The sequence below is a fragment of the Pinus tabuliformis genome, chromosome 2_1 (genome assembly GCF_031772625.1).
Source record: "Pinus tabuliformis cultivar Carrire ecotype Pingquan chromosome 2_1, CPIR1, whole genome shotgun sequence".
NCBI classification, from domain to species: Eukaryota; Viridiplantae; Streptophyta; class Pinopsida; order Pinales; family Pinaceae; genus Pinus; species Pinus tabuliformis.
Genome location: NC_142299.1, coordinates 235,556,874 through 235,701,052, shown reverse-complemented (window position 1 = coordinate 235,701,052; position 144,179 = coordinate 235,556,874). Strand labels below are relative to the sequence as shown.

Below are 144,179 nucleotides of genomic sequence, written 5' to 3'. Positions count from 1 at the left end.
GATATCCACATCTATAGCATCCATGTAATCATCATCTTCAAATGCCATTAAGAGTTTATAGTCATTACCTCGTTCATCTTCGTCACTATTTGATAGACCATCACTATCTTCATGAGTGTAGTAGCTTTTCTTATTTGCAATCTGTTTCTTGTTCCATCTAGCAGGTTCCTTTCCTTTATCCTTATGAGGACATTTTGCAGCATAATGACCTACTCTTACACAAGCAAAGCATTTAAAAGGTAACTTACCTCTGAACCTTCCAGTACCCCTTTGAAGATTTCTGACAAAATTTGATTCTTCTTCTTCTTCTTCTGGCACGTGACTTGCTTCATAATAGTCTCCTTTGCCTGAAGCCTTGAAAGCAGCTTCTCTTCTGTCTGATGGACCTCCCTTTCTCATTTCATAAGTAGTTAGAATTCCGTGTAGCTGAGACATAGTAAGAATTTGTAGATTTTCCTTTTCTTCTATTGCAGACACTTTAGATTCAAACTTGGGGGACAATGATCTTAGAACTTTTTCAACCACAATAGCCTCTTTTATTTCTTCACCCAATTTTTTCATGCAATTAACAATCTCATCTACCCGAAGGAAATAGTTAGCCACACTTTCATCATTATACATTCTGAGATTCTCATACTGAATCCTGAGGGTTTGAAGTTTAGCACGCTTTACCTGTTCATCTCCTTCGTAGCTCAAGACAATCTTGTCCCATATTTCTTTTGTGGACTTATATTGCATAACCTTCACGAATTTTGTTTGAGATAAGCATCCCAGCAGAGTATTGATTGCTTTAGCATTTGTTTCATATTTCTTCTTTTCGGCCGTATCTGTAGGAGTAGCTGAAGGAAACGTGTAGCCTGTATCGATGATATCCCAAACTTCTGTACCAAGAGATTGAAGATAGGCAGTAACTCTTACCTTCCAATAATTGAAGTTTGTCCCATCAAAAATTGGTGGCCTGATTGATGCTTCCCTCTCATAGTTGCTCATGATGAATGATCTTCCTTCAAGCGATCAAGCTTCTCTGAAGGACCTAATCTGATACCAATTTTTGGAAATAATACTGAGAGGGGGGGTGAATTAGTATTATCAAGTTCTTTTAATAAATCTTCCTTATTTATTCTTTGAATTATTTTTGCATGTCAGTACCATAAAATAATGAGCATGAACAAAGAAAACAGATAGTCACACCAAAGAACACAAGATGTAAGGTGGAAACCCAATGTGGGTGAAAACCACTTGCTGCAATATGTCTCTATCTTCTTTCAAATTAGAAACTCCTTTTACAATGGTTTTGTACTGGTGCAGTCCTTTACCAGTACGCAGGCTGCAACCTGGAGAGAGCTACAACTCTCTCTCGTTTTCCAGTCTCTCCTGGAAGGGAGCTACAACCCCCTACTTCTTTTCTTTCAAGGAAAACTGTGCCTTCTGTGGCGCCTCTGCACTGCGCCTTCTGTGGCGCCTTCGTACTGCGCCTTCTGTGGCGCCTCCGCACTGCGCCTTCTGTGGCGTCTCCGCACTGCGCCTTCTGTAGCGCCTCCGCATTGCGCCTTCTGTGGCGCCTCCGCACTGTGCCTTTTGTGGCGCCTCTGTGGCGTCTCTGCACTGCGCCTTCTGTGGCTCCTCTGTGGCGCCTCCGCACTGCGCCTTCTGTGGCGCCTCTGTGGCGTCTCCGCATTGCGCCTTCTGTGGCGCCTCCGCACTGCGCCTTCTGTGGCGTCTCTGCACTGCGCCTTCTGTGGCGCCTCTATGGCGTCTCCGCACTGCGCCTTCTGTGGCGCCTCTGTGGCATCTCTGCACTGCACCTTCTGTGGCGCCTCTGTGGCATCTCCGCACTGCGCCTTCTGTGGCGCCTCTGTGGCGTCTCCGCACTGCGCCTTCTGTGGCGCCTCCGCATTGCGCCTTCTGTGGCGCCTCTGTGGCGTCTCCGCACTGCGCCTTCTGTGGTGCCTCCGCACTGCGCCTTCTGTGGCGTCTCCGCACTGTGCTTTCTGTGGCGTCTCCGCACTGCGCCTTCTGTGGCGCCTCCGCACTGCGCCTTCTATGGTGCCTCCGCACTTCCGCAGCTGCAGCGCTCGAGAGATCACCCTTCACAGATTCGCTTTCAACTTCCCTTTCATAGATCAAACTTTTAAAACAATAACCCAATATTTCAGATCTTAAGATATTCGATTTGCAAGAATGAATTAGCCAAGTGATCTCCTTTGCTTTATATAGGCTTAGGCCTTTCACAATACCACGGGCCAAAACGATAGGATCAAAAAACTGTTGGACTAATTGTTACACAGTAATTTATCACTGCCTTCCTGTCAGTCGCCCTGCTGTGTCCAAGAAGTCACAATCACTAAGTGTTTGATCCCTGAACTGGCTTAAAACCCATTTTTCCAAAGTTTTGTGCATCAGCGCGTCTGTTCCTAAAATAACCGCGATGACCAGCGCCCCACAGTGTATTTCGTGCGCTGCCATCGCGGAAGAACATCACTTTTCCGCGATGACGCACAGCGCGGCTTTCGCGTGTCCTTCCGCGCTGACATGACTTGTTCAGTTATTGTTATGTGCTGACAGCGCGGCAGTCTCTATATAATCCGCGCTGATCCAGTTTGGGCGAATTCGTTCAAACAACCAGCCTTCCAGATCTCTCCAGGCTTGGTTGTTAGCTTTGTGAATATCGTCTCCCTTCTATGGCATGTCTGTTCGACCCTTTGCAACTACTCCCCTTGAAGATAAGCTCATCTTTCCACCTTTTTAGGAGACTCCTTCTCCTATATAAACTTCCACCATTACCATGAGCAGTTGGTTAAAAACTAGTGGGAACTAGCTAGACTTAGCTTGGATTGTACAGAGCTTGTAGTGCTCAGATTGCTGCTATAGGTTTGGTGTGTTAGGAGTGGAAGTGATTGATTGCTTGGGGAAGTTTGTTTGTGACATTTGTGTGAGAGAGAGAGAGTTGTTTGTCTTGGGAGAACCATCCTCAAAGGTGAATGCTTGAGATACATGCTGACGGATCCCTCCTGAGAAGTTTATCGACGTCAGAACATTTGGTTGTACTCTTCTCTATTCTGATTAATAATAGATGACTGCTATTATTGTTCCATTCTCGTTTGTTTATGCAATGGATAAATGTGAATTATGTCTTTTCTGACTGACATATAGTTACTTTTACTAGATTTCACGCTTGCGTTTGCTTTCTCTTCGTGTGTGCAGGTGTCCGTTCGCGGGGATCGCGGAGGACGGTGACCAGCTGAAGCGAAGGAGCGAAGGAGACATCTCTTCGACCAACGACAGCGCAGGAATCCAAGTAGGTGCTCTTTACTTCTTGTTTAATTGTAACTAGGAACATGCGTGGCAGCATTGTGTGATTGTTGCTAGACCCCCATTGGGCTAGTAGGGATCGCCTCTATCCGTAGAGGGGATTTACCTTCCCAACAATTTGGCGACTCCGCTGGGGACTTCTCCCTTTTTGTCTCTTGAGTCCACTTTTGTGTTTGGCTTTGATTGATCTCTTTTTGGGTTTTAGGGATTGTCTTTTGTTGCTTATGAACTTTCTGGGTGTTTCTGGAGAGCGTCTTTATTATTAAAAAGCTCCTGCCTTTGGTTTGGGAAGTTTTTATTTTGGCTTTCCTTGTTTTTTACTCCCAGCGCGTTTTATTTCGGAACAGTCGCGCTGACATCGCGACTCTGTTCTTTTGGTTTTCTCTTCATCGCGCCTGTACGTCTAACAGCCGCGCTGACCTCGTTCTCAAGGGTAGCGCGCTTTATTCGTGTTCTTCCGCGCTGACATCGCGCCCCCTCTTCTTTGCGATTTCGGTCATCGCGTCTGTGTGCCTTATATCCGCGCTGACCTCGTTTGTCCTAGGGCAGCGCGCTTTTTCCCTGACTTTCCGCGCTGACGTCGCAAAGTTGCTGAAGGCCTCCCCCTGTCAGCACCAAGTTGCTGAAGGCTACCCGCGCTGAGCCTGAAAAACTCATTTTTGTCCAAATTGACCTCCTGAACCTCTTGCTGTGACTTTCCCTTCTTCTCCCCACTTGTCTGATGACTTGTTTTTCACTCTCTGAACTTTGAACTGTTTGATTACGGAGCTCAACTCCATAGGGTTTCGTTTTGCTTGGTTTTAAGTTTGCAAACAACTTCCCTTCTAGCTGCTTGGTTCATGTTTTCGTCCTTACTTTTGCGATTACTGGATTGTGTTTGGGTCTCTAATTGACTGGTTGCAACTCTGGTCCGTCGGATGTTTGCTTTTCTCTATTTGATTTCACGCTCTGAACCCTAGGACATCTAGTGGGCCGTGTGTGTGTGTCAAGCCTCCCGTGAGGATCCCTGTTTGCTTGATTGACCAGCTCGTTCTAGACTCGCTTTTCGCATTTTTTCAGTGATTGTCAGAGTGTATTGGATTGTGCTTCCAAGTGGTCTTTTTCGCTTCCTCCTTGCTTGCGATCCTTGCTTGTTTTGCAGAGCTTAGATCACATAGCTCGTGCATTGCCTTGTTTCCCTTTGATTTCGAGACTTTGGTTGAGTGTTTTCGGGAACTTCGTGTGCTCTCATTAAGTAGTTTACTTGGTGTTCAAGTTCCTCCAAATTCCTTTAGGTGTTTTATGTCACTAAAAAGAAAACGAATTAGTAGCTTACTTTAAAATTCAAAAAGGAAAAGAACATTTCATTGATTTCCATTTTCAAAAGAAAAGTTTCCTTTCCTCGCTTTAGTTGCATTTAGCTGCTTGTTTGTTTGTATTCGTTTTGTTTAAAAAATTCTTTGCTCTTTCGTAGCTAGAATTCATCGAACGAAACGAAATTCTTTTGCATATAGATTGCATCTAAGTAATTGTGAGCGAACATACGATAGAGCTTGAAATCGAAACTTAATCTCAAGATCAACTATAAAATGAACCAAATGAATCTAAAAACGCATTGGAACTAAACGCAAATATTTAGAGGTCTAGGTTAGAGACGTGTTCCGGCGTCTTAAAACATAGTCACTGTTGTTTCACATTAGGTTGGGTGATTCCTCCTTCTGTGACGCGATAGTGGTCTAATACGGACTGCGCTCCCACGTACCGTCGAGTATATAGGGAGACCCCACTAGGCTTTTATCCTTTATCCATAGGAAGCCGAGTCGGCCGCCCTACAATTCGCAATGCAGTGAACACAGCATTCACGAAGATTGACCACCCGTACCCTAAAAAGTATTCTGTGGTTTTGCGAAGAGTTTGGCACACCCTCTACCTAGAGTTCCAGAGCAGTCGCTTTTGATCCTTTTCGGACTCCCTAAACGAAAAGGTGCCTGTGAGCGTCTTGTCACTTCGTGCTCATTAAACATTCGAAGGAGACTGGAGTCATCTTTGTCCTTTTCTCGACTCCTGAAATATGAAAAGGTCAAGTTTGGTTCCAGTGTCTTAACAATTTATTCGGCCACGATAACATTACCCAGTTAGGTCTTGTGTGCGTTAGCTTGAGTAGGTTTCGTTTTCGTTTGCTATGGCAACTTTTCCGGGATTCACCAACCCAGGGTCCCCCTCTGAAGGGAATCCAGGACAATTCCCTCCTCTTGGGAATGTTGGTGCTCCGTATATGGCGACGTTGTCCCTACCAGGGTTAACCGTCGGGTTGCCTGTGTGGTTGTTTTCAACCTCTTTGGTCTCTACCGTATCGGCTGTTAGTCCATCAGTCCCTCCACCTGAACAACATCATGTTGATGCAAAGATGGATCTCTCCCCTTCGACGCCTACCTCTACGTCTTCCTCTTGTACTTCGCCTGGTGAAAGTCTCGATTCGCATAACCAGGTGGCTAAGAAGAAGAAGAGGAAGACCAAGAAGAAGAAGTCCCCTAAGGGAGAGCCTACACACACAGTTCCCCCCTCAAGTCCAGCTATCCACTCCAGTGCACCTGAAGTCGGGTCACCTTCTGCTCCTCCGCGGAAGGTTAAGTTTCCTTGTCGATTATGCAAGGAGGACCATCTACTTCGTGATTGTCCTGGCATTCCCAGGGTACTAGAAGTATGGTCTCGCGATCCGGCCCGCCCCACATCGTCCGCTGAAGCTCATGGCGATGCTACCTCATCAGTTGGGAATGGTAAGGAGAAAGGGAAGTTTCGAATCACCTGTCGACTTTGTGAAGGAAAACATCCCCTTCACCTTTGTCCACTCATGGATAAAGCCTCTGCTATGTTGGAAAGTCTTGCTGCTCCTCCGAATCCACTTCCCGCTGGTTATCAGCGTCTTTCTACAGCTATAAATCGCACCCCTGTTGACAAAGAGATCACTTCAGATTCCTCTCTTGTCCAGCCCCCTCTTCCCGAAACCGGCTGTTCCCAGCCCATCCCAGACCCGTCATCGGTCGGACAGAGCATTGAATCGAGTTCGCCACTCGCTCACTCTGTTCCGGAAGAGCAAAATTCTCATGTTCTTCTCGTCTCCTCAGATTCTCCTGAGCTTGATAAAGGTTCTCCTGAAACCTCTCCGGAGAATTTAGATTCGGTTCTTTCCGAGCAGGGGGGCAACCATATGGTTCCCCCACCAAGTAGTTCCGTCATCTCCTTTGATTGGAGTCGTTTGACTGCCCCTCCCCTTCCATCCCATGTGCCTTTCTGGGTCACCGCCTATGCTTGCAATAAGGCGCTGCCTGGCACTGTCTTAGATGAAGGAGCATCGGTTAGTCTCATGCCCGTTACTACTTGGCGAGCTTTGGGTTCCCCATCGCTCGTACCTGTCGCACCGCATCTCACCGCGTTTGATGGAGGAACGAGTCAGCCATTAGGGATCCTCCCGAAGTTTCCTATTACTTTGGGGGGCAAGACTGTCTATATAGACATCTCAGTTACCCAAGGTTCTTTAGACTTCAGTCTTCTCCTTGGTCGTGATTATGTGTATGCCATGGGAGCCCTTGTTTCTTCACTTTTCCGTGTGGTTTGTTTTCCACACGATGGAAGAATCGTGACGTTCGATCAATTATCGTTCGTTCGTCCACAAGCCCCTCCGGTGCACTCGTCCTTCCCTCCTGGCTTTCATCCACAAGTTGCATCTGCCTCGCCGCAAATCAACTATGTGGCCACCTACCCCGTGCCTATATCCAGCAATTTCGCCGTCGTGCATAGTGTCCTGGGGGCATTGGGTCCTGACTTCCGAGATATTGACCTCCCACCGGGAGCGCCACTCTTGGAAGCCCCGACTTCCTGTTCATTATGATGAAGTTCGGATGGAGCATAGTTCTTTTCCGGTGTCAAGCTCCTTAAAAAATGAAACTGGGTCTGGTTGGAGCATAGTTCACTTTCCTATGTCAAGCTCCTTAAAAAATGCAACTAGGTGTTGGAGCACAGTTCTTTTCCAGTGTCAAGCTCCTTAAAAAATGAAACTAGGCTTGGCTGGAGCATAGTTCCCTTTCCTATGTCAAGCTCCCTAAAAAATGAAATTAGGTCTAGATCGAGCATAGTTCCTGATCTTGTGTCAAGCTCGTTAAAAAATAAAACACGGGTTATGAGGATAGTTCTTTTATTGTGTCAACCTCATTAAAAAATGAAACACCTCCCTTTCCAAATCGAGTCTTTTGATTAAGATCTCGTAAAGTACAAGTCGAGTCTTTCATCGATCTCGAAAGTGAACCTTCATTCCATCCACTTTGTTGAATGCAATGAAGCTTGGGGGGCATGTACCTCGATTTGCATTATTATGCTGGGGGCATGCGAACTTATAACAAGCATAGTTTTTCGTTTCAAGCTTGTGTAAAAATGAAACCGAATCCAAGCACAGTTCTCCATGGTTCAAGCTTGTGTAAAAATGAACCCATACCCGATTTACATCTCGTGATTGCCATTTTTATCCACCGAATTCTGCTAGATGAGCCTTGGTTGTTTTCATTCCATCGTCGCCATCTCTTTGGCCGATCATATGCTTTCACTTGGTTGTTTATCCTTTCCTGAGGAACCGCAGCGATGAGTGGTTTTATTAGCCAGCCTCTTGACCATTACATGTTTTGAGCAGTTCCACCATTGCCGGAACCAGTTGCTACCCTTTATACCACTCGTTCCTCTAGGATGAGTCACCTTTAAACTCTTTTCTGACTCATAAAATATGAAAAGATTGTCGAGTATTTTTCCCTTTTTGACTCGTTAAAGAGAATAAAAATGGAGGTCTTCTTTCAGCTCTTTTCTGACCGTTTAAAGATGAAAATATTGCCGAGTCCCCCTCTCGACTCGTTAACGGAACGAGAGGCGGTCGTTTTTAAGCTCTTTTTCCGACCGTTAAAACCAAAAAGATCGCCGGGTGTTTGTCGTTTCGCGCTCGATATTGGCTCTAAAACGACGTGTTTTTGACCGCTTTTTTACTTTTTCAGGTCGGAGACACTATTTATGAAAAGTACTCCTCAGTTGTAATGACCGGGCGGTTCTTTCGAGCACAGTTTTATACTTTTTCGGGCTCGAGAGACACAACTGTATGAAAAAGGACCCCCCTGGAGTCTCCTTTTCCGCATTCTTTTCAGACTCTCGAAACAAGAAAAGAAGCCGAGTTTTTCCTTTGTCAGGCTCGTTAAACACTCAATGACATCGGATATTGTCAACATGACACACATCAAGCATATGTTACCCCCGTCAAGCTTGTCGTCCAAAAATAATCGGGGTACCTGCCTGCAAAGGTGGGGAAAATGGAACTTTGATTACAGTCGTCTCGGCAGTACGTCACTCAACATGGCACTCCGCTGTTTCGTGTCTGGGTGGGGTCATCTCATCTCGTATTCACTAGCCTCCATGGGTTTGGGATATCCTATTTGACCTCTCATCTGTTCATTGCCGTCATCATCCTATCCGCTGCTCATTTGATGTCAAGTACTGCCAAATCCGTTACAGTGCCGTTATATGTTCAAGAGAAGTTGTCCTCTGCCACAATGCAACCTCGTTCGCTATCTCATCACAAATTATTATACCTCTGTCTCATGTCGATGATGTGGGAATCATCATGGCCCACCTTCGATCAAGGCCACTTCTCGTCGACTTCAACTCATTATCCGAGAAAGTGACTTAGAGACTCTTTCCAGGTGCCTTGGAGCCTGCATGCCTCAATGGCAGGTTCCTCGTGTTCGACGCAAGGTTTACATCATTGACCTACGATCAAATGATTCCGTGGGTGTTCGACACCAGCTCATTGATTCACACGCTACGGATTGTACCTATAGTACCTTGAGGGCCATTGTCATTATTGGTGGTACCTCTCGCGTCTGTTAACGGTTCTCATCATTGGCCGGTAATCAGACGATGTTCATGCATGTTCGACTCCAACCCCTGTATTCACATGTGTGGACTTGTACTCTGTTCGGGTCGAGATGGAGCGCAAGACCCTGGATCCTTGCTCACTGTGGTCCAGGTTGCGATTTTGTGGATAATCATTACATGACTCATTGATGGATGGCCGCGCCCATACCTGAGTCTTCATGGATGGCTGCGACCATACCTTGTCATTATTATGGTCTCTTTAGCTGGGTGGCTGCGTCCATACCATAGACCAGTCTCGCATGTCTTTTGGATGGCTGCGCCCATGCCTAGACTGCATGTATGTGATTGTCAGAGATTTTTCGGTACTTCCTGGTGGTGTTCCAGTTCGGCGTGTGTTGTAAAGCATTTCACCCCTCCCACTCTCTCGGTCTTCATGCTTTAGGGGGCATCTGTTACACAGTAATTTATCACTGCCTTCCTGTCAGTCGCCCTGCTGTGTCCAAGAAGTCACAATCACTAAGTGTTTGATCCCTGAACTGGCTTAAAACCCATTTTTCCAAAGTTTTGTGCATCAGCGCGTCTGTTCCTAAAATAACCGCGATGACCAGCGCCCCACAGTGTATTTCGTGCGCTGCCATCGCGGAAGAACATCACTTTTCCGCGATGACGCACAGCGCGGCTTTCGCGTGTCCTTCCGCGCTGACATGACTTGTTCAGTTATTGTTATGTGCTGACAGCGCGGCAGTCTCTATATAATCCGCGCTGATCCAGTTTGGGCGAATTCGTTCAAACAACCAACCTTCCAGATCTCTCCAGGCTTGGTTGTTAGCTTTGTGAATATCGACTCCCTTCTATGGCATGTCTGTTCGACCCTTTGCAACTACTCCCCTTGAAGATAAGCTCATCTTTCCACCTTTTTAGGAGACTCCTTCTCCTATATAAACTTCCACCATTACCATGAGCAGTTGGTTAAAAACTAGTGGGAACTAGCTAGACTTAGCTTGGATTGTACAGAGCTTGTAGTGCTCAGATTGCTGCTATAGGTTTGGTGTGTTAGGAGTGGAAGTGATTGATTGCTTGGGGAAGTTTGTTTGTGACATTTGTGTGAGAGAGAGAGAGTTGTTTGTCTTGGGAGAACCATCCTCAAAGGTGAATGCTTGAGATACATGCTGACGGATCCCTCCTGAGAAGTTTATCGACGTCAGAACATTTGGTTGTACTCTTCTCTATTCTGATTAATAATAGATGACTGCTATTATTGTTCCATTCTCGTTTGTTTATGCAATGGATAAATGTGAATTATGTCTTTTCTGACTGACATATAGTTACTTTTACTAGATTTCACGCTTGCGTTTGCTTTCCCTTCGTGTGTGCAGGTGTCCGTTCGCAGGGATCGCGGAGGACGGTGACCAGCTGAAGCGAAGGAGCGAAGGAGACATCTCTTCGACCAACGACAGCGCAGGAATCCAAGTAGGTGCTCTTTACTTCTTGTTTAATTGTAACTAGGAACATGCGTGGTAGCATTGTGTGATTTTTGCTAGACCCCCATTGGGCTAGTAGGGATCGCCTCTATCCGTAGAGGGGATTTACCTTCCCAACACTAATACCATGAACCAACCATGAAAGTACTTGAGATCAACACTTTTGACGAAGTACCATGGTCCAAAACCATAGGTTCAAATACCAAGGACTAACTACCATGGACCAAAGGTAAGTTCTCCAACATATACGCGCTTTTCCTCATAGGTTCAAATACCAAGGACTAACTACCATGGACTATAGGTAAGTTCTCCAACATATACGCGCTTTTCCTTGCATGAAAATGGGTGAACTTTTTCTCTACATGAAATAAACTTTTCTCTGCATAAAAGTGCGTGAACTTTTCTCTACATGAAATAAACTTTTCTCTGCATAAAATTGCATGAACTTTTCTCTACATGAAATAAACTTTTCTCTGCATATAATTTATTATCTGAGTGGGTTGCCGTCAAGTACAACATATGTATCATAATGCCAACAGGGGCAGCATGGTAAAACCAGCCACCATTTTCTACTTGGCCACCTCAAACATTTTCTATGCCACCATGGCCCAACCAGTCAAATCCAAACAATAATTGGTCAAATCCCTCTTACCCTCCACCATTTTGGCAGAACAATCCCTATCCATGCTAATGGTCCCCTTCCACCTCACAAAATCAGAACTGGCAATCAAACTAGCAAGGATCCATGAACCAACCTATGGGACAATTCCTCTGTCTCAACCTACTTTACCAGCACCTTATACATTGCAGTAAAATCCTCAATCTAATATACAACCACAACTCCCAGCCCAATCTAGTTAGTACAGATCATTGAAGGTCTGGACCCTGAAGCAAAGTTGAGAGAGTGTAATGAACTCAAGTTAAGATCTAGACGCATAATCACTCCAGAAGAGGATAAAAATTTGCAACCTGAAGAACCACACCTAAATAAGCCTTTGACTATAAATGATCGACAAGGGGAAGATATAGTCAGGCAGAAAACTCCCGAACAGATCATAACTACTTCCCCACTATTCCCAGAAAGATTGATGATACCACGCCCAATTGAACACCCCGACTTTGATCTTCTCAGTGAACTCAAGAATATCTGTATAAAAACACCCCTCCTCTAGGCTATTCAAGACATTCCAATATATGCCAAAACTATTAAAGAATTGTGTATAAAGAAGTCTGTGAGGCAAACAAAAATAAACCCAACTATCCATGTTGTTAGGACTTTATCTGATTTATTACTAGGCAAGGAGACACCTGTAAAATATGAAGACCCAAGAAACCCCATTGTCACAGTACAGATAAATGGTCGCTCTTTTCCCAATGCTTTAGTTGATTTAGGGGTAGCCATTAACATTCTCACAACAACAACTTGCGAAATACTTGGCATCACAGCCTTGGAACCAACTACCTTGCTGGAACTTGCTGACCGCTCAGTCATTAGGTCGGAAGGAACATTACTAGATGTGATTGCTTCTGTAGACACTTGGGAATATCCTACAAATTTTTTGTTTATTAACCCTAGAAACCAGCTAGATAGACATCCTTTAATTTTAGGAAGGCCTTGGTTAGCAACCGCTGATGGTTATATCAGCTGTCTGACAGGCAATATGACCATGACCAAAGGGAATGATGTGAAGAATCTAGCCTTATACCCTCCTGCTCAACCAAGCCTAATCATTGTAAAAACTAGGAAGCAACCTGTAACATATTTAACAGAAAATATTCGGTCACCATTGACTACGGCAAATGCCCTTGAATTTAAAAACCAAACAGAAGACAATGTCATTAATACTTTTATCAATCATCCTGCTATAGTGTCTAGTTTGAAATTTCACATGATTAAAGCAGTCCTTAACAATGAAATTGAAGAAGATTCCCTCAAAGATATCAATGACCAACCAATACCAACAACTATTGTCTATAATAGTAAACCTATTGAAATCGAGCTAGGGAAGATCTTGAACATTAACAGTAATCTGAGTGATGACCAACAACAAAAACTTATTCAAGTCCTTAGGAAATATAAAGGAGCTTTTGCTTGGGATTACCCATACATGAAAGGGATTGACCCTCATCTATGTATGCACCACATTTACACTGAAAAAGATGCAAGACCCATTCGAAAACCTCAATGTAGATTAAATCGTCACCTATAGGATATTGTTAAAGAAGAACTTCAAAAACTATTAGATGTGAATTTTTTCTATCCTATATCTGACAGTAAATGGGTTTCTCCATTAGTAGTGGTCCCCAAAAAGAATTGGAAGTGGCAGATATGCATTGACTACAGAGAACTCAACAAGAAATGCAAAAAGGCCATTTTCCCCTTCCACTCATCGATTAGGTTCTAGATATGCTGGCAGGGAAGAAATTCTTTTCTTTCCTGGATGGCTTCAGTGGCTACAACCAAATTCAGATTGCCACTGAAGTCCAGGATAAAAATACTTTTACCTGCCCATGGGGAACATGTTCTTACAGGGTATTACCTTTTGGATTGTGCAACTCACCTGCTACATTCCAAGAGCCATACTCAGTATTTTTGGAGACTTGATCAATGAAGGATTGGAGGTAAACTTGGACAATTTCACACCCTATGGAGATTACATTGAACTGGCATTACAAACATTGGAGAAAGTCTTGGAACGGTGTATCTCTACTAGGGTATGATTAAGCCATGAGAAGTGCCATATGATGATGATAGAGGGCCCTATCCTGTCTCATTTCATTTCAGCAACTGGAATTCAGGTAGATCCAATAAAAATATAGGTAATCCTCTTATTAGCTACTCCCTGCACTCAAACAAAGGTACATAGTTTTCTAGGATTTGCAGGATATTATTGTAGATTTATAAAGAACTTCACACAAATTGTTGCACCATTATATGCGCTAATAGTAAATGTTGATTTTATATGGACTAACAAATGTGACATTGCCTTTACAGAGTTGAAATGGCTACTATCAACAACACCAGTATTACGGGGGTTGAATTGGGATATACCATTCCAAATTTCATCAGACGCGTCAGATTCAGCCGTTGGAGCAGTTCTTGGCCAAGAAGATGACAAGAAACCCTATGCTATATATTACATTAGCAAAAACTTAACTCCTGCTGAGTTGAACTATACAGTAATAGAGAAAGAGTTTTTAGCTGTTATTTATGCTATTAACAAATTCATACACTATATAACTGGATACTCTGTAGTTCTGTATACTAATCACTCTGCTATCAAATATTTAGTTATTAAACCCATTACGAATGGAAGAGTGACATGTTGGTTACTACTTTTATAGGAATTTGACATAACTATAAAGGATCGACTAGTAAGGGAAAACCTTGTGGCAGATTTCTTCTCTTGAGTGCCAAGAACAGACGATGCAATGGCGGTAGAAGACCAATTTCCAGATGAAAACTTATTTGTTGTGACAGTAAAAACAACATGGTACGTAGATGTGGCGAATTATTTAGCAGTAGGAAAGCTTCCCAAACATCTGACACCCGAAGAAATCAAATTAATAGGGTAGCACAGCACTCGGTTCTCCTGGATAAGAGGATACCTATTTCACAAAGGGGCCGATATGAACATCCGTAGGTGTATCAGGGAAGATGAAATTTATGATATCTTAAAAGTCTACCACGATGGACCTTGTGGTGGAAATTTTATAGACTGCAGAACTGGACATAAAACTTTGCAAATGGGCTACTACTGACCCACGATTTTTAAGGATGCTAAGAAATTTGTCCAGGCATGCGATAGTTGCCAAAGGAGGGGCCGCCTTGGCTAATCTAATGAGATGACCCTACATCCTTAGTTGGTGATAGAACCCTTTGAGCGATGGGCATTAGATTTCATTGGGCCGATCAACCCACCATCTAATCAAAAATCATATATATTGGTTGCAACAGAATACATGGGTAAATGGGTGGAGGTAGTAGCATTACCAAGAGTGACAGAGGAAACAATGATTAATTTTGTTTTCAAATTTTTTGTGCAATATGGCTTACCCAGAGAAGTAATTATTGATGGGGGACCACAATTTGTAGGCCACAAGATTGCTGCTACACTGAAGAGTCATCACATTATTCACAGAATTACCTCTCCGTATCACCCGTAGGTGAACAGGCAGGCGGAGAGTACCAACAAAGTAATTGAAGCTATTTTAACAAAGACAGTCTCATCGCACAGGTGGGAATGGGTGATTCAACTGCCAGAAGCCTTGTGAGCATATCGCACGAATTGGAGGAACACAATTGGATACTCTCCATATCAGCTGGTAATTGGTAAGGAACCCATTTTCCCCATCTAATTTGAGATACAGACACTAAGGATAGCCCAGGAAGTGGGACTCGATTTAACTCAAGTCCAGATTAACAGACTACAACAAATAAATGAATTAGATGAAATTCGGCTATTGGCTCTACAACATACTGCACTCATTCAGTAATAAAGAGCCAAGTGGCATGATTCCCTGATTAATAAAAATACATTTCATGAGCGTGACTGTTCTCTTCTTTACGATTCCAGGTTTCAAGACTTCCCTGGTAAACAACAAACTAGATGGTTAGGCCCCTATGAAATAAAGGAAGTACATGACAATGGCACTCTTACATTGGCCACCATTGTAAAAACTATAAATATGATTGTTGATTTGATTTTCTGCATTTTTCGTTTTTTGTTGTTCCCTCTTTGGAACAACAATTTTGATTTTTGTTGTTCCCTCTTTGGAACAACACTTTTGAATTTTGTTGTTCCCTCTTCAGAACAAAACTTTTGGTTTTTGTTGTTCCCTCTTCGGAACAACAATTTTGATTTTTGTTGTTCCCTCTTTGGAACAACAGTTTTGATTTTTGTTGTTCCCTCTTTAGAATAGCACTTTGGATTTTTGTTGTTCCCTCTTCAGAACAACACTTTGGATTTTTGTTGTTCCCTCTTCGGAACAATACTTTTGATTTCTGTTGTTCCCTCTTCAGAACAAAACTTTTTATTTTTTTTGTTCCCACTTCGGAACAAGAGAGAACAACACTTTTGGTTTTTGTTGTTCCCTCTTCGAAACAACACTTTTGGTTTTTGTTGTTCCCACTTTGGAAAAACACTTTTTGTTTTTTTTGTTCCCACTTCGGAACAACACTTTTGGTTTTTGTTGTTCCCTCTTCGAAGTAACACTTTTGATTTTTTTTGTTCCCTCTTCGGAACAACACTTTAGATTTTTGTTGTTCCCTCTTCGGAACAACACTTTTGATTTTTGTTCTTCCCTCTTCCAAGCAACACTTTTGATTTTTGTTGTTCCCACTTCGGAACAGAACTTTTAATTTTTTTTGTTCCCTCTTTGGAACAACACTTTTGATTTTTGTTGTTCCCTCTTCTGAACAACACTTTCGATTTTTCCTATTCCCTCTTTGGAACAACACGTTTGATTTTTGTTGTTCCCTCTTCGAAACGACGCTTTTGTTTTGTTGTTCCCACTTCGGAACAACACATTTGGTTTTTGTTGTTCCCTCTTCAGAACAACACTTTTGATTTTTGTTGTTCCCTCTTAGGAAAAACACTTTTGATTTTTGTTGTTCCCACTTTGGAACAACACTTTTGGTTTTTGTTGTTCCCTCTTCAGAACAACACTTCTGATTTTTGTTGTTCCCTCTTCGGAATGACACTTTTGGTTTTGTTGTTCCCACTTCAGAACAACACTTTTGGTTTTTTTTGTTCCCTCTTTGGAACAACACTTTTGGTTTTTGTTGTTCCCACTTTGGAAAAACACTTTTTTTTTTGTTGTTCCCACTTCAGAACAACACTTTTTGTTTTTTTTGTTCCCACTTCGGAACAACACTTTTCATTTTTGTTGTTCCCACTGTGGAACAACACTTTTTGCATGTTTGTTGTTCCAACTTTGGAACAACACTTTTTATTGTTTGTTGTTCAAATACTACCTTTTTTTTAAAGAATTTGTTGTTGTTCCTTCTTTGGAACAACATTTTTGCTTCTTGAAGTCATGCATTTTTTAAACAAAACCCTTTTTCCTTGCATTATTGTGATGTTGAACAAAAATTCCAAGCTTATTCCTAGCTCATCTCAGCCCCATTTTTCAGATTTCCTTTCATTACATGAAGTATAATAATTTTATGAGGACAAGAATTATGGATTCTACTAAAGAAGGTGAATACTCTTAATGGTATGATCTTTAACAACACAACTTCTTCATGATAGATTTCTTAAAAAAAAAATGGGGAAGGACACAATTATTTATATATTACTTTAATGTATTGATTTATGTTGTATATAATACTGATTGATCATCTTTACCATGATGGTTCCACCCATCCTAGTTATAATCCTCTCTGTCTATTATAAGTGAGATTATGGGTATATTTTTTTTTCTATTGATATGTTCAACTTCTTCCACCATCCTTGCTCTTAACGAGTATTGAGCCTCCCTCTATTTATTATAAAAATGTGTAATAACAATAAATTTTGCCTACAGATAGAGGATATGGGGTCTCATTAAGAGCCAGCCTACCATGTTCATAAGGATGTAGGAATGTGAAATTCCCACTATGGCCACCACACCAGGGTTATGATCCATAGGATGGATAAAATATCCTTGGAACAAGAGGTCTCATCACGAGCTGACGTGATCACTTTTTCTACTTCCCAGTGAATGGCAGTGTGATCATCTGGTTATCATGCTAGCACATTGATCTCTTCTGGAGAAACAACAATGGAATTCTCCAACTATAAATTGAGGATCCTGGCTCATATGGGTTAAAAGGAAACTCTGTTGAGGCTATGGATGTCTGCTAGCAACAAAAGCTCTGCTTATGGTATTGAAGTTCCATTTTCAACATCGATAATTATTATAATACCCTCTTCTTAATTTTCTTTTTATCAAAAGAATTATATCCTTAATTTCTCCCTACCTTGAACCTTTATGCATGAATTAACGTTTTTAATCAATCATATCATTTACAGCTATAATATCATCAACAAAGCATCTTTTCTTGCACATTGTTGTCCTTCCTTACCGCATAACCTATCATCAACCAAAGTATCTTGTCTCTTATCAATAACCATCATTACACACCTCGCTTTCATTATATCCATATCTTTTACAGTCCTCTCATTAATATACGTACTCTGTCCCATATTAATGTTTTATCTTTCACCGTTGTACATTGCCGTCAGAACAACATTCCCTCGTCGATTCAGTCGTATGCGACCTCTCATCTTGAAGGAGGGAGGGGACCTTCACTACACTTGTGCATGCATTATAACTGTTTTATTGGATTTCATAGGTTGATATTGTACTCTATGATCACGCGGCATGTGGAAAAATAATAGTCCTCGAATTATTGAATTCTCATAGAAATATCATTTAACATTGGAAAACTTAGTTGTTACAATTTACTTGTTGTTCTATCTCTCTGTTGTTGTCTGTTGTTGTGTTTTCTCCACTTCACTAATCCTTTGCAATAGTCGGAAGAACTCAAGCATTATGGGTGGCAAGTCAGTGCGCCAAGAACCTCTAGTGTTGGAAGTCTCCAACAGAGTTGGGGAAATTCTGGTCTGTGCAGGGTGGATATCATACTTCACAATATTTCAACCCCCTAGTGAGGAGATCGCTATTCAATTTTTACAGCACTTGCAGAATGGACAATCCCTGGTGAGACGTAGAAGAATTATAGTATTAGACACTATAATAGTTGAAGTATCTGGGCTTCCGGTAGAAGCCACTACATGGCCAAAAAAACACATAATGTTACAAGACACAGTGGACATTTTCAAAGATGCAGGCGAGGAATTAACCAAGAAAGGCAAGGGTATACAACCATCTTCTCTGGCAAAACCATGGTGTGATTTGGAAAATGTTGTCTAGAGGTACATTACCTATGATGGATGATGAGACGTGGTAAGACCATGACAACTCAAACTTTTAGTTGTTTTGAAACTAAAGATCACTGTTAATATGCCATCTTTCTTGAATATATTGCTACATGATATAGCCGATAGAATAAGATGGGCTAGGCACTCGGAAACCATAGTTAGCCACCATGGATTGATTAGAGTAATTTTTACCCACAACCTCATTCAACAAAACTTAACTTGTGATGGTCTCATAGCACCCTTGGAGATTAGCCAAAACCTTGTAATCCAAAATCCTCAAATTTTGGCGATAAGCTAACACGGCCCTGTTCCAAAAAGGAAAAGGACTATCGGCTCAAACATTGAACCCCACAAGCATAGGTGATTTGCAAGGTTACATCTAGTCCAAAGAATGTCTATAGATAGTGCCGAAAAACCTATGGAACCATCCAGACCAATTAATATACAGGACACTGAGTCGGAACCAAAGGAAGAACTTGAACAAGCGGAAGGATGTCATCCAGAATTAGAACTCGGGGAAGAGGCCAATTCAGACAAGAACCTGAGGAAGAGGATAGACCAGACTCAGAACGAGAAAGGGTACAACACCTTGATGATGAACTGGAAAATGAAGAAGAACCTCCTCAAACATCAACCATGAGTCCCCAAAATGATATTCTGCAGCATTTTGAGACAGGGATGGCTCAGATCCTGGAAAATTTAAATGTATACATGCAGCCTAGAGGATCACTTGATCCTAACCTAATGGAAGCTCAATCCCCAGAATATTCTGGGCATACAAAAATTCTTCCCTATGACCAGGAAAGGGAAGCAGACACAGAAGTTATTCATGAGTCAGATAACCAGTCTGGTGACACAGTTCTATTGGGACACAGCCATGATAAACAACAGGAATCTTTAGATACATAAGCTATTAAAAAGCTTGTTAGTGTAAAAGATGCTCCTTAGAAGAGGCGAGTAGCTGGAGGAAAACTAAATAAGCTTAGACACAAATATCAAAAGCTTCAAAAGACTGTTAAAAGGCTACGCCAGAAGCTTAAATGAATTACAAATGAAAAAGCCCAAAACACTAGTCCTGAGGGAGTCTCTGTGGCTACGGAAACGGAAATATGTAAGGGTAGGTCAACAGAGACCTAAACCAAACTTATTCCTACTCAAACAATAGCCACCTAGGAAAATTTTCATGTAGACTTAGTGGATGCAGCCGTTCAGATGGAGGGTTGGTCCTCCCACAATAAGGAAGTACAAACCGAGGAAATATCCTCTCATAGCACAGGCACTCAGACAGAAGAACAAGCCAAGGATATCCTGTCAAGAAAAGACCCTATTCTCCTAAAGCTATAGGAAAAACTGATGCAAGCCTAGCTTACTCTAGAATGATGTGAACAAGAGACAATCCCTCTGCAAAAATATCAAGAGTTGTAGAAACAGTTTAGGGAATTAACCATAACTGAGAATGGGACTTTTGATAGATTTAGATAGGAAGAAGAAAATCTGAAGAAGGTGAAGACCAAGCTGGACAGGGCCAGGAATCAGATAGACACAATTTGCTTGCTATATTAAGATGTCTTGACATGTAGGTTTCCAGCCACAAATTATGCCCTATTCTTATTAGAACAATACTTATTGTTAAAGGTTAAAGCCGTAAGAGATGGAAAGCCAATCAAGTTAAAGACAACTGAAGATTTTATAATTTGTTGCAAGGAACATGGGGCAAAAGTTCAAAGGCTTCTTTGCGAATTTTATCTGCATAATTTCATATTAGAAGGAGAAGTTGATAAGAACCCTTACCCTTGTGTTAGAGATATTCAATTCCGGGCTTTTATCTCTTTTGTAGTTAATCAACTTAAGTGGTTTAAGGCATATAATTCATTCCAAAGATGGGAACATGGGTTGGATCTCTGGGTAAGAAGTGATCCTACTCACCCTTTGCAATTGTTTTCTAGATATAAAAGGCTGATGACACAAGAAGGTGTGATTCAAATTTTAGGGCCCATACATAAGGAAATTGTACAGAAAGGAACAACATATTTCCTCTCTATCCAGGAAAGATCCCTGACTGCATCCAAAATGAGATGGATGGTCTCAACTAACGGTGTCAAGGAAAGAGAACCATTTAATTATGGGAACTTCAAAGCTGCTACAAGCTGGTTTATCACATATAACAATCTTATTTTGAGGGAAGGGGCTTATTGGTTGGGATGTCGATTTAGATGTCCCATTATTTGGTATCCTCCTGAAGGGTATCGATTTGACTATGAGTTACTTGAAGGACACGAATAGATAGCCTTTGCAAATTTGGCACAAAATCATGATTTCAGGCCTAATAAAGAAACCCTTTTTCCAGCCTACTCCTTAACTACATTACATAGGAACTATTTATTTGTCATGAGGACATGAAAAAAGGTAAGCAGGGGGGTATATTGAGACTTGCAATAGGTATGTATTTACTCTTGATTATTATATTTTTCCTCCTTTCTTATCCATCTTGTGCCATGATATAATAACAAATTGATAGGATTTTGATAAGGAATGAATAAAACTGCTCTTGATATGATCTGACCGAGCAAAATAACTCTCATTACTTTTTATGTAGAAAAATAGCAGAAGGAACAACTTCCATTCCAAAGTCGAAACAACAAAATCTAATTGAGGAAAATGAGATGCGTCGAATGTAGTCGAACCAAGGAACGAGTCAAGAAGATCAACACAAGATAGAAGAATTGTCTGAAGATATCATTTAGTTGTGAATCCCTCAGGATCTCCTGATCCTGAGGGATCACATTTATCTTTTCCTTTTGACTATAAAAGAGAAGACTGAAGATGGATCTCTTGTCTTTTACTTGGATTGTAATTTTAATTTATAGAAGCGTGATTCTGAGGAACAAGATTGTGTTGTAATGATAAGTGACTTTGATGATTAATATACAACTTGTGTTGTTGTTCATTCAGATATTTTGAAATCATTAAGCAGTGGTTGTTGGTGGCTAGGCCTCGGTCTCTAGTGGAAATTACTATTGTTCCTTGTTTTATGCATTTTCCATTTCCTGCAAGTTATTTTGCTTTATAGCTTCTCAGTTGATGTATTTTCGTTGAATCGGATTGCTGGTATTCATTTCATTAATGCACAGTCATAGTTGGTTTTATTTAAATTCATGTCGTGGATTGAATTAGTTCTCAGTTAAAGAATCATTTCGGGTTAATTATAGAATAGATCGTGATTGATTAAATGCTTTCCTTTTATCCAATAGTTTAAGTCCAACTAAAAGAGCTCAATTAATACTATGGTGCTCTCGATTGATTGTAATTTGAATTTGGTTGATTAAGATTGAATTATAGAGTTGTTTGAGATAGAGTCATGATGCTTAGATGAATTATTTCCTTTAAAGTTACAAGCTTGAGATTTATGATTGCATCCATTTATTCTTGTATTGAATTTAATAACTTAGTTTAAAGCATTACTCTCTGGATTTATAGATTGCACATATTGTGTACACTCTTGGAATAAAAATACTTACCCATGTTGATAATTAATGTGAGGCAATTAGGAGTTTTCAAAGATACCTTTTAGCACCCAACATCCCTAACTTTACCCACAAATCCTTCACTATAGCTTCCCCTTATACATTCAATAATATTGAATCTAAGATACACAAATGTATTGTACTCTTAGCCTTCCGATCAAACTTTGCCCAGTCTTCCACTAACATTGTTGTTGGTTTATTACCCATATCTACTGTGATTCAATTATCTTTATCCACCAGCATATCCTACATCTTGAGCTTCCACAACCTAAAATTCTAACCATTAAATTTCTCGATCACTATCTTTCCATTGCTCGTCATCTTCTTTCACCACAAGAATCAATCCCGCAGATCTCCCACTCAACATGGTCTACCACATGCTCGAGAAAAACCCTCTTCGGCAAAGGTGTCCTCTTGAAGTTGAAACAACTATGATACCAAATGTAGGTGTTAACCCTGTACAAAAATTACTTGCAAACGAATTCTTAAAAACAAAAAATATACAATGGTGAGAAACAAAAAACAAATACATAGAGATTTTCTGCTAGATCCCAAAACTTGGACTACCAGATTCATTTCTAATTATTTTTCTTTAAATGTTACAACACATATATATACGTACTTAATAATTCATAAACCCCAATCCATTAACCCTATATTAGAACATAACCATAGTTCCCTTGACCGAATCTACAAAACACCATGGGAAGAAAACTATCATGGCCAAAACCATGTGCGAAACTCATGCACAAAATCATACATAGGTCCTCCCACCTAATATGGAGTCCAATGTTTTTTTCCTAGGGCACTGTGTCAGACCCTGTATAAGGGGACTACCATCCCCCTAAAACCAGTCGACAAGGGGGGCTGCTCCCCCCTACTACACCACATACGCATTCGACTAGTCATGGAAAGAATATAACACACATCCAATAATGGATCCATTTATGAAGTAGAGAAGAGGCACACCATCCTTACAAAGTAGTACATCCACCCCACCAGCAACATATTGGACATAGGGAAGTGACATTCACACAAAAAAAAAGCTACCAACCAAAATACCATCAAGTTATGAAGACCTTAACATAAACAAGCAAAAAAAATCAACACCCTGAAGATCACAACATTATGAGATCCAAATCCAGCATGCAAGCACCTCTAACAATTCAATCCATGGGTAGGATTAGGTATAAAAACCCTCAACTCTTCCCTATGCATATAATGTGATGGACGTGGCAAGTGAACTTACCCACCCTTGACTAGTAAACTCAAGTTAATTCTAGTTACACATGACGTGGAAAAGTCAACTCAAGAGACATGTTGATTACAAGGGGTCAGGTGATAATCATGAGGGGCGGGGTAATTGTTGGCTATGTGGGGCTTGACCCAGGTTCATAAGTGAGTTTAGCCAAGCAAATCCCACTACTACTGGCCCTTTCAGCAATAGTCCACAGAGCATGGACTGAGGTCTCACCCGAAGTAGTATGGGAGGGTGCTGGAACCAGGTTTTCGCACCCTAGGGATGTCTTGATGAGGGTTTTGGAGGTTCTCAATCGTAATCTACATGCTACGCTGCTCTGCGTAGCTTTCTATTCTTCGCAACCTATGCACACCTTTGTGAATACAATATTATTTCAATCTGATCCTTATTGTGCTTATTATATTAGGGCTTAACTTAGTTTTTGCGGGCTCAATATTTCTTATTACTTATTCAACTTTCAGATTAGTGCATGTACTCAAAAAAAATATAAATGCATAAAGATAACCAGAACGTAGAAATACAGATCTGAAAATAGACGAACAATATTCTGAATCAAACTTATCTTTATTAATACTCAAGTTCAGTTACAGGCCTACCTTCGCCCTGCACACTCAGCTACAGAGATTCTACCTACTACTACGACCCAATATACTTCATATTCACTTCTCTCTTCTAACCATGCCTTCACATCTATTTATTATTTCTCAAAACTCTGAAAAATTGTTGTTGGGTCATGGAAAAGGTATGCATTTACTATTAACTTATTATCCTTTTCCTTTATTCTCATCCTTTCTATATCTCAACGTGCTAATCTATTAAGAAATTACAGCCAGAAATACAGAAATTGTGTAGGTTTTAACCCCATATAGAAATTACCTGCATACGAATTCTGAAACATAGAAAATAAAAAATGTGAGAGCATAACACATAAAACACATATACACAGAGATTTTCCCCTGGATCCCAAAACTGAGACTACTAGCTTGATTTTTCGTTATGTTCCTTTCATTGTTATAATACATATTTATACATGTTGAAGCATCCAATACCATGGACCGAAAACCATTGTGTCCAAAAAAATTTCCTAGGGCGTTGCCTCAGACCCCATAGAGGGGGGCTACCTACCCCCCTCAAGTCTCTCGGATAGGGGGGACTGCCGCCCCACCTGTGACCCCCCTGCTTTGCAATCAGTGCAACGAAGGGGGGGCTCTGCCCCCCTCTAACCCCCTAGTTCACTACGTAGGTTAGTCCTGGAAAGAATATAACACACCCCAACATTCTCCCACTTGTTGTTCTCTTTCCACAGGGGGCCATAGGAGAGCTTAGTCATTTATCCAGCCATGAAATGCCCATTGTTTCTCTACACCAAGAGAACTTCTCAGAGCTCATAGATTTTGTCAATGCATCTGCAGTATTCTTCAAAGTGTCCACCTTTACGAATAACACCTTTTTGTCTTCTATCATATCCCCACAAAGAGATACTAAACATCAATGTGATTTGTCTTTGAATGATAACCAAGGTTCTTTGCCAAGAAAATTGCACTTTGGTTGTCACAGTCTATCGTTATAACTCCCTATGCTAACCCCATACTTGAACATAATCTCTGCAACCAAACAACTTCCTTGCTTGCATGAGTGGCTGCCATGTATTCTACCTCTGTAGTCGATAGTGCCACTACATATTGTTTCTTACTCATCCAACTGACTGCACCTCCAAACAGGTTAAACACATACCCACTTGTAGATCTTCTCTAATCCAGATATCTAGCCCAGTCTGCATAAAAAAAAACATGAATATCCAATATCCTATCCAATCTTAGTCTTCCTTGGTAGCACAAACCATAATTGGTAGTGCCATGCAAATACCTAAAAACCTACTTCACTGTTGTCTAGTGCTCCTTCCTTGGTTTTGACATAAACCTACTCAATACTCCCACTGCATGCACAATGTCTAGTCTAGTACAAACCATTGAATACATTAGGCTATTGACTGCATTTGCATATGGAACACAAGACATATCCTCTTCCTCTTCTTGTGTCTTGGGACACTGTTCAGTAGATAACTTTAAACCTACAAGAATAGGAACCTTCACCGGTTTACTATCCTGCATATTAAACCTCTACAGTATTATCTCGACATACTTCCTCTAGTTTAACTAGAGCTTCCTCTTTGCCCAATCTCTTTTAATTTCCATGCCCAAAATATAGTTTGCAGCACCAAGATCTTTCATGTCGATTTTGGAGGACAATTGGGTCTTCAAATCCTGGATAATTCCTTTGTCATTTCCAACCAGCAACATATCATCCACATACAAGACCAGATAAATAACACGGTCGCCAATTAATTTAAAATGCACATAGTGATCTTCTTTGCTTCTAGTGAAGCCAAGTCCCCGTATAAATGTATCAAATATCTGATACCACATCCTTGGTGACTATTTTAACCCATACAGAAACTTCTTTAACTTGCATACCAGTTCTTTCTTACCCTTCACCGCAAACCCTTTAGGTTGCTTCATGTATATTTACCCTTCTAGATCCCCGTGAAGACATGTTGTCTTCACATCCATCTGTTCTACCTCAAAATCAAAAGAAACAACAACAAATAAAAGTAATCTAATAGAAGTTACCTTGGAAAGAGGAGAAAAAATATCACCAAAATCAATTCCCGGCACCTGGGAATAACCTTTTGCTACCAACCGAGATTTGTATTTCTCCACCTTTCCTTTTGCATTTGTCTTCTTCTTGAACACCCATTTGCTACCAATGGGTTTCCTTCCAGCCGGAAACTCCACCAGATCCCAAGCCTCATTTTTGTGCAAAGATGCCATTTCATCAACCATGGCCTCTTTCCAGAGTTTGCCATCATCTGAATCTACTACTTCCTTCACAGTTTTAGGATCATCGTCAGTAATAGATAAAGTAAAATTTGAATAGAAAGCAGATGGACTATACCTTTCTGGTTGCCTTCTTTCTCGAACTAATCTTCTCACACCCAGAGTTTGTGGCTCTTCATCTTCTGATTCCTCCTCTACTGTAGAGTCTGATTCTTCCTCCTTAAGCTCAAACTATATCTTCTTAGGGTCCTTTGGTTGGACTTCATGTTTAATAACATCTTTTGCCTCTCTAAACACCACGTCTCAGTTGTACACAACCTTCCTTGTGACTAGGTTCCAAAGCATATAACCCTTTAAACCATCCTTATACCCAATAAAGATGCACTTTTCAAATTTACTATCCAACTTGGTTCATTTCTCTATTGGAACATGTACATATGCATCACATCCAAATACCCTCAGATGTGAAAGAGAGGGTTTCTTACTAGTCGATACCTCTTGTGGAGTCTTATCCTCCAACGCTGATGAAGGTGACTTGTTGACTAGGTAACAAGCAGTATCCATCACCTCTTCCCAGAATTCTTGTCCTAACCTAGAACCACTGAGCATGCTTCTTGCCCTTTCCATCAATGTCTTATTCATTCTTTCTGCAACTCCATCTTTCTAAGGTGTATATGGAGTAGTCTTCTATTGTGCTATACCACACTTCTTATAGAATTCTTCAAATTCCTTGCTGCAAAACTCTCCACCATTATCTTTCCTCAGCACTGTTATCTTCTTCTCTATCTGATTTTCCATGAGAGCCTTAAATTCTTTAAACCTGTCAAAGGCTTCAGATTTCTTCTTAAGGAAATATATCGATGTATTCCTTGAGAAGTCATCAATAAATGATACATAGTACACAAAATTACCTAGTGATGGAACCTTCATAGGTCCAAACACATAATTGTGCACAAGTTCTAATATCTGTTTCACCCTCTTACTACCAGAGGGGAAAATCACTCGATTCTGCTTCCCATATACACAATTTTCACAAAAATCAAAATCCAGAGAGCTATTACTTATACCTTCTACCATACCTTTTCCATGAAGTATTCGAAGGCCCTTCTCTCCAATGTCCAAGTCTTTGATGCCAAAACATGGTATTCTCTCTAGAGACCACTAGATTTTCTGCTCCACTTTCAGGAACCACATAACTGTTGCACCCATCAATAACTGTGCTACCTTGCATCTTGTACAGAGTTCCAATTTGAACTCCCCACATCAAAACCAGTGCTCCCAAAACCATTTTGCAGGTATCCTTCTCGAACACGATTTTTACACCTACATCATTAAGCTTAATCTTGCTTACAGAAATCAGATTTCTAGCCAATGCAAGAATATGCAGAACACCCAGAAGTGTTCTAACCCTTCCACCTTGCAACTTCAACTTTACTTTTCCACGACCAATGATTCTAGCCTTCCTATCATCCCCCAAGAAGACATCACCACCATCATATTTCTCATACTCACAGAACCACACTCTATGGGGAGTGAAGTGAAAGGATGCACCTGAGTCAATCAACCATGGCTCATGATCTACATGTGTACTTGAAGAAGCCAAGTACACATCCCCATCTTCATCTGAGGTGGTTTTCGCCTCTACAGAAGGAGCATCATTGGATCCATTTCCTTTATTAGGAGCTTTAGATTTACAGTCCCTTTTGAAGTGCCCTTCCTTTCCGCATTTTCAGCACACCACCTTTACAGGTTTTCCTGGAGATTTAGATCTCCCTCTAGATTTATATCTCCCACTCGATGACTTATTTTTGTTTCTGTTATGGGACCATCCTTGTACAGACAAGGCATCACCATTCTGGCTCTCCATATTTTTCCGTCTCATCTCCTCCGTCAGCAAGGATGAGACTATTTCATCAAAATGCAAGGCAATTGCATTACTACCTATTCCAATAACCAGACTATCCCACGAATCTGGTAGAGAACACAACAAACTGATGCACTTATCTTCATCTAAAATTTTAATATCAAAAAACGCTAACTGAATTACCACAATATTAAATGTGTTCATATGCTCTGTCATGGAGTCTCCATCTTTCATCCTCAAGTTATAAAGCTTTTTCTGCAGGAACAGTTTATTCACCAGAGACTTAGATTGGTACAAAGTTCTTAACTTGTCCCACAAAGCCTTCGTCGTAGCTTCCCCTAATATATTCAGTAATACTGAATTTAAGACACACAATCATATTGTGCTCTTTGCCTTCCGATCCAACTTCTTCCATTCTTCATCGGACACTCATGTTGGTTTAGTATCTAGATCTACCGCGATCCACTGATCTTTATCCACTAGCAGATCCTCCATCTTGAGTTTCCACAACTCAAAACTTTGACCATTAAATTTCTTGATCTCTACCTTTCCACTGCTCTCCATCTTCTTTCACCACTAGAATCGATCTCGCAAATCTCCCACTAAACAAGGTCTACCACAGGCCCGAGTGAAACCCCTCAGCAACAAAGTCATCCCCTTGAAGTCAGAACAACTCTGATACCAAATGTAGGTTTTAACTCCGCACAGAAATTACCTACATACGAATTCTAAAATATAGAAAATAAATAATGCGAGAGCATAACACATAAAACACATACACACAGAGATTTTCCCCTAGATCCCAAAACTGGGACCACCAGCTTGATTTTTCATTATGTTCCTTTCAATGTTATAATACATATTTATACATGTCGAAGCATCCAATACCATGGACCAAAAACCATCGTGTCCAAAAAAAATTTCTCGAGGCACTGCCTCAAACCCTGTAGAGGGGGGCTACCCAGCCCCCTGTGACCCCCCTACCATGCCATTATTTACAGTTATGTTTTGGATAATTATCATCCTTCTTTATGCATGAAAGTATGAAGAGGGACAACTACTATTCCCTAACTAAGGGACAGTGAAAAAGTAGCAAGCTAAGGAGGGAACACGGCAGTTGCAGATACGTCCAAAAGCAAATCAATAGGATCAGTGCAAGAAGGGAAAGATGTCTGAAGATAGAAAATTGCGAGAATTCCTCAGGATCGAGAGATCCTGAGGGATTGCCTTTATCATCTATCTTCTTACCCCTTTCTCATTATAAAAGGCAACAATTGTAAGCAGAAAGGGGACGACTATTGTTATTATTGTTGTAATTCTCAATTACAGACTTTCATTGTAGCGAAGAACGTAAATACGTCGTAATACTCTTTCATAATTAATTTATAAGTGGAGTTGTTGTTCCTTTTCATTTATATGAGGTAACCAACAGTGTACGCTGGTGGCTAAGGGCACGACTTCCAGTGGAATTCACTGCTTCACCTGTGTCTTATATTTATGATTCTTGCAACTGTGATAATTGATAGTATTATTACTTTCTGCTATTTTATCTCATTGTTATTCATTATTTATTTGCGTTGATAGAATAGCTCTGTTTTATATAATTTACAATATTATTGTTTAATTAGTTTCCTTTCGCTTTGGATTGAGTTTTCTTGATGAATATCCTACTCGATGTAATCAACTACAATGAGAATTAACTATGGTTGTTAGTCTCTCAGATTGATGTCATCGTTGTTTTACCGAGTAGTGTGTTTGATTTAGATTCAATCAGTCTCTAAGAGAAGAGTTATCACTATTGTACTCTTAATTGATACTATTGTTACTTGAATTGCATATTACTATTACCTGAATTGTTGTAGGATTTGATTTCATGAAAGGATTGAGCTTTCTTTTAATTACAATTAGAATTTACTTGCTGCATCCATTTACTCTTGTATTTAAAAAGTCTATACTGCAATTTAGAAGCATTACTCTCTAAGTTAAATAGCCGCCACATACTATGTACACCCTTGAAATAGAAAGACTTGCCCGGATTGATAATTAATGTGAAGATAATTAGGAGTTGAAAAGGCACCTTTTATTACTCAACAATTTGGCACCGTTGCCGGGGGAGAGTGTAGCCATTTGTAAGGAGTAATGTACATCTAATGATTGTTGTTGAAGAAGAATTTGGTTTTGAAAATGGAAGGTAAGAACCTATGTAACGAGCAAGTAAAGTGCTTGCTCCTCCACCCGCTTTTCAGCATAATTACAGAAATCTGAAATAGTTATTTGGTGCTTATCTGTTCAGAGAGAACTGGGAATTAAAAACAAAACATAAGAACCTGCGTACGAAGCATGTAAAATGCCTGCTCCCCCACCCGCTTTCCAATAGAATTGTTAAGAACTTATGGTAGAGATAAACATTTGAATTGTTTGCATGAATGACTAAGAAGAAAAAACCCGAAAACAATCCAATTCCACTACCCAAACCTAACAAATTTAAGGGACCGGTGACCCTTGGATGATTAAAGTTCATAGATGATATCTTAAATAAAGCTAAATCTCAGCCATCAGTAGGTCCTAGAAATGTTGTTTCCAGACAACCTACTGTCTCCCTTCGAGCCACAGGCTCACCATCTGTAGCCTACGTTGAGGTCCACAGCAAAACAGTGGGAACTAAGCAGAGTTTTCAAGAGACTGAAAATTCACGCCCAATTTCCTCACAAGGAGGGAATTCTTGTAATATTTGTGAAGGAGGAGGAGAAATAGGGGAAACAGAGAAACCAAGATCCCCTTAGGTAGTAGTTCAACAAGGAACATCTAGTACCCCAGATCGAGGGACTACTGTGAAGATCATTCCCACCCCTTCTAATCATCCTAGGAATAACTCTCTAGAGATCCTAGAAGGGTCTTGGCACATATTCGATGAAATGGCCAACAACGCACAAGAACCTCAGACCTCTACATAGGAATATCCCATCATTGACACAATAGTCAACGCACCCATGAAAGCTATCCCTCTCCAAAATATTCCCACCTTTCATGGATTAACATCAGAGGATCCACATGCATTTCTGTTTGAGTTTGATGTATTATTTCGGGGTTATGACTATACCACCGACCCCTAAAAACTCAAATTGTTTTCTTCCACATTGAAAGGAGCAGCCTTTCATTGGTTTATGGGATTAGGTGGTGGCACAATAAATGATTGGGAACAAAAGAAAACCGATTTCCTAAAAAATATCAGGACTATTGTAGATCTAGGGAATTGAAAGACAAAATATTCCAAATGGTATCATAACCCAATGAAACATTAGAAGAATATGTGGAACAATTTCAATATAACCTCCAACGGTCTCCCTATGCAACTCTGCCCTTACATGATAATGTGTTAAAAACTACACTGATTAAAGGGATGAAAAAACAATGGATAGAAACATTAAATATTATGGGCAAAGGTGACATATATTAAGAAGAATATGCTGGCATTATTAAATTGTGTATCAGGTCCTCAAGAGGCAGTACGAGATTGAAACCAGCAAAATCTGATATGACCACTAGGGACAACAAAATCTCTGGTGGAGGTATAACTCATGCAGAAATTGGCAACTTGCTAGAGGATTTTAAAACAAATATTTTGGGAACTCTGACAACACAATTAGACATTATGCAAGCCAAAAAAAATAAGCAGAAGCAGAAAAAACTTGGTGATATTCTGTCCTAGATGCAGGATGAAGCATAGTCACAAAGAATGCCTGCTGGATATGGTGCATACCTGTGCCATATGTACTAAAGATCACACAACAGAAAGTTTCCCATCACTCCTAGGGTTAAAAGTAGTCTATAAGGAGGCAGAGGAAGAAACAAAACTAGTCTACCTGCTAAATCAGCGTCGCCAATGGCAACCATGACAAACAGGTACGTCGACTGATCCATCTTCTTTCTTTCAAACTTCGCAATATAATTCGCAACAATACCCAGGAGCCATGTGGTAGAATCAACCACCTTTTTCCAATTGGTCACAACAACCATTCCCTATGCCATCTTGGCCCAACCAATCAAATCAAAATAACAATTGGCCAAATTCCTCTTACTTCCCACCATTTTGGCAGAATAATGCATATCAATCCCAATGGCCACCCTCAACTTCATAGAACCAGAACTGGCAGTCAAGCTAGCAAAGAACTACAAATCAACTAGGAGGAACAATCCCCCTACCTCAACCCACACTACTAGCACCCTACACATTACAACAGAACCCTCAGACCAACCTATGACCATAGCTCCCAGCCCAACCCAACCCAAACCCCAACAGTAGACTGGTTCAATTTGTGCAAATTATTTAAGGACCAGAGCCAAAAACTGAGTTAAGGGAGTGCAATGAGCTTCAATTAAGATCTGGGTGGATAATAGAATTAGAAGGGGGATAAAAATAAACAAATTGAAGATCAGTTACCTATAGAACAAACACCACAAGTGGAGGACATGGTTAAACAAAAAGTTCATGATCAAATGATCACCTCTTCTCCACCATTCCCAGAAATATTAATCATACCCCACCCAATAGAATACCCCAATTTTGATCTTCTAGGGGAATTGAAAATTTTGTGTATAAAAATACCGCTCCTCCAAGCTATTCAAGACATTTCAATTTTTGAAAAAACTATTAGGAAATTGTGTATGAAAAAGCCAAAGAGGAAAACAAAAACAACCCCAACTATCCATGTAGTCTGTACCTTATCTAATTTACTATCAGGCAGAGAAACATCTGTAAAATATGAGGACCCAGGAAATCATATAGTCATTGTGCAAATAAATGGATGCTCCTTCCCCAATGCATTAGTTGATTTAGGCGTAGAAATCAATATTCTTACAACCACAACTTGTCAAAAGCTTGGTATTACATCCTTGGACCCAACCACGACCTTGTTGGAACTGGCTGACTAATCAGTAGTCAAACCAAAAGGCACATTACAAGATGTAATGGTGTCAGTAGACTCTTAGGAATACCCTGCAGACTTTCTGATCATCAATCCTAGAAACTACCTTGATGAACATCCCCTAATTCTAGGTATACCTTGGCTAGCAACCACAGATGCTTACATAAGCTGTCGAACAGGAAACATGACTATAGTAAGAGGAAGCAATGTGAAGAATTTGGCCTTATATCCTCCAGTTTAGCCAAGTTTAACAATAATCAAAACTAGAGAAAAACATGTATCATATCTAAATAAAAACATTATATCACCACTAACCATAGAAGATGCTCTCCAATTTAAGGATCAAACATAAGATGACATCATTAACACTTACATTAACCAACCAGATGTCGTATCCCATCTAAAATGTCACATGATCGAAGCAGTCCTTGATAACAAAATAGAAGAAGATCCCTTAAAAGGTATTAACTATCAATCAATACCAACAACTTCTGTTTATAACAACAAAACTATAGAAATTGAGCCAGGGAAAACTTTGAATATTAACAAAAATTTGACTGCTGACCAAGAGAAGAAGCTTGTTCAACTCCTGAGAAAATATAAAGAGGCCTTTGCATGGGATTACCCAAACATGAAAGGGATTGATCCCCAATTATGAAAACACCACATTTATATAGAGAAAAATGCTAGGCCCATTCAATAACCTCAATGTAGGTTAAATCCTCATGTTAAAGATATTGTTAAAGCTAAACTACAAAAACTGTTAGATGTAAACTTCATCTACCCCATATCTAATAGTAAATGGGTCTCTCGATTAGTAGTTGTGACGAAAAAGAATGAAAAGTGGCATATATATGTTGACTATAGAGAGCTTAATAAAGCAACCCAAAAATACCAACTTCCCCTTCCGTTCATTGACCAGGTCTTGGACACATTGGTAGGAAAAAAAAATAAAAAATTCCTAGATGGCTTCAACAGATACAATCAAATTCAGATTGCCCCTGAATATCACGATAAGACTACCTTTACTGCCCTTGGGGAACATTTGCTTATAGGGTCTTACCTTTTGGGTTGTGTAATGCACCTGCCACATTTCAAAGGGCTATACTTAGCATTCTTTTAGATCTAATAAATGAAGGGCTCGAGGTGTACATGGATGACTTTACACCTTAGGGAGATGACTTCGACCCAGCGTTACAAACATTACAGAAAGTTCTACAAAGATGCATTGCCATCAGAATCTGTTTAAGCCATGAAAAATGCCACATGATGATGATCGAGGGCCTCATCTTAGGTCACTATATCTTAGCAGCTGGAATACAGGTAGATCCAACAAAAATTCAGATAATTCTTTTAATACCTACCCCTTCCACACAAACTGCAGTACATAGTTTCTTGGGATTTTATGGCTATTATATAATATTTATAAATAATTTTTCTCAAATTGCTACACCACTATATGCATTAACAGGAAATATTGACTTCATTTGGACTAATAAATGTGATAGTGTTTTTGAAGATTTAAAACGGCTTGTATCAACTGCCCCAGTATTAAGGGGCCCAAACTAGTATTTTCCATTCCAGATTTCATCCGACACTTTAGACACAGCCATTGGAGCAGTTCTCGGAAAGGTGGAAGGTAAAAAGACATATGCAATATACTATATCAACAAAAATATATCTCCTACTAAATTAAATTATACTGTTACTGAAAAAGAATTTTTGGTTGTAATCCACGCTATAAATAAATTTAAACATTCTATAACAAAATACCCTATGGTTTTATACATTGATCACTCTACTATTAAATATCTAGCTAATAAACCTGTTAAAAATGGAAGAGTGACAAGATGGTTGATTCTTTTGTAGGAATTCGATATCACTATCAAAGATCAACCAGGAAAAGAAAATCCAGTAGCAGACTTCCTTTCATGGATGCCGAAGACAGATGACTCAGTAGTAGTAGAAGACCAATTTCCTGATGAACATTTATTTTCTGTAACTATGAAAACACCATGGTACATGGATGTCACAAATTACTTGGTTGTAGGCAAGTTACCCAAGCACCTGATGCCTAATGAAAGAAAACAAATAGTACAGCACAACACGTGATTCTGTTGGATCGGGGGCTATTTATTTCATACAGGGGCCGATATGCACATTAGAATATACGTTAGGGAAGACGAGATCTTTGACATCCTGAAATCTTGCCACGATGGGCCTTGCAGCAGACATTTTGCAGATCGCCAGACTGGTCACAACGTACTACAGATGGGCTATTATTGGCCCACCATTTTTAAAGATGCCAAGAAGTTTGTCCAGGAATGCGACAGTTGCCAAAGAATGGGATGCCCTTGGCAGTCTGATGAGATGCCCTTGCACCCACAAATAGTCATTGAACCTCTTGAGCGATGGGCGTTAGATTTCATCGGCCCAATAAACCCATCATCTAGTCAAAAGACATATATATTAGTTGTAACTAAGTATGTGACTAAATGGGTGGAGGCAGAGGCACTACCAAGGACAATAGAGGAATCAGTAGTCCACTTTATTTTCAAACTATTCGTGTGATATGGCTTGCCTATGGAGGTAATTACCAATGGAGGACCACAATTCATAGGCCATAAGATCATTGCAACATTAAAGAACCAACATATTGTGCACAAAATTACAACTCCATACCACCCGCAGGCAAATGGCCAGGTAGAAAGCACCAATAAGGTAATCGAGGCAATACTCACAAAGACAGCTGCATCACATAGACGTGACTAGGCCCGATTGCCAAAATCCCTATGGGCATACCGCACGACATGGAGAAATACCACGGGATATTCCCCATATCAACTAGTGTTTGGAAAATAACCTATCTTCCCAATTGATTTTGAGATCCAGACATTAAGAATAGCTCGAGAGGTAGGCTTGGACTTAAGCGAGGCACAGATTAATAGGCTACATCAAATCAATGAATTGGATGAAATTCAGCTATCAGCTCTTCATCAAACTGCACTGATTCAGCAACAAAGAGAAAAATGGCATGATGTCCTTATCAAAAAAAAATCTTCCACGAAGGAGATTGGGCACTCCTGTACGATTCTAGGTTCCAATATTTCTCGGGAAAACTCCAGACCAGATGCTTAGGACCTTATGAGATACAAAAGCTGCATGATAATGGCACCCTCACATTACCCACCATTGATGGGTCTGGTTACTCTTTTAAAGCGAATGGACATCGAGTACGACTCTATTACAAACTTCTTACCAGGGAGTCCTTCTGCCAACAATTACGGGAAGATTCCACCATACAGATTCTGGCTGAAGAGGGAAAACCGTCCTCAGCATCGGCTCGGTGAATAATTCATTTTTTTTTGAAATTTGTACATAAAAATTTTCTTTTCATTTTGATTGAATTTTCTTCTATAAATTGTATATAAATTCTCTTTTATTGTTCCCTCTAAGGAACAACAATTTTGTATACATATTTTTGTGCTATTCCCTTTAAGGAATAGTTGTTGTTCCCTCTAAGGAGCAGTTGTCGTTCCCTCTAAGGAACAGTTGTTGTTCCCTTTAAGGAATAACAGTTCCCTATATATTTGGTTTTCGTATTGTTCCCTTTAAGGAATAGTTGTTGTTCCCTCTAAGGAGTAGCTATCATTCCTTCTAAGGAACAACACTTTCGTGTGTATTTGCTTTTGTTGTTCCCTTTAAGGAATAGTTGATGTTCCCTCTAAGGAACAACTATCGTTCTCTCTAAGGAACAACTGCCCCCTGTCTATTTTCTTTTTGTTGTTCCCTTTAAGGAACAGTGGTTGTTCCCTCTAAAGAACAACTGTTGTTCCCCCTAAGGAACAACTGTTGTTCCATCTAAGGTGTTACACAAAATATTGTCACCATGACTTTTTACAGTTAGTGTGAGTCTATCACCACTCATACTGTCCTCCTATGCAAGTATTAAACCTCAGCTCTTCATGTCAAAGCTTTAAAAATGAGAGAAAGTCCTTGAAAATCTCTAAAACTCTAGTTCCGCACTTTCTCTTAGCATTACGTGCGGTCCCACACCCCTTGGTCATGTTCCATGTGGACCTGCCCGCTCTATCTCTAAAGGAATGGGTGCGGACCCCTATAAAAGTCAAAAAGGTGCAAGTTTATTATTAAAAACTCACTTTGGATTAATTCTGGATGCTTCTCGAAGGAATCTTGAGGTGGCAAGTTCACTCCTAGGTGGTTCATGCATCCCATGACTAAAGGAGCTAACCCCTTGATGAGACGAGTTTATCCCTTTGAAGGAGGACTCTATCCCTTTGAAGGTGGACCTGGTAACTTCCTTCCTCTGCACTATAAATTGAGGCATTGGGCTAGTTGCTAGAGAGGTGGAAAGCTGAATATTTTTTAGGGTAAATTCTATTGGAATTTAGACTTCCTAATTGAGCTTGAGGGGAGAGATTACATACCTTTTTATCTCTTTGGGAAGAGAGTGAAACTTGTCAAAGTAGAAAAGATTCTTGCTGGACCCTGGGAGGACCTTGTATAGCATCAAGGCACCAAGGTTGTAAAGTTCTTATTTGTTTAAAGTTAATACAATCAGATTCATTTTTCTCAATAAATTGTCTTCTATGGTTTATTTCATGAATTCCTTGATCATCATGATAAATATGGTTTATTATATTGGCTATGCAGGTGTTATTTGATATGTTCCTGTTTGTGTTTGTAGGTTCTTTAAAAGGGAGAGCATTTGGACAAACGGAGCGTGGCTTCCACAAACTAGCACTGGACTTGAGGTAGGGTCTGAAACATCTCTTGGCTTTTATTTATAAATCACATATTTAGAGAAAGATAGAATTTGTTTGGTTTGCTTGTCGCTAGATATCCATAGATACTAGGGAGATTGGTCTTGTCCGCAAGAATGATTTATCCGCCCGACAAAATGGCGACTCCGCTGGGGACTTGAATTTTTGGTTTTTGCCTTTGCTTTTACTTTGACTTGAGAAACTTTTTCTTTGTTTCTAGTTTTTTCTTGATGTGTGTGGGATTGGGTAGGTTCTTTAGATTTTGAATTGTTTTTGTTTTTCACGCTTTTAAGAGAGGACTACACGTTTTGGTTGTAACACAGTGCGGACATCCCCGCACTGTTGCTTTACCACACAGAGTGGTACCGCACCTGGTCATACTGGGAGCCTGCGGACCCTGTCAAAATTTTGAAAAACTTAAAATCTTTTCATTTAGTTAAGCCTAGGATTTTTTTATGTGTTTTAGCCTCTGCCGAGATCTTCACGTGTCTTGTCAGAAGCTTTTTTTAGGTGAATTTCATTAGCATTTAGGTTTTAGGTGAATTTCTAGAAGTTTTGTGTGCCTGGCTTGATTTTCGTTTGGTCTTTGTAATAACTCAAAGCTTAGAAGCCTTAGAAACCTCAGATCACCCTAGTTTTTGTCGGTCTTCTTTATGAGTCTGACCGATTTGTAAAATCTGCCTTTGGTGAGGAATACATCTCATTTTTCTCTTTGCGAAGCTTCAAAAGAACTTGTTTTGAAAGTTTTGGATTTCATTTTTAAAAAAGAAAACAAAAGCTGGTTGTTTTTTGATTAATTTGTTATTCTGAACAAGTTAGTCCTTAGTTTACTGATAACTAAGTAAAACATCCTTGAAAAGAAATTTTGTAAGCTTTTACTTCAATTAGATTTTTAGAATTTATAGATCTCAATATTAGATTTTTTTTTTTAAATAGTTTTGAGTGTGTTCTAGAAAATAAAAAAAAAAATCTCTTTTGAAAAGTTTGTTTCTGTAGTATTTTAGTGTTGAAAAGGAAGGGATATTTTTCGTGAGCATAATTAGTAGTCTCGTTTTTTGGTTTATTGAAAAAGACAAAAAGGTTTTTCTTTTCATTTGTTTGTTCAGGAATATTTTTTTTTCAAGCAATTGCATTCTCAACACTTTCTCTAGCTAGAAATTCATTGAAGAAAAAGGATTGTTTATCATCTTAGGTGCATTTTTAGTGTTTTGGAGTCGAGTCTTCACACCATAAAGTTTCATCTCCACACCTTTTGACTTAAGAAACAACCATAAAAATAATGCTTAAAGTAAAATCTATCTATAAATCTTTTTATTTCTAGGGCTCTTTATCATCAACATAGCTTAGGCTAGTATCTTGGAATAGGGAGTAATTAACTCTCCAAGATAGTAAAAACAAAAAAGTAGCTATATCTTGCAGTAGGAGATAAATTTCAATTGTTACATTTATGCTTTGGGAAGCTCCTCTTAAAGGAGTCAAGCACGAGGTCATATCCGAACCAGTGGGGTAATCAATCCTTCCTCATTGGGAACGATAGTAGATATACACGTATTAAAAATGGTAAACCTCGGACTAACCATTGTCGAGGAGCCTGGGGTCACTTGTTGGTAAACCTTGGATTATGTCAAGGAGCCTTCAAGGCGATTGAGCTTTGCTACTCTACCCTTGCGTGTGTATCAGATCACAGACTGTTCCCCCAGGTATATTTGTTTCCGTTGGTAACCATAGTGACCATAATCTATAGGATTCTTTCCTAAGGTGACGGTGGAGGGAAGATCCCACTGTACCTAGAGCAGACGTTGACTAGACTCACTTGGACTCTCTGGGGGGTTCTCTTCACTTGAGACGGTTTAGTGGAGAAACTTGTGCTAGTCTGTTTCATTACGCAGGTTGTAGGGGTAACTATTCCAACCGCCATTTCTGTATTGAATTATGCGACGTTGGATTTCATCACCAACTAGTGTTTTCGGTATGGAAAGTTGTTGTTTGTGTGTGGTTTGACCTCCTAGATTCTTTAGGTGTGTGATTCAAAATTTTTTGGTTCTTTAGAGATTTTAGGTGATTTCCATTGAGATTTTTCTTTGTTTGCGTGTGAAGTAATTAAAATATTTAATTGTGGCTGAATTACCGAGATAGTCCCGTAGACTTCGAGGCCAACCTCCTAAGTTTTCACCAAGCCCGCTTGAAGGGCTACAAGCTCTTGTAACTCCTAGTGACAAAGAAGGAGAGTCTTCTTTAGTTGTGCATCCTAATTATCAAGTTCAAGCACCAGAGTATATTATTGAACCTATTTCATTTTCTAAAGTTACTGGTAGTTTTTCTTCTACTAGTGAGTTAGCCGAGGAACCTGAAATTTCTAAACCTAAAACTGAACCTACTGCTACTCCATCATCAGGATTTGCCTCTCCAACTTCCAGTGGTCCTGGTTCACCCAGGGTAGGAAGAGTCATTACCCAAAATCTTCCTTCTAGACTTATTTCTATTGAAGAACTTGTTACTCTGGAAGAAGGTATATCTATCCCTGAAAATCAGCCAGCTATAGAACTTAGGGAGCGTGAATCGATCTTTTACAGTCCACCTAGGAGGGATGCTTGGTATCTTTCATTGACCAATTTTTTGGAAAATCCGGGACTAATTTTTTCACCACCTCGTATTCATTTTCATCCAACACCTAGAGGTTATTATCCTCCTTTGAATATGTCGAGACAGTCATCCATGTTTTCTCAATCTCCAAAAACATTTTTATATGGTGGTCCTTCTGTTCCTTCTGGGTATCAGTCACTTACTGGTACTTTTTCGGGAGCATCTCCTCAACCTGTTGAACAAGGGTTATTAACTGGTAATAACGGAACTAAATTGTTGAGTGTAGAAGATATTCTTATGATGTCAGGTACCATTCCAAATCCGCAGCCTTAGGGTACCTAATTACTGCCTGGGGGGTAACCTCAAGGACAGTACATACCTTCGGGACAGTACATTCCTCAAGGTCAACCCCAGACTTAGTATGTACCTCAAGGTCAACCCCAGTATCAATATATGCCTCAAGGTCAACCCTAGTTTTAGTATGTGCCTCAAGGTTATCAACCTCAAGGTCAGTACCCAACCCAAGGTTTCCAACCACCTTCAGGTCAATCATTTGTCCAAGGAGCTGGAAATGTACCTTTGAATTATCAACCCTACCCTCAACCCGGTTATGGTCCTCAATATGCTCAACCTTCTATGGGTCCATACCCCAGAATGAACATAGTGTGGGATCCATCTCAATCTCAACAGATCTTGCAACCGAATGTGTAGTTGTCATCTCAATCTGGACAACCCTTGGTTTCTGGTTCAACCTAGCAACCTGTCCAGCCTACTATTCAAACTTCTGCACCTTCTATATTTTCTTAGCCTGGGCCTAGTTTGCCTCGAACTCCGCCTCAAATGATTGCTGCAACTGCTACAACATCTATTCCAACTGTTACAACTTCTGGAGTATCGACAGCTCGGTTTCTACTGTTCCTGCATCAATTCCTCAAGCATATTTACCTCAGTCTAGACCCACAATTCAGACTTCGGTTCAAATGCCTATAGGACAACTTGGTCCAATTATATTTGTCACAAGTCAACCTCAATTTACTTATCAACCATACTAGGGACAGTACCAATTCAGTCTTGCTGTGCAGAACCCAGTCTATCAGTATCAACCATACCATGGATATATTTATTAGCAACCTCAACAACCCCAGTACAGTCTGGTTAATCCTGGTTTTCCGGGAGGATATAATATCCCAAATTCCATTCCAATTCCTAGTTATCATGGATATCCTCCTCCTGGGGCTGGTCTCATGACCCAGGGTTTTCGAGACCCTAATCATCAGTTACCGTTAATTGCAACTTTGGACTTGCCTAATTTGTCGCACCTTACAAATGATCCGATTAATTATCTTCCGTTTTGGCCGCCAATGCCGAATAAGTTGCCTAGTGACATCCCAAAGTTTGAAGGTAAATCAGGAGAGGATCCATCAAACCATGTGATGACTTATCACCTCTGGTGTGCATCTAACTCCATTTCAGATGATTCAATTTGTTTACGTCTTTTTCAACACACTCTAATTGGTCTTGCAGCCAAGTGGTACATTGAGTTACCATGAGCCAATTTTTATAATTTTAGTCAGCTAGCTACTTCATTCTTAACTCATTTTCAGTTGCCTATTAGATATGACAATGGCACGAAATTATTAAGTTCATTAAAACAGTCAACGTCCACTTATATTTTAGATCACATTCATGAATGGAGACATTAATGGCATTTAGTGAAACTTTTTATTCCGGATCAGATCTTAGCAGAATGGTTTGTTAAATCATTATTACCTAAAATCACTGAGGATGTAGCTAAGGCAGGAGTTGTTACTAAAGAGCAAGTAATTTCTCAAGCTCAGCACCTTGACCTCGTTTATACACAGTTGGGTACTTTACACGAGAAAATCCTCAAACTTCCTAAACAAAATCAAATAACTGCAGCTCGTTCAGGGTCTCATGCCGCTGACGGTATGATTGGTACAGTTAACACCAAAAGTAAGAAGAAATCTTCCAAGAATTCTTCTCCTATCATAACTTTACCAGATTCCCCGACAAGAGACTCTGCCATGGAAATTTCTGCCGATGTAGAGTCATCTACGACCAAATCAAAATCCGGTGGTAAAAAGAAGGGGAAGAATAAAAATAAATAAGATAAAAATTTGAAAGAGAAACTAGATAAAATGGAATCTACTGATGAGAAACGTAAACCTCATTATCCTTGTCTCATTTGTGACGAAGAGCATTTTACAAGAGACCGCCCTCATCGTGCTGAGGTTGCGAAAATCATCAAAGGTTCTCAAACGCCTACTGTCTTGAAGGATCCTTTTCCTAGTCAAGACAGTAAGATGATAGGTTCTTCCTCAAATGCCTCAAAAGAACCCATAATGATGATGTCCCATGTTAGGATTCTGACACGATCGTAAGATTATGGAAGTAAAAGTCCTGTTGGTGGTAAGGAAGCATAATATTCTAATCCGAACACATCAACTTCAACTCCTAGTTCCGATCCACTACAGATCGAGAAACCTAACCCAGACTTAGTAATCAAACTGCCCGCCAAGGGTATACTTCAAAACTCAGCTTTCAATCCGCATGCGAGAGCTGCTCAGAACTATAACATTGTTGAAGATTTAGCCATTTCACCTTCAGCAATGTCGGCTTTAGAGGTGCTACAATCATGTCCAGCACAGTGTAAATTGCTATTGTCAGCTATAGGAGCTATTGATATTCAGGACTCAAACCTTATAATCTTCGATTTAGAAAATAGTACACCTCACTTACCTCATCAAATGGCTTTCCAGATTCCAGTGTTAGTCAAAAACAGACCTTGCTATAGGACTATAATTGATGAGGGAGCTTCAACGTGTATTATGTCGATCCAGTGTTGGAGATCGCTTGGTTCTCCTATACTTAATCAATCCTCGACGATTCTAAAGGCTTTTGATGGCCATGCCTTCCATCCTTTTGGCATTCTATAGGATTTACCTATAGGGGTTGAAGGAAAAACCATTAATCTAGATGTGGAAGTGGTTGATGCCCCTCTAGATTACAACCTTCTCTTGGGTCGTAGTTGGTCTTACGCTATGACTATTGTTGTTTCATCGGTCTTTTGGCTTATAAAGTTTCCTCATAATGGAGAGATCGTAACTATAGACCAGCTAACTTACTTTTCATCCTACCCAGCCTCTTCTGAAAGTATTTAGCACGTTGGCAAAACAACTATCCCTTATAAGGATGTTGGAGTAGGATTAGTTAAAGATTCTGGTTTACTAGGAACTTTTTCCTTTCCTCCTCATAACGTATCGCCTTCTGCTACGACCATTCATATGATTTCATCAGACACTATTGTTTATGATGATCCTTGGATCGTACCTTCCGAATCTGAGATGGATTCATTTGGTGATGCTATGCCTTTGAGTCCCTATGAAATTGCGTATCAGGCCGTACAGTCGTTTTCCGACCCTTCTTCAACCAAAATTGACTTAATGAATGTGGTCCATGAAGAATCACTTTCAACATCAAACTCAGATTCAACAACTTTTTCCAAACTTGTTCATACTGATGAGCAGATCCGTGAAATCGTGTCTATTGATGATTTACCATGGGAAGATCTTCATCACAGATCTTTGTTCTTACCTGAGATTGATCATTTTGAAAATGATTTTTCATCTATTTTTACGACTGATTATGTCAAGGAACCTCAGAATCCATTGCAAAATCCTAATTCTGAGTTAAATTTGGGAAATATTTCTCGAACAGTTCCTATTGACATTTCAGTTAAACCTGGAATTGTTGAAAACATTCATATAGGTGCCTCTTGTATGGAAAATGAAATTCAAACATATAAGGTCCTATTTCAAGACTTCCGAAACGTGTTTCCTAGTCATATGAAGAAATGCCAGGAATTGATTCAGCAATTGTTGTTCATGAAATCAAAACTCACCTGGATGCTAAACCCTTCTAGCAACATTTGCGTTAGATCCACCCGCGAAAAGTTGCTGCTATTAAAGTAGAAGTTGAAAAATTACTTAAAGCAGGTTTCATTTATCCAATTCCCTTAACGGATTGGGTATCGAATATTGTTCTTGTTAATAAAAAACAAGGGATGATAAGAATATGTATCGATTATAGGGATATTAATCGAGCTTGTCCAAAAGATAATTATCCAACTCCCTATGTCGATCAAATCATTGATGATTGTGCTGGCAGCAAAATATTCTCCTTTGTGGATGGTTTTTCCGGTTACAATCAAATCAGAATTCTACCTACTGATCAACCAAAAATGGATTTCATTTGTCCATGGGGAACGTTTTCTTATTGCAAATTACCTTTTGGGCTTAAGAATGCCGGTGCAACTTTTCAAAGAGCCATGTCTTATGCGTTTCATGACATCAAGCACATTGTGCAACCTTATCTTGATGATTTACCTGCTCATTCATTACGTAGAGCTGATCATCTCATTCATTTACCAGCAATCTTTATGAGATGTAGGCATTATCAAATTAGGTTGAATCCACACAAATGTGTTTTCTGTATAGAAACGGGTCGATTACTGTGTTTTGTTGTTTCGAAAGCCACATTCGTGTCGATCCCTCAAAGGTTTAAGCTATTGTCAAATTGCCTCCTCCTTCGACTCTTCGCGAACTCCAAAGTTTGCAAGGGAAAACAAACTTTTTACGTTGATTCATTCCTAACTACGTCAAGATAACAAAGGGTTTTACCAGGTTGTTGAAACAAAATACTCCATTCTTTTGGGATGAGATAGCTGACAAATCTTTTGATGCACTAAACCACGCATTGACCCATGCACTGTTATTGCATCCTCCCAACTACAACCAGGACTACTTCTTATATCTTGCCGCTTCTCATTCCACCATTGAAATGGTGTTAGTTCAGGAAGATGAATTTGGTAGTGAACATATGATTTATTACCTTAGTCGCACTTTGAATCCAACTGAGCTAAAATGTTCACATGTGGAGAAATTGGCCTTGGCAACTGTTCAAGCTGTCTAATGATTTCGTCATTACATTTTACTACGCAAAACTACTGTAATTTCTGACTGTAACCCTATGATCTATATTTTGACAAAAAAATTGCTAGGGGGCAAGTATTCCAAATGGATTGTTATCCTGTAGGAATTTGACTTGGAGTTTGAAAAATCTAAGTCAAAGAAATCTTTAGTTTTTGCGGAGTTGATGTGTGACTTCCCGCATGTTGATACTGAAACTGTGGCAGAAGAGCCCATTGCAGATGAATCCTTGTTTCTTATCAGCACTCTTGATCCATGCTATGGAGATATCATAGTTTATCTCCAAACCCAATCCTTTCGGCCTAAAATTTCAATATCTCAGCGTCGAAAAATATGATTCCAATCCCAACAAGACAAAATTATTAGAGATACACTTTATCGTTGTGGGGAAGACTCTATTTTCCGACGTTGTTTAACTCATGAGGAAGCTGAAAGGGTTCTAAATGATTGTCACTCTGGAGCGTGTGGTGGTCATATGTCTGGGTTTGCCACAACCCAAAAGATATTGCGCACTGGCTATTTTTGGCCGTCTTTGTTTAAACATTGTACTGACGCTGTCCGAAAATGCCACAACTGCCAAATTTTCGATCGAAAGATGCACACTCCACCTGCTCCTCTCCACCCTATAATTTCCATCGGTCCTTTTGCGAAATGGGATATCAATTTTATTGCATGTAACCCTCACTCGGTCGGGGGGAATGCATATATCATCCTTGCGGTAGATTATTTTACCAAGTGGGCCGAGGCGATGCCTACATTTTCGGCAGACGGAAAAACTACTGCGATTTTCATTTTCAATCATATAATTGCTAGGTTTGGTGTTCCATAAGCGATTATCACTGATCATGGGCGTCATTTTCGAAACATCATGATGACTAAACTAATAGATCAACTTGGCCTGCGTCACGATAGTTCTACTCCATATTACCCACAGGCTAATGGTCTAGTTGAAGCCATCAACAAAGTTCTAGTCATTATGATCTGACGAATCATTGGGATTCATAGGTTGAATTGGCATAACATGTTATTTTTAGTGCTTTGGGCGTATCAAACCTCAGTAAAAACATCAACTGGTTTCACTCCTTTCCAACTAGTTTACGGTTTGGAAGCTATCTTACCCATTGAATGTGAAATCTTGTCATTGCAATTGGCCATAGAATTACTTCCAGCCACTTCCGAAGAGGACAAACATTTGTTGTACTTATCTTAGCTAGATGAGAATCAACATGATGCTGCACTAGCAATCGAAACTCATGCCAAACATATTAAAGCTCAGTACGATCAAAATGTTACACCTCATAACTTTTCGGAAGGAGACCTAGTCTTACTGTACGATCAAGCAAATGATAAGTTAGGTGCTGGAAAATTCGTACCCATGTGGCATGGTCCTTATGTTGTTAAGCGAAAGCTGGAAAAAGGGGCCTATGAATTGGTAGACTTTGATGGTGTCTCTTTAGGTAAGCCCAGAAATGGTCTTTACCTGAAGAGATATTATGCTTAAACCTAGGTGTGGAGATTTTAGTTGGGTTAGTTTTCTTTCTAGCTAGTGTGTTTTAGATTAGAAAAGTGTGCTTAGTTTAGAGAGTGTTTTGTCATTTTTCCTGCTTATCTTGATTTTACTCTTGATATTGCAGATGTTGACGTCTCTTCAAACATACATTGGTTTCGCTGATGGTGCTTGTCGTAATACATGGAACATCTCTTCCATAGCCTGGGTTATTTATTCACCCTCTGATGAGTTGGTATCTATGCATGGGGTAAGCCTCGGTCAAACAACGAACAACATTGCAGAGTATAGTGCAGTGATTGAGTTATTATCTGAATCCATCTCATTTGGAATTCGGAGTTTGATTGTGAGGTTAGATTCTGAACTCATTGTGTTACAGCTTAATAGAGTTTATGCCATTAGAAATCCAGTGTTATTGAGATTATTTTTAAGAGTTCGTCTTTTGGAACATGAATTTGACTATATTGAATATCAACATATTCCAAGATATTTAAATACATTAGCAGATGCAATTGCTTCTCAAATGTTAAGTAGACATTTGCAATAATCAAACAGTAAATTTAAAAACATTTCATAACATGTTTTACAAGATAGCCAGTAATAATGATATAGCATAGCATAGAAGTGTGTCATATATACATCGTCTTCGATCATAGGTTGAAAAACACCTTATGATCGGCAAAAATGATAGAATGAAAAGCAAAAATGTCATATGAGTCTACAACAGGCGATCATCCTATCACTGGTGATGATCACGATAAGAAACCACTATATGGGCCACCCTACAAAGGAACCTCCTGAAAGGTCCTGGGACCCCAATCACATAGCACTATAGCCTAAGGGGAATGTCATCTATGCTAGTCTCTGGAATGTCTACTGTCAAACGCTCTAGATGGTTTTCCAATTCAGCCAGGGTCTCTGTAGATTCGTCACGTGGGGCTGGTGCTGCTACAACTTGCTGTTTCCTCTCATAGGGCCGGAGAGTGGCTGGTCGCCGTGGACCTACATCTGCATTTGAAACTTTTTACTATCAATTTTGGGACGATTTAAAAAACAAAAAAAAAATTAAATTAGAAAATGTTGAAAATGATTTTACCTGAGTTATCCCATTGCTCTCCTGGTGGAAGAGCCATGTCTGGGTGACCACGATAATCCATCCCAGCATAAGGAAAATCCTGAATCACAAAAACTTAGTTCTCCAACCAATGAAAATACTCAAGAGGAAATCTAACAACCTCTGAACCCTCCTCAGGATGATGGGCCACAACTGCAACCCAACGCATCGGCTTGGGCTCTCAAGGAAGTCCAGCTTCAACGGAAAGATGTTGTGGGACCAACATTGGAACCCTCTCTAGACCAAAGCTCACAACTAAGAAACCATATCCAAATTTTTTCAGTTGTTTGTTCTTTTCTCTAGTCAGTTGGCCTTTTACATTAGCCAACACAGCCTTGCACCAGTTGAAGAGAGTGCCTCGAAAATAGTCTACTGCCATCTGCATTTGGTATCCGGTGGCCATATGTAGTGCGGCACTTCCGCAGAGTCTAGTGACAGTAAATGCAATCACTTTGAGTTCAGGACGGGAGATGGTTTTGATATCAATCCCTTTGTCCTTAGTTTGGTCGTTACAAAACTCTAGCTGGAGACTATCGACAGACTGGCCACCTAGCCTAGTCCCGAATAGAGTCAATTATGTCTACTGCCATCTGCATTTGGTATCCGGTGGCCATATGTAGTGCGGCACTTCCGCAGAGTCTAGTGACAGTAAATGCAATCACTTTGAGTTCAGGACGGGAGATGGTTTTGATATCAATCCCTTTGTCCTTAGTTTGGTCGTTACAAAACTCTAGCTGGAGACTATCGACAGACTGGCCACCTAGCCTAGTCCCGAATAGAGTCAATTGTTCACCTCTCTTAGGCAAACCAGTCAAAAAGTAAATGTCCTTTGGCTCCATTTCTAGCTGGTGGCCACCAATAATGAAACACTGGTCCTGCACATTCCACTTATCCATCAGCCACTGCAAAAAGTCCACCTGGGCCCTCATGCCAGGTATGGCCCAGAATTTAAATAAACCGCATGCCTTTAATGCATCAATTGAAGGTTGATGATTTATTGTGGTTAGTTCCACATCCTCGTGCTCCCGTTCCCGCCAGCTAAGCATGGTGTATACCCTACATTGAAAGAAAAGGCGGATTAGAACATTTTAAATCGAGGTTTTTGGGCGAAAATTGAAGATTTTGGAATTTTAAAGCCTATGCCGCGGGGACCGCACTCTCTAGTTAGAGATAGTGTGTAGGCCCCCACTCTACTTAAATAGTGGGTGCGGATCCCTAGCTTTTTATTGCATACGAAAAAGTCGGGGTCCGCAAGTTTCGCGTGCCGTGCGTACAGACCCCTGCTAGTAGACTTTTAAACAAATTTCTTCTTAAAAATCAAAATATAAACCTAAAAACAAATTTCAAACGGATGAAATGCAAGAGTAAAGTGATGTGGATTACCTAGAGGTGATGGTGTTCGGTTCTAATGGACGGATTTTCCACAATCTTCACGGGAATTTTCTTACCCAAAAGCTCTCTTTCTCACTTTGAAGTCAAACGGTAAAAATGAATTTACAAAAGCCCTTTTTATAAGCTTTTTTGAATAAATGAATTTTAATTTGTTTATTTTTCACTTTAAAGAGGTAACTTTTTGATACATATTTATATTTATTTTAAACAGGTATGAGTAATGCTTGAGTTTTTGTGCAAAATATCGGATTTTTCAGGCAAAATTAATCATTTTAACCAAAAACATTAGAGTCATCTTTAAGCTCTTTTTTGACTTCTAAAATATGAAAAGATTGCCAAGTTTTTCTTTTCAAGCTCGTTAAAATGGAATTAAAAAGACGATCCACTTACAGCTCTTTTCTGACTGTAAAAACTTGAAAAGATTGCCAGATTTTTGTCGTTTCAAATTCGATATTGGTTATAAAATGACGTGTCGTTGATCACTTTTTTACTTTTTCAAATCAAAGACACTAATTATGAAAAGTAATCCTTGATCGTAATGGTCAAGCGATTCTCTCAAGTATTATTTTATACTTTTTCGGGTTTGGGAGACACAAATTTACGAAAGAGGACAACCATGGAGTTTTCTTAAGTTTTTCTTCTGACTCCCTAAAATTGAAAAACATCGAGTTTCTCCTATACTGGACTCGTTAAAATTTAACAGTAAAGGACCTGTTCAATTACAAACAGGAACAGGCCACTCCTTCTTAGGGTTCAAATTTAAACTAAGTTGGACTCATCCGAAGGATGAGCTTATAATCAAGCAAATGTTATCCTCCTCAAGCTTGTCAAAAATAAAGAGGTACTTGCCAGAAATGGTGGGGCAAAAGAGAGAAAAATGAACCTATTTGTCATACTTTGTGTCTCAGGAAAACATTTAACCACTCTTGAACACTACACTTTTTGTTCACCTGGGTTGGGAAATCCTTTGCCTAACAGTTAATCAAACCATATTGAAAGTCTTCATCCGGTTTTTGGGTATTATCTTTGGGTCAATTGTCACCAAACCATCTGTAGTTTCGTTATGTGTTCAAGAGGTCAGTGCAAATAAACCATTCATCTACAAAACATCTATCATTCATCTTGACCATACCTGAGTCAGTCCTTGCAACTATATTTCTTCAAACTTGATCTATGATTTCGTGTTGTGGGCTTGCCTACGACGGGTCGCTTTCTATCGACTTCAGCTCATTATCTAGAAATATGATCTAGAAATCGTCAGTACCTTGGGATCTGCATGCCTCAATGGCAGGTTTCTCACCTTCGACAATAGGTTGCATCATTGACCTTCGATCAAAGGATTCCATGACCTGTTCGACATCAACACATCTATTTACATTTCATGGATTGTACTGAGTACTTTGAGAGCCATTGACATTACTGGTGGTTTCTCTCACACTTGTTAACAGTTTACATCATTGACTGGTAATCAAGTGGTTTCTACCATGTTCGACTTCGACACATTCATTCACATGGATAGAATCGTACTATTTCGGGAAGTAGAAATCAAGACCCTGGATCTAGTTTCCACCATCTAGGTTGCGAGGAATTTTTTTATTCATTATACAATGGACTATTCATAAACAGATGGCTACACCCATACTATGTCTACATGTGTCTATACTTGTGATGTATTACAAGATCATTCCTATATCAGAACGATTTACTTAGTTTTCTAGTCAGGTTTGATCTGAGTATGGGAATGCCTACCTCAGCGATGATATGATCTCATATATATATTTTGTATTGAATGTTTTTACAAGTTCCAACAAGGCTCTCCATGAGATGATCCTCGAAATGATAAAGTACTTCACTCTTCTTAGATGACAAATACTATCTGTTACAGACTTCGCACTTTAGGGGGCAATCTGTTACACAAAATATTGTCACCATGACTTTTTGCAGTCAGTGTGAGTCTATCACCACTCATACTGTCCTCCTATGCAAGTCTTAAACCTTAGCTCTTCATGTCAAAGCCTTAAAAATGAGAGAAATTCCTTGAAAATCTCTAAAACTCTGGTTCTGCACTTTCTCTTAGCATTACCTGCGTCCCGCACCCCTTGGTCATGTTCCATGCTGATCCGCTCGCTTTGTCTCTAAAGGAATGGGTGCGGACCCCTGTAAAAGTCAAAAAGGTGCAAGTTTAATATTAAAAACTCACTTTGGATTAATTCTGGATGCTTCTAAAAGGAATCTTGAGGTGGCAAGTTCGCTCCTAGGTGGTTCATGCATCCCATGACTAAAGGAGCTAACCCCTTGATGAGAGGAGCTTATGCCTTTGAAGGAGGACTCTATCCCTTTGAAGGTGGACCTAGTAACTTCCTTCCTCTGCACTATAAATTGAGGCATTGGGCTGGTTGCTAGAGAGGTGGAAAGCTAAATATTTTTTAGGGTAAATGCTGTTGGAATTTAGACTTCCTAATTGAGTTTGAGAGGAGAGATTACATACCTTTTGATCTCTTTGGGAAGAGAGTGAAACTTGTCAAAGTAGAGGAGATTCTTGCTGGACCCTGGGAGGAGCTTGTACAACAACAAGGCACCAAGGTTGTAAAGTTCTTCTTTGTTTAAAGTTAATACAATCAGATTCATTTTTCTCAATAAATTGTCTTCTATGGTTTATTTCATGAATTCCTTGATCATCATGATAAATATGGTTTATTATATTGGCTATGCAGGTGTTATTTGATGTGTTCCTGTTTTTGTTTGCAGGTTATTTAAAAGGGAGCTCATTTGGACGAACGGAGCGTGGCTTCCACAAACTAGCACTGGACTTGAGGTAGGGTCTGAAACATCTCTTGGCTTTTATTTATAAATTGCATATTTAGAGAAAGATAGAATTTGTTTGGTTTGCTTGTCACTAGATATCCATAGATACTAGAGAGATCGGTCTTGTCCGCAAGAATGATTTATCCACCCGACATAAGGAGCAATAGTTTCATGTGTATTTGTTTTTCGTTGTTCCCTCTAAGGAACAACTGATGTTCCCTCTTAGGAACAACTTTTGTTCCCTCTAAGGAACAACAATTTTGTTTGGATTTGTTTTCTCGTTGTTCCCTCTAAGGAACATTTATTGTTCCCTCTTAGGAACAGCTGTTGTTTCCTCTAAGGAACAACAATTTCATGTGGATTTGTTTTCTCACTATTCCCTTTAAGGAATAGTTGTTGTTACCTTTAAGGAACAGTTGTTGTTCCCTATAAGGAACAACCACCGTTCCCTCTAAGGAACAACAGTTTCCTTTGCATATGTTTTTTTCGTTGTTCCATCTAAGGAACAACTGTCGTTCCCTTTAAGGAACAAATAGCGTTCCCTCTAAGGAACAACAATTTCACGTCCAATTACTTTTCTCTTTTCGTTGTTCCTTATAAGGAATAGCTGCTATTCCATCTAAGGAACAATTGTTGTTCCCTCTAAGGAACAACAGTTTTGGTGTGCAATTTTTATTCCTATTGTTCCTCCTAAGGAACAACTATCATTCCTTATAAGGAACAACACTGTCATGTATATATCCTTTTGCTATTCCTGACATAGAACAACACCATCCACGTGTATTTTTGATTCGTTGTTCCTTACAGGGAACATTTGTTGTTCCCTACAAGGAACAACACTCTTTGTGTGAGGCTTTCTTTAGGAAATAATCACTTTGTGAATATTAATTAGGCACAAGGGTACAAATATATATTAAAGGATACAAATATGAGGATTACTGGAACAAGCAAGTATTGAATATTATCATCTTTAAACAAGATTGCTTTGTATTTATTGAAAAAGAAAGGGCACAATCATCTATATCACTTCACTATCCTCATTTCCATTATAAATCAAAGAGTTTGATTACTTGTACCATGCCGGTTCTTCCCTAAATCCTATAACTCTCTCTATTCATTATAATCAAATAAGGTTAAGGACATACTTTCTTCTATTTGATATGTTTAGACTTCTTCCACCATCCCTACTCCTAAGGAGTGTTGAACCACCCTCTATGTATAAATAGGAAGTGTTGTTCGTTAATATATATATATATGTGTGTGTGTGTGTGTGTGTGTGTGTGTGTGTGTTTACCAACAATTGTATGATTTTTTTACAGATGGAGGATAGGGGGTCTCATCAAAAGCCAGCCTACCATGGTCATGAGAAAGCAGTAAAGTGGCATTCCCACCATGGCCACCACACGAGGGATATGATCCAATGGATGAATAAAAAGTCCTTGGAATAGGAAGTCTCATCACGAGTCGGCATGCCCACATTTTGCTCCTTCCTAGTTAATGGCAATGTGTTCATTTGGTCACCAAGCCAGCACATTGGTCTCCACTCTAATAGCATAATGCACATTCACTATTTTACATAAAGGACCATGGTTCCAAAGGGTTAGAAAGCAACTATGTCAAGGCTATACATGCCTGTAGGCAATAGCAGCTCTACTGATGGTATTGAAGTCATATTTCCAACATCAATAGCTATTATAAGTCCCTTTCCTTATTTGGTATCTTTACTACAAAGTGATTATGTTCCTAATATATGTTGAACCTTTATGCATGGATATCTTCTAAAAAAATCAATCATAATAATCTCTAAGTAGAATGATGATGGTAAAGTATCTTTTTTTGTGTCAGACGTTATTTTTCCCTTTTCGAAATCATCTCATAGCATCTCCTCACTAATTGATAATTATCATATATGCATTGATTTCAACATTCTGATATATCTTTCTATCCTTTCATAAATAGGCATACCTTACCACTCCCATCATCCCTGTACATCGCCACCAACATGATTTTCCTTCATTCACTCGGTCGAAGGCGACCTATCATTTCAAAGGGGGGTGAGGGTGACTCCCAAAGTACTTATGCATGTGTGTCAATCCTTTATTTGGTTATGCCGAACTATATGACATTCCATAATAGCAAGTCCTTAACGATATTTATGCTGAAAAATATCATCTGATATAACAATCATAACAACTTGTTGTTCCATCGCTGGCTCTGTCTGTTGCTGTGTTACCTATGCTAACTTACAGTGTGTAGAATTCAATCAACATGGGAGGAAGAATACTACGCATGGAGCTGCTGATACTGGTTGTTTATGATGCCGCCAAAGAAATTCTAGTCTGAGGTGGGTGGGCAACATATTTCACACAATTCCAGCAACCCAACGAAACAATCACCATAGAATTCTTGTAGAATTTACAAAACAACCAGTCTATGGTGAGGGGCAGACAAATCAAAATCTCAGATGTTGTGATTGTAGAGGTTTCTAGATTACCAGCTAAAGGACCCATGTGGATGAATAAATGACTGAAGCTACAGGATGTCATTGAAATCTTTAAATATGAAGGGCAAGAGCTGATCATCAAAGGAAAATGAGTTCGACCATCATTCCTTGGAGAACCATGGGGAGAACTAGCTAGATTTCTTCAAAATTTTGTTACATGTGATGGACGCAAAGATGTGGTAAGGCCACGACAACTTAAATTGTTAGCAGTTTTGAAGAAACAATGTTTAGTAAATCTACCTGCATATTTGAATTTTTTACTGCATGATTCTACTGAAAGAATAAGAAAATCCTGACACATAGAAACAGTTGTAAGTCATCATTGTTTAATTAGGATGATAGTTAGCTACAACCTTTCCCAACAACAAAAAAGCTGGGAAGAATTAATATTTGCCATAGAAGTGGGCTTAGCTTTACCTACTCCTAACCCTGTCCCAAAGAGGAAAAGGACTACCCGCACAACAAACATTCCAAAAAAACACAGACACTCTGCCAAAGTAAGGACAAGCTTGGGAACAACTGAAAATCCCCAAGGTAGCAGTAGCCAGCCCATAGAATTATCTAGTCAAGAAAATGAGCAATATTTACAGTTGGAAGGATGGGATGACTGGGAGTCAGAAATTGGGAGGAAACATAGCACTCTAGTGAAGAGGAAAGAAATGAAATAGAACTCCCCTCAACACCAAATACAAGTCCCCCATGAGACTTATTACATGATATCGAATTGGCCCAGATTTTGGCCAATATGAATGAATTTATACAGCCCGAAAGCCCGATCAACTTTAACATTGGAGCAACCCAGTCGGAAGAAAACTTTGGCTATAATAGAATCATACTAGAAAATGTAATCTGTGAAGTAGAAACAGGAGTAGAAGTCACTCAGGAAGAGACGGACCAACCTGGCAATATACCTCTAGAAGAACCCAACCAAGTGGACCTAAATACAGAAAATCTAGACCAAACAGAGGACATGGAGATAGACCAAGAAGATGAAAACCAATCTCGGGACACAGTTCTTTTAGAGCAGAGTCAAGACAAGCAACTAGGCTTGTTAGGAGTAGAAATGACCAGAAAAACACCCACTCCCCTTAAAAAGAATAGAGCCACAATTAAAAAGCTTAGGAAGGAACAATAGAGGCTACAGAAAACAATGAAGAGGCTCAAATGAAAAATAAGGGAGTTATCAGCAGGGAAATTCCCAGACAAAACACTAGAAACAATAAACACAGCCATCCAAATTGAATTACAGGAAACAGAAGCTACAGGGACTCAAACTGAGCCCATACTCACTAAACCTGTTAGGAAATGACATGCAATTTTTACAGAAATAGCTACCCAAACAGAGTCTATACTTTCTCATGACTTATCCATTCAGACAGAGATAGCACCCTCCTACAACACATCTATGCAGACAAAGGTTTGGGCCTCCGATAGAAAGGAAACACAGAAAATCAACATCTATTCTCATAGTAGGGGTACATAGACAAATACCCAAGCGAAAGATATCATGATGAGCAACGACACCTGCATAGTGAATCTTCAAGTAGATTTATCCTAGGCTCGACTTACCATAGAACACCTTGAACTAGAAACAGTCCCCCAGCAGAAATACTAGGAATTACAAAAGCAGCTTCAGGACATGAACATCTCAGAAAGTGAGGCATCTGATAAATACAAAAAGGTAGAAGAGAGGAATAAGAAAATAAAGCTCAGATTGGAAAAGGCCAGGAGTCAAATGGATACTATTTGCTCCTTATATACTAACATATTGGCATGCAGATCTCCTGCCAATAACTATGCCCTATTTTTGATGGAAAGATACTTACAGTTGAAGATCAATGCTGTCAAAGCTAGAAAACTGATAGAGTTGAAAATAATTGAGGATTTTATAAACTGTTGCAAACATCATGGGGTAAAAGTACAGAGGCTGCTGTGTGAATTTATTTACACAATTTTGCATTAGAATAAGAAACTGAAAATAACCCCAGTCCTTTTGTAGGGGATGTACAATTTCAAGCTTTTATTTGATTCGCTGTCAACCAAATGAAATGGTTCAAGGCTCATAACACATTCGAGAGGCAGGAAAATGGACTGGACCTTTGGGTTAGAGGTGAAACAAAACACCTGTTACAAATGCTAGCCAATCACAAAAGTTTGATGAAGAGGGAAGGAGTAATCAAAACTTTGGGGCCTATTCAAAAAGAAATTGTCCAGAAAGGAGTAGAGTATTTCCTTTCCATTCAGGGAAGATCCTTGTCCGTAGCCAAGTTCAGATGGACAGTTTCCAATAACAATGTACAGAATAGAGAGCCATTCAATTATAAAAAATTTAAACTGGCTGCAGAACACTTTGTCATTTATAACAATCTCATCTTAAGGGAAAGTCCTTATTGGCTAGGTTGTCGGTTCCACAACCCTATTATTTGGTATATTGATGACGGGTACAAGACTATATATGAACTTCCTAAAGGACATAAAGGGCACATCTTTGAAATCTTAGCCAAGAATCATGGTTTCAGACTGCTTTATGACATTCCTTCTCCAGCTTATTCCTTAACTGCTCTGTACACAAACTACATGGTTTTGATGATGACATGAAAAAGGTAAGCAGGGGAGTATGTTGGGTCATGGAAAAGGTATGCATTTACTATTAACTTATTATCCTTTTCTTGTATTCTCATCCTTTCTATATCTCGATGCGCTAATCTATTAAGAATTACGGTCAGAAATACATAAATTATTTGCAGTGATGCTTTGGCTAATTATCATCCTTCTTTATGCAGGAAACTACAAAAAGGGACAACTGTTGTTCCCTAACTAAGGGACAATGAAAAAGTAGCAAGTTAAGGAAGGAACATGGTGGTTACAAATACGTCCAAAAGCAAATCAACAAGATTAGTGCGAGAAGGGAAAGATGTCTGAAGTTAGAAAATTGCGCAAATCCCTCAGGATCGAGAGATCTTGAGTGATCGATTTTATCATCTATCGTTTTACCCCTTTCTCATTATAAAAGGGAACGATTGTAAGCAGAAAGGGGACAACTATTGTTATTATTATTGTAATTCTCAATTACAGACTTTCGATGTAGCGAAAAACTCAAATACGTTGTAATACTCTTTCATGATTAATTTATAAGAGGAGTTGTTGTTCCTTTTCATTTATCTGAAGTAACCAGCAGTGTACGGTGGCAGCTAAGGGCCTGGCTTCCGGTGGAATTCACTGCTTCACCTATGTCATATATTTCTGATTCTTGCAAGTGTGACAGTTGACAGTATTATTTCTTTCTACTATTTTATTTTGTTGTTGTTCCTTATTTCTTTGCGTTGACAGAATAGCTCTGTTTTATATAATTTACAGCATTATTGCTTAATTAGTTTCCTTTCGCTTTGGATTGAGTTTCCTAGATGAATATCCTGCTTGATGTAATCAATTGTAATGAGAATTAACTACTATTGTTAGTCTCACATTGATGTCATTGTTGTTTTATAGAGTAGTGCATTTGATTTAAATTCAATCAGTCTCTAGGAGAAGAGTTATCACTGTTGTACTCTTAACTGATACTGCTGTTACTTGAATTGCATATTGCTGTTACCTGAATTGTTGTGGGATTTGATTTCATTAAAGGAACTTGCTGCATCCATTTACTCTTGTATTTAAAAGGTCTATACTACAATTTAGAAGCATTACTCTCTAAGATAAATAGCTGCCACCTACTGTGTACACTCTTGAAATAGAAATACCTACCGGATTGATAATTAATGTAAAGATAATTATGAGTTGAAAAGGCACCTTTTATCACTGAACAACTATCTTTACACTTAGAGCCTCGCTCTATTTTTACAATCCCATGGTCTGTGGACCATGGGTAGGCCGACACACTTTACATTAAATTACACTATTTTAGGGCGGACAACCCTAGACTCTTGTGCTTCATGCCCACTTTTCGCGGGGTCTTTACATTACATGTGACCACAACTCAGGCTTCAAGCCCAAAAAACATGCTATGGGGGGGATCCGCTGCCCAATAGGCCCCCAACACAATCATCATGACTCGTCCCGAGTCACCACTGGTGCGTTGATCTTTGCACGAAGCCCCTCCAGCTGTGTCTATGCGGTGCGAAGGTCTGCAATGTACCATTTTGCTGTCAGCTCGATTTGTTCCATTTCTACTTCTAAATCCTCTACATCTGACTAGATTCTCTACTTTGATGTCAGCTTCTAGTGCCTGTGTTTATAGTCCCACACCCTTGACCGGCTTTTCGGGTTGCGAAGACTGTGCTTTGGTCGGTTAGTCAGGTGGTTGCACCACCAGTGTAAGGCTTCAATTTACCTGCCAGCCCAGTCCGCTGGAATCCATCAATTACCCTCACGTCCGTTAGTGTGTTGCGTTCTTCCTTGTATGGTGCACTCCCCTGTTTATTTTGTCTAGTAATATGCAGTGGTAGCCATGGTAGCAGGGTCACAAATTCTTCTAATGCAGTAGTATGGTTGGCTATACCTTGTCCCATCATGCTAAGCTTCTCAGCGCAACATGCTTGCACGACTTCAATTTCTAGTTTGTTGATTTATTCATCCAATATCATGCTTTTCTTTCTCAGCCGTACCAAATCTTCTCTGCATTTGCTAAGTTTCAAGTTCCCTCACCTAATTGGTTCCTATAACTAAATAATTCCTTTACCCGAGTACTTGCATATTGTCCCAACTGTGGGAGATTTTGTATGGGGATTCTTCTCTCCTCTCATGGTTTCCTCTCTTCTCGTCAGTGTTGTGGTCATTTCCGCACTGAAGTTTTTGCTTATGGCCTCATAAGCCCATGGAACCGTTGGTACGCACAAGTCCTAATCAGTTCGTCTCGCCTAAAGAACTTTGTTCATGATTCCACATAGCTTTTCAAATTCTCTGAAGTGGAATATTCGTGGGGTACATCGCTTTTCCTGCTACCGCATCTAGTTCTAATTTTCAATCCTAAGTCTGGGATGTGCTTGTGTGGACTGCATGGCACATGTCTGCACCCATCGACATAGGTGGGCGTGCAAGCTGCTTTGTCCTAGTTGCGCTGCTCTCGTTCGAAAGTGGGGGCTTCCAAAACTCAAGCTCATTTTCCTTCTACATTCGCACCAGTTTTCAATGGTCTCTTGATGTGTACTCCACCATCATGTAGGTGTTGCGTGTAGTGCCCATTCTAGCAGACCATACTACTATTGTTCTGGTACTGAGCTTTCAATTTTGTCCAAGAATTCATCCACTGTTGTCACTCCATCATATGTTGGAAGTTCCCTTGCCTTTTTCGTCACGTAACATAGTGATCTAATCATCATGTTGCAATTCAGCATTGTCACTTCGTGCAACCGGTTCTACCAGCGTTCTACTTCTTCATTGAATCCAAAGTATAGGAGCTATCGGACTCCCACAAGATTCTCCCATCTGCAGTTAGGTTCACCCGATCCTAGTCTTGCGCTGTTATCTAGTAAATACAATCCAGCTCATCGTTGCTTTCATCATCGTGCACTGGTTCAGTGTAATGCGCTCCTTTGGCTAGGTCTCATGGGACTACTACGCGTAGGGACTTTATCTCGAATGTCATCTTCCGCTTCTTCAGGTTGATGACTCCATTCATATCAGTGGCCTAATCTATTCCTGGAAACACGGGATAAGGATTACTGTCATCAACAATCTCTATTACCTCAAAATCCATTTGTGTTCTCACGCCTTCGATATCAATTGTTACCCCTTGCAACCTTCCCATGGGAAAAATCTTATGTTGGTTCACCATTCGTAATTGAATAAGGGACCACTACAACACAGGCCTGCCCATACATTCTCATATCTGCTTCGGAAATACATTTGCATCCAAACCTAGGTCTAGGATTACCCGATCCATTTCATACTCACCAATCTGCGTCGTCAATCTCATTTCCCTCTCGATGCACAATGCATGCTTTCCCAGTTTTCAGACTACGCATGGTTCCCCTGACCCTATGCACCTGGTGATCAACTCTTGTAGTCCCTTAACTGCCTTATTGTCGTGCAATAGTTTCATGCATGTATCCAAAAAGGTATTGAGCATGGAAGGATCCATTCCTATCTCTAGTTGATCCTTACTACCTGAAGTGGAGGTCTCTGCGAAGCTCTTCTTAGCTTCCATGAAGGTCTCCTTTGCACTTTCTAAGTCAAACTCAGGTTCCTTTGTAGGAGCCTTGCGAACCTAGGTATCTTCCTCGGGTTGCTTCCCCTTATCCTCCCCTATGGTCGCACCGCTTCTGAGCACCATGTTCACATTTGGGTCTTCTTCGTGCAGTTCAAACCTCATCATTTGGATATTTTGAGTTGGAGGAGGCTACAATACCCCTTTCTCGTGCATTTGTGTGATCAATGTAGGACAATCTATCATTTCACGATCAGACTAAGCACAGTATGAGCAGGATGGTCTTGTCGGGTTGTTACAATTGTGGGCATAGTGCCTTGGACCTCCACAATTATAGAAAAGTAACTTTTCGCGGCCCCTTCCTAGTCCCATTCCTTGTCGTCCTTGACCTTGGCCCCGAAATCCAGCATGCGCCATCAATACAGCTGGGTTTAGGGCTCACGTTTCTATCTGCATCCTATTGGCTAGGGTCTGATCCATCATTAACTCGTAGCTATGACAAGTGCACTCATCATGGCTTACCGATCTACAGAAATTACAAAACAACTACTGGGGAGTCTGTGTATACTTCTACAATAAATGACAATTATCTTTCGTGTGTTTTCCTCCTATCTGACAGATCACACACCATAGCACGGGTGTTGCATTCGACCCTGCCTATGCCTCTAGTCTCAACGACATTGGTCCCCCTCCTGCCAAGTAGTTCGCGAATATTGGAGAATGATCCTTGTCATAGCCCTAGCCTTTGCATTTTATGCACCACACTTCCTCACGTGGCTCTGGCTGCAGTACCCTATCCTGCTTCAAGCTCTACACTTCCAGGTAGAGATTCTGTAGTTGCGCGTGGATTTGTTGAACTCCCAACCCCGGATCTTGTATCGGTGTTTCATGCAACCTCATTGCCATTTCCAACGCTTCGGCCTCGGTTGAAAGCTTCTGTTGTGACAGCACCATCCTCAGGTGCGGTGTCAAAGATGCCACAAACCATGCATGGTGTTGTGCATTCGTCAGCATCAAATTAGCTTCGCGGATCATACTCTTCAGCTGTTGATCCAGATCCAGGGGGTCTCGCCTGGAATCATCGCGATCTCTTTAAACCCGATGATTGGTTGTGTCTCTAATTTCGACTGGCTAAATTCTTTGTTCAACACATTTTGGATCTCTATTATCCCTGCATTTGGGTGGTCATTAGAATTCTTGATATACCACGTCAGCACATGATCCTACAGCGTGCTCACCAATGTGGCCTTCTTAATGTTCACATCCGTAACCCCTTGCACTTCCCACACTGCTCTTACCACGAACCATAATCGGTCTGTATCCTCACTCCCTACTCCTCTGAATACGGGTAGCTTGATCGTACTCACCATGCTGAACTGCGGGGTTGGTGGAGGTGGAGTTGGTGGAGTCGGTAGAGATGGAGGTGAAGGAGGTGAAGCAGGTGGTTGTGTGGGTGGAGGTGGTAACTGCGGAATGCAATGCCTTATCAAACTGATTGCACTTCTTGGAGATACCCGAGCGAGCTCTTCCTCGCTCTCTCGCGAAGGTGAAATTAAGGGACTATTTCCTAATTCCCCGCTACCTTTGTGGATCTTTCCACTCCGCGTCGTTCCAAACATTAATGTATTCACATAACCCACTTTTCACATAACAACATCTTAATCCAGGTATTCAAAGATTTAATGTACTTACCCCGTGGCCCTGTTGAAAACGTCATTTTGTTTCGCTATAGCTCATGGTTGTGTTTATTGCAAACTTAGTGATAAATCCCCCTATTATTCGGTCGAGCCAATGGTCCATAGCTCGCGCGATCTTGTCTTTTGATGCCTCTAGTCTGCACACTAATTCTGGAGTCCACACTATTGGTTGGTTGAACTTACACCTTCCCTGGCTGTTGGCTAACCCTGCAATCCACTCATATAGTGCAGAAGGAAAGGATGCAAAGAAAATCTCTTGGATTTCCGTATACACGTAGCGATCTAGCCACCTCTTCTCGGATGCCTACAGAGTTTTGCTTTCCTATGTCGTGAACTCGTGAATCTTCTTGTTTGTCCACTCTTTAATTTCCTTCTTTGTTGGGTTCCAGTGGCATGACATCAGACATTCCTTATACAGATCCCGGTCCCAACAACGGAACAATCTGTTGGCTATGTGGGGCCTAACCTAGGTTCAACAGTGAGTTTATCCAAGCAAATCCCAGTACTACTAGCCCTTTTGGCAACAGTCCGCGGAGCGTGGATTGAGGTCTCACACGAAGTAGTATGGGAGGGTGCTGGAACTAGGTTTCCGCACCTAATGGATGTTTTGATGAGGGTTCTGGAGGTTTGCGATCCTAATCTGCACGTCGCGCTGCTCCGCACAAATTTCTATTCTTCGCAACCCATGTGCACCTTTATGAATATAGTATTATTTTGATCTGATAGTTACTGTGCTTATTATATTAGAGATTAACTCACTTTGTGTGGGCCTAATATTTCTTATTACTTATTCAACTTTCAGATTAGCATGCATACTTGAAAACAACATAAATGCATAAAGATAACCAGAACATAGAAATATAGATCTACAAACAGACCGCACAATATTCTGAATCAAACTTATCTTTATTAATACTGAAGTTTAGTTACAGGCCTACATCCACCCTATGCACTCAGCTGCAGACTCTACTAGGCCTCTGCACACTCAGTTGCAGAGCCTCTACCTACTACTATGACCCAGTATACTTCAGATTCTCTTCTCTCTTCCAGCCATGCCTTTGCATCTATTTATTATTTCTCAAAACTCTAAAAATTTATATTTACACTTAAAGTCTCGCTCTATTCATACAATCCCATGGTCCACGGACAATGGGTAGGCTGACACACTTTACATTAAATTACATTATTTTAGGGCAGACAACCCTAGATTCTTGCACTTCGCGCCCACGTTTCACGGGGTTTTTACGTTACATTTGACCAAAACTCGGGCTTCAAGCCACAAAAACAGGCTATGGGGGGGATCCGCTACCCAACAGTAATGATTTCAAAGAGTGGGGACAATGGTTCAAAAAAGGAAGTTTGTGTATGAACCATGTCACCTAAGCACTCTGAGCCTTTACCACAAAAGGGAATATTAAGTACTAGGCTTGACTCCATTTGCACAATCACTTATTTCTAGAAAAAAAAAAGTTAGAGGAAGGACAAGCTAGTGCTATTAGACTTCCTATGGTGCCACCAAGATGATTTTAACTATGGTTGCAGGTTCTACAGGAGAATATACAAGAGGAGCTACAAGAGGGTCTAAACTACTAAAGGATGGCCAAGAAGAAGCTACAGGAGAAAATTGAAGGGAAAAAGAGAGAAAACGTGACCCAAAGTTGTCCTCAAACCCTCATGCACGTGACAAAGCTATTTTGAAAAGGAGTAAGTGATCCTTTCCCTCTCTAATTTCCATACCTCTTCTTGGGAAATTATACTTGAACTAAGTGCCATGTAGTAAAGAATTATACAATATTTCGCTTTTGAAAATTAATGTGTGTGAAGGAAAGATAGGGATAGAAAAGTAATTTAATTCGATATAAATTTTAGCATCCTTCTCCCTCACTGATAAAAAGGAAGTTTAATATTGTTTCTACCACTGATATTGATTTGAGGAAACATTAAAATTCACACTTAAGTAACACCAAAAAGGAGAAGTAGAAGAAATCGGGGGATGATTCAATAGGAGAGAACCCACAGACAAAGAGAGTTCATCAACATCCTCATGTGGTAAATATTTTTTAGAGACATTAGTGGTTGGGTTTCTTTGAACTATTGAAGGGGTATAATGATGACATAACCCAAGAATTTTCCATGGCACTAAATCCTCAAGGAGAAGATAGTGCCACTATTGTTGTCAGAGGATTGACCATCTCATTAAGTCCTGAAACCATGGGTAGAGTGGCCACCTTACCCTTAAGGATTCTATGGAGCAAGTATGAGAAATAAATAAGTGTTACAACCAGGAAGTAATTTTTTATTTGGAGAGAGAACCCTATAGAATATAATAATGAAGTAAGAATAGAAATCGTACCTTACCTTTGGGATGAAGTGGCCTATCACATTCTCAAGTATATATCCCGTGAGGGGAGGCTGCGCATTATATATGCCTATCATTTTAGGTTACTCCATGAGTTAATATTCAAATAAGACATACCAATCCCACCAAGACTAAGTGTTACCCATTTACTCCTGTAATCAATCATTGAAACAATCCAGAAGGTGAGGGAAGGGAAGCATCAACACATTTCCCACCATGACCTCATTAAATTAATTGTGATGGGTGATTTAAGTCACTTAACGAACCCTGTGCTATGGACAAATTTTGTAGACATTGAAAGATAGGTATCCATTGAAACCTAAGCCATCACACCTAAAGAAACACCAACCTCTAGCACTAGAGGTATGGGAGGAAAAATAGAGGAAGAAGAGGTAGGAAAAATAGAGGAAGAAGAGGCAGGAAAAATAGAGGAAAAAGAGGCAAGAAAAATAGAAGAAGAGGAAGTAGATATTAAGGAATAAGAGGGAGAGAAACTAGTAGATGAAAAAGAGAGACTTGAGGAGACTTCTAAGCCCCAAGAGATGGAGAAATGAGGACATTAAACTAGTCTCTCTCCAGGACATACTAAGCAAGAAGTAGCTGCAACATTGACTACATTGGGCACACCTATCAAGCCCAAAATGAGGCAGCCAAGGAAAGGTCCCCTATATATCAAAACAAGAAAGAGCACTATGTTTAGGTAACGGAAACGACAACATCCTTCAAAAATCCCTATCACTGTTGATAAGCCACCAAGAAAAAAGGAAGAGGTGGGACCTAGTGAAGGGAGGATTGAGGAGGTTACCTCTCTTAAGGCCAAAACCAAGACACTTGTGATACCTATGGTAAGGCCCACCACTAGGGTAGTCACCATCAAGAGACTCAAGACACAAACTACCACTAGACATGAAGAAAAAGAGGAGCTACAGGAGGAAACATGATATCTACAGGAGAAACAAGGGATACTACAGGAGAAATAGGGGTTGCTACAGGAGATACAAGGGATGATACCAGATCATAAAGAGGAGCTATAGGAGGGATAAACCACCTCAATAAAGGATGAAAAAGGCCTCTAAGAGCTACAGGAGCCTAAGCAGCAACCCAGTCTAAAATCTAGCTACAAATTTGTTGAAGGGGTAGGATTGTACCCTAGAAGATTTCCATCCCATTCTTCTTTGAATTATAAAAGGAAAGAGGAAGGACACATAGATGGATGAAAATTTCCAAATCCAAAATTTTAGAAGATGTGGACCTAATGGAGGAAAATATCAATGAAATGGGCAAGGAATTAAGTGACCTAAGGTTGAGGGAGTCAACCATGAGGGAGGAGCTAGAAGCATAGAACACAATACTGAAATAACAACTGCAAGAAAAGGAAACACAACTTGACACTATGGAAAGTCTTTTTATGGAAGACATACAATGCATGGAACCATCCAATTCCTATGCAATTTTCATTAAGGAGTAGAGTCTGAAATTATAAATAAAGACATTATCATAGTATGGATATTTTCTTTTCCAAGATGACATGAAATTTATTGAGTATTGTAAAAAGGTAAGTATGGAGGAGAGGGAAAAAATATATGAGTTTTATATGCATAATCAGATCCTAACAGATATGAATTTTTAGGACCCCAATTGAAGAATGGGAGATATGTAACTCATGGAATTAGAATCTTGGTTAAGAAATGATGAGACAAGGGATAAATAGGTAAAGAAGGTGATGGAAAAGGAAGAGAAAGATCCCTTATATATCAGAGCAAAATTGATAATCCCTACAACTATCATCAAGAATCACAACCTCATATCCTTTGATTTTGATTTAGCACCCAAGTACATAGAAACCAAAGATAAATCCATTCTAGAATATTTGAGGAAACTTTTAGGATGTTAGGAATAAAGAGTCTAAAATCTCGTTAGAGAAGGTGGCATGCCTTACCCCATAGTCTACAAATCAAAGATTATCACTCTCCTAAAAGGCTAAGGGATGCCTTGGAAAAACCCCCATGGTACAAAAGAATCATGCAGAGTCTGAATATCAAATGGATAGGACATGAACTATGTCCACCCTTATTGTTCAACTTATAAGAAAGAAGGAAAGAAGGTATGGACATAGATAGAGACAAATGTTGGTTTTTATTCGCAGGAAGGAAAACCATTTGAGGTACCTTGCAATGTTAGAGAGGCCACCAAGGCCATGAACGAGTTTCATATCAATGAATAAGTTTCTTAGAGTATGAGAAACACCTTCAGAAGGTGGGTGATGATGGGTCCCACTAATAGGTATATTTTGAAGTTTATTATGCTATCCTCCAACCCTTAAAACTATCCTTTCTTCACATAAATTTTCATTTATATTCATAATATGCTTAGTAAGAAAAATAAAAGGTGTTTTTCATATTGTGAGTTATGACAAATAAATGATCATCTAGCCATAATTTTCGAGATGGATCGAAGTACACCATGTAGGGCCAATTTTACCATAGTAAAATTGCTTTCACTGTAAGAAATTACTTAATAAACCACATTTGTTAAGTCATTTTTGATAAAACCCATGAAGAATAATTAAATAAATCACTATTTGTTTAATTATCTTCTAGGAATAGTTAATTAAACCATTGTTTAACTAATATTCCTTGTCATATTTAATCCAATTATGAGAAATAAATACATAATTTTTTTTTTTTTTTATTTTTTTCTATAGGAATAATTAATTAATCACTAATTAGTTATTATTCCTTGTCGAGTTTGACTAAATTCCCTAGGAATACTTAAATAAATCATTATTTGTTTATTATTCCTTAACCATATTCCTTGAGATGATAAATAAATCATTTATTTATATATTATTTCTAAATAAAATTATGTAACCAATTTAAATATTGTTTAACAACCATTTTTATTGTTAGGGATGTTTGTCATCCACAATCAAAAGTGGTTTCTTTTCCTACACCTTCAAGAAGAAAACACTCCAATAGATGGTGACTCCACTAGGGATTTTCGGATTGTCTCTAATAGATGGTGACTCCATTGCATTTTTAATTCTGATTCAGAAACCTGGGTGACCTTCAGCTTTCAGCTTAGCATTTTTATTTTTTCAATCTCTTAATGTTGTTTACTAGCATTGTAACGATATATCAGTCAAATTTCTAACTTTCACAAGTTTTCTGGTTATTTCCGTAGGTTACATGAACCAACCGCAATAGAGACGATAATATTTTCTAAGACTTGCTGTTTGAGAACTAAGGAGCATAAATCCCACTTTTCTGCCCCAAAACTGCGATCTGGAATTTTATAACACACTTTCTGGCCCAAAATGTGCGACATCCTCTGAATCAGGTCAATACCTGTGATTTTAGGGTTTCTAGGATTTTTTATGATCTTTTTCTAGGTTTTGTTTAGAGTAGTATGTTGGGTTGTTTGACCATTGTCTTAGCCCAATTATGCCTTGATTTACTCTATTTCACTCATCGAAGTGGAATTTAGCCCCTTAGGGATTCTAGTACGCTTCCACCATTACAGGAGGAGTTTAGCTGAGTAAGAAGTCTGATTTTTTGTAGAGATTTGAGCCATATTTTGCATATTTGTTCCTTTCCTTTTTAGATCTTCACAAATAGGTTGTTTCCGTCCCATGTTCCCTCTAGAACCTTGTTTGGTCATTTTCCTTAGGGTGCCAATCTTTTCCATAGGTTTCATGCCCATCTCCGTATCTTTTCCAACAATTTTCTTCACTAGATTGTTGCTATTGTGACACCACTTTCTAGCAGCATAGTGTCATTTGATCCCAGTCACATCAATGCTTATATATCTTGGCCTTTTTTATGTGTTTTTGATGGGCCTCTAAATTAGACATAAATTAAGGCCCTTTCCTCTAAACTAAAACATAAATTAAGGCCTATGACCATCCTTCAGCACATTAAACCTCTCTTTTTTCATTAGATAATTTATTTTTACCTTTAATATATGCATTAGGAAGGTTTATGAATAATTGAATATTTGTGTCTAATATTATTTATTTTTTGTTGAATATTATGAGAATATTGGGCAAATTATAAAGAGTTGGAGGAGGAGATAACGTAGGGACTTGTTCCCTACTACTGGAGGATCAATAATAAATAATAATTCAACAAGATATTATGGAATTATGGCACAAATTGTGGAACTCCAATGATTGAGAAAATCTAGGAATGTGTTCCCCGCCATTTAATGCAAATTGCTAGTATTGGGGACTAGATCCACTAATCAAGGGATTTTGGTGGGGAAAGATTCCTCCATTCATGGGGAATGATTCTTAATCATTTTTTAGAAGTACCAAGTTGAATTTTCCTCTAGAGGGAAATTTTCATTAGTGTTATTGTGGAGAGAGCTTGTATTCTTGCAGCTCCATTGTATTTTCTTGCAGGGATGTAATTCTATTGATGGAAATAATGAATATTGGTGTCATGTTCAGCTTATAAATATTGTTCTCCTCCATATTTCTCTGAGTTTCCTTGGTATTTTCCATCCCAGGAACCTCAGAGCCCTTTTGTATCATTTTCTTTCTTTCTTTTCATTTCTTATTCACATGCATCTCTAGTTTTTATTTATTTCTATTTCTGCATTTATGATTAATAATTTCTTGTTGTAGGATTGAGTTAAATGGTTGATGAAAGTTATTTTGTAGGATCACAAGAATTATTTCATCCTTGCAAAATATTTGGAAGTTCATAGTAATCATTGAGCTGCCTGGATTAGTCTTCTTATTCCCAAATCTAGATTGTTGGACCTCCTTTTTAGAAAAGAACAATAAATTTATGGTATTTTTTTAGAGCATGCTAAAAAGCTTCAATCGAGTTGGTTCCACTTGCATTAGATCAAAAAAATATTCCAGGTCATAAAAAAATTACCCCATTGCATTTGCACTTGATTTGGTTAGGCATTTTTTTAGATTTACTAGCTCACTAGTTCTCAAATTTCTAGATTTTCTGACTAGTAATGTTTTTTTATTTTTTTGCATTGGTTAACATAGGTATTTTTGAGTGATTCCACTTGGAATAGGGACCTAAGACATCCTAGTAAATAAAAAAATTTGTCCCATCCAATTTGTATTTGTTTTTCTTGGTCATTAAACCATCACCAATTTCATCATTTCACAAGGAAACTTTTTTGAGCGAATTCATCCATCTCCCAACTTTGGTTTTGAGTTCTAAGTGATTATAGGAATTTTCCCACTCCATTCCACCCATCACACACCTTTCCTAGGCCTCCCATCACCTCCAACACCTCACATTTTTCTCTCGGTTTTATCTTGTAGGTTCATTGTAATTCCTACAGGATCATCCTGTAGGTTTCTAGTACATCCTATAGATTTTTCTAAAATGGCCTGTTTTGAGGCCGAATTGAAATAAAACCTCTAGGAAGTCACCAAAAGCCTCACAAGGGTCTCCCACATCATCCAACTATCTCCTAACCCTTCCATCCAACCTCCAACATGATTAATTCACCTACCACATCACCAAAGGAAATTAGTTTGCATACTTGATTTTGCATGAAAAGACAAAAAGACATAAACAGATTTATTTCAGTCTCTTTACTTGCACATTAGTGATGTTTGATGCTTCTTACTTCCATGCTTATATAGTAGCATTTGGTTCATGATAATTTAGCATTATTTAAAAGCATAGTTTCTTGGAAGTTAATTAGGAAATGGTGTGATTTAGCATTGAATTTTCATCTCTTTCCTTGTACTTTCTTTCTTGCAATAGGTTAAGGTTCAATTTCGAACATTCATTTTCTGCAATTAGTTTAGGATTTGACTTCAGTACATGCACTCCATTACATCATGATAGCAAAGGAAGGACACATTATATGCCGCACATATAGTTTCAACACCTCTTAAGTTTGTACGAACCTCAGGTTGATAATTAAAGTTAGTAGCCTTGGGAGTTGCAGAATTTGTGTTGCAATACCAAGGTTCATCACTTTTTGGTGCCATTGCTGAGGAGGTGCCAAAGTATGCATTGTTTTCTTCCCTAGTTGATTCATTTCATTTTAATTTTTGCAAAAACAAGAAAATAATTTCATTAGGCATATTTCATTTCAAAAATAGAAAAGTTAATTGAATTAGTGTTTTCATTCAATCATAACAACAACAACAAATCTCCAACACCAACCCACCCCCCCCATTTGATCAGATGGTGCAATAAGAGCCATATCACCATTCGCTTTTGCAGGAGGAGGAATAAGATGGAAAATAATGTAGAAGAAATGGATGGAGATGATGACAATGAGCAAGATCCTCTCAGATTTCCCATTCAAGACACTAATGGTAGTGTACACATGAAGAACATCCCTCCATCTTTTCTTCCGAAATTTCATGGTCTAAGGTTAGAGGATCCAAAAACCTTTCTCTTTGAATTTGAAATTGTTTGTAGATCTTATGGTTACTTATAAAAAACTCAAAAACTGAGATTTTTTCCAGCAACATTGAAGGATAGAGCTCTTAAATGGTTCATGAGTTTAGGGTCTAATTCAATAAGATCATGGAATGATATGCAAAATGTATTTCTAGAAAAACATAAAGATCATGATCTTAAGGAAGAAATATTTAGAATGAATCAAGGAGAAGATGAGAGCCTTGAGGATCTAATATAGAGGTTCATGTATAATGTTAAGAGGGAAAAGCTACACCATTTAGGATCTGACACACTAAAAACCCTCTTACTTAGAACAATTAAGGATGAGTGGATTGATCTTATTAATATCATGATTAGAGGTGATGTATATCAATTATCATTTGAGGAAATTTGTGAAACATGCAAACATATATCAAGAGGAAAAGAAAGAGTAGGTAAATCAACATCAAGACTGGTAAGTCAAGCTAATCTTGGAAATTTGTTTGATGATTTTAAAAAAGAAATTCTTAGCAATCTAACAAAACAAGTAGAAATGTTAAGAATGCAAGATGAAGGAAAAGAAAATGCTGATATTTGTTTTGCAGAATCACATGATGTTAAACATTGTCCATCATTACCAAGTTTGAAGGAAGTTTACCAAGAGCACAATGGAGAAAGTCAATTGCCAATCCAACTATGTTATGTAGCTCCAACAGAATCATGGCAGCTTATTCAGTCGGATATGATGCAAGAGCCTAATTCACCATTTCAAGGTTATGCATATCCACCTCAAAGTAATTGGAACACACCTTTTCCTTGGAATCATTGGTCATCTCAACCCCAAAACCAATCTTGGCAACAAGGTTGGAAAGGAACTTATGGGAGCCATCCACAATATCCTCGGTATTTTCCTCAATATCCTTCATACCCAACTCCATGTTATGCCTACCATTTGTCTCCACCACAACTAAAACCCCAACCACTTCCATCTCAAATATCCACTCCCACTCAAATACCTGTACCACCATTTCCAAACCCACATAGTGAAGTAGCTCAACCAACTTACAATGTTGAGGTACAACACTTCCAAACATCTCCTCTTGAGATCAATGGTATTCACCATAGCTCAGGAAGAGTATTGCAAAAAATATATTATATTGATATCATTGAAGGACCACATCCAGAAGAAGAAGGCTCAAAAGAGAAGATCAAAGAACCATGGGTTGCATTTGATGAAGAGTAGATAGCAAAATTGGAGAGTGAGAAATATCCCTCATGGTTACCATTAAATCCTCCATGTATTCAAGAGATCAATCAGCAAAAAGAGAAAGACTTGAAGGTCATGGAAGAAGAAGACATGAAGAATGATCCAGATCAACAAAAGGACTCAGGACATCACAACTATATTGAAATATGGTTCCAGACAGTCACTAAGTTGCAACATCACTCTCTTCCTCAACTATGCTTGGTCCTCTCAAATTAAAATTAGTTGGTCTCTGAAATCCAGGTACATGTCAACGCATACATTTGAATCCTCCACGTCATTTTTCTATCATATTGATGTGCACATGGATCCATTGGAAGTATTCTTATACTTGAAAATGGTTTTATTTTTCAAGTAGGGTAGGGTAGAAGAAAAGAAAAAAATGAAAAATAAGAGAAAAAATAAAAATCTAAGGTGAAGACATCCTTGGAGGTGCCTCAAATTGGCTCATTGATTGAAAATCTCCATGAGGAGGTCAATGGGTTGAGAAAAAAGAAAAAAGAGAAAAAAAATAAGATCCTAGATGAAAACCTCCTTTGAGGCACCTAGGCAGGTCTACTAGTTGAAAGCCTCATTCAGGCAGCTAGTAGGCCTAGAAGAAAAAAAAAAGAGGAAAAAATAAAAGAATGCTTTCTCCATGCATGCATGTACTCTCCAAAATCTACAAGCAACAAGAACAAGTTGGTACCAAAAGGAAAAATGGTCAAGCCTAGTCAAAATAAGTCAAATTTTGAATTCCTTCTTCTTTGCTCAAATTCTCCAATAATTCCCAGGCCATGCCAATCCAACACCCTCATCTATTTTCACCATCCACCCATCATTATCAAGCTTCTACCACTCATTTTCCTTTCTATCTTAAAAAACTATAGGATGCTATGTTTTACTACAAGATACAAAAATACATAGAGCATAAATTTGTTTTTTCCATAACTTGAAAACCATGTATCCATTTGCCAAGCTATTTCATGGGGAGATGCATATGGATGATGGTAACATGCTCAAGAAATTTCATCAAATTCGAGTCCACGGTTTCCAAGAAATTAGCCTCCATCACCTTCAGCCATTGTTTCATTTTCTCAATATCTGTGCATCCATTTAAAATGTTGTTTCAAGGGGAGATGCATATGGATCATGGTAACATGCCCAAGAAATTTCAGAAAATTCTAGTGCACGGTTTCCAAGAAATCAGCGTCCATCACCTTCAGCCTTTTTTAGTCTTTCTCGAGATCTGTGCATCCATTGACCAAAATTTTTCTATGGGGAGGTACATAATGATGATGGAAACATGATCAAAAAGTTTCAGCTCAATCTAGTCTACTGTTCAGGATATATGGACAAAACAAGTCATTGTCCTATAAACCTACAGGATATAGAACAACACATATAGGATTGGCAGAGAGTAGTTTTAAAGGAGATAGAAAGGTCAAAGAAGCTCCTCCAGAGCTTAGTAGTGGCATTAGGATCATCAGCATCACCATCCAACACCTACACATCAACATCAACTTAGCAACAACATTGATCTGATATTCACCCTATGAGTGACATCAGTTAAAGATTTATTAAACAAAGGTATTAAAGACTCATGTGCTGGTGTGTGTTATGTGATATTGAAGAAATGGATTGATTAGATTTCCAATACATAGACAATAAAAGGGAAAGACAGTAGAGAAATATAGTGAGCAACACAAAGACATAAGAGATTTAATAAGGAGTTCACCCTATTCTCCAGGGCTACATCCCTGGTCCAGATTTAGTGGTGGCCTTGTTTTATTGTGCCTTTGAGAAGAGAATTACAATACAGGGACTCAATGTGAGTTCTCCTGAAGTAGGCTTGCTTGGCAAGGTGGTTCTTGGATTCCCCAAAACACTAGAGTGCACAGACTCTTCTTCTTCCTACCAGCTTTTTGACCTTCTAGTCTACATTGGAAAGAGCCAAATGTGATGCTCAGTCTGGACAGATTCCTCTATGGGATGGCTTGATTCTTCAAGCTCTCTAGTGCTCGATGCTACTGCTGGTTAGCTCGGCCCTTTGTCTCTTCTGCTTTGCTTTACTATTCTCTGTGTTCAGTCCTCCTCTATGGGTTCACTGTTCCCTTCTTCCATCTCTCGAATTCGACTAACTATATGACTTCCTCTCTGATTCAACTATCTTTGTTCATGGCTTTTAGCCATTCCTTCCAATGCATGTTTGGTTCCTCTTCCGCCTCTATCGATTCACCTTCTACACCTGCGCTTGGAGTTCCCTGTTTGGCGTCATCATGAACGCTTAGGGAGTGGCCATTTGTGCTCCTCTAAATGGTGCTAGCTTGCTTTGTCGGTTCATTTCTTCAGTTACATCGTGGATGCATTTTTCCTCCATCGTGGCGGTCAAATGGATTCCAAATCCCTTAAAAAATGCAGTGTATTCCCTTCTCAATTCTTCTTCCCCCATCGGGCACGATCTCAGTCGTCCAATCTAAGTCCTCTAGATCTGACGCCATGTGCACGTTTCACACAGTTGACTTGCTTGATCGATAGCGTGTGATCAACGGTGGTTTTCTCTCACCTCCACCTGTCATGCGTCGATTGGTGTATGGAATTGCTCCCCTCTCGTCCAAAAACTCTTACTGTTTAAGGGCGCCCCGATCAAAACCATTGGTTTCCAGAGTGTGGGTTCTGCCATTGTGTTTTAGCACTTTTTCCTTTTCTGTCCATGGTCCTTAGGTTCCCCCACATGACCGAGTGCTTGGGAATTTCCTTCACGGCCCTGTTTGCCCAGCAATGCGCGATTCACGCTAAGCGGGCGAATAGGGCCATGAAGGAAAAGCCCAAGCACTCGGTCGCATGGGGGAACCAGAGGACTATGGGTGGAAAAGGAAAAAGTGCTAAAACACAATGGCAAGACCCGCGCTTTGGAAACAGGTGGTTTTGATCGGGGTGCCCTTAAACTGTAAGAGGTTTTGGATGAGAGTAGAGCGATTCCATACACTGATCGACACGTGGTAGGTGGAGGTGAGAGAAAACCACCGTTGATCGCATGCTATCGATCGAGCAAGTCAACCGCGTGAAATGTGCGTATGGCATCAGATCTAGAGGGCTCAAATCAAACAGCTGAGATCCTGCCCGATAGGGGAAGCAGAATCAACAAGGGAATATGCCACATTTTTGAAGGGATTTTGAATCCATTTGACCACCATGGTGGAGGAAGAACGCATCCACGACTTAACTTAAGAAACAAACCGACGAAGCAGGTTGGTGCCATTTAGAGGAGGACAAGTGGCCACTCCTTGAGCATTCATGATGACACCAAACAGGGAACTCCATGCACAGCTACAGAAGGCGAATCGACAGAGGCAGAAGAAGAACCGAACATGAATTGGAATGAATGGCTAAAAGCCATGAATAGAGACAGTCAAATCAAAGAGGAAGTCAGATAGTTAGTCGAAGTCAAGATATGGAAGAAGGGAATAGTGAACCCAGAGAGGAGGATTGAACACAGAGAACAGTAAAGAAAAGCAGAAGAGACAGAGAGCTGAGCTGACTAGCAACAACATTGAGCACCAGAGAGCTTGAAGATTCAAGCCATCCCATAGAGGAATCTGTCCAGACTGAGCATCACATTTGGCTCTTTCCAATGTAGACCAGAAGGTCATAGAGCTGGTAGGAAGAAGAAGAGTCAGTGCACTCCAGTGGCTTGGGGAATCCAAGAACCAAACTGCCAAGCAAACCTGCTTCAAGAGAACTCACATTGAGTCCCTGTATTGTAATTCTCTGCTCAAAGGCACAATAAAACAATTCCATCACTGAAAGCTGGCCAGAGATGTAGCCCTGGAGAATAAGGTGAACTCCTTATTAATTATCTTTTGTCTTTGTGTTTCTTACTATATTTCTCTATTGTCTTTCCATTTTATTATCTATGTATTGGCAATCTGATCGATCCATTGCTTCAATAACACAAAACACACACCAACACATGAGTCTGTAATACCTTTGTTTAATAAATCTTTAACTGATGTCACTCATAGGGTGAACATCAGATCAAGTGGTATCAGAGCTCTACGCTATAAGGTTAGACAAGCTTGTGTTGGTTTTAGTTGTGAATGCTCACAAGATCAAAGCTCAAATTAGGAGGAGAGTTGGTGGAAATTAATCCTAAAGTTAGGAGAGTCTATTCTTGAAAGACAATGTTAGAGGAAGGCTCTATAGGGCTAGACCCTCAATTCATAGAGAGTTTCCTAGCTATAAAGTCTATGGTTGAAGAAATGTATAGAGACTTTAGAAAGCAAAAGGTGGAAGATTCATTAAGCTCTAAACAAGATAAAGAAGAAAATGAGTCTCACTTCCATGACCACTCCAAAGGAAAGGGGAAAGAGGAAAGATTTCTCACACCTCCTAATAGCCCTGTGCATAATAAGAAAACATCTTTGATTAAGCTAGATGTGAAATTTGATTTGCCTATATATTATGAAGAGCTAAATGTTGAAAAGTTAGACAATTGGATTAGACAAATTGATTCGTATTGCAGGGTACAAAACATAAACTCAAACAAGAGTAAGATTTAGCTAGCAAGCCTATGCCTAGGAAGCACTTCTTTGGTTTGGTGGGAAGGCAGAACCAAAGATAACATGAAAAGACATGGCAATACCATCTCTGTCTGGAGTGAATTTGTTTCTCCAATCAAAAAGAAGTTTTATCCATTTGCCTACATGGAATAGGCCATGATGAGTTGGAAAACTCTTCGACAGTTGAAAGGGAAAAGTGTGCAAGGGTATACTCAAGAGTTCAAAAAGAGAGCATTGATGTTGGGTATCTCATTAGATTCACCAGAGAATATTTTGAAGTACATTGGTGTTCTACATAGCTCCATGAGGCATACCATCTGCATGTTTAATCCCACTAGTATAGATGAGGTATTTGTACAAGCTACTCATCTAGAAGATAGAGGAAATAATGGCAATCTAGAAGTTGGGGGACCATCCCAACCCACTGTAAGAAAGAGCAAGGAGAAAAGAAAGTAGAAGTGGAAAGAAAGGAAGGCTAACACTGCACAGAAAACCAAAGCTTCATGCACTCACTATAAAAAGGAGGGGCATGATGATGAGCATTGTCAGATTTTGCATCCAGAGTTGAGACCTAAGAAGTCCGAGGGCAAGAAGAAGAAGACATTTGCAGTTATTCAAAAAGATTTGGGGTCAGACTCAAGAGATGAAACAACCATAGTAGCCACAAGTATAAAAGGTAAGAATTCTAAAGCATACTAGTAATTTTGCTCAATCTATTATTGATGAAGAAAATGAGAGAAAAAGACATGAGCTTTTCCATATTTGAGTTATTTCCAAGAATCAAATGATTGATACTTTTTTTTATCATGGCTCACAAGTAAATTTGATTTCTGAAGTAATTGTAAAGAAATTGGGATTAGCAACTACACCTCATAAGAAACCACACCCATTAGGATGGTTGAATGATAAAGCACAACTACAAGTGACTAGACAGTGCAAGCTCAAGTTTTCTTTTGGGTCAGCGTTTGTAGATAAGGTTGAGTTAGACATCATTCCCTTGGATATATGTGGAATTGTTTTAGGAAGTCCTTACTTGTATGATAGAAAGGATATTTTCTATAGAGCTGAGAACAAGTATCTACTTGTTAAATATGGAATTGAATACTTTGTAAGAGCTCATAAGCTCAAGAATCATTATACTCTCATAAACTCAAGACAGATGAAAAGAATGATAAATTCATGCAAACAATTCTTATTGATGGTTGTAAAGGAAAATAAACCTGATAAAACCAATGTATTTGAGGGCTGTAATGCTGAACAACAAGCTGATATAGAAAAGGTTGTTTTAGAGTATGATGTCTTGTTTCAAGAACCTAAAGGTCTGCCACCCAAAAAGGGAATAGTACATGATATTATTTTGCAAAAAGATGTTCCATTGCCTAACATTGGGATGTATAGGTTGTCTGCTTTAGAGAATGTTGAAATCAAGAAGCAGGTGTAGGAGTTGCTCGAGAAGGGCTTCATCAGGCCTAGCACATCACCATGTGGGTCACCAATCATTTTGGTGAGAAAGAAAGATGGCTCTTGGAGCATGTGCATTGACTACCAAGCACTGAATAAGATAACAATCAAAAATCGTTATCCACTTTCTCACATAGATGATCTTTTAGATCAATTGAAAGAGGTTGTTTATTTTACCAAGATGGATTTGCACAGTGGATACCATCAGCTCAGAGTTGCAGAGTAAGATGCATGGAAGACTGCTTTCAAAACAAAGTAGGGATTCTATGAATGGTTGGTTATGCCTTTGGCTTAACTAATTCTCCTACTATTTTCATGAGATTAATGAATGATGTACTCATACCTTTTCTTGATGATTTTGTTATTGTGTATCTGGATGAAATTCTGATTTTTAGTAAAACGTGGAAAGAACATTTAAAGCATGTTAAGCAGACATTAGATGTTTTGAAAAGAGAAAAAATTTATGTTAAACTCTCAAAATGTGAATTTGGCAAAACATCTCTAAACTACTTGGGTCATATAATAGGGGGAGGTGAATTGAAAATAGATCCCTCTAAAGTGGTATTCATTGTGAACTAGCCTAAACCCAGGTCTGCTACAGAAGTGAGAAGCTTCTTAGGAGCAACACAATATTGGAGGAAGTTAATTTCTAACTTCTCCTCGACTGCATCTCCCTTACATGCTTTAACAGGATTGAATAAGGTGTTTTAGTGGGGAGACAAACATCAGAAAGCCTTCGACACCTTGAAAGAGAAAATTAGTACAACACCTATACTAGCACTACCAGATCTACAAAGACCATTTGAGATCCAAACTGATGCTAGTGACTATGTGTTACAGGAAAAAGTGTCTACACAGAACTGCTTATCCCACTAAGGTGTGGTAGCTACCTTAGAAACAAACAAAGTAAAGCTACCTTCATTTTTCCTTTATGAAATATAGATGAGAGAAGAACAAAGAAGACCAACCTCTGTCTTGCGCTAATCTCCTAGTTCGATTCCTCTCTCTCTTGATAGTCTTTCGCTACTTGCTCCCTTATACGCCTAGCTTCATAGAGTACCCGTAGGATCACAACAGCATAACACTATACAAGAACATGGATTTATAATCATAAACAATCTAGGATCAGATGTAAATTGACCATACAAATGCATAAAACATAAATGACACAAGAGTATGGAGGAAAACTTGAATAGCTTTTATTGATAAACAAGAAAGAGCCAAGGGAGTTACAACCAGTTGTTCTGACCCAGCATCATCCTCTCAACAAATAAGCCCTTCTTCACCTCATACAAAGCTTAGATCACCCAACACTATGATGTTGTCTTAAGAAACCAACAACAATTCCTTACAATATGCAAAATTCCAGCCCCTTTTGTATTGTTTTATACTTTTTCGGACTTAAGGGATTAGATGATGAAAAAGGAATTTTGGAGTTTCCTTTACGTCCCTTTTCAGACTCTCTAAAATTGAAAAGGATAGAGTTATCTTTGTCGTTAAACTCGTTAAAACTTAATAGCGACAAACTTGTCCATAGCAAACAGGAACGAGTTTCACTATCGCTAGGCTCGTTAAAACATAGCGATGGGTTTGCCCGAAGGGAAAATTATGGAACAAGCATATGTTATCCTCCTCAAGCTTGACAAAAATAAAGAGTTATTGGTCAGCAATGACTGGGAAAAAATTGGGAGGAAAACTTGAAGAAACTTTGTTGGTAGCAAGTCGCTCTTGAACATGACACTTTCACTCTGCATCCAACTCGGGTTGGGTTGTTTCATTCACCGGTCACATCACCATGGTCCCATCACACCATCCACATTTGGGGTTAATGCTACCAATCCATCATGTCAGTGTCGCTGATATGTTCAAGAGAAGTCATTTAGAGAATTCACCTGTGTCTCACCTGCTACAATACATTTATACTCCATTCTTTCATGACCGCCACCCTGAACCTTATGTCATCAGATCGTTTTTACCTCCATTAAAATCATTTGCTCCGTTCCGTGTCATTGATGTGGGATTCATTAAGGCCCTCCTGTGACGGATCGCTTCTTGTCGACATCAGCTCATTATCCAAGAAGTCGATCTAGGAACACCCCGTTTAGTACTTTGAAGCTTTCATGCCTCAATGGCAAGTTTCTCACTTCCAGTGATAAGTTTACATCAATGGCCTTCGACCAAAAGATTTTGCGTGGTGTTCGATGCCAAACCCTTTATTCACACCACGTGAATTGTACTGCAGTACCTTGAGGGTCATTATCATTATCGGTGATTCCTCTCGTGCCTGTTAACAACTTACATCATTGGCTGGTAATCAGGCGATGTCTTTCCATGTTCGACTCCAGAAAATCTCTCAAATGGATAGACTTTTACTTCGAGTGAAGATCGAACGAGATTGAAGACCCCGGATCTAGTTTCATCCATCCGAGCTGTGATATATATTCAGGGAAATAAAGACATCAAATGTACATTATTTCTGCACAGATAATCATCCAATGAAAGGGATGATGACTCTACCAGAATCATCAGTCTACACTCAGACGATTGTCTGTCCTATGTACATGAAAATGAATTTATAAATCTGAGCATGGGAATGCCCACCTCAGCTAGATCATGAAAATATTATGAAGATAATGTATTGTATTGTATCTTATTACAGGTCTCCTCCCAGCTTGAAAGAACTTCAGATCCTCATAATAAAGCATTTCACCCAACATCAAAAGATTAACGACCTCATGCTTTAGGGGGCAATTGTTATAGACATTTTTGAGCACTACAACCCCAAGCATGAAATTTCCATAAACCAAGGGCTTCTAAGTCCCTAAAAGTGTTGTTCTAACCCCTAAAGGAGCAAGGTCAACTGATTACAGCTTCTCCCAGAAGTTCTCCATGAAAAACTGCTCAAAACTGGTCAAAACAGGATCATTTCAGCTGCTCCATTGGCAAAGTGCGTTGCATCTCACCTAAGTACACTCTATGGGTGCGTTGCATTTAAAAAGTCCCTTCTATGGGGTGCGATGGGCGAGAAGTGACAAATGGCAGTGTCATTCCGCGAGGTGGAGAGGCATGGAATCTTCCAGAAACTTCTCCTTTGACACTTGCCTCTCTAAATTCGACCAAGGATGAGTAAAAGATCATCAATCTCCAAGTGGAAGTAAGAACTATTAAAGGGAAGACACTAATCAAATCACAAGCTGACTCATCTCCCTTACAGATATCTATATATGGATCCCTCATCCCAGAGATCCAGAGGCTGGAATTTTGCATATTGTAAGGAATTGTTGTTGGTTTCTTGAGACAACATCATAGTGTTGGGTGATCTAAGCTTTGTATGAGGTGAAGAAGGGCTCACTTGCTGAGAGGATGATGCTGGGCCAGAACAACTGGTTGTAACTCCCTTGGCTCTTTCTTGTTTATCAATAAAAGCTATTCAAGTTTTCCTCCATACTCTTGTGTCATTTATGTTTTATGCATTTGTATGGTCAATTTACATCTGATCCTATATTGTTTATGATTATAGATCCATGTTTTTGTATAGTGTCACGCTACTGTGATCTTACAGGTACTCTATGAAGTTGGGCGTACAAGGAAGCAAGTAGCGAAAGACTATCAAGAGAGAGAGGAATCGAACTAGGAGATTAGCGCAAGACAGAGGTTGGTCTTATTTGTTCTTCTCTCATCTATATTTCATAAAGGAAAAATGAAAGTAGCTTTACTTTGTTTGTTTCTAAGGTAGCTACCACACCTTAGTGGGATAAGCAGTTCTGTGTAGACACTTTTATCTTCATAATATTTTCATGATCTAGCTGAGGCGGGCATTCCCATGCTCAGATTTATAAATTCATTTTCATGTACATAGGACAAACAATCGTCTAAGTGTAGACTGATGATTCTGGTAGAGTCATCATCCCTTTGATTGGATGATTACTTGTGCAGCAATAATGTACATTTGATGTCTTTATTTCCCTGAATATATATCGCAGCCCGGATGGACGAAACTTGATCCGGGGTCTTCAATCTCATTCGATCTTCACTCGAAGTACAAGTCTATCCATGTGAGAGATGTTCTGGAGTCGAACATGGAAAGACATCACCTGATTACCAGCCAATGATATAAGTTGTTAACAGGCGCGAGAGGAATCACCGATAATGATAATGACCCTCAAGGTACTGCAGTACAATTCACGTGGTGTGAATAAAGGGCTTGGCATCGAACACCATGCGAAATCTTTCGGTCGAAGGCCATTGATGTAAACCTGTCGCCGGAAGTGAGAAACTTGCCATTGAGGCATGCAAGCTTGAAAGTACTGAACGGGGTGTTCCTAGATCGACTTCTTGGATAATGAGCTGATGTCAACAAGAAGCGATCCGTCATAGGAGGGCCTTAATGAATCCCACATCAATGACACAGAACGGAGCAAATGATTTTAATGGAGGTAAAAACGATCTGATGACATAAGGTTCAGGGTGGCAATCATGAAAGAATGGAGTATAAATGTATTGTAGCGGATGAGACACAGGTGAATTCTCTGAATGAATTCTCTTGAACATATCGGCGACACTGACGTGATGGATTGGTGGCATTAACTCCAAATGTGGATGGTGTGATGGGACCATGGTGATGTGACCGGTGAATGAAACAACCCAACCCAACTTGGATGCGGAGTGAAAGTGTCATGTTCAAGAGCGACTTGCTACCAGCAAAGTTTCTTCAAGTTTTCTTCCCAAATTTTCCCCAGTCATTGCTGACCAGTACCTCTTTATTTTTGTCAAGCTTGAGGAGGATAACATATGCTTGTTCTATAATTTGCCCTTCGGGCAAACCCATCACTATGTTTTAACGAGCCTAGTGATAGTGAAACTTGTTCCTGTCTGCTATGGACAAGTATGTCGCTATTAAGTTTTAACGAGTTTAACAACAAAGATAACTCGGTCCTTTTCAATTTTAGAGAGTCTGAAAAGGGACGTAAAGGAAACTCCAAAATTCCTTTTTCGTCATCTAATCCCTTAAGTCTGAAAAGTATAAAACAATACAGAAGAGATGAATTTTCGATACTTTTAACGAGCCGAACAAAACAAGCGCTCGATCTTTTTGTGTAATAATCCCTCAGGTCCAAAAAGATTAAAATCTAAAGGAGGGATAGCACTTCCAGTCCCTTTAACGAGCTGGAGAGGCCAATGGCTCGACAATCTTTTCATATTTTGTGAGTCAGTTGAAAAGATCTTAAAGGAGACTCGTCTTTTGAGGAACGAGTGATAAACTTGGGTAGCAGCTGATTCCAGGTAAGTTTTCTGAATTTTCCAGTCACGGCAGTGTTACAAGGATGGCTAGTGGGATCACTCTTCGCAGCTGTTCCTCAAAAAGGGGTAAAAAATCAAATGGAGGTGAATGATCGGCCAATACAGAGAGGAGATGATGATGAGAACACGACCAAGGCTTTAAAGGCTTAAGTACTACATTCACAATGGTTATTTACCGGGAAATAGTTCATTTTTAATGAGCTTAAACGTAGGGAGAAACATTTTCTCATGGCTTATGTTTATTTTTTAACGAGCTTGAACTATGCACTAAAACTGCTCGACTAATTGAGTCGTATCATAAGAATGTCTCATATATGAAAACGGTAACTTTTAGAGTTTTGCCCCACATCCTTTTTTTATGCAAGTTAGGAACCGACCAATCCTATGAGTTTAAAGGGTTAGAGGACCTACAAATTTAAAAAATAAATAGTCTCTCTTCGCTTGCATGCCAAAAGGTTTGCATGCCCCTAGGTATAAAACAGAGTTTCAAGGTCACCTTTCAAATCTCCAACAAAACATTTATTTTACCAGGAAAGGTCTACCTCTTTCAGGTTACCAAAGATTGTTCTATTCACAGTGCAAACAAAACACTTCTTCGGTGATGTCTACCGAAATAGACAAAGGTGAGACAATCCACTGACATAACTTTGACAAGAGAATATTATTCCAATCTAACCCCCTCTTCCAATCACGGACGGGAGTACAATCTAGTCATATATCTCTCGCGGAAACCTACCATATACCTGAAGTTTTCCTGCCGAAGCAGACCAGGGTGCATGCCCCCTAGGTTTCAGTCATGTCCCCCAAATCACTTACGCTCATCAGGTGGATGGATTGGAGATTGATGAGACATTCTTTGTGTGAAAAGACCATTCGGGGATGGTATATGACTATTTTCTATGCGTGATCCAGGAAATGAAAGCTAGTCTACGAGCTTGACCACTCTTCCTTTGTGCGGAAAACACATTACTCTAAAGAGTGATGAGACAATGGCTCCCATGCAATAAATATAGTCTCGTCCAAGGAGTAGGTTATAATCCAGGGGTCCTTGAACTACCATTACGTTCATGTCAATGGTTTTCCCTCTCAATGTTATGGGCACATTGGGAAGGATCCCTAACGGTCGATTGGTTCCTTTGTCAAAGCCTCTTAGATTTCTCATCTCAGGCAAAAGCGATGGCGAACCAAGCGCTTTCCAAGTAGTTGAGGAAAGGATACTCGCAGAAGCCCCTTCATCTATGATGGTACCAGCCATAACCATTCTATATATTTGAGCAATAATTCGAAATGGTACACTAACCGGTAAACAGGGTCTGCCTAGTTGAATCTAGTCGAAGGAAACAACTAGGTTGCTTGGAGGTGGGACCGACTAGATGGCCAAGTACGACTCTAACGAACTTCCTTCCTGCGGTAAAGGAATGGGTAAATTGCCCCCATGTTCATCGGAGTCTGTGCTACGAAAAGAATTTGGACGGTGTCACCCTTATTCTCTTCTGTGACTGTATCATCTGAAGATGGAATCTCTGAAGGCAAGACCGGGTCAAATGCTGGCTCGACCTTTTGACTTTCGTCTGGTATGGGTTCAGATGGTTTGTCTTCAATGATAGATGCTTCAACTGACCACTTGGGCGGGCCAGCCGGATTTTCAAGTAGTGACGGACTTGGAAAGAGTTTTTTATATCCAGGAAGAAGTCGTAATGGTGAAACCAGACGATCGTCCAAAACTCTTTTAGCCTCGTCTAAGAAGGGACAACGGTGGATGGCATGATCGCCTTCACACAGTTTACAAGGAAATCTATATTTTCCTTTTTTTCCTGGGGCTTCACTTTCACTAGTCGACGATGTGTTTTCAACATGATCATCAGAGGTTAACGACACCGGGTTGTGCAAACGAGGAGACCAGTCCCTTAAGATCCGAGGGATGCAAGGAAAATCTCTATGATAGTGGTCTCCTTTGCAAATGACACATGGCGATTTAGGCCTGGTCGATGCAGTGTGTGGATTTTCACTAGACGACACTTGGTTGCCCCCTTTCGCTTTTGGCTCCTTCTTCTTCTTCTCTTTCTTCTTCTTTTCCTTCTTCTTCTCAGGTACTTGATTTTTGGCTTTACCAACCCCATCAAGCTAAGAGGAAGGAGGAGAGGAAGAATTGGAGGAAGTAGAAGGTTGGTGGGTAACTCTGGATTCGTCTAGTTGCTGACTCGATTGTTCAAGAATTGTGGTGTTCTGAATGACAGAGGTTGAGAAGAGCCATACGGGCAAGCCGATTGTCAATCCTGGAAGCGACAATGTGGCCATATGGGGTGCACCAACATCTCCCCAAGAGGAGAAGGGACTAGGATTTCCTCCAAGGGGAATTCCTTGGTCGGTGGGTTCCATTTTTCTCAACCTAAGATCAACGTAGGAAAGGGTGATGATTATTCCGTTTAAAATAAATTTTAGACGCTTTGACACAACTTGTTTTTTCAATTTTTAAGAGTCGAGAGAAAACAAAAGATGACTCTAGTCGCCTTCGATTTTTAATGAGCCTGAAGTGACAAGTGCTCAGATGGACCTTTTCTGTTAAGGAGTCTGAAAAGGAATGAAAGGGACTACTCTAGAAATCTAGGTAGAGGGATTACCAAACCAATCGCAAAACTGCAGAATAATTTTTACGGTACGGCAGTCAATCTTCCCGAATGCTGTGTTCAGTGCATTGCGATCGATAGGGCGGTAAACACGAATTCCTATGGATAAAGGATTAAGCCTATTGTGGTCTCCCAAAATATACTCAACGGTACATGGGGGCATAATTCCGTACTGGCACTTATCATCTCAAAGTGGAGGAATCACCCAACCATCAGTGAGAACAACAGTTACCAAGCTTTGCGACGCCAGAATACGTCTCTAGCCTAGACTTCTAGATGTTGTGCATTAGGTTCCAAAGCGTTGTTAGATTCATTAAATTTATTTTATAGTTGATCTTGCTTAAGAAATTTTCCTTTCAGGTTCACCGCGAGATGTGGATGTACAATTCCTAAAATGCAATCTAAGATGATAAACAGTCTTTTATCTTCTTTGTGCAATGAAAATCCTAGCTACTAAGGAAAGAGAGACAGTATTCTTTCACAAAGAGCAAAGAGCACACACTAAATGCACTGTCCTAAATCAAACCAATCAAACAGTCTAAATGCAAATGCACATGCATGTATTTGTTTTCGGCTTTCTTAGTATGTGAATGGTAAAAATAAAGCTAATGCACAAATCTGAATTACTTTTCAAGCGACAATTACTAACAAGTTTCTTTTCAAAATAAAAAATGAAGACAATCACAACACTTTACGATTTGGAAATGAGTACTTGCTTTCGACACTAGAAAAACTACAAATTCAGACCAAATACAATAGTAATAGGGTAATTGACTATCAATAGCAACCAAACTCTTTCCTATGACTGAAAACGACACTTGCGACACTTTCAAATCAAAGGACGACAGTACAATTACGTTACTTTTTGCAAAGGAGAACTGAAAATGACTCAACAAATACACAAAAACATTTACAGTTCTTTGTACATTGGAGGCGAAATAACAGCAAGGAAAAGGGGTTTCAAACAGAGATATACTGATTACAGGCAGCAAAATTCATGAATAGAACTGAAAAGAATGAAGCACAGAAACCAAAACTGAACAATGCCTAGTCTGATCAGTGCACCTGTAACACAGGGAACTTGAAATGCAGCGCACCTACTACACTCGGGCAGTGCGCTGAATTTCATATTCATAGGATAGTACCTGCGCTGGGCCAGAAACGAGACTTTGCTTGGGTTCCGGGTCACAGTTTGCAGTTCAGTTCATGAGTTTTAGCCGAGCAAATGGTAATCAGTAATGCAACAATCAGGGGTAGATCCAAGGAGGTTACTAGAGCTACCACAAAGGGAAATCAGAGAGTTTGTAAATCAGTTGTTTAATTTATAAAAAAAACCCAGAGATTGACTGAAGTGGCATTTATCTACTTTGCATTTGCATAGAAAATGCAATTCGAAAGCTACCTGGCTCGACTTCAGGCTCCGTCTGTAAGTTTATAAAATAAACAATCAAGGAAGATAAACAAACAAACTAATTTGTCCTCAGTATGGTGGCCATTTTGTTACAGGGAAAAGTGTCTACACAAAACTGCTTATCCCACTAAGGTGTGGCAGCTACCTTAGAAACAAACAAAGTAAAGCTACTTTCGTTTTTCCTTTATGAAATATAGATGAGAGAAGAACAAAGAAGACCAACCTCTGTCTTGCGCTAATCTCCTAGTTCGATTCCTCTCTCTCTTGATAGTCTTTCTCTACTTTCTTCCTTGTACGCCTAGCTTCACAGAGTACCTGTAAGATCACAGTAGCATGACACTATACAAGAACATGGATCTATAATCATAAACAATCTAGGATCAGATGTACATTGACCATACAAATGCATAAAACATAAATGACACAAGAGTATGGAGGAAAACTTGAATAGCTTTTATTGATAAACAAGAAAGAGCCAAGGGAGTTACAACTAGTTGTTCTGACCCAGCATCATCCTCTCAGCAAGTGAGCCCTTCTTCACCTCATACAAAGCTTAGATCACCCAACACTATGATGTTGTCTCAAGAAACCAACAACAATTCCTTACAATATGCAAAATTCCAGCCTCTGGATCTCAGGGATGAGGGATCCATATATAGATATCTGTAAGGGAGATGAGTCAGCTTGTGATTTGATTAGTGTCTTCCCTCTGATAGTTCTTGCTTCCACTTGGAGATTGATGATCTCTTACTCATCCTTGGTCGAATTCAGAGAGGCAAGTGTCAAAGGAGAAGTTTCTGGAAGATTCCATGCCTCTCCACCTTGTGGAATGACACTGCCATTTGTCACTTCTTTCCCATTGCACCCCATAGAAGGGCTTTTTGAAATGCAACGCACCCACGGAGTGTACTTAGGTGAGATGCAACGCACTTTGCCTATGGAGCAGCTGAAATGATCCTATTTTGACCAGTTTTGAGCAGTTTTTTATGGAGAACTTCTGGGAGAAGCTGTAATCAGTTGACCTTGTTCCTTTAGGGGTTAGAACAACACTTTTAGGGACTTAGGAGCCCTTGGTTTATGGACATTTCATGCTTGGGGTTGCAGTGCCCAAAAATGTCTGTAACACTATGCCATGGGAGCAGTGTTGACACAACACGACAAACCCATATGTTATCATTCTAAGACTTTTAATCCTGCATTAGTTAACTATCCTACATATGATAAAGAATTGTATGCACTAGTTCATAGTGTGAAGAAGTGGAAACATTACTTAATGGGCAAAGAGACAATAATACATACAGATCATCAACCACTTCAATATCTACACTCCCAAACTAAGTTGCAGCAATCAAGACATTACAGATGGATGGGTTTTCTATAACAGTTTCATTTAGTCATCATATATAAAACGAACATACATAACAAGGTTGTAGACATGTTACCTAGACCCATTATAAATGCATCTACCATACTTAAGCATACTTTTGTGCTACATGAGAGCTACATAGAACAATATGCTCATGATATGAACTTCAAAGATGTCTATGCAACTTTTAGTCAAGGCAAAAGAGTAGAAGAATTGGACTATCATGTGAAGGACCAACTCTTATACCATTGTGGGAAACTCTGAATTCCACAAACTGAGAGGATAAAGATAATTAGGGAAGCACACACTTCTCTGGTATCAGGTCACTTTGGGGTAATTAAAACAGTTGCACAACTACAAATATTCTGCTATTGGCTGAAAATGAATGAGACAGTTTCTAGATATGTAAGAGGGTGTGCCATGTGTGCTAAAAGCAAGCCCAACAATATAAAACTAGGCTTGTACACTCCATTGCCAATTCCTTCTCACCCTTGGAAAAGTGTTTCCATGGATTTTGTTGGAGGACTGCCTAAATCTAGGAAAGGACATGATTATCTATATGTTGTTGTGGATAGGTTCAACAAAACGTGTATTTTGATACCTTGTAGTAAACAGATCACAGCTGAACAAACTGCAAAATTGTTCTTTGAACATGTATAGGTTCATTTTGGATTACCCACTTCCATTGTATCTAATCGAGACACCTGATTTGTGGGGAAGTTTTGGTCGAGTCTGTGGGAACTGATGGACACCAAATTGAAGAAAAGCACAACTTTTCATCCACAAATAGATGGCCGGATAGAAGTAGTAAACAGGACAATGATCCAGTTACTAAGAGGTTATTGCAGCAAACAACCTAAGCTTTGGGATAAACACTTGTGTTATGTGTAGCATGCTTACAATAGAGCCAAACACTCTTCTACACAGAGATCTCCTTTTGAGACCTGCTTTGGTTTCACACGAAGGTCTCCTTTGGATTTTGTCTTTGGTAAAAATACCATGGTTGATGGATACAGTGATGTGGACAAGGAAACTAGGTTTATTGAACAAATCCAGGAGATCCATCCAGCAGTACAGGAACAGCTGGAAAAGAGCCAGGCCAATTACAAGGCTAGGCATGATAAGCATTGGATGGAGCATAGTTTTCAAGTTGGAGACCAAATCTGGCTGTATATCAGCAAGGATAGGATGCAAGGTGAAGGTAAAAAGATAAAGCCTATCAGGTATGGACCTTTTAAGATACTTGAGAAGATTGGTGAAAATGCTTTTCACCTTGATTTACTAGCTTACATGCACATCTACTCAATTGTAAATGTAGATTGCTTGAGATTGTTTGAACCTTCAATGATTGAGGACCCTGAAGAGCAAAGTTAATTTCCTTCTATTGATGACCTGCTACCTGAATACCTCAATGAGTTGTAGGAAGACACAGTGCTGGATAGGAAGGTGAGGACAACACGCAGGGGAGATGTTGAGTACCTCAAGATTGGGCTCAAAGGTTCAAGGCCAAGCGGTGCAACGTGGATTGAGATTAGACAAGTGAAGAAACAGTATCCTCACTTAGTTGATGCTTGAAAACCAACTTTTGGTGGTCCAAAAGCTTTTTCAGTGGGAAGGCCATGATCCGAATTGGATCCATAAAAGAATGTCAAAGAACCATGACTGTATCAAGTCAGAGAAAATCTCTAAATAAATCCAAAACAATGATCAAAGTCACCCTGAACCAGTGGCAATAGTAGCCAATGTGGAATGATAAGGACCTTGGTCAAAGCACGCTGACCGAGGCCCATGGAGATTGCGTAGGAGGTAAAAGTAGCCCCTGGGAGCCCTGGATCGAGAAACAGAGGTGGTTTTTGATGCATGATAAGTGCTAATCACGCAACAAAACCCACCTCTGTTTCCCGATTCAAGGCTCCCAAGGGCTACTTTGACCTCCTGTGCGGTCTCCATGGGCCTCGGTAAACCAAGGTCAAAGTAGCCCCTGGGAGCCCTGGATCAGGAAACAGAGGTGGTTTTTTATGCAAGATAAGTGCTAATCGTGCATCAAAAACCACCTTTGTTTCCAGATCTGGGACTCGCAGGGGCTACTTTTACCTCCTTTACGATCTCCATGGGCCTTAGTCAACGCGCTTTGACCGAGGTCCTGGTCGTTCCACGTTGGCTGCCATTGCCACTAGTTCAGGGTGACTTTGATCACTGTTTTGGATTTCTTTAGAGATTTTCTCTGACCTGATATAGTCATGGTTCCTTGACAGTCTTTTATGGATCCAATTCGGATCAAGCATGCATGTCTCTCCAACAACCATCAGGTAGGTATAGGTATGTAATATTCTTAACCTCTTCCCTTGAGCATATTATAGTTAGAAATTTGTTGTCAATGCATGAGAGATGGGTTTTTATAAGCTAAGGATTGGTCAGCAGTCTCAGCAGCCTTCAGTTGCAACTCACTCCTTCACTCATGCAATGTTGAAAAGTCAAAATATGAAGGGTGATGATTTCAAGGAATGAGGAAAACAATTAAAAGAAGAAATTTTTGCAAAGGCTAAGGTCACCACAACACTCCAAGCCCTCCATCAACTTCATATTCGCTATCTATTCATCATTCATCCATACCATTTCATTATGGAAAAAAAACAAAAAGAGCATCATCTCCTTTTTTCATGAAATTTCCATTTGTAGGTTAGCAAGATGGACGGTCAAAGAGAAAAGAATGATCACAAAGAGACCCTTGTTACTCACATGTTTATTTTACCACTCATTACCATTCATTCCTCCACCATTTCTGTCATTTTTTTCCACTCGATTACTTCAGTTTACAAAGGGAATGTGTTTTCTACAGGATGATCCTGTAGGAATTATAGTGACCCATAAATCCTACAGGAGGTGTCTAAATGGTGGAATAAGGTAGCAAAAGGTTGATAAGGATATGGAAGACCTTGCTAAACAAAAAAAATATTCAAGAACTCATCTTGAATAAGGGCAAGAAAAAAATCTAATGGTCTCAAAAACCAATGATTTTTCTTTGAACAAATATGTTATTCAGATTGTCCTTATAGAGCTAACAACAAATATTCTTAATGCACAAGAGAGAGGCCACTAGGGCCATGGATGAGGCACAATGAGGTGACTAATTTTCTCAGATAATGAGAAACACTTTCCACAGGGGGTATGATGGGCCTCTAAATTAGACATAAATTAAGGCCCATGCCTCTAAACTAAAACATAAATTAAGGCCTATGACCATCCTTCAGCACATTAAACCTCTCTTTTTTCATTAGATAATTGATTTTTAACTTTAATATATTCATTAGGAAGGTTTATGAATAATTTAATATTTGTGCCTAATATTATTTATTTTTTGTGGAATATTATGAGAATATTGGGCAAATTATGAAGAGTTGCAGGACGAGATAATTTAGGGACTTGTTCCCTACAACTGGAGGATAAATAATAAATAATAAGTCGACAAGATATTATGGAATTATGGAACAAATTGTGGAACTCCAATGATTGAGAAAATCTAGGAATGTGTTCCACTAATCAAGGGAGCAGATCCACCAATCAAGGAAGCAAATCCATTAATCAAGGGATTTGAGTGGGTAAATCTTCCTCCATCCATGGGGAATGATTCTTAATCATTTTTTATAAGTTCCAAGTCGAATTTTCCTCTAGGGAATGATTGAGAAAATCTAGGAATGTGTTCCATGCCATTTAATGCAAATTCCTAGTATTGGGGATGTTATCTCAAAACCAGACCCTGACAGGCTGCTGATCAGGTAGACTTCAAGTAACTCTTTCAAACCTACTTTAGGCTAAGGCTTAGCCTCCTCAACCTGAGAGGGCTCTCTCACAAGATTAAAGATTTGGATAATGAATAAGATGGCTAACTCTATGAAACAAAATGAACAAGTATAAGAGGTTGAAACACAATTAGAAAGTATCCATTGGCCTTATGGAGTTAGATATGCTTCAGTAGTGACAGTAAGGCTAGCTTTGCATAGAAGTCAGGGAATTCAGAATCCAACATATGTAGAAGACACCAAACACATAGAAGGCCGGTACAGTTTACAAATATATGAAGGAAATTAGAGAACTGTTATTGATTTCTAAGTAATCACATATTCATAACACAAGACATTCATCACATTGAATTCTTTATGATTCCTGAGAAGCAAAGCCAATACTGTATTACTAAAAACAGAGTCTTTTACATAAAGCCAAATATCAGAACTTTTCTCAATGAATTTTCCAACCATAAGTACATTTCTCTTTCTCCTATATATAGAATTCTTACAAAGCTGAGATTCCTCCTCCAACATGAGGGGAACTCCTTTTCTGCTTGTTATGACACCTATTCAAACTTTAACTAACTATTAAATACAACAATTGCTAACTGGAAGTTTGAGAAACCTAAGACAATTAGGAGTCTAACTCCACATCATGCTGATAATAGAATTTATTACAATAAAAACTCGTTCTCTGACAAGTGGTCTCCTTCAATTTGGCTTGGTGGATGTTTAAAACTCCTTGCTGGCCCTTAATGTCTCATCTCCTTTACTGCTCCTGAAAAGTAGGAAGTTGCCCCTGTTTTTCTGCTTTTGGTTTCCTCGAGGATATTTGAAACCAATTAACCATGTTGTTCTTCTTTGATTACACAAAAGTGTATTGGAGTGTCACGTTCTTGATGTGCTGTATACCTTTCCCATGCACATGTATAAGGATAAAAACTGTTTAATTCTGCCTGAGGTATGATGAACAATACTTGGCTGTGATCAGTTTTATGACAAATGGCTTATGGTTTATATATGCTTTTCCTTTACTCGTTTTGCCCTTGCTGAATGCTTTTCTTGTGTAAATGATCCTTCTTTAGAAACTCTTTTTTGAAAAGGTTTCCCTTTTGTCCCTCAAAATTGCTCAACTTCATCAAAATATGTAGCTACAGAAGTTTTGTAGCGCGCTACGAAACTGCTGTGTAATCACAAAAACACAGTTTAAATGTCGAAATTTGAATGTCTTGAGCCTCTTCATATTTTTTGATTCAAACTCTAACACCTTTGAACATAGTTTAACTGCTTTCTTGAAGTCTTTCAATTTAAGACAGCATGCTGCATGATTCAGGTTACACAATACTTTCAAACCTGTTAACACCCAGGTTGTTCCCTTTGACTCCCAAGGGAATACGGCCGGGGTAACCACTAACCAAGCTTTGGATTACAGTTTCTAGCCAAACTGTAATCAGAGAGGGCTCTCTCTTTAAGATTTATCTCTGTTTTGTGAGGATTTTAGGCTAGTTATGAGTTCAGTTTTGTTTAACGTTTTGGTTGAGTGATGTCTTTCAGTACTTAAGGTGGAAATCTTCAGACAGTTTTTAGTCCATTGGGCAATGGAGTCTGTGGCTATAGGTTGTTTGAAATGTTGAGTGAGATTGTTGAAACTGCAGGGCCATTTAAATATCTCATGAAACAAACTTGAAATTCTGATGGTGAAGTATGTTTAACCAGTAGAAGGCAATTAAGAATTTTCCACTAGGCTGGGGGTGTGAGAAAGAGATATATTGCACAGGAGCAGATTTGAATTCCTGAACAATAGCCACTGTGAAAGATATAGTCTGGAGGTGCAGCAATTAAGAATTACACCCTTATAACTATAACTGAAGAAAACATTTATAACAGCATAGATTGAGGTCAGGGTATTCTATGAATAAATCCTGAAACTATTCTTTTTCTTTGCCATTAACTGTGAAACATAGAACATGAATGGGCTATGAAGAAATAACAAAACACATAACGAAGAGTTTAAAGGAAACTTATTGTGCCATGAAATACGCAGGAATCCTGTAGCATTCAGAAAACACACACAACGCCTCGGACAACACAGAACTTTGGAAATTCCATCAGCCTTTTTATTAATACTCTGAACATTTACAGCATAAGATCTCTAGAAGAGAAAATCAACAACAACCACCCTGCAAGCTTATGCGAGGGGGAATATATACAATCGGTTACACAAAAATATCTGAACCGCTGAGTCACTTGAGAAATAAATACGTTCACCAACTTTACAGAATAGCAGATAAGGAAGTTATTACTGCTCTAAATACAAAATGAATGCTCTTTAATTCTGTCAGAAGCCTTTTTGACCTTTGGAGTCCACTGAGTCGGTTGAGCGTTCTGTATTAATGCTGAATGATGTGTCTTTATGGCTTTGTCATGCTGTAGCTTTCTCGGCCCTGTCATCTGTAACTGTCAGTGCTGCTTTAGTGGCCGAATCTTTCTGCTGAGTTGGCTCAGTCCATTTTTCTCCAGTCATACTGAATGTATCACATTTTCTGAACATGATGATTTATGTTTTTTGATGAAAAAACTTGATGAAAGGCTCTTGATTACAGTATCAACTGTATCATTTTGGTCCACCATTCCTGAGTGGGCAATTGATGTCTCAAAATTGCATCCAAGGTCTCATCTGCCTCTGTATATTTGTAGAAGTTTGGAGGCACTTCAAACAAATGTTTGATCTCATTCATAATGAAAAATAAGTTCTCTACTCTGTCATAGAGACTTTGCCCAGATGCTGGCCCTGTTTCTTCTGAGGTGCTTGGTCTTACAGTGATCTGATTGGTGGCAAATGTGTTGACCCTTTTTGCATAGTTCTCATGTGAAAGTAGCCTCCCTGCGCTGTTCAGTAAGCCAGGAAGACCTCTGCTTTGTAATGCTGCAAACTTATCCATGAATTTGTTTACTTCTGTCTGCATGTCCTGGCTTCTTCTTTCCAGTGTTTGTACTAGGCTTCTTAATGTAAGGACCCTCTTTATCAGCAGGATAGTTTCAGTTCTGTTGGGGATTCCTATTGCTGCCAGCTGAGGACCTGTACGGTTATTAAGCACGTTAATCATTCTGTTGGCTATCTCAGGCATATTGCCTAGAGATGCCCTTGCTCTCTGGACTTCCCTGTGTGCTTTGCCTATGAGCTCCATTTGCTCATGAATAGTCTCAATATACTGCCATTGATCTGTGATTGATTGGCCAATGTTGGCCCATAAAACTGTCTTGAGCTCAGCCACCACTTTGTCAAGGGTGAGCTCTTTCTCCAGCTCCTTTATCTTCTCCTTAAGGGCCTTTATTTCCCTTCCTTTTTCTGCTACACTTTGCTTGGATTTGTCATATTTTTCATTCAGCTTAGCTAAATTCTCTCTGGCTTCATTTAGCTCTGCCATTTGGGCTTCTAAGGCCTGGATTTCATTCTTCAGCTTCTGCATGTCAAGGCTTGGAGCCTGCTCTGTTGTTGGTGCTGGTGCTGATGTAGATGGCGCTGTCTGAGCTGTCTGTTCTGTAGGAGGAGCACTAGTTTGAGGGGGTTCCTCAAGGTTGATTATTTGTGGAGGAGGCTGAGATGTTTGGCCTACTTCCTTTTGTTGTAGGGCTGCCTGCAGTGCAGCCTCTGATTCTCCCAATTTCTCTTCTGTCTGGATCAGTTGTTTGTATAATGATATCAGCATGCTTGCTGCATCTTGGTCATGCCTCAGCTGGGCAACCTCTTCTGTCTGTGGGTGAAGAGTTGCTGGGATCTTAACCATCTTCCTTAGTGCTGCCATATCTGCATCTCTTATTTTCAACAGCGCTTGTATAGCTTTGGTGTCCTTGGGATCATGCCCAAGTTCTATGATGATATCCTCCAATGCTTTGATTCGGTTGTCCTTTGCCTGTGAGGATGCTTTCTCCAACTCAAGTTGGGCAGCTGTATTATTTAGGCTATTTTCCAACCTATAATTAACCAAAGTTTTGTCTGCCAGAGTGGCATATACCATCTCACCCGTTTGCTTGTGCAATTCAATCTGATCCATAGGGTGGATGTATTTTGCAAGGACCTCAAGGTTGGTCCTTATATAGTCTGCAGCTAACTGTGGCTGCAGCATGGTTGGCAAGAAATGACTCATTATCATTTTGCCCTCTTCTACATCATATGCAGACATCAACCTCTGCTGGTTTGTAGGAGCCATTTTCAATAGGTGATTGTACACCTATATCCTAAGTGGCTCATTCTTCTTTTTGATATCAATAAATTGTTGTTTGATGCCTGTTTCAGCTTTGCGTTGCTGGCTTGAGGAGCTGACTTCTCCTCCAACTGTTCTTTCTTGTTCCTGCTGAAAGGAACTTGCAGATGCCTCCATACTTGGTGGGCCCATGCCCAAAGATTGTCCAATAGGCATTTCTTCCTCAGAGAGGGGATTCATTCTGTGCCTTTTCTCCCCTTGATTTGTGGATGTGGTGAGGGGAGTCTCCTGCTCTCTATCCCTCTTCTTTCCCTTTTCTTCTTTCTGTGGAGTTTGTAGCACTGAGGCCTCCACTGTCTTTCCTTGCCTAGGAGGCACATTCTCTTGAGCCTGTTGCTCAGTGGATATTGGGGCTTCAGCTGTTTGTTCTTGCTGTTGTATTGGCTGCCCCTCTTTTTGCCCTTTTTCTTGTTGTTCTACTTGCTTTTCTGCTATAGGAGGTGGTTGTTCTTGCTCCATCTGCTTCTCTTTGCCTTTGCTGGAAGCCTGATAAGTAGCCTTGGCTGCTTGCTGGTGTGCTATCGAAGATGAGGCAGCTGCTCCAAGTTGCCTTTGATATGAAGAGGAAACCTGCCCACAAGTTTCCAAGTCAGCCTCTTTCTCAATATTCTTTGCCTCTCTTTGTAGCATTTGCTCTCTAGTCATTGGCTCTTCTAGAGTGCCCTCTTCCCAACTTAATAAATTGGCATATTTCTCAATGTGAGGCAATCTGATGTGAGCATAGCCACCCAATTTATATTTTACCCTCCTTAGAGAAATGAAATGATTAGGGTCATAAGGTATCCAGCGGAAACTAGTTTCTAATTGGAGGCCCTCTAGGATCCTATCAGCTTCCTTCCATCCCTCCTCCCTTTGGTTGTAAAGAAATGGGCCTAGCTGGTTCCTGACCTTTAGTTGCACCTTCTTGTTTTTGCTGTGGAAATGGACCTGGTCTGCATTTCCAAACTGTCTGAAATATTCCAAGGCAAATAGTCTCATCGGGACATATCTTGGCAGCCTATAAGGGTTCAACTCACAGCCATATATTCTGATTACTGTATGGTGTTGGTAAAAGTACCAATCACCAATGTTGTAGGCCTTTGAGAGGTGAAGTATTCTTTGCATCTCATCAGTCAATCTTGGAGGAGGGACACCAAATAACAAAGTCATAGCTGGATGAATGAACAGGTCTATGAATTCACAGTATGTGTATGGTGAACGGGAGGTGCAATGAAAAACTGAGGTCCAAAATACTACAGACCTTGGATTTCCCTGGGCATCAAGTTTCTTGAGAGGAATAGGGAAACTGTCTGGTTGATAAAATAGGAACAGATGATAGATGTATGAGGTGTATCTGAACACCTTTTCCCTTTCTAGATTCATCAGTTGCTCATGAATCTTGTTTGCAATATACTCAGCATAGTCATAGTGCACAGCAGGAGGCTTTCCAGGAGAAAATATGGACAGCATGGCCATTATGGTGTCATCAACATCCTCAACTCCCTTGTACCCTAGGACTGTTGGCATTATGATTCAAGTGTTGTCCTTGATGGCAACTCACTCAGAGGTTGGTACAGGTGTTCAGAGGTTGGTACAGGTGATGGCAACTTAATCAGAAGACAGATCTTAGTACAACATGCCAAGGAAGTTCATATACGCAGGTTCGTTAAGCTCAAGTCGCGTGTACACGCTAGTTGGATTCAGAAAAAGCGCGTGTATGTGGAAAAGTACCTTTTGGTCCATGGTGGTTAGTCCTTGGAAGTTGTGCCTATGATTTCGGACCATTGTGTCTCGACGGGCGTGTCGATCCCTAGTTTTGAAGTTGATGGTATTGTGTTACTATGGTTTTGGCTCTTGGTATTGAGCAAGGCCTAAGGCTATATAAGGAGAAGAAGATCATTAGGCAAATACATCTTTCGACAAGGCTTGAATATCTAAGAGAGAAAGAGATCTGATATGCAGGTGCTGGGTTGCTTGATCTAAGCCAAGGAGAGATCACATCGGTTGATGGAAGACTAGATCTAAGGATAGATCGGGATCTAATGGTTTGAAATGCACTATCATGATATGGGTGATTATGCGTATTTCTAGATCTGCATATTGTCGCAATGTTATGTTCTGGGTCTAACTGATGTCTGGTACAGCTGCAAATTGAGAAAATTTATTTTTAGATCTGTACGCAGGTTGGCTTCGGCAAAAGCGCGTGTATACGCGGGTTTTGCTCATTGAAGTAGCGTATATCTTTTGAAGCTTGATTTTGGGTTTATAGTGGGGTCTGACTGTTATTGCAGAGTTCTGTAGTCTGCTCTGTGTTCTGGTAACTGGTGATTGACAGGGTTCAGTGGTTCAGTGATTCAAAGTTTGGTTGTTTTATGCTTCAATGATCTGTTGTGAAAATTGAATGAATTGGGGTCTACAGATTGTAATGTTGTGCTTCAGGAATATCCAGTCTGAAAATGTATGAAAGGTGGTACCTGAAGGAAAGAAGATTGTAGGTCAGCACCTACGTACTAGTATCTTGGCTAGTACAAGAGCAAAGGGGGTTGGAGCTCCCTTCCAAGGAAGTTTGGAGAACGAGAGAAGGTTGTAGCCTTCTGCAGGTTGTAGCCTGCGTACTGGTATAAGGCTGCACCAGTACAAAAGATTGTAAACTGAAGTTTCATATTAAAGAAAGATAGAGACAACTTGCAGCAGGTGGTTTTCACCCACATTGGGTTTCCACCTTACATCTTGGTGTTCATGTGTGTGGCTTTTGATCTATTCTATTATACTGCACCTGTTTACTATTAATGTGGTGAATAATGTCCTGATGAACTTAACTGAAGAATAAGCTAACTAAATTATGAGTTTTCTTCTTATACGCTGTTTTGTTTAGTCATAGTAGCGTGTACACGCTGGTTCACCTAACTGAATTAGCGTATATGTTTCTGAGCATTGAAAAAGTTTGATTGATCTGATAATACTGATTCACCCCCCCTCTCAGTATTATTTCCAACAATTGGTATCAGAGCAGGTCCTTCAGAGAAGCTTGATCGCTTGAAGGTAGATCATTCATCATGAGCAACTACGAGAAAGAAGCATCAATCAGGCCACCGATTTTTGATGGGACAAATTTCAATTATTGGAAGGTAAGAGTTACTGCATATCTTCAATCTCTTGGTACAGAAGTTTGGAATATTGTAGAAACAGGCTATGCTTTTCCTTCAGCTACTCCTACAGATCCAGCTGAGAAAAAGCAGTATGAAACAAATGCAAAAGCAGTCAGTACTCTATTAGGAAGTATATCCCAAACAGAATTCATGAAGGTCATGCACTTCAAATCAGCAAAAGAGATATGGGACAAAATGATCACTAGCTATGAAGGAGATGAACAGGTAAAGCAAGCTAAACTTCAAACTCTCAGGATTCAATATGAGACTCTCAAGATGTATAATGATGAAAGTGTGGCTAATTATTTTCTTCGGGTAGATGAGATTGTTAATTGCATGAAAAATTTGGGTGAAGAAATAAAAGAGACTATAGTAGTTCAAAAGATTCTAAGATCATTATCCCCCAAGTTTGAATCTAAAGTATCTGCAATAGAAGAAAAAGAAAATCTCCGTGTTCTCACTATGTCTCAGCTACATGGAATTCTAACTGCTTATGAAATGAGAAAGGGAGGTCCATCTGACAGAAGGGAAGCTGCTTTTAAGGCATCAGGAAAAGAAGATTACTATGAAGCAAGCCATGTTCCAGAAGAAGAGGAAGAAGAATCAAATTTTGTCAGAAATCTTCAAAGGGGTTCTGGAAGGTTCAGAGGTAAGCTACCTTTCAAATGCTTTGCTTGTGGAAGAGTAGGTCATTATGCTGCAAAATGTCCTTATAAGGATAAAGGAAAAGAACCTGCTAGATGGAACAAGAAACAAAGTGCAAATAAGAAAAGCTACTACACCCATGAAGATAGTGATGGCTTATCAAACAGTGATGAAGATGAACAAGGTAATAAATATAAGCTGTTAATGGCATTTGAAGATGATGATTATGAGGATGCTGTAGATGTGGATAATCTCTATAATGAAATTACTAGACTCAAGAGATGCATAGAAGAAAAGAGTGTGATCATTGATACTTTGCAATTTCAAATTGATGAAAAGGAAAAACATCTTGAAAAACTAGAAGGTGAAATTGTTGGTCTCAGAAAAGAAATTGAGAAAACAAAAACTATTAATCTTAAGTTTGTCAAAGGATCTGAAACTTTGGATGAGATTATCAATGTGCAGCGGTCTCCTCTAAACAAGACAGGTTTGGGCTATAATGGAGAAACCTCTCAAGCATCCACCTCAAAAAGTTATCTTGATGCAGCAAGAAGAAATGAGCAGAAGAACAATGAAGATAATCAGGTAAAGCAGGGACGAATTACAAACAGAAACTATCAGGGACAATCCTTCTTAAGGGTGAACAAAAGCTACAACCAACCACAGGTAAAATCCTCTCAGTTTGGCTCAAGAATAGATGAAAATAGAAATTACAATCAGTTGGCTGGTAGATTCAATAACCGCAGAAGCTTCTTCAATGGACAATGCTTTTCTTGCCATAACTTTGGTCACAAAGCAGCTCAGTGTGTTGCATATAAAACAATCATGACTAGGGAAGCTCAAAAACAAAGAAGTATGACAGGGATTACAAAGAGGACCTATAACAACTTTTCGGTTCTTGAAAATGAAGTTGAATGTTCTATTTGCAATAATTTTGGTCATAAAGACTCTGAATGCAGGAGCAGGTTTCAGGAGAAAAAGGAACAAGCCACGAGCACCAAAAAATGGAGAATAAAGGAACCTCAGACAGAAAGATGTGGGATAGCTTTTTATGCAGAAGGACAGGAAAATCTATGGTACATTGACAGTGGATGTTCGAAACATATGACAGGTGATAAAGAAAAACTTGAATCTTATTCTACTTTAGAAAAGGGAAAGAAAGTTTCTTTTGGAAATGATACTCCTGCAACTATAAAAGGAAAAGGTATTGCTCCTTTGAAAGAAAAGGTCAAGGCTGGAAATGTTTTGTATGTTGATGGATTGAAGCATAATCTACTAAGTGTCAGCCAGATGTGTGATCAAAAAACCGAGGTTATTTTCAGATCGAATGGATGTCTTGTTCGTGATCTTGATACAGGTAAAACAGTTCTCAAAGGCAAAAGAACTCCAAATAATCTGTACATATTTGAAGAAGGACAACAACAATGCTATCTTAGCAAGGATGAAGAGCACTGGTTATGGCATCGAAGGTTGGGACATCTAAGCTTCTCACAAATAAGGAAAGCATGCAAATATCAGGCAGTTCGCGATCTTCCAGATATCAAAATTCCAGACAACACCATATGCAAATCTTGTCAGTTTGGAAAGCAAACCAGAACTAACTTTCCAGAGAAGGAAGGATCAGCTAGCTTGCCTCTTGAGCTAGTCCATACAGATGTATGTGGTCCATTTAGGAAAAGGACACCTCGAGGAGAAGAATATCTGATATTATTCATTGATGATTTCTCAAGGTTTGTTTGGTTAGGGCTTATGAAGCACAAAGATGAAGCATTCGAAAAATTCAAATCCTTCAAAGCATTGGCTGAAAATGAATCAGGACACAAAATTAAGTGCCTCAGATCTGACAGAGGTGGGGAGTTCACATCAAATGAATTTTTCGATTTCTGCGATGAACATGGGATAAGAAGAGAATTCTCTACAGCTAGAACTCCTCAGCAAAATGGGGTTGTGGAAAGAATGAACAGAACTATCCAACAAATGGCTCGTGCTATGCTCGATGAATCAGGTACTCCTGCAACCTTCTGGGGTGAAGCTGCACATGCTGTTGTTATTATTCTTAACAAAACAAATGTCCGAGTAAACAGCACTCAAACACCTCATGAGCTTTGGAGTGGTAAAACTCCTTCCGTGAAGCATTTCAAAATCTTTGGGAGCAAATGTTATATTAAGAATACTGATGAGCAACTTGGCAAACTTGAACCTAGAGCAGATGAGGGCATTCTTCTTGGTTATTCTCCACATAGCAAAGCATACAAGTGCTACAATAAAAGACTTGGCAGAATTGTTGACAGTATTGATATAGTGGTTGATGAGAAGGGATATATTCCTAGGCAAGTTCATCATGAAGACATTGAAGAAGATGAAGGTTACTCTCAAAGGCGAAATGATGAAGAAGAAGAACCTCAAGAAGAAGAAGAATCTCAAGAAGAACCAGAGGAGCAGACAAGAATAGAAGAGAAGACTCCATCCAGATATGTCCAAAAGAATCATCCAGAAACTCAGATTGTGGGGCAAAAAGAAGCAGGAGTACAAACAAGAAGGACACTTGCAGAAGCTTCAAGCTACTTGGCACTACTCTCCTCCACTGAACCACAAAATGTGAAAGAGGCATGCAAAGATGAATGTTGGGTCAAAGCAATGGATGAAGAACTTGAGCAAATCGAAAAGAACAACACTTGGGAATTAGTTCCTAGACCAAAAGATAAGAATGTAATAGGAACAAAATGGGTCTTCAAGAATAAATTAAATGAAAATGGAGAAGTAATTAGAAACAAGGCCAGACTTGTTTGTAAAGGGTATGCACAGCAAGAAGGAATAGATTTTGAAGAGACCTTTGCTCCTGTGGCAAGACTAGAGGCCATTCGAATGTTCCTTGCTCTCTCAAGCTTTCAAAACTTCAAGGTATTTCAAATGGACGTGAAATCAGCCTTCCTGAATGGAGACTTAGAAGAAGAAGTATATATTGAGCAGCCAGATGCCTTCATTCTTGGGAATGATCCAAACCTTGTATGCAGATTGAAAAAGGCACTCTATGGACTCAAACAAGCTCCAAGGGCTTGGTATTATCGGTTGGACAAATATCTTCACCAACAAGGCTTTTCAAAAGGATCAGCAGATAGCAATCTCTATATAAAAGTTGAAAATAACAAATTGCTAATTCTTGTTGTTTATGTAGATGATATTATTTTTGGCAGCAATGAAGAGACTATGAGTCAAAACTTTGCCTTGGTTATGCAGAAAGAATTCGAAATGTCACTTCTTGGAGAATTGACATATTTTCTTGGATTGCAAATCCAACAAAATGAAGGAGGTATCTTCTTGTCTCAAACCAAATACCTCAAGCAGATCTTGAAGAAGTATGGCATGGAAGAGTCAAAGCCAGTTTGTACACCCATGGTTACAGGATGCAGCCTCAGTGCTAATGATGAATCAGCAGCAGTTCACCAACCCACTTATAGATCCATGATTGGGAGTTTGCTTTATTTGACAGGTACTCGACCAGATATTACACATGTTGTAGGAATGGTTGGAAGATTTCAAGCCAACCCAAAGGAAACTCATCTTCAGGCAGTCAAAAGAATCTTCAAATATCTTCAAGGGACCCAAAACTATGGCTTATGGTATCCTAGAAATACAGATCTCACTCTTCATGCTTACACAGATGCAGATTGGGCTGGAAGTGTGGATGATAGGAAAAGCACAAGTGGTGGTGCTTTCTTCATGGGTTCCAGATTAGTATCTTGGTTCAGCAAGAAACAGAGTTCGATTGCCTTATCTACAGCTGAAGCAGAATATGTGGCTGCGGCATCTTGTTGCACACAACTTCTTTGGATGATGCAGACCTTGCAGGACTTTCAAATCACTTGCACTCCACCAGTTTCTATCTTATGTGATAATACTAGTGCAATCAGCATTTCAAAGAATCCAGTCATGCACTCAAAGACCAAGCACATACCAATCAAGTACCATTTTCTCGGGAACAAGTGCTTGAGCAGAAGGTCAAGTTGGAGTATGTTCCTTCTAAGGAACAAGTTGCTGATATTCTCACAAAACCACTGCCCAGGGAAACTTTTGAACATCTCAGACAAAAGCTGGGAGTAGTTGATGCTTCATCCTGCTGTTGAAGCTTGTCTGTTCTACAGAAAAGTTGGTATACGCAAGTTACGTAAGGTATATACGTGTATACACGTGGATTTATGCTGGGAAAGTCGCGTGTAAGGTGTACGCTTGTTGCAGGATTATATCCGCGTACATACGCTGTTTCATGCAGGAGAAATCACGTATATGAAGTTCTGAACAGCAAGGGCAAACTCTGGAGTTCTGAATAGCAATGGGTATGTCAGAATTCTTCAGGCACGGTTTCAGGGGGTGCAGCAGGCACAGGTTCAGGGGGAGCAGCTTAAAAGTCTCATAAAGCATTGTTGGCATTCAGATGTTTTGGTTGTTGATTTCAGGAAAAGGAGCTCAGAAAGAAATCCGGTTGCTGATCTAAAAAGATGTTTATCATATGCTGCTGGTGACTTTCATAAGTCTTGGTCTAGATCTGTTGTCTCTATGTCATGTATCTCTCTTGCGATGTCTCTTTTATGGTGTCAAGGTCATGTAACGGCCTATGTTGGTTTCCCCACTATGCCTGGGATGAATGCTGTAATATAATTGGTTGTTTCTGTTATGTCCCCTCTTGGTAGGGAGTCTGGATGTATGTATTGAGTCTTTTGGTGATAGGAAGGTCCCTTATGGTGTATAAGTCTTGGTTCTTGTTGAAGAACATCTTTTGCAGATCTGGCGTACTTTCAGGGGGAGCATGAGTCAGCCAAGCAGAGGTATCAGCATGTCCTCAGGGGGAGCACAGCCCTTTGCCCTTGATGTCAAAGGGGGAGAGTGACTTGGTGTGGTGGTTGCCATCAAGTCCAAAGGGGGAGATTGTTGGCATTATGATTCAAGTGTTGTCCTTGATGGCAACTCACTCAGAGGTTGGTACAGGTGTTCAGAGGTTGGTACAGGTGATGGCAACTTAATCAGAAGACAGATCTTAGTACAGCATGCCAAGGAAGTTCATATACGCAGGTTCGTTAAGCTCAAGTCGCGTGTACACGCTAGTTGGATTCAGAAAAAGCGCGTGTATGTGGAAAAGTACCTTTTGGTCCATGGTGGTTAGTCCTTGGAAGTTGTGCCTATGATTTCGGACCATTGTGTCTCGACGGGCGTGTCGATCCCTAGTTTTAAAGTTGATGGTATTGTGTTACTATGGTTTTGGCTCTTGGTATTGAGCAAGGCCTAAGGCTATATAAGGAGAAGAAGATCATTAGGCAAATACATCTTTCGACAAGGCTTGAATATCTAAGAGAGAAAGAGATCTGATATGCAGGTGCTGGGTTGCTTGATCTAAGCCAAGGAGAGATCACATCGGTTGATGGAAGACTAGATCTAAGGATAGATCGGGATCTAATGGTTTGAAATGCACTATCATGATATGGGTGATTATGCGTATTTCTAGATCTGCATATTGTCGCAATGTTATGTTCTGGGTCTAACTGATGTCTGGTACAGCTGCAAATTGAGAAAATTTATTTTTAGATCTGTACGCAGGTTGGCTTCGGCAAAAGCGCGTGTATACGCGGGTTTTGCTCATTGAAGTAGCGTATATCTTTTGAAGCTTGATTTTGGGTTTACAGTGGGGTCTGACTGTTATTGCAGAGTTCTGTAGTCTGCTCTGTGTTCTGGTAACTGGTGATTGACAGGGTTCAGTGGTTCAGTGATTCAAAGTTTAGTTGTTTTATGCTTCAATGATCTGTTGTGAAAATTGAATGAATTGGGGTCTACAGATTGTAATGTTGTGCTTCAGGAATATCCAGTCTGAAAATGTATGAAAGGTGGTACCTGAAGGAAAGAAGATTGTAGGTCAGCACCTACGTACTAGTATCTTGGCTAGTACAAGAGCAAAGGGGGTTGGAGCTCCCTTCCAAGGAAGTTTGGAGAACGAGAGAAGGTTGTAGCCTTCTGCAGGTTGTAGCCTGCGTACTGGTATAAGGCTGCACCAGTACAAAAGATTGTAAACTGAAGTTTCATATTAAAGAAAGATAGAGACAACTTGCAGCAGGTGGTTTTCACCCACATTGGGTTTCCACCTTACATCTTGGTGTTCATGTGTGTGGCTTTTGATCTATTCTGTTATACTGCACCTGTTTACTATTAATGTGGTGAATAATGTCCTGATGAACTTAACTGAAGAATAAGCTAACTAAATTATGAGTTTTCTTCTTATACGTTGTTTTGTTTAGTCATAGTAGCGTGTACACGCTGGTTCACCTAACTGAATTAGCGTATATGTTTCTGAGCATTGAAAAAGTTTGATTGATCTGATAATACTGATTCACCCCCCCTCTCAGTATTATTTCCAACAAGGACATAGCTGATCAAATCCACCAGCATCTTCCCCAAGTCATTGAGATATGGATGTCTAATAGGAGGTGTTCTCAGAGCTTCAGAGCTTGGCTGAATAAATAACTGATTAATCTTGATGACCTGGGCACTGGACAGCCTGCCCCCCTTCTTTAATAAGTCCATCATGGAGAGAGGAGTCAATGGTCTTGCAGAATGAAAGTTGATCATTTGATTTATGGCCTCAGGGGTGATATGGAACAAGACTGCACCTGATGTACTGAGGACAGCTCTTTGACAGGGATCATAGTTCTCACAGCATCTATGGATCAGGTCTGGAAGGACATTGACTTGAGGGAGGTTGTAAATGGGCAAGTTGGAGTCCCAAATCCCTAAAATATCAGCTCCACTGAGGTGTTGAGCTTTCAATTCATTTAGCATATGAATATTAAACTTAGAATTTATTGAGAACAAGTCTATCATCTGATAATCTTTATCTCCTAGGGCCTTCCATTCTAACTCTCTTTGTGGGGCGTTCAGAGGTTGAATATTCAGGGCTACTGGTGTTTCCATGGTTAAGTAGTACTATGACTTGTACTAGAACTGGTGTTACTAAACAGAGCAACACAGAGGGGTATCTCTGGAACAGAGAGGTGAATTGCAGAGGAACAGAGGGTAACTGGTAGTGTCAGCAATTGAAATATTGCACAGAGGACTGATAGAGAAAATGCCAGGCCTAGTGAAACTGTATTCACGGTGAATTAGTGGAGCTCGGGTCTTAAGTTCATGAATGCGCGAACTGTCTATGAATTTAGGAAAATTTGGCTAAATGCGGGTTCTGCAGAGGAATTCCGACCCAACAATTGAAAATAGACACTGGTTACTAGAGGTTTGCTGGTAGTTACAGTGTTCCTCACTCTTTTTAAGCTATCTTTGGAGAATTATGGACAAAACCAGGCGCGGAGGGAATGATTTGGATAAATACCTTATGAATTGCCGGCAATGGTTACAAATGCAGGTGTAATGGACGCACCCACAGTCTTTGTATTGGTTTCTGCAGGTTGGCGGCTAACGGTCATAGTATGCATGCAGAGCAAAACAGTTTTTGTTTTGCAAAAAGTGAGAAAAACCGCGATTTTCGGCAAAAATATGGACTTTTGGGTCATTGGTGCTTTTTTTTGGATGACGTCAGCATGATGTCATTAGGTGGGGTCGGGTACGGAGGGGTGACGTGGTGGCCTATGAGTGGTCCACGGGGACTGGTGAGGTGGCGGACAGGTCGGAGCGGTGGCGCGCTGGGGGATGATGAGGCGGTGAGGTGGCGTGATGTGGGCACGTCGTGGCGGTGACGAGGGCGTGATGGGACCAGCGGTAAGTGGTTTTTCTCAGACCGCTCTGGATACGGAAGCAGTATTGTCAGAGGGCGACCCGAGAAAATTTGGGGGCGACGTGTGGCAAAGGCCTGACGTCACCCTCTGACAGTTTCTCGGGAGGTAACTTACGGTCATCGGTGCCGACCCGATATGGATAAGGGCCGTCGGATGGGAAAACCCAGACGGTCAATGGGTCAGCAAGTTGTTAGGACGATACGGCAGCGGGCAGGGAATAAAATAACATTATTTTCGACATACGCGCCCGGCGGAAACATTAGAAAAGTGGGTTTTTTTACGGTGTTACGGGCAAAGTGGATTATGCGCGGGCTCATTTACAAAACCGGGATTAAGGTTATTAATCCAAGATGATCTTGGATTAATCCCAGGATTAATTTATAGCGCTCTGTGGGTCGCGCTCTAATGTTTAGCGCTCAAAACATTTGAAACCAATCATAGAGCTATAATGCTCGGGGAAGGGGATATGTAATTTTTTGGGTTTTTTGTATAATTTACATAGTAATAGGGGGAACAAGGGGTATAGGGAGTTAAATAGTAAGAACTTAGGGGTTAATATGAGTGGAAGATGGGGATGAGAAGGGATAACACTAAGTTTATATGATATCAACCTAGTTTAGGAAGTAGATCAAAATGAAAAGAATTTTAGACAAGAAATGTGGCTCTTAAAGAAACAAGAACCAACACAAGACCTTGACTTCTTTCATGAACACAACTGGTGTAGGGATGTTAGCAATGAATGTGAAGGGGGGAAATTAGGAAGTTAGACATGCTCCATTGAGTTGCTGCAAAATGATGGAGGAGAGGACCTTCTCTATCCATTGATGTTTCCTTTATGTTAGACCAGCAAAATTCAATTGAAAGGAATGACATTTCTGCAACCCCATCTACCTACCCATCTACTTGCCTAGCATTTTTTGTTTCTTCATGGAGGGTGCACTTAGACTTGCAGACCCTCATGTGCCTTTTCTTTTCCTTTGGCTTTTTCTTTTGATTTTCTATCTAGAACTACCCTTATTGCTTCCAAGGCCCCAGATTAAGCAGTTGGGAACCTTAATTCTCTACCTAACTATTGGTCTGCCAAGATTAAACAGTTTGGACAGACTTCTTTCTCTATTCTACAACAAAAATTGAAACATGGCATGATCCAGATTAGGCTGTTGGACCATCCATCCAAAATTCAATCAACCTCAAGCTATGTACACATATTGCCTTCTCTTGGAAATATGGGATCTTTGCATCACCAAAGCAGAGCATATTTGGAACTTCTTTTGCCAATCATGAAATATGAAACCTATTGGTATAGGTATCTAACAAAACCTTTGATTGCTTTTTCTCCTCAACACTGAACGAATTGTCGTGCTCAATATATTTTGTAGCCTTCTCATATTTCTTTGTAGCTTGCTGGTACTTTCCAACCTTGAACAGATAATTTCCTTGCTCCTTCTTCTGTTTAGAGGCCTCTATTTTCTCTGTTGTATCCATATCCCACGATTCTTTTTCCTTAGTAAATGATATCATTTCCACCTCATAGATGAGAGTTGAATTTGGTGGAATTACAGCTAGATCTCTCGGGGTTTCAATATTTCCAAAACCATATTCAAGTCCTATTGTAATCAGGGGAATCTCCCCTGTCTTCATGGTTTCCATTGCCTTATCAAGACCAGCAATGACTTTTCCTTCATCAACTACAAATTGGAAAGGCTCCTCGCCTTCATATCCCTTCTTCTCAAAGATTGTGCCATCTTGCAGCTTAGCAGTATACCTGATCTGCACTACCGTCCCGTCACTTGGTTTATCATACCCATCAGCTTCCTTCAAGATTTTCTTGATAACCTTTTTATCTGTTGTTACTTCTTTAATAGCTTTAAATGAAACTAATTCCAAAATCATAGTGATAGTAGCATTTGGAGGAATCGTAGCAAACCCCTCTTCAGCATCCTTACCCTACTCACCAAAGGCATATGTAGGTTGTATGGTGAGAATGACACTTTCTCCTCTCCTCATCTAACTTCTGTCTACTAGGATACACCAAAACTTCATCATAGTGCTTAGCAATGGATAAATCTGACTTTGCAAGTACCAATTCAATTAAATCAACTGTACATTGAAAAAAATGGCCACTCTTTGTACATGGCTTGTAATTCTTCTTTGTATCCCTTTGCACAGGCTACTTCAAGGCCCGCTCCAACACCAAGCCATGCAAGTAAAGCAAATCTGGTTTGTGTCCATGCAAATATCCAAGGAATTGCACGGAGCTGCCCAATCTCAGAAGACTTTTTCCTCCTTGTTGGATGGCTTCCAATATTTAGATTACCAAGCTCTGCTTCAGGAGTGTCCTCATGGAAGTACTCTAAAAACTGTTCATTTTCATAAACAGTGCTTCTATAATATTGCCGACTGATTTCTGATATCTTTTCCATTACCCCTCGCCAATTCATACTACGAGGAGGATCTGGGGGATGTAAAGTTGCAAGCAAAACAACAGTTGTGTAGATTTCTAGTTGTCGCACTGCTGTTTGTGCCAAGCCAAACTTTGCCTGGACCATTTCTCCCTGCTCTGTCGATCGGAGAGTTCCCATGACAGAACCAGGCGGTTGAGATTGAATGGCAAGATATGTAGGTCCACCACCACGCCCAATACTTCCTCCACGGCCATGGAATAGGGTAACTTTAATGCCAAATTCTTTACAAGCAGCTACAACATCTCCCTGTGCTTTATATAATTCCCATGTAGTAGTGAAACGCCTTGCATCTTTTCCTGAATCAGAATAACCAACCATAACCTTTTGGTGTCCATTATCATTTTCAATAATATGGTTTCGATACCAATCTATCGATAATGAAAATATTGTAGCCAGTTTTAAGTATCATGCAGCTGACTGAAAAAAATATTGATCATCCACAAAACTGTAGTGCAATAAGACAAAACCACCCAGAATAAACACACTTTTTCCCAAATGAAATCTGTGATCAGCTAGTAGAAGAAAAGCATCGGGTATTGAATGAGATGTAAACCAACTCAATTCAGTCCAGAGATCATAAATTAAGACCAAGAGATAGGTGAAGTGTATAAGCTAACAACTGTTGATGTAAACATAACGGATTTTGATGGATATGACACCTGGGTGAGATTGGCTATGGATCCGCACGAATCCCTGATTTCATAGCGCAACCAGTGTAAAATCTAGGTTTTGCGCTACGAAAATGCCTAGATTCGTTTCCGCGCTACGAAAACACCTAAATTTCTTTATAACACATAAGAACCTTAAAACAAACTTGATACAAGGAATCTATGCGGATTGTGGGACCAATGATGAATGAGAACGGATTATTGACCTTTATGTAACAATACCACAAAGATTCTAAAGACCTAGACACTACATTGAACATGGAAAAACTGAACTTGGACTAAAACCTAACTTTCACAATCAAACTGATGTGAACAATTTAGTAATCACTTCTTAAGTGATAACAGGGGACTAGATCGACTAATCAAGGGATTTTAGAGGGGAAATCTTCCTCCATTCATGGAAAATGATTCCTAAAAATTTCTATAAGTATTGTTTGGTCAATTTAGTGTGTCCTAAATTTCTATTTAAAATGTCAATACGAGAGTCGTAAACTGCTGAAGTGAAGTGCACTGTATATGCAAGATAACCAATTTCTTAGTCTTTTGTCATTTTTGAGTTTTTTTTAGTTTGTTTTTGGGTTTATCTTCTGTGGATTCCCTAGTGTGGGATGGTGAAATTAAATGTCAAGTATGGATGGTAATGGTGATTTCTATAATGATTCAAGTATGGATGGTAATGGTGATTTCTACAATGATTTTCCAAACTTCAAAGTTCTCAAAAAGAAGGTTTCAAACTAACTGTGATGAAATCAATTCTCAAAAGGAAGTAAATGTACCAAAACAATGAACTAGTGACAATGACCCAGTATCCTTACTGCTATATGAAAAAGAAAATAAAAACCGAACTCAAAGAAACTCAAAGACTGAAAGCAAAGCAAACTAAATCACACTACTTCAACCCACATTCTGACCCTTCACCTTTCGACTCGCTCCGGCTATAGGAAGTAATCATAAACAAGCTGGGTAACATGATATCTAAATTGCAGGAAATCAAATTGCATAAAAGGAAACTAAGATTTAACTACTCATTCATATTTCAATTCTTGAAAATGACATAAGTAATTCAATCTCTAACTTGCAGGAAAGCAAACTAAATCATACTACAACAAGTAATATTCTGATTCCTCACTAATTGAGTCGCTTGGCTATAGAAAGGAAATCATAAACAGATGAGTAATATGATGTCTAAGTGGCAGAAAAGTAAATAAGCAAAGCAAAACTGAAAGAAATGACAATGCTGAAATTAAAATTCAGTAAATGAAAATCAGCAGAAAGGACAAGATGATCTCATGTCAGTAGTCATTAAAAATATGTAAATTTGCCCAGGCTGCCTACAAAACCTATAAGAAAATCATTGATCAAATAACAGTTAACATAAAAGGAAATATGGACAACAGTTAACCATGAACATCAGAACAGCATAATATATACAAGCTAATGATTATAAAAATAGTAAATGAAAGCAAGTAAGAAACTATACAGAGCCTTGGTGTACAGGGGCCCTCTACAACCTCAGCCAGTCAGTACTCAGTCACAAATCGAATTCAAGAATGCTATCTTCTCATATATTAAAGTGTAGAAATAAGACAAAGTAAAGCACAGTACAGTGGGCTTATACAACAGTCAAAATTACATCTCAAAAACTAACTATCCAGCGTATATCAACGTGTTATTTATAAGTGAAAATGCTGCAACTAATTCCTAGATTCTACGCTGCCAAAGAGACATGTAAATCTCCACGGCCTGAGATCTAGTGTGATGGTAATCATGAAAATTAAATCCATGGAGTGGTGGCGGCTCGATTCAGTTCACGGGTTGATCTACAGGTGTGCCAATACCTCCGGAAATTGAGGATCGTGCCACGCAAACCTTCACATGGGAAAAACAGAGCCGTGCCACTGCAAGACTCTTGGTTTGGCCCTTCCTTTGACGATCTTTGACCATGACTATTTATGAGTGATTTGGCTGAACTGAGGGGACACATTCCATGTACATGTCACTTGCAGCTTGCCCATGTGGTCGGTTTCTCCATTGGACACCTGTAACATCGTCTTTAACAAAATGGCTGCGGAAACCTGAGCTGGCTGTGGAAAGTGACAAGTTTTCGTAGCTGCTTGAACAAAAATCTAAATCAAACCGCAGTCATAAACATAGTTAGGAAACCATTTCATAAGCTCTTTTTAGACTAATATGCAATGATTTGACAGCTTGGTGGATGAAGTAAATGGAAAAAGAAGGCTGAAAGGGTATATAGGGAAGTGCAGGTTTGGGACTCAACATACCCCCACTGTGAAGGTGTTGCATGTCCTCATGCAACCAAAATTTAGTCATTCCCCTCTAATCCATATGTTCTGAAGCTTCTGCTAAGACATATAGCCCTCTTTTCTTCTTCTTTGGTGCTACCACAATCCTGGGTTTCCTTATTAGACATCTGAATTTGAGATTGATCAATGCTCTGCTCAACTTTTTGCACTTTTTCTTCAGTTTCTTGTTTTTCTTTTGTCATAGTCCCAAATGAAGCATAGTGTTATCATGAATAATTTTATCTACTTTGCTTTGCTCCTTGAGTGCTTCATTTTCTTGCTTGATATGCCTGTTTAGGACCTCTAATTCAAATACCTCTTGTTTTAAGGACTGAACTTGTGCATCTGGTGGCAGAGTGGTACTCGGACCTGCAACTAATTTTTCTAAAGATTTCAAGTAGTCATATACCTCCTGTTGATTGGGATCTCCTTCAGGTGTCTTTCTTGGACTGAGTTCAAAATCTTCTGGAGGAGGAGGACTGCTCTCTAGCTCTGGCCGAGAAGCGCTTTCCTCATGTGGAGGACTAGTTTCAATGCTTGGCTGAGGACGAGGTGGACTATGGCTAGCTGGAGGTTTCTTAGGTGTCTCTCCACCCAAGTCAATGAAGTGGGGCCATTTTATTTGTGTTTTACTCCCCTTTCCTCTTAGCCTGGTGCTTCTCCTTAAGTATGGTGGACTAGTACTCCTTTCTTGTATACTCTGTTTCCCTTTTTCCTTTTTCTTTGCTATGGCAGCCTGTTCTTGAAGATGCACTAATCTCTCTGACAGTGGTTGATAATCCTCTTCTATGGATGGCTCAGGTGATTGGTAGACTTCTTGGATGGTTCTTTTGCCTTTCTCTTTTCTCTGTTTCTTGTGTTTAGTTTTGTTCTCTTCTTCTTTTTGACCAACTTCTTGAGTTTCTGCAGTAGGGGAGTCTTAGACTATGGTACTTTTTTCTTTCTCCTACTTTTTCTTGGTTTCTTTGGTGTACTACTTTTAGAGGCCTTAGATGGCTCTTGGAAGTAGTTTCTTATCAAGAATTGTTCCTAGGTATCTTTGTTTTTCTTTAGTTGGTCCTCAATGAGAATTTTTACAAGTCCATGATGATATAGATGAGGTTCTATATTGCCTATGTGTTTTTGGACTATAATACTCATCTTCTTCAAACTCAACAGTAAGAAATAAGGAAAATTAAGAGTCTGATTCTCTAAGAAATTCATCAACAGTCTAGCATGGTACATGTACATTGAACCAAAGCGTCCTTCACAATTCACAAATTTTTGGATAACTAATAGCAGACTGGCCCATTCTTCCTTCAATGCATGAATAGGAATTCCTTTAGTAAACACAATGGTGTCCATACCTGGGTTTCTTAGCATAATTCTCCATGCCTGTTCATCCACACTTTTGTTTTTGAACCATCTCTCACCTTCCTGGGGTAAGCCTGTGGCAGCTGCTACTATTGTTTCGATCACCGTGAGCTTCAAATCTCTAATCTCCACCATTTGACCATCGAAAGACCGTGCAAAAGCCTTGGTTACCTCTTTATTATAGCCTTTAAAATTTTGGATGAAGCGTAACCATTTGGCTTTCTTCAGCAAATCTTTTGCTTGAGGGTAACCTTCTAAATATTTCGGTCCTTATGGATCTGCCCTTAGTAGTTTTCTCATTCCTTCCTCTGTTTTGAATTTCAACTGATGATTCAATTGCGTGTGATGGTTTAGTAGAGGGAAGGTAGCTCGGTTGCAGGGTTTATGGTAAAATGCAGTGGCTACAATCGGTAGCAGGTAACGGGAATGCTTCGAATTATAGGCGGAACACAGGATGAGCAGCCGCAGATGAGTTCACAAGTTGAAATGTGTGTATGTGAAGAGGATGATTTTAATAGAATGGTAAGTGAACGGAGTGGAGTCGAGATTTTTGAATTAATGGCTACGTACGAAATATCACACGTTTTTATGGATGGCTGCGAGAAATGCGGTGGAGAGGAGCCATAATGGGATTGGTCACATCTCATGAGTACAGGCAGCAAATAAAAGTTCAGTCAACTTGATTTTAAACCCAAAAATCAATCATGAGACTGTTAAGAAATGAATGCATGGTTTGTGGAGTAATATCGTGGAATAGGAGTGGGTAATGGAGCTATCGTATCGAATAATTGCACATAGTAGAACTTTTATGGTTTGATAACTATGCATAATCATGAGTTTAATTGCTATTTGATAAAAAAAATTGCTCATACCTTTGGAAACTTTGTCATTTCTTGCTCATAGCTTTTAACCAACTGCTCTTCCTTGATGTCTTGGAGATGATCCATGTCTTCATGGCATTTTCTCAATTACACCTACATTTTCATGATTATTGCACTAACATTTTGACTGTGAATTTGAAAAACAGAGTGGTGGTAGTTGCGGAAATCGTTTCTGGCTGCGGAAACTATTTCTGGCTGCGGAAACTACTTCCAGTTGCGGAAACTGGGACAACACCCACTTAGCTAAACAAAGATAGTTAGAAAAGAACTAACTGAGTGAAAATAGTCCTGAAAAGGGACTTTTATTGATGCAATAAAAATGAAATGAGTGGAATGGAGTGAAAGTGAAGTGGAGTGAAGTGAAATGAAAATGAGACTGAGATGGAGATGGAGTGAAATGGCAAATGAGGTGGAGTGAAGATGGAAAAAGAAGGAAAGGAGAGATTTTTTTTTGGAAAATATAGTGTTAGGTGTCCCTGATTTTCACTCTGTATTTTCTATATAAGACCGTCAATCTATGATTGGTTTTCAAGCTTATACAATTTTATTTATTTATTTATTTTTTAACTGAAAGAAACAAAGGCTAGGCTGGTGGGGAAGAAGGATTCTTCTCCACCAGCCTTATTGCAGAATTCTCTTGGAACATTTTGACAAATTCCTCTTTTGAGAGTGGTTTATGATAAATTTTCAATCGGTGGCCATTCATAAAAAGAGGAGTCTGAAATTCATCAATGGTCTTGATTCTTACTGCTCCATTGTCAAAGACTTTGTCAATCTCATATGGCCGAAGCCAATGGGTCTGAAATTTACCTTTGAAGTCTTTAAACTTGGAATCAAACAATAGCGCCCAATCTCCCTCTTGAAACTTTTTCTCTTTGATATATCTGTCATGCCACTTAGCTCTTTGATGTTGAACTAGATCAGTCCTTAAAATTGCTTCTTGTCTGATCTCATCTAGCTCATTTAGCTGCTCCATTCTGTGCTTTTGGGCTTCTGATAGATTCATCCCCAACTGGACTGCCATCTTGAAAGTCTTGACTTGAAACTCAATGGGGAGCAAGACTTCTTTCCCATAAACAAGTTCATAGGGAGAATGTCATGTTGTATTCCTCCATGTAGTTCTGTAGGCCCACAAGGCTTCAAGAAGCCTCTCTGCCCAATCTCTTCTATGTAGATGGACAGTTTTGGTGATGATGCTCTCAAGAACTTTGTTTGTAGACTCTACTTGGCCATTTTCTTGCGGATGGTAAGGAGTAGATTTTCTGTGCTTGATTTTGTATTCTTCCATCAGCTTCTCCATCAAGTTAGATGTAAATTGACTTCCCTGATATGTCACAATTTCTCTTGGGACACCAAAACGAGTAAAAATATCCTCATAAAGAAAATGAACAACTGAATTTTCAATGGCAGAAGGTAATGCTTTGGCTTCTACCCATTTAGTGACATAATCAGTGCATAACAATATATACTTCTTCTGTTTAGATGGTGGATTAATGGGTCCAATGAAATCTAAAGCCCATTTTTCAAAGTGTTCGAAGAGTACCTATGGTTGTAATGGCATTTCATTTGAAAGAGTCAGTCTCCCAACTCTTTGGCAGCTGTCACACCTTCTGACATATTGTTTTGCATCTTTGAAGAGGGAAGGCCAATAATATCCTAAAGAAAGGATTTTATAGGCCGTCCTTTTGTCAGAAAAGTGTCAAATGCATGGTTCATCATGACATGCCTTGAGGATATCAGGCATTTCATATTCCCGAACACATCTTCTGATCACACAATCTAGCCCTGTTTTAAACAATTCATTAGAAATCCATGAATAATTAGAACTCTCCTAAATAATTCTTCTTTTTTCACTAGGAAATAAATGTGGAGGTAGCTTCCCTGTGACCAAATAGTTAGCAATATCTGCATACCAAGGAGTCTTAGTAGTTACTGCAAATAAATATTCATCTAGAAACTTATCCTCTATAGGAGAATCTTCATTAGTATTTTGGATTCTAGACAAGAAATCAGTTAATGTATTTTGTTTCCCTGGTCTATCCAACATAGTAATATTGAATTCTTGTAAAAGTAAGAGCCATCTTGTAACTCTGCCATTAGTAACAGGTTTGTTCATTAGATATCTAATTGTAGAATGATTAGTATGAACAAAAGTTTCATAGCCTATTATATAATTTCTAAACTTATTGATTGCATGAACAACAACTAAGAATTATTTTTCAGTCACAGTATAGTTTAACTCGGTGGGAGTCAAATTTTTACTGGTGTAGTAAATGGCATAAGGAACTAAATCCTTTTGACCCAACACAACTCTGAGAGCTGTATCTGAAGCATCTGTAGAAATATGGAAAGGAAGTTTCCAATTTGGCCCTCTTAGAATGGGTGCTTCAGATATTCTTGTTTTCAAAGTTTCAAATGCAGATTGACAATCAGGATCCCATTTGAATTCACAGCCTTTTGTAATTAATTTGAAGAGTGGAGATGCTATTTTCATGAAGTTTTCAATAAATCTTCTATAGTATCCAGTAAATCCAAGAAAACTTTTAACATCTTTCTAACAATTTGGAATAGGCAACTTGGAGATGACTTCAACTTTTGATCTATCAACTTTAATCCCATCCCCTGAAATATGATGTCCTAAAACAATCCCTTCAGTAAACATCATAAAGCATTTTTCATGACTTAACGAAAGGTTTGTTTCTTTACACCTTATAAGGACTTTTTCCAAATTCTCTAATGCCTCTTCAAATGAATTACCATAAAATGTAAAATCATCCATATAAACCTCTACACAATCATGGATTAGATCAGAAAAGATTCCTAGTACTTCCCTTTGAAATGTTGCGGGTGCATTACATAATCTAAAAGGAAGTACTCGGTAAGCAAAAGTTCCCCATGGACAGGTAAATGTGGTCTTATCCTGATCTTCGGGTGCTACTTGAATCTGATTATAGCCACTAAAACCATGCAAGAATGAAAAGTACTTTTTGCCTGCTAAAGTATCTAATACCTGATCGATAAAGGGTAAAGGAAAGTGATCCTTCAAAGTTGCTTTGTTCAATTCCCTATAATCAATGCATACCCTCCATTTACCATTCTTTTTAGGTACTATAACCAAACGAGAAACCCATCGGCTATCTGAAATTGGATAAATGAAGTTTACATTGAGTAGTTTTTGGAGTTCTTCATTCACTATCTCCCTAAGGTTTGGATTCATCCTTCTCTGAGGTTGTCTGATTGGTCTATTGTTTTCCTCGATGTAAATGTGATGAATGCAAGTCTTAGGGTCAATACCTTTCATATCAGTATACTCCCATGCAAATGCAGTAGAATGTTTTTGCAAGATTTTGGTTAGCCCTCCCTATTGTGATCTTTCCATGTTTTTGTTGATATTCAATGTTTTACCTGGAAAGATCTCAATGGCAGAACTACCAAACTCTTCCATAGAGAAAAGAGACATTTGTCTAGATGATATATACTCAATGTTAGAATCTAACTGAAATTGTGTGTGGTCATATTCTAAAGATGTTTCAAAGTTTTCTAATGTGTTCAGAATTTGACTATCTTCACTAATTTCAGAAATGGTAAAGACAGGTTGTATAGTATCCTCATCATCAACCCACTCATTATCTCCTATTTATGTAATTTCTTTTGCTGGAGGATACAGATTGAATTTCTTTGTCGAATTACCATCATAAATATACATATCCCCAGATCTACAACTGATAAAAGCATCAGCTGTGGCTAGCCAAGGTCTTCCTAAGATGAGAGGGTGTCCTCCTAAATTACTCTTGGGAGTTAAAATCATGAAATCTACTGGATATTCCCAAGAGTCTAAGGAGACCGAAATGTCTTCTAATACACCATCTGGTTTGATAATTGATCGATCTGCAAGTTGCAATAAAGTAGGTGTAAAAAGAAGATTAGGAAGTTTCAACTGTTCCATAGTCTGTCTACTCATAATGTTGATAGCAGCGCCTAAATCAATCAAAGTATTTGGAATTTATACCCCATTGATATGTGTTTTGACGATTGGACTACCAGGATCTACATACTTCTGCATAGTAATTTTTCCCATCATGATATCTGCAATTTTTCCTACCAGGTGGATTCTTCTTGTATCTCTTGGTTTCCTTCCTGGTCTTTTAAGACTCAACTCCTTTATTGTTTTTGCTAGAATAGGAATCTCTCTAATGGCTTGTAACAAGGGAATCTTGATACAAACATTCTTTAATTCATCTAGAAAATCATAGTCAAGCAACAAGATTTGTTTTTCCACCCCTTTGTCAATTTGTAATCTTTCAAGAAAAGGAGGTGTGGATGAAGATGCAGGTTGCTCAACTATAGGAGTTGTGGGGCTTGACTCTTTTTTTTTTTTTTGAGTGCTTGGGTTTTGAAGAGATGCTTCAAAACCTTTATTGGCTTCAAGAGAATCTTCCTTAGAAATGCTTTGCTTTTGGGCATCTATAGAAGGTTTATCTAAAACTCTACCTGATCTGAGTTGTACGTCATTGAGAGGAACAATCATATAGGTAGGAAATTGTTGACCTTCTACCATGTAAGCATTTTGAGGGTTTTTATTGTTGGGGTTTGGCAATGGTTGGGAAGGAAGTTGATTTGGCTTCTGTTGGAATGGAAGCAAGAGTTGAGAATTTGGATTCTGTTGAGAAGGTTGTTGTTGTTGTGGAAATGGCAATGATAGTTGTGGATTTTGATTTGGAAGTTGTGGAGCTTGTTGGTTTTGAAAAGATGGAGGATATTGATAAAATTGAACAAATCTCCCATAAGGATTTTGCATACCTTGTACCCATGATTGAAAAGGATTTTGAGGTTGGGACCAAGGTTGTTGCCAAGGATTCCACTTCGGCGGGGGTTGAAAGTTCATAGATTTGTTAAACCCTTGGTTTTGTTGCCCCTGCCAAGGTCTCCTTGCAACAAAACAGAGAGACTCAATTGTATTTGGATCTTCTTGAAAGACATCTTTGAGCCCAGGAATTGAAGGACAATCCTTGGTCTCATGGTTTTCTGAACAAATCACACATGTTTCTACAACTTTTGCATCCAAGGGACATTCCCTTAGAGCATGTTTCTTTCTACATTTTGGGCAAAAGATGGCCAAAGCTTCAGCTTCTGCTTTCTGCTTGTTTTGTATTTTAAGGGTGTCTAGTTGCTCACTAAGACTCCCTAAGATATCAGTTTTGAATTCATCAAGCATGTTACCAATCTCAACCCTACTTACTAATCCAGTTGCAGATTTGCTTGCTCTAATGAGAGAAGGATCTCTAGGCCATTTTCTAGTTTTATATTTTCCCCTTGAGAGATGGAAACATAGCTCTACTATATCGTGAAGTCGAAGTTGAGATATATCTCCTTTTCCCATCATGTTCAAAATATCTATCCATTCATCTCTAATGGCTTTTAATAGAAGGGTTTTCAAGGTTTCCTCATCTAAGTTACTCACTTTTTCTCTTTTCAGGTTGTATTGGAATATTTCAAGTAAATCCTCCAAGTTTTCATCCTCTCTTTGCACCATTTTGAATACTTCATCCTTATGGTTGGTGGGCATAAAATAGTACAGGTATCTATCCAAAAATGTTTGTTTCATATCATTCCAAGTCCTAATGGATTAAGTGAGTAATCCCATGAACCATTTCAAAGCAGATCCTTTCAATGTTGAAGGAAACAGTTTGAGTTTTTGAGAGTCTTCCAGATAATCATAAGTTCGACATACGACCTCAAACTCAAATAGAAATGTTTCAGGATCCTCATTTCTTAACCCATGAAAGTTTGGGAGGACAGATGGTGAAATGTTTTTCATTCTTGCTCGAGAATCCTCATCGACTATTGTTGTTGGGAAAAGTATCCAATTCGGAATGCCCCTATCCCACTCTAAGAGGTGATAGTGCCTTAGCAACAAACAAGGAAAACTATCTGAGTATTCTTCTTTATGAGATGCAAATAGAGAAAGAAGGATGTAACTAACCGGTGTCTTCCGCTAGTTTGTTGATCCAATCTCTCTCTCTTTTGTTCACTTCCCGCTGCCTGCTCTTTCACTGGTCCAGCTTCACACAGTTCCTGCAAGATCACAAGAGAGGAAAACTACACAAAAGATATAGATTCACATTCATAACTAGTTTAGGATCAGATATAAACTAAATATGCGAATATAACAAAACATCATTAAAATACAAGCATATAGGAGAAACTCAAGTAGCTTTATTGATATGATAACAAGGTTCAAGAGGAGATACAACCAAGTGAGTCCCGATCCAGCATCTACCTCCCAGCAAAAGAATCCCTTCCTCTCCTCCAACAAATCATAAATCACCCAATGTACTAATCTCAATCTCAAACCAACAGCAATTCTTTACAAAGTACAAAATTCCAGCCTCTTGAACCTCTGGGTGAGAGATCCATATATAGATTTGAGCAGAGAGGATGAGTCAGCTCATGTTTTGACTTGTGGCTTCTCTCTGTCAGTTCTTGCTTCCACTTGGAGGTTGAGAACCTCTTACTCATCACTTGGTCGAATTCATTGAGGCAAGTGTCATTGAGGAAGATTCTGGAAGTTTCCAGGGTCTTTCCACCTCGTTGAATGAACTCGCCATTTGTCATTTCCCACTCAGCGCACCCTGGTAGTGCTTCTATCTGCGTTGTAGTGCAACTGGCCAGTGTAACCTCTGCATTTCAACGCAGGCAGCTAGTGGAGCTATTGAATTGATCCTAATTTGACCATTTCTGAGTGGTTTTTGGTGGAGAACTTTTGGGAGAAGCTGTCTTTGGTTGACCTTGTTCCTTTAGGGGTAGGAACAACTCTTTTAGGGACTTTGGATCCCTTGGATTATGGACATTCCATGCTCAATGCTGTAAGGCACAAAAATGTCTATAAAAACTATAGGAAATCCGAATGAGTTATCTCCATCCCTATTTCTTCCATTGTTACCTCTACCTCCTCCTCCTCCTCTACTTCTACCAAATCCGTTTACTACCTCCTCTGTCATGATAGCTTCCTCAGAGACTTCAGAGTCCTTTGGTTCCTCTACTAATGGTGAATGAGGAGGAATTTCTCCCTCTTCTTCCTCAGGTGATTCTACCTCTTCAATTACAATGTGTCTCCCTGTAGAAGGAAAGAAATGATCTTTTCCTAATTCAGATTTGACAGATGGTGTGGGAGAGTCTCCTAATTCAACTACTGCCTCTTGAATCCCAGGAATCCTAAGGCTAGGAGTGTGAGTTGGAGATGATGGAGGTGTCTCTTGTCTATTCATTGAAGTAGATGGAGTTGTAAAAATCGAACTTTTTGCCCTAGCTAAAAACCTTCCTCTAGAATCTCTTGCTCTATGCATGTCATTTTTTATTTTTCTTCAAGTCGGGCTAATAATTCTCTTTCTGATCTTCCAGGTCACTCTAGGTGCAAGAAGAGAGAATACTCAAGAAACTATTAAACCAATAACTTTCTCTTTTCCGATCCTCCAGTTCACACTAAGTGCAAGAGGAGAGCATACTTTGAGAGGTTATCAATTTTCCTTCCTTGAAATTTTCTTATGTGTGTTTTTTTTTTAAGAAATTGGCTACCTAGTTTCACTTCCCCGGCAACGGCACCAAAATGTTTGGTCAATTTAGTGTGTCCTAAATTGCTATTTAAAATCTCAATCTGGTAGTCGTAAACTACTGAAGTGAAGTGCACTGTATATGCAAGATAACCGATTTCTTAGTCTTTTGTCGTTTTTGAGTTTTTTTTAGTTTGTTTTTGGGTTTATCTTCTGTGGATTCCCTAGTGTGAGATGGTGAAATTGAAAGTCAAGTATGGATGGTAATGGTGATTTCTACAATGATTCAAGTATGGATGGTAATGGTGATTTCTACAATGATTTTCCAAACTTCAAAGTTCTCAAAAAGAAGGTTTCAAACTGACTGTGATGAAATCAATTCTCAAAAGGAAATAAATGTACCAAAACAGTGAACTAGTGACAATGGCCCAATATCCTTACTGCTGTATGAAAAAGAAAATAAAAACTGAACTCAAAGCAACTCAAAGACTGAAAGCAAAGCAAACTAAATCACACTACTTCAACCCACATTCTGACCCTTCACCTTTCAACTCGCTTTGACTATAGGAAGTAATCATAAACAAGCTGAGTAACATGATATCTGAATTGCAGGAAATCAAATTGCATAAAATGAAACTAAGATTTAACTACTCATTCATATTTCAATTCTTGAAAATGACATAAGTAATTCAATCTCTAACTTGTAGGAAAGAAAACTAAATCATACTACAACAAGTAATATTCTGATTCCTCACTAATTGAGTTGCTTGGCTATAGAAAGGAAATCATAAATAGATGAGTAATATGATGTCTAAGTGGAAGAAAAGTAAATAAGCAAAGCAAAAATGAAAGAAATGACAATGTTGGAATTAAAATTCAGTAAATGAAAATCAGCAGAAAGGACAAGATGATCTCATGTTAGTAGTCATTAAAAATATATAAATTTTCCTGGGCTGCCTACAAAACCTGTAAGAAAAGCACTGATCAGCTAACAGTTAACATAAAAGGAAATATGGACAGCAGTTAACCATGAACATCAGAACAACATAATATATACAAGCTAATGATTATAAAAATAGTAAATGAAAGCAAGTAAGAAACTATACAGAGCCTTGGTGTACAGGGGCTCTCTGCAACCTCAGCCAGTCAGTACTCAGTCACAAATCGAATTCAGGAATGTTGTCTTCTCATATATTAAAGTGCCGTAATAAGACAAAGTAAAGCACAGTACAATGGGTTTATACAACAGTCAAAATTACATCTAAAAAACTAACTATCCAGTGTATATCAACGCGTTATTTATAAGTGAAAATGCTGCAACTAATTCCTAGATTCTATGCTACCAAAGAGAGACGTAAATCTCCACGGCCTGAGATCTAGCGTGATGGTAATCATGATAGTTAAATCCATGGAGTGGTGGCTGCTCAATTCAGTTCATGGGTTGATCTACAGGTGTGCCAATACCTCCGGAAATTCAGGATCGTGCCACGCAAACCTTCACGTGGGAAAAACAGAGTCGTGCCACCACAAGACTCTTGGTTTGGCCCTTCCTTTGACCGTCATTGACCATGACCGTTTGTGAGTGATTTGGCTGAACTGAGGGGACATGTTCCATGTACATGTCACTTGCAGCTTGCCCATGTGGTCGGTTTCTCCATTGGACACCTGTAACATCGTCTTTAACACAATGGCTACGAAAAGCTGAGCTAGCTGTGGAAAGTGACAAGTTTCCGCAGCTACTTGAACAAAAATCTAAATCAAACAGCAGTCATAAACATAGTTAGGAAACCATTTCATAAGCTCTTTTTAGACTAATATGAAATGATTTGACAGCTTGGTGGATGAAGTAAATGTAAAAGGAAGGCTGAAAGGGTATATTGGGAAGTGCAGGTTTGGGACTCAACATACCGACTCGAATTTTCCTTTAGAGGGAGTTTTGTATTAGTGTTATTGTGGATAGATCTTGTATTCTTGTAGCTTCATTGTATTTTCTTGCAGGGATGTAATTCTATTCATGAAAATATTGAATATTGGTGTCATGTTCAGCTTCTAAATCTTGTTCTCCTTCATAGGTCTCTGAGTTTCCTTGAGCTTGGCCATCCCAGGAACCTCATATCCCTTTTTTATCATTTTCTTTCCTTCTTTTCATTGCTTATTCACATCCATCTCTATTTTCTATTCCTTTCTATTTATGCATTTAGGATTAATAATTTCTTGTTGTAGGATTGAGTTAAATGGTTGATGTAAGTTCTTTTGCAGGATAGAAAGAACTATTTCATCCTTGGAAAAGCTTTGGAAGTTCATAGTAATCATTGAGCTTCTTGGATTAGTCTTCTTATTCCCAAGTCTAGATTGATGGACCTCCTTTTTAGCAAAGAACAGTAAATTTATGCTATTGCTTTAGAGCATGCTAAAAAGCTTCAATCGAGTTGGTTACACTTTCATTAGATCTAAAAAAAATTCTATTTCATAAAACAAATTACCCCATTGAATTTTTACTTGATTTGGTTAGGAATTATTTTAGATTTACTAGCTCACTAATTTTCAAATTTCTAGATTTTTCTACTAGTAATGTTTTTTTATTTTTTTTGCATGGGTTAATATAAGTATTTTTGAGTGATTCCACTTGAAATAGGGACATAAGACATCCTAGTTAATAAAAAAATTTGTCCCATACAATTTGGATTTGATTTTCTTGGTCATTAAACCCTCACCAATTTCATCATTTCACAAGGAAACTTCTCCAAGATTTTTGAGTGAATTCATCCATTCCCGGCTTTGGTTTTGAGTTCTAAGTGATTCTAGGAATTTTCCCACTCCATTCCACCCATCACAAACCTTTCCTAGGTGTCCCATCACCTCCAAAACCTCACATTTTTCTCTCGGCTGTATCCTGTAGGTTGACTGTAATTCCTACAGGATCATCCTGTAGGTTTCTAGTGCATCCTGTAGGTTTTCCTAAAATGGCCTGTTTTGAGGCCGAATTAAGAGAAAACCTCTAGAAAGTCACCAAAAGCCTCCCAAGGGTCTCCCACACCATCCAACCATCTCCTAACCCTTCCATCCAACCTCTAACATCCTTAATTCACTTACCACATCACCAAAGGAAATTAGTTTGCATGAAAAGACAAAAAGACAAAAACAGATTTATTTCAGTCCCTTTACTTGCACATTAGTGATGTTTGGTGCTTCTTACTTCCATGCTTATATAGTAGCATTTGGTTCATGGTAAATTAGCATTGTTTCAAGCATAGTTTCTTGGCAGTTAATTAGGAAATGGTGTGATTTAGCATTGAATTTTTGTCTCTTTACTTGAACTTTATTTCTTGCAATAGGTTAAGGTTCCATTTCAAACATTTCATTTTCTGCAATTAGTTTAGGATTTGACTTAGGTACATGCACTCCATTACATCATGATAACAAAGGAAGGACACATTGTATGCCACACATATAGTGCCGACACCTCTTAAGTTTGTGTGAACCCTGGGTTGATAATTAAAGCCGGTAGCCTTGGGAGTTGCAGCATTCTTGTTGCAATATCGAGGCTCATCAGTTTTCAGTTGATTTTGCCACCAACTAGCACATTGTTTACAAACCCAGTTTGGGTGGTGTTTTAGATAGTTGAGTTGATGTTCATTTTCTATTTTTAATTTCAGTTTATTTAAAGTATTTCAACAAAAAAGAAAATTTAGACATGATCTTGGCTTAATTAATAAACAAAGTTTCACACAAAAGCACACCTTAAACGAACGACGCTTGGTTTACACCACCAAGACAAGAATTAACTTAATTAATTTATCTCCCCAAATAGAGACATATACATTTTGTTTATCTCCCTTCACCATATCCATGTCACTTTTATTGTACAACCATAGCGCCACCAAGGTGTTTGTCGTGGAGACTCTTAGGCCTTCATCCTTAGTTTCTACTTGGATGTATTACTCCTCCCTACTGGGTTCAAGTTATTCATCCCATAAGTCCCCATATTGACTCTTCTTTTGGTTAATATGATTCCTCATTTGATTCCAAGCTTCCTTCACTACATACCATCATCATGTCAGGACCTGCTATAGGTGTAGGAAACCAAGTTGGTGGTGGCTCAGGTTATATGCTGGTAGTCACATCTAGCAGAACCAATATAGGAACCATCCCAATAGCTCTTTGCTACCTTTCATGGTTGGGTTAAGTCTCCCAGATTTTAGCTATTTGATAAATGACCCCATACACCACGATGCTGGTTGGCCAACTATCCCAATTAAGCTTCCCTCATATATTCCCAAGTTTGAGGGTACTTTTATAGAGGGCCCCACCAATCATGTCTGCTACTTTCATATGTTGTGTTTGTCTAATTCCATCACCTATCACTACATTCCTCTTTGGTTGTTCCAACACATGCTCTCTGGAGATGTTATGAAGTGGTACATTAACTAGCCCTCTGCTACTCATTCCACTTTTGTGACGCTTGGTAAAGCATTCCTTTCATATTTCCAGTTACCTCTCCGATACGACACTGGTACGAAGCTCTTGACCACATTTCATTAGTCCTATGCAACTCGTCTTTCCAACCATTCCCAGGAATGATGTAGAAGGAGGAGATGTGTCATGCTCCTTCCTTCAAAGACTGTGTCGACCTCGATTGGTTTACTAGGGCTCTTCTAACACCCATTTCCAAAGATGTTGCAACTCACATTCCTTAAACAGAGGAAGAGGATCTCCAGATTGCTCTGAGATATGACTTGATTTATCCTCAATCCAGTTATGTTTATAACGTTATACCAGACCTCCCTCGTCCTAGTGGTGCCAATGCACCAGGGGCATCTCACACTGCTGATGGTATCATTGGTGCTATTTCACATCCTTCGTCGTATACTCAACAAGGTTATGGCTATTTGTAGGGGGAGACTAGTTCCTCCAACACTTATCCTCCTCCTGCCAGCAACATGCATTCAGGCCAAAGCACATCTTATGCATTCATCCAACCACATCAGCAGATGTCAGGGCCAGCTAGTGCTCAACCTATCTACCAGACCATTGTCCCTTCACCATCTTACACCTATGCACCGTCGAGCACTCCAAACCCTCAGGCATCAATGCTGCAACCTCCCATGCATCCTCAAACCCAGCAGCCACTGTCCCCTCAGGGTCAAGTGTATGCACATAAGAGTGTGAAAAATCCCCAAAATTTGAAGAAAAATAAAAAGGTGAAGGGTAACAAGGGTAACTAGGGTAACCAAGGTAATCAACATAATCAATCCTAGGGGAACCAGCTTAACACCAACAACTAGCAATAGGAAAACCAACCCAAGAAAAACAAGGTTGTTCATACAAAAAATGCTTGTGCATGTTGTGGTGTAGAAGGCCATTATAGAAATGAGTGTCCCTTCTTACCCCAGATGCAGAAAATGTGGGAAGCCCAACCAACTTCTAGGGATAAACTACCCATGCCACAACTGCCTTAGAATCCCATGCCATCTCAACCAGTCGTGCTTACAAATCCTTTCCTTCACCAAGGATACATTGCTAGTCAACCTCAACAAGGTCAAGCAGCCCACCCTCCCTAACCTTCTAGTCCTGGTGACTACCAGATTGTCATGATGAATTCTGAGGGGGTCAGTACCTCTGCTACCAAATTGTAAACTTGGTCATGTCAATATGATAAGCTATCGACTTCGTCCACAACTAATCCCAAAAAAAAAGAGTCTATTAAGCCTCTTATGACACCAAGTGGTCCCTTACAAATCCCTCAACGCAAGGGTGAGTCAATTCCCAAGATCCCCAAAGGGCCATTGAGATGTAATGCATCTTCTAACCAAGCTTCCCACACATACATTATAGTAGATGACTTGGCCCAATCACCTACTGCCATGTCAACACTAGAGTTCTTCCATTGGTGCCCATCTTAGAAGAAAGCTCTACTAATTGCTATGGGCATATTAGATCTTTCAGACGATCATTTGACTATCTTTCTTATTGACCATCAGAACATCCTCCATTACCACCACCTGTTACTTTCCAGATACTAGTCCGAGTACGTCATGCCATCATCTCCCGATGCATTATCGATGAAGCTGAATCCATGTGTATGATTGTTGGCTTATTGGGGCTTGACCTAGGTTCAGAGGTGATTTAGCCAAAAAAATCCTTGTACTAATGGCCCTTTCGGCAATAGTCTGCAGAAAGCAAATTGAGGTCTCACCCGAAGTAGTATGGGAGGGTGCTAGAACCAAGTTTCTGCACCCTAGAGATGTTTGATGAGTTCAAGTGGTTTTCGGTTTGACCCTACGCCCATGTTTCTACGCGCACTTTCCTGTACCTCGCAGCCTGAGATGCTGCCCTCGCACATCCATACTTGGGGGCGGAACGTTGTTATTTCCCAAGTCCTTACGAGTATCCCAATGTTAGATGATTATTTTACTCTACTTGCATGCTTTAAGTTATACTTAGCAACATAAAGTATTCATGCAGGTGCGCACAGTAAATAAACAATATATTTGCAATTTACATAAAACATGCATTAACCCAAGAACAAATACACAGAATTAAGATAAATCTTCTCTTTATTAATCTCTTCTTTGGTTACAAACTCGACTCTACCCTGTGCACTTAGCTGCAGGGGTCCGTGCACTCAGCCGCGAACTACCAGGCCTCTGCACACTTAGCTGCAGAGCCTTCTCCTACCCTATGACCCAAGTACACACTTAGTCACTTAGACTCTATCCTCGCCTCTTGATTTCTTATTATTTTCTCCCTTATTTACACTTAGAGCCTCACTCCATTTATACATTCCCATGGTCCACGGACCATGGGTTGGCCGACATTACATTAAAGGACTAGGGTGGACAACCTTGTGACTCTATCATACATTTCGCATTTCGCGCTCGTAATTCGCAAAGTCTTTACAACAATATCGGGTCAAAACTTGGGCTTTGAGCCCCAAAACATGCCTCAGGGGGATTCTATGCCCAACAGGCCCCCAACACAAACATCGTGACTTGCCCTCGAGTCACTCTATCGATGCGGAAATCTTGGTGTGGATTCCCTCCAACTGTTCTCAAACTGTACTAAGGTCCACAGTGCACTGAGCTGTTGCTTGATGAATCTGTTGCATCTGTTGTTTGAGACCTATATGTTCGACGTTCTTCTCTGCATCTACACATGCATCCCTTGTATGTGCATGAGCTTTCCTTCGATGTTTGCCGTGATAGTGAAGGCCTCATCAATCCAAGGCTGAACGTATGATTTGATAACTACCTCCTTATGTCACGCCGCGTCCACCTGCTCATTTAGTGCCTTAGCTTTCTACATCCTTGCAAGCCGCTGGGTGAGGACCACTGTCTATGCAGTTCCTTGGACACTATCATATTGCTACTGCAGTTCTCGTGCTTCTATTTCCAAGTGCTGGATATTGGGGTCCTCCTGCAGAGTCGTGAGAACCTCAAGTGCGTCTTCCAACATGTTGGTGTAGTCTCGTACTGCACTTCCCATTTCCTCCAATCCTGCTATGATAGTGCTAGCACATTTTTCTCTGACTTCTAATCGATTTGAGGGTTGTGCCTTTGACCACAACTTGGCGATCTGAAGATTCAGCTCCAGTTGAACCTTAGTCATTTCTTCCCTAGCCTCGCGGACTCTGGTTACTAACCTATGGATCCACACCTCTACTGGTAGATCTGCTGGGATGGCCAACTCTAGGGCGCATCGGTAAGCATCATCTACCACCTGCACCAACTATTGATTTTGCGAAACCAATTTGTCACGCTACAAGTTGAGTTTTTCCATGTTTATCTTTTTCTCACTAAGGACTTGGATCACGCAGCTCTCCCTAGCACGCAACTCTGCCGTTATCCCATCCTATAGGAGATACAGTGTCTCACGCAGAAGGACAACCAAATTAAGTCCAAGGCCTTTCATCATGTTAACCAAAATCTATTGGCCTCATTTGCTGCTATTAGGGCCCCTTCCGGCAACACTATTGTGTTTTCCATCCGTGCATGCAACATCTACTCTGTTGTCGAGGATCCTGCTGCGATTTGGGTGGAAAGGGTACCCACCTGAGGGGGACACACCTATAAATCCTGCAGCTATGCTCTGAGGGCTGTAGGTTTTAACCCTGTACAAAAATTACCTGCATACGAATTCTTAAACAAAGAAAATAAACAATGTGAGAGCATAACCCATAAAACACATATGCACAGAGATTTTTCCCTGGATCCCAAAACCGGGACTACCAGCTTGATTTTTCATTACGTTCCTTTCAATGTTACAATACATATTTATACATGCCGAAGCATCCAATACCATGGACCGAAAACCATCGCGTCCAATACCATGGACCGAAAACCATCGCATCCAAAAAACATGTGCGAAAAACATGCACAAAACCATAGTTGGGTCTGCCCAACCTAACATATGGTCCAAAACCAAAATTTTCCGGGGCACTGCCCCGGACCCCATAAAGTGGGGTTACAGGTGCCATTCAAACCCCCTATTAACTACGTGGAAAGAATATAACACAACCCAACAATATCCCACTTGTTTTCTTTCCACAGGGGGCTACAGGAGAGCTTAGTCATTTTTTCAGCCCTGAGATTCCCATTTCTTCTCTACACCAAGAGAACTTCTCAGAGCTTACAGATTTTGTCAATGCATCTGCAGTATTCTTCAAACTGTCCACCTTTACCAACAACACCTTTCTTTCTTCTATCATATCCCTCACAAAGTGATACTGAACATCAATGTGCTTTGTCTTTGAATGATAAGCAGGGTTATTTGCCAAGAAAATTGCACTTTGGCTGTCACAGTCTATTCTTATAGCTCCCTGTACTAACCCCATACTTGAACACAATCTCTGCAACCAAACTGCTTCCTTGCTTGCATGAGTGGCTACCATGTATTCTGCCTTTGTAGTTGATAGTCCCACTACAGATTGTTTCTTACTCATCCAACTGACTGCACCTCCAAATAGGTTAAACACATACCCACTTGTAGATCTTCTCTGATCCAGATCTCCAGCCTAGTCTACATCAACAAAGCCATGAATATCCAACACTCTGTCCAATCCTAGTCTTCCTTGGTAGCACAAACCATAATCACTAGTGCCACGCAAATACCTGAAAACCTGCTTCACTGCTGTCCAGTGCTCCTTCCCAGGTTTTGACATAAACCTGCTCAATACTCCCACTGCATGTGCAATGTCTGGTCTAGTACAAACCATTGCATACATCAGGCTACCCACTGCACTTGAATATGGAACACGGGACATGTCCTCTTCCTCTTCTTGTGTCTTGGGACACTGTTCAATAGATAACCTCACACCTACAGGAATAGGAACCTTCACCGGTTTACTATCCTGCATATTAAACCTCTGGAGTATTGTCTCGACATACTTCCTCTGGTTTAACCAGAGCTTCCTCTTTGACTGATCTCTTTTAATTTCCATGCCCAAAATATAGTTTGCAGCACCAAGATCTTTCATGTTGAATTTGGAGGACAATTGGGTCTTCAAATCCTGGATAATTTCTTTGTCATTTCCAACCAGCAACATATCATCCACATACAAGACCAGATAAATAACACAGTCACCAATTAATTTAAAATACACACAATGATCTACTTTGCTTCTGGTGAAGCCAAGTCCCCGTATAAATGTATCAAATTTGTGATACCACATCCTTGGTGACTGTTTTAACCCATACAGAGACTTCTTTAACTTGCATACCAGTTCTTTCTTACCCTTCACCGCAAAGCCTTCAGGTTTCTTCATGTAGATTTCCTCTTCCAAATCCACGTGAAGAAATGTTGTCTTCACATCCATCTGTTCCACCTCAAAATCAAAAGCAGCAGCAACAGATAAAAGTAATCTAATAGAAGTTACCTTGGCAACAGGAGAAAAAATATCACCAAAATCAATTCCCGGCACCTGGGAATAACCTTTTGCTACCAACCGAGCTTTGTATTTCTCCACCTTTCCTTCTGCATTTGTCTTCTTCTTGAACACCCATTTGCTGCCAATGGGTTTCCTTCCAGCCGGCAATTCCACCAGATCCCAAACCTTGTTTTTGTGCAAAGATGCCATTTCATCGACCATGGCCTCTTTCCATAGTTTTCTGTCCTCTGAATCCACTGCTTCCTTCACAGTTCTGGGATCATCATCAGTAACAAACAAAGAAAAATTTGAACTGAAAGCAGATGGACTATACCTTTCTGGCTACCTTCTTTATCGAACTGATCTTCTCACAGCTGGAGCTTGTGGCTCTTCATCTTTTGATTCCTCCTCTGCTGTAGAGTCCGATTCTTCCTCCTTTGGCTCAAACTCTATCTTCTTAGGTTCCTTTGGTTGGACTTCATGTTGAATAACATATTTTACCTCTCTGAACAACACATCTCGGCTGTACACAACCTTCCTTGTGACTGGGTTCCAAAGCTTATAACCCTTTAAACCATCCTTATACCCAATAAAGATGCACTTTTCAGATTTACTATCCAACTTGGTTCGTTTCTCCTTTGGAACATGTACATATTCATCACATCCAAATACCCTTAGATGTGAAAGAGAGGGTTTCTTACCAGTCCATACTTCTTGTGGAGTCTTATCCTCCAACGCTGATGAAGGTGATCTGTTGATCAGGTAACATGTAGTATCCACCGCCTCTGCCTAGAATTCCTGTCCTAACCTGGCACCACTGAGCATGCTTCTTGCCCTTTCCATCAACGTCTTGTTCATTCTTTCTGCGACTCCATTTTGCTGAGGTGTATATGGAGTAGTCTTCTGTCGTGCTATACCACACTTCTTACAAAATTCTTCAAATTCCTTGCTGCAAAATTCTCCACCATTATCTGTCCTCAGCACCTTTATCTTCTTCTCTGTCTGATTTTCCACCAGAGCCTTAAATTCTTTAAACCTATCAAAGACTTCAGATTTCTTCTTAAGAAAATATATCCATGTATTCCTTGAGAAGTCATCGATGAATGATACACAGTACACAGACTTACCCAGTGATGGAACCTTCACAGGTCCAAACACATCACTGTGCACAAGCTCTAATATTTGTTTCGTCCTCTTACCACCAAAGGGGAAACTCACCCGATTCTGCTTCCCATACACACAATTTTCACAGAAATCAAAATCCAAAGAGCTATCATTCATACCTTCTACCATACCTTTACCATGAAGTATTCGAAGGCCCTTCTCTCCAATATGTCCAAGCCTTTGATGCCACAACATGGTCTTCTCTCCAGAGACCACTAGATTTTCTACTCCATTTTCAGGAACCATAGAACTATTGCACCCATCAACAACAGTGATACCTTGCAGCTTGTACAGAGTTCCAATCCAAACTCCCCGCATCAATATCAGTGCTCCTCGAACCATCTTGCATGTATCTTTCTTGAACACCGTCTTTACACCTGCATCATCCAACTTGCTTACAAAAATCAGATTTCTGGCCAATGCAGGAATATGTAGAACACCCGGAAGTGTTCTAACCCTTCCACCTTGCAACTTCAACTTTACTTTTCCCCGACCAATGATTCTAGCCTTCCTATCATCTCCTAAGAATACATCACCACCATCGTATTTCTCATACTCGCAGAACCACTCTCTATGGGGAGTGAAGTGAAAGGATGCACCTAAGTCAATCAACCATGCCTCATGATCTACATGTGTACTTGAAGAAGCCAAGTACACATCCCCACCTTCATCTGAGGTGGTTTTCACCTCTGCAGAAGGAGCATCATCAGATCCCTTTCCTTTATCAGGAGCTTTAGATTTACAATCCCTTTTGAAGTGCCCTTCCTTTTCGCATTTCCAGCACACCACCTTTGTAGGTTTTCCTGGAGATTTAGATCTCCCTCTAGATTTAGATCTCCCACTCGATGACTTATTTTTGTTTCTGTTCTGGGACTGTCCTTGTACAGACAAGGCATCACCATTCTGGTTGTCCATATTTTTCCGTCTCATCTCCTCCGTCAGCAAGGCTAAGACTATTTCATCAAACTACAAAGCAGTTGCATTGCTACCTATTGCAATAACCAAAATATCCCACGAATCTGGTAGAGAACACAACAGACTGATGCACTTATCTTCATCTGAAATTTTAATATCAACAGATAATAACTGACTTACCACAGTATTAAACGCATTCAGATGCTCTGTCACCGAGTCTCCATCTTTCATCCTCAGGTTATACAGCTTTTTCCGCAGGAACAGTTTATTCACCAGAGACTTAGATTGGTACAAAGTCCCTAACTTGACCCACAAAGCCTTTGCCGTAGCTTCCCTGATACATTCAGCAATACTGAATCTGAGACACACAATTGAATTGTGCTCTTTGCCTTCCGATCCAACTTCTTCCATTCTTCATTAGTCACTCTCGATGGTTTAGTACACGGATCTACCGCGATCCACTGATCTTTATCCACCAACAGATCCTCCATCTTGAGTTTCCACAACTCAAAATTTTTACCATTGAACTTCTCAATCTCTATCTTTCCACTGCTCGCCATCTTCTTTCACCACCAGAGTCGATCTCGCAGATCTCCCACTGAACAGGGTCTACCACAGGCCCGAGCGAAACCCCTCAGCAACAAAGGCGTCCCCTTTAAGCCAAAACAGCTCTGATACCAAATGTAGGTTTTAACCCTATACAGAAATTACCTGCATACGAATTCTTAAACAAAGAAAATAAACAATGCGAGAGCATAACCCATAAAACACATATGCACAGAGATTTTTCCCTGGATCCCAAAACCGGGACTACCAGCTTGATTTTTCATTATGTTCCTTTCAATGTTACAATGCATATTTATACATGCCGAAGCATCCAATACCATGGACCGAAAACCATCGCGTCCAATACCATGGACCAAAAACCATCGCATCCAAAAAACATGTGCGAAAAACATGCACAAAACCATTGGTGGGTCCGCCCAACCTAACATATGGTCCAAAACCAAAATTTTCCAGGGTGCTACCCCGGACCCCATAAAGTGGGGTTACGGGTGCCCTTCAAACCCCCTATTAACTACGTGGAAAGAATATAACACAACCCAACAAGGGCCCCCAACATAGTCTAGTGCTCCTGCATAAAATCCTGAAGAGCCTCATTTGTGAAATCGTGAACTGTCTCACTGAGTCATGCAGATCACCCTCAGTTAGGGTGACCGGGTCAATGGCCAATTTCGAGGCCTTGACCTCCTTTGTGTGTGTGTTTCAACTATGTGGGTGTGGTCCCTAGTTCTGTGCACCCTTCTGCTACTTTTGTTTCCTCTGCTTCCTGCCCGTACGAGGAAATTGCTTGGACCTTGTCTGCCTTCGTGGTTGTTTCCTCTACCTCTTGTACTTTTGTTGCTACTTCTGCGGCCTTTTTTTGTTCGATGGCTTTTTGTGCCGCTTCCCATAATGCCCTTACCTCAACTGCTGTTGTTTCCTTTTGCATTTTCTCAACCAACTGCGTGATGCATATCTTGGAATCATCCTTCTTCTTCTATGCTACCGCCCTATCGAGTTTGGCAAGATCTGAGGCATGCCATTCCGGGGGCCATGCCTCCAAGACAATGAAAATGGCATCATCAGTGGCTACAAATGGTAGCTTCATCCACTGCTTTGCCGGATCCTTGCATGCCCTGATAAAAATGTTGTGCATATCAGCCTTAAAGTCTGCAAAACTCTGCAGACTATTGTACCCATGGATGACAAGCGCGCTTCCTATTGATCCACATCTAGATGTTCATCTCCATGAGCACCCAGAAGATCTTGGTTTCGCATATCCTTTTCGCATCCTTTGTGGCCTAGAGCGAAGCATACTTCACGGCCTCCGATAATTCTCTATCAATGCTGGGGAATTGACTGTCCTCGGCAGTTCTCCTGCTACGAGCACTATGGATAGCAACAACCATGCATAGTGGAAGGTTTTTCCCTGCACCTGGGCTTCGTGACAATTTTTCAAAAATTCTATGCAGAGGAATTCAGAGCAGTTAAACTAGACCCCCTCCATGTACTTCTCAACTAGTGCAACCACTGGTGCTAGTACCTTGTCGGTGCGGCACTTCCGCATAACTTTTCCTGCGAGGATTTGGGTAGCTACGTAGACTGCTTTGTCCTTGATGCTAGAGATGGCATAGCCCCTCTTCTTATTTTATAGCTTATACTTCGTTTTCCTGGCCTCTGCAAGGGCCAAATCACTTCCCTTTCCTTCGGCTATGGTCTCGGGGTCCTTCCCTTTGTAGGGGAGCCAAGAAACGTGGTGAATTAGGTCTGCTGTGATGGGGATAGGCTCCTCCAACCATAGATAACCATCATGCACGAAGCAAAGCAACTGCCTGGTGATGAAAATGGTGATTGGTATGCAATGGAAATACGACACCCATAGTAATTTTAGTAGCCCCACCTTTTCCACACCGCGCAGCCACTTTCATGGCTCTAACATTGTCACCATCCTTGCGGTGTTCTACTTAATGAGGTTCCCAGTCTCTAGGTGAGGGAACTTCTTGCGGTCAGTGATGTCCCAATCTTCAAACTTCATGGTTGGTACATGGCCTAGGTGCATGCCTTCAAACATAATGTTGTCTGGGAGGAGGAGGGTCTAGAGTGAACTCTTTGTTTCATCCAGGTCCTTTGGCACTTTGGTCTTCCCTTTCCATGGAGGGACATATGTGGGCAGTTTTTTCGCAGAGTGTGTAGGTTGAATATCCTCCTCCATTCCTTCATCTTCTTCCTCTGCGATGATAAGGGCTTGCAAATCTTCTTCTTCCTCATCTGTTTCTATCACGACAACTTTCCCTTTCTCTGTCATCGATAGTTTGCTACGCAGTGGGTTCCTTAAGGACATGCGTACAAGGGCCAGTGCTTGTTTATCGTTCTTGGGCCTTCGTGTACACAGTGATTTTGGGATTTCTACCACAGCCCCAGCGCCTTCTAGAGCATCCTCCATAGTTAGGCCCTCTGCAGCTTCACCAGTGGTTACCTCTTCTATCCCCAAACCATCCTTAGTTGCTATCATTGTATCTGGGCTATAATCTATGACTCGCGAATTCAGGGGCTCAATCAATGCCCGGCTCACAATTCTCAAGGCTCTGCTCAATCGCTCAATTCTCAAATGACCAAGTTTTGTTTTCTGGGAAAACATTTGTGTTTTATAGCACCTTTTGAATTCAAATTCGACCATTCCCCCCAATTCCGATTCATTAATTCTTTCTTGGCAGCAGATTTTCCCAAATCTTGCCCATAAATCATGTCTTAAATTCCCATCGCCTGCTCCATTTGGCTTCAAGTCAAGCATCCCATCATGAATAGTGACTTCAACAGTCACTTCCCAGACAACCTGCATGGCTGCGTAGCCCTTCATTCGTAGTCGCACACCTTGTGACTCTCTACTTCTGCACACATACCCAATATCATGCAGCTCCTGGGAAGAATAGTTTACAGTCTCGCACTCCCTTTCAACCACCTGGAGCACTAAGACTGTCCTACCCATGGCTAGTCAAGTGGTCACACCACCCATGTGGGGCTCCATCCCGTCCTCCACCATGGTTCCTGGGGAACCCCCAACTTCTATTATTGTGGTCGGTATCGCGCACTTCACCACTTGCAACGCGTGACCCTGGTCACTATGCTTGGCGATATTTGGTCCAAGCCAAGGTAGTAGACTAACCAATTCATGACGATAGTTCACAAACTTGTTAGTATGGTCATACGCACCTTGCCTTACCATCCTAGGGTTTTCGACGAGAAACACTTCCTTTATCTTGTCTTCCAACTTCTTGACCTCCGCATCCATCAAAGCACTTTTCTTCCTTCATCATACCCTTTCTTTATCAAGTTCACGGAGTCTAATGTTTCCCTGTCGGATTTCTTCCTCAAGTCCAATGTGTTTTGTTTCTTGCAGTTGTGTGATTCCTTCTTTCTGAGCTTCGCAAACCGTGGTATCTATGTGTCCTGCTATGCGTGGACTAGGATTTTCATGCTCCATAGGGATTATAGGCTCTGCTTCATACTTCAGCTTCAAAAGTGCTCACGTGATCAAGGTTTTTCACATGGTCCTACAAGCCCATAGAACCGCTGGTACATGCAGGTCCCAGTTAGTGCATCTCACATGGCGAACCCCCTTCAGTACTTCGCACACCTTATCAAAGGCTTCCATGAGGATAATCTTTGGAGCACTTGGTCTTGTCATACTTCATCGTTTGCACCCTCATCTTTCCCACTCCTGCTTGTTGGTCTTGTCTCCTATCGTGAGGACGGTGTGCATTCATGCAGGTTGCATACCATACACCTGTACCCATCTAGAGAGGTGGACATGTAGGCTGTTTCAGCCATCATACCTAGCTTTCACCTACCTCTGAGGCTTTCCAAACCACATGAGCATCATCCTTCTACATTCTTGCCAGTCCTCAAAATTCTGCTGATGCGTACCCCACCACCTTGCAGGTGTAGTGTGTAGTACCCATTTTAGAGCATCGAAACGTTGTTGTTCCGATACTTCTCTTTCAAATTTGTTTAGGAAATCATCTACCGTGGTCAGTCTATCATACATAGGTAGATCTCTTGCCTCTATTGCTACAAAACATAGTGACCTTATCATCATGTTGAAGTTGAGCTTGGTTGCCTCTTGTAACTGGTTCTGCCATCTTTCTATTTCCTCGTCTAAATCTGAGGTGAAGGTGATTTTGTGCTCCCACGAAATCCTGCCATCCACTGTTGGATTCACCCAATCCTATTCTTGTGCGGTTATCTTCTACATACAGTCTAGATCATTGTTGTTGTTGTAGTCGCGTATCAGCTCTGTGTAGCGCGATCCCTCGGCAGGGTCTACAGGTGTTGGGTAGTGGATCCCCCATGTAATGGTTTTGGGGCTCAATGCCCACAATTTTGGATATTGGTATTGTAAAGGCTCCACAAAGTGTGCACAGTGTGAATTGTAATAATTCAAGTCAAAGGGTAGTCCACCCTAAAAGATTGTAATCTAATATAGAAGGTGTCGGCCTACCCATGGTCCGCGAACCATGGAAGGTATAAATAGAGCGATGCTGTAAGTGTAGAGGGGGTTAAGTTTAGATTGGATCTGAAGTGTTATGGATGGTTGATTGCGATATTCACTCTGAGTCGGTAAGTCTGAGTCAAGGGTTATAGTAGTAGAAGAGGCTCTGTAGCTGTGTGTGCAGAGGCCCAGTAGAGTCCGCAGCTGTGTGCGCAGACCCCTGCAGCTATGTGTGCAGGGTAGGAAGTGGATTGTAACTGGAAAATGCATTAATTAAGATAAGTTGGTTTTGGAATATTGCATATCTATTTCTGTATATGCATCTGTTTATGGTTTATGATTGTGCGCATGTCTGCTTGTGTTAAATGGTAACTGAAAGTACTAGGCCTACTTAAATTAATTCAAGATCTATAATAATACTAAGCACAGAAAGGGTAAAGAACATTCATGCTCTTCATCCAAGCCATGCGAAGGTAGTTGCACTGAAAATATGGCTACGCGGAAGTAGCGCAGCGTGTAGGATCAATTTGTGAACTTTCCAAACCTCATCAAGACATCCCTAGGGTGCAGAAACCTAGTTCCAGCACCCTCCCATACTACCTCAGGTGAGACCTCAGTCTGCGCTCTGCAGACTGTTTCCAAAAGAGCCGGTAATTTTGGGATTCGTTTGGCAAAAACACTTCTGAACTTGGGTCAGGCCCTAATAAGCCAACAAATGGTTCCATTGCCAGGATAGGGATCTGCCTAAGGGATGTCTGATGTCGGAACACTAGAACCCTACGAAGAAGGAAATTGAAGATTGGTTAGATCAAAAGCTTCATGATTTCGTGATACAAGAAAACAAAACCCCGCAGATATCTAAGAAAAGGTGGCTAGATCGCTACGTATATATGGAAATCCACGAGATCTTCTTTGCGTCCTTCTCTTCAGAGTTGTATGATTGGATCACGAGGTTAGCTGACAGCCAGGGAAGGTATAAGCTCGATAAACCAATAGTGTGGATTCTGGAGTTGGTGCATAGGCTAGAGGCCTCAGAAGACCAAATTGCATGAACCATAGACCATTGGCTCGATTGGATAATAGGAGGGTTTATCACTGAATTTGCGATAGACATGACTGTAAGCTACAGTGAAGCAGAAAGACGTTTTCTCAAAGGACCGTGAGGTAAGTACATCAAATCTTTGAATACCTGGATTAAGATGCTGCTATGTGAAAAACGGGTGATGCGAATACATTAATGAGTGGAACGACACAGAGCGGAAAGGTCTACAAAGGTATCAAAGGGTTAGGAAACAGTCCTTTAATTTCACCTCCACGAGTGAGCAAGGAAGAGCGCACTTGGGTTTCTCCGAGGAGTGTGGTTAGTTTGATAAGGCAATGCATTCTGCAGTTACCAACCCACGTACACCGCCACCCACGTCACCTCATTCACCTCCATCCTCGCCCACACCACCTCCACCTAACTAGCAGTTTAGCATGGCAAGTGTGATCAAGCTGCCTATATTCAGAGGAGTAGGGAATGAAGATCTGGATCAATTTTGGTTCGTAGTAAGAGTAGTGTGGGAAGCACATGGGGTTATGGATGACAACATTAAGAAGGCCACATTAGTAAGCATGCTGCAGGATCGCGCGTTGACTTGTTATATCAAGCACTAAAATGATCACCCAAATGCAGGAATAGCGGAGATCCAGATCGCATTAAACAGAGAATTTAGTCGGCTAAAATTCAAAACACAGTTGATCATCAGATTTAAGGAGATCACAATGCTTCCAGGAAAAACCCCCTAGGATCTGGATTAGAGGCCAAAGAGTATGATTTGCGAGGCTAATATGACATTGATAAACACATAACGCTGCACATGGTTTGTGGCATCTTTGACACCACACCTAAGGATGACACTATCACAACAGAAGCTCTCAGCCCAGGTAGAAGCATTGGAAATGGTGATGAGGTTGCATGAAACACCGATACAGGATTTGGGGTTGGGAGTCCAACAAATCAACACGTAGCTACAGAACTTATGTGATCTGATAATCACCCTATGAGTGACCTCAGTTAAAGATTTATTGAATAAAGGTATTACAGACTCATGTGCTGGTGTGTGTCTATGTTATTGAAGCAATGGATCAATCAGATTGCCAACACACAAACATTTAAATGGAAAGACAATAGAGAAATACAACAAGCAAACACAGAAACACAAGAAATTAATAACGAGTTGACCCTATCCTCCAGGGCTACATCTCTGGTCCAGCTTTCAGTGGTGGCCTTATTTTATTGTGTCTTAAGTAGAGAATTACAATGTAGGATCTCAATATGAGTCACCTGAAACAGATGTGCTTGGTAGGGTGGTTCTTGGATTCCCTAAGCCACTGGAGTGCACAGACTCTTCGGCCTACCAGCTCTGTGACCTTTTGGTCTACAGTGAAGAGAGCCCAATGTGGTGCTCAGTCTGGACAGATCCTCTCTAGGATGGCATGAATATCTCAAGCTCTCAGATGATCGATGCTACCTTTGGTCAGCTCAGCCCTCTGTCCTCTTCTACTTTTGCTTCACTGTCTTCTTCTCTGTGTTCTATCCTCCTCTCGGGATTCTAGTCTCTCTGTCTCTTGGGGTTCTCTGTCCCTCTTTGACTTATTTCTTATGTTCTTCTGTTCATGGCTTTGAAGCCATTCATTCCCATGTTTTTTCGGTTCCTCTTCCACCTCCGTTGAATCAATTTCTGTAGCTGCGCTTGGAGTTCCCTATTCGGCGTCATCATCAACACTCAGGGAGTGGCCACATTTCCTCCTGTAAATGGCACCAGCCTACTTCGTCAGTTCATTTCTTTGGTTACATTCATGGAATGAGTCTTCCTCCACCATGGCAGTCAAACGGACCTCAAATCTTTACAAACCATGGCTTAATCCCTCATCGATTCCACTTCTCCATTAAGCGCGATCTCAACAGTCTGATCTAGGGCCTCCAGATCCGATGCCATACACACGTTTCGCACGGTTGACTTGCTCGACCGTTAGTGTGTGATCAACGGTGGTTTTCTCTCTCCTCCACTTGCCACGTGTCGATCGTTGAGTGGGATTGCTCCAGTTTCATCCAAAACCGCTTACTGTATGAGGGCACCTCGTTCAA

General features: G+C 40.0%; 2 pseudogenes; both read right to left on the bottom strand.

Moving 5' to 3' along the window:
• Positions 1-59,007: 59,007 nt before the first annotated feature.
• On the bottom strand, positions 59,008-110,746 carry LOC149199592 (peptidyl-prolyl cis-trans isomerase FKBP62 pseudogene; annotated as a pseudogene).
• Positions 110,747-110,804: 58 nt separating this feature from the next.
• LOC149199591 (phosphoenolpyruvate carboxylase 4 pseudogene) lies at positions 110,805-111,696 on the bottom strand (annotated as a pseudogene).
• Between the last annotated feature and the right edge of the window lie 32,483 nt (positions 111,697-144,179).